The sequence below is a fragment of the Platalea leucorodia genome, assembly GCF_965183815.1.
Source record: "Platalea leucorodia genome assembly, chromosome: 1".
Taxonomy (NCBI): Eukaryota; Metazoa; Chordata; class Aves; order Pelecaniformes; family Threskiornithidae; genus Platalea; species Platalea leucorodia.
This window is the reverse complement of record NC_138823.1, coordinates 165,135,991-165,280,169: the sequence shown is the minus strand read 5'-3', so window position 1 is coordinate 165,280,169 and position 144,179 is coordinate 165,135,991. Positions and strand designations below refer to the sequence as shown.

The 144,179-nt window shown below is 43.4% G+C and overlaps 1 protein-coding gene across 1 annotated transcript; it reads right to left on the bottom strand.

Moving 5' to 3' along the window:
- Positions 1-24,879: 24,879 nt before the first annotated feature.
- On the bottom strand, positions 24,880-138,956 carry LOC309589910 (vasoactive intestinal polypeptide receptor; the record flags this gene model as incomplete). Its single annotated transcript, XM_082310624.1, has 13 exons — positions 24,880-25,165; positions 26,699-26,740; positions 28,113-28,242; positions 33,120-33,211; positions 36,159-36,228; positions 38,630-38,690; positions 40,946-41,099; positions 56,896-57,028; positions 58,957-59,057; positions 63,546-63,649; positions 81,216-81,323; positions 100,564-100,660; positions 138,900-138,956. The coding sequence occupies 13 exons, from the start codon at positions 138,954-138,956 to the stop codon at positions 24,974-24,976; spliced, it is 1,341 nt and encodes a 446-aa protein (XP_082166750.1). The 3' UTR covers positions 24,880-24,973.
- Positions 138,957-144,179: the final 5,223 nt, after the last annotated feature.

The following is a 144,179-nucleotide window of genomic DNA, read 5'->3' as shown; positions in this document are numbered from 1 at the left end:
TGTCACCTCTGCTCTTATTTATTGCACATTGGCCCAATACAGACAGGTATCCTTCATATTCTGGCGCTGCCTAACTTTTGCAGGTTTGACTTTGCAACTTGAAAAGTGGTTTTGAAATGCAATCATTTCAGTGGGTAATATCTTAGCGTGTAAAAAGAAGGAGATGGAAAGAACAGAACCGCCATCCTGTGGCATCAATCACCCTTCAGGCTCTAATCTCTCTTCTGCAGCAGGGCTAGGAATCCCTCAAAGAAACAGATTGCAAGATTAAGGAAGAAAAAGCTGCCCTCGCTATTGGAACTTGCCCAACCATTCTAGGAACATGTTCTCTCTAAAAACATTAGTCTCAAGAGGAAAACTAGGATTGAAAACAATGTCTAGCCCAAACTGTTAAATTTATGAGCAAAAGAGGAAAACGAGGCAAGCATAGCATTAAGTAGTGACACTTGTTGTATATTTATTAAAAGATTTGGAGCATATTTGTAGGCTTAAATTTAGGCAGCTTTATGCGGCAACTATATTAAGTATTTCTTAGCTCTGTCTGTATTCAGGGGAGAGAAAGAGAGTCATGCCCAGGTAGTGGTTCAGAACAGAAGTGACTTAGGATCTTTGCGGTCCTTCCTGATACTGTCCCTTTTCTGCTCTCATCATGGCCAAAATATTTTCTGGCAGTGGGGGAAGAAATGGGATAACACACCCTGATGGTGAATGTGGCATACAGGGTGCCTAGGGAAAGAGACTGAGAAGGCTTATTTTCTCCCATGCTTTAAAAAACAGTCAGTCTTGACTGTCTCTACTCCTGCTAAACACTGCTGTGCTCTGTGAATGGATCGGTTGATGAGATTTTCAGGTGCATTAGGTGCTAATCAATAATGAAGTAGCATTAAACTGGCACCACCTAGTTATTTGAAACTCCAGAAAATGTTTTTTATGAAATTACACTTCTCATGTATATACCTTAAAACCTGTGTTAGCACCTTAAGAGCTTAATCCAGTAGTCAGAGAAATAAATGAAAAGACTTGTTCTGACCTCAGGAGGAGATGTAGAAAGCTGGATGAGGTGAAGCCTGGCACAAACAGGGACAGCACTCATACCAATGATGTCACGCAAAATGAGAAAGATCTTCATAAAGTCACCGTGTGTTCCTTCAGTGCTGGCAAATCCTTTCTCACTTCAACAGACCACCTCAGAAATTCATTGATTTAACCGCAAAGCACTAAACTAGCATTAGTCACAGCTGTCGACTCATCTGTAACAGAGACCTTTGGCGTGTCAGAAGGGGATGCCTTCTAAGGCATAACAAGCCTTTCCTCCTGAGGTGGTTGAGGATCTAGTCCAAAGTCATTGGAGAAAATTTACTGCTTTTAACTGTCACCAGTAAATGCTGGAACATGTCCCAAAATGTTTGGTTTGTCCACTAGCTGACCTTGGAGGGTTAGGATGACTTATGTCTTGGGGACTGACATTTTCACTGAGATTCACTTCACTTAATTTCAGGAGTTGACAGCCCTGACCACATCAGGGCTAATTACTTCAGGCTACCTTTATGGTCACTGAGAGGAAGAGGCCGTGTTAACACATAGCTTATTGACCTTAAAATGAGAAGAATTGTTCTTTAAAACTTCTTATTTCTCTCCACTGTCTCTGAAGGCAGCTTTGAGTGACTTGCTTAGATGTAGATCTTACCCTGTATTCACATTTGGTCAGCAATGGTCAGTGATGAGTGTCATCTCCTGACTTCAATGACCTTTATTGCTCTTCCTCCTTCCTGCCCAGGAGTCCTCGTACCCTCTTCCTACACTGACACCCAACTCACCTAGGACCAGTGGCTTTAATCCTCATGGATGTGTCATCAAGCTTGGCTTCCAGCTGCCTGTCCCCTGAGGAACAACCATCCCTTGCGGCTCCCTGGAAGTCCCAGATAACCTAGACCATCATGATACCAATTCATGGGACCAGAATGATGTGAAGAATATTGAACTCTTTCAATCTCCCCCAGCTATGGACTTACAGAAGTGTTATAGTGAAAATGTGGTGTCCGACACTCTGTGATGGTGCAGAGAGGATGAAGAAAGCATTGGCGTGAAGATTCATGGGGGTCATTTTCTTAACTGTTGCAGTATCAGAGCCTGGACAGACTCCTTGGAGAGAAAACTCTTCCCAAAACTGTGCCTGCATTCCCAAATCACTTGATGCACCTACTCTCATTAAATCTTTCACGTGTGTAGTCGATATGTCCTGATTGCATGCTATGAAATAGAAGTTAGGAAAAGATGCTTCTGCCAGGTCAGATTGCCCAAGATCACTCAAATTTTTGTGTCTTCTTGGGGTGTGGGGTGTGACTGACTTCTGAAGGTCATCTGCAAGTTTTTAAAAATCAATTTCCCTGCTATTGCAAATACCTCTTACTCTTTTCCGATGCATGTTATAGTAGCCTTTTATCTTTTGCTAGAAGCCTTAAGTTCGTGACAGATTTTGGGAACTGTGTCTAGTGTACAGCATGTGAGGACCTTGTGGAAAAGGACATGTTTGTGATGGCTGTTCATGGTTGTGGGAAACTAGACACCAGATTCCACCTGGTCTTCACTGACTTTAAATTCCTATGCTCAAATGACACCTCTGATTTTTTACAAAGCAGCGCAGATCTCAGACACATCTGTGCTCTTTGGTTCCAGACCTTCCTGAAGGTGAAAGCCCAGACCGACATGAAGTCCGGCAGGCTGGTGTGCAGCTGATGGTAAGCCGGGGTAGGTACTCTGTGAGTGAGCATCTCTAAGAAGTGGCGCTAGATTGAGCTGGTCACACGTTACAGTCACTTCTAGATTAGGAGGGTCTAAGAAAATCCCATTAAATTAGACACAAAAGCAGTAGAAAGCAGCCAATTAACTTGTGCCTGCTCATTTAAATGATAGATCAGCAGAAGCAACCCATGGTCAATCTTGAAAGGTTTTATTCGCAGAAGTCAAATGCATTGGGACCCTGCCACTAAGTCTACTGTCTGTAGACAATCAGTATCAACTGAATAATAATTGTGACAATGAATAAGGGTCATTCTTCAGTTAATGTCACATTTATAATCAAACATGACACTAGAGTTAGTGAGATCAGGCATATACCATGTGAGGTCAAAGACCCCAACAGCCCAGTAGGACCTTATTTGGGTATCAGATTTATCTCTGCTTGTAAATCCTTTGAAGTCCGGTGTCATGGCACTAATGATGAACACAGTCTGTTCATTCGCAAAGCGTGGAGGGGAGATGAGGAAAAGCAGCTGAAATAGCATTGAGCTCCATACTGATACACAATTCTGCTGCAGATTGGAGGGTTGGAAATGAGCAGAACACCCATCCAATCTCTTGTAATTGCAGATGACTAGGTTTTAGCTGTCTAGTTTAGAGAGATGCCTGAATAACATGAAAATACTTTTTTCTCCATAGTTCACAGTCCCAAATACGCTCTAGTGTCATGCAACACACTTGACATATTCTCACAGTGCCTTTAAACGCAGTGAGCTGGTCTGTTTTAAATGTGTGCCTGAAAGTGTCAGTCATCCTTCTGGAGGAATTTAGCTTCTTTCATTTATATCTTGTAGCAGAGGGATGGCTAAACTGACCTCTCCACACCTAATCCAACTCTGTTTTCGAAGGTCCCAAACCATAGATGTGAACAAGTACTTCTGAGGCATTTTTAAGGCAGATTTTTTTTTTTTTTCTATATCGCGAGCTAGGCATGATTTAAGGCATATTTTGAGGTTTCAAAATAAGGGTGCAGATCAGTGAGGTACCCAGACCGGAGTGATTTGGGAATCACTACTATCCCAAACACTAATCCAGGAGAGGTGTTGATCATCCGAAATAGAAAATGAATTAGGACAGAATCACCCCATAGTACTGGAAGGGCACTTTTCACAACTGTCTTGCTCTTTTTTTATTTATTGCTTTTCCACCCCTCTGCTTTAACAGTCTGGTTGCCTTTCTTTTAAGCTTCCCCTCTGTCTGTTGGGAAACAGGTGCTGAGAGAAAAATCTTTGTGCCTGAAAAATTTGGGGTGCTTTTTCACCTAGGGCAATATTTTCGTTGTTGTCATTTTCTCTTAAGGAGCCAGTGCAAAAGGTCTGCTTGCTGTTGCATGTATTAGGAAAGGAGGGACCTTCCTACCATTAGGGGAAAGCTTAGACTTAACAGCCTTCAACCAAGAAGGCCAAAAAACTTAATATACATGTCTCATTATGGGCTTTTTTTCCTTCTTTTTCTGTTAAATTTTCTACGCTATATCTTATGCATTCTAGAGCATTTTATAAAAACATAGATTCATTCTGCCACTTGCCATCTGGGCTGTCATTTGTCTCCCAGACCAAAGATATCTTAAAAAGATGGTGGTTCCCCTACAGCTGAAAGCTCCTTGACTTGCTGGGATAGCTGATGCCCAGGAATACCAGTCCAAGGAGTTTTCTCCAAAACGACTGAAGGTTGGAGAAAATTCCTGGAAGGAAAATAAATTTTTTATTAGTATTTTAATTTTTTTATCAATATTTGCTGTTGTTGCTAGGGTTTGTAAGTCAGGGAATCCAAGGCTGAGTTTGAGGCTCGGTGAGGATGACAGTTATCCAGCCTAGTAAGAAGCTAGAGGCACCATAAAAACAAATAGGCATATAAAAAAGCAAATGTGGAAAAAATACTTATTGTCCATTGTACCTACTTACCTGATAAAAGAGGAGAATTAACAAGAATGATGGATCTAATTCTATTAACATTTTACTACAGAAATAACACTTTGATGGGGTGGTATCAACATGAAAGGTACCTCTCCCTGCTCTAGAAAATAAGCTAAAACTGGTTCTGCCAGGACTATTGACAGTCAAGAAGAGCTAGAAAGGACTGTCATGTGCAAGAAACTTAAATAGGAAAGAGGTAGAATTGGGATATCCTTTCATAGGACAGGAGATCGATCTCAACTCAACTTCTGTAACTCAAAGCTACAGAAAATGCAAAAGTACTGAGATAAGAGTGAGCATGACTCCTCCATTGAGAAGGAACAGGTGAATTTCAATAATAAAGTTTTTAAATCCCAAAAGGTCAACCTGTTCTGAGGTGTTGAAGAAGAGGAGGACTTTTATGTTTCTAATGTTGTTTTCTGGAATCCTTAAGAAATTGGTGTGCCTGTTTGCTTCCTCTGAGAAAGTAAATCTGGAGTGCACGTAGAATCGTTAAGGTTGGAAAAGACCTCAGAGATCATCGAGTCCAACAGTGAACCTAACTGCCAGGTCCACCTCTAAACCATGTGCCTAAAGACCACATCCACACGTTTTTTGAACACTTCCAGGGACTGTGATTGCACCACTTCCCTGGGCAGGCTGTTCCAATGCCTAACCACTTTCTCTGTGAAGAAATTTTTCCTAATATCTAATCTAAATCTCTGCTGGCACAACTTGAGGCCGTTTCCTCTTGTCCTATCACTTGTTATTTGGGAGAAGAGACCGACCCCCACCTCGCTACAACCTCCTTTCAGGCAGTTGTAGAGCACGATAAGGTCTCCCCTCAGCCTCCTCTTCTCCAAACTAAACAACCCCAGCTCCCTCAGTCACTTCTCGTAAGACTTGTGCTCCAGACCCTTTGTTCTCTAGACATCTTTGTTCCAGAGAACCGTTGTTCTCTAGAAATCTTTGGGAAAGTCAGGAATTAGCATGTTGATGCGTATGTGCTGCTTAACATGAATGCTACAGTCTTATAGAGGCCTAATACAACTGACATACTTGCACGTGGAGTGAAAACTCCTTTTGATGAAGTGCCATAAAATCACATTGGAGTGGTAGGACTCATTGCAACAGAGCTCCACCTCTGCTTGTCAAGATCTTCTTAATTCACCTTCTAGTCAGAGGAAAAATTCACTATTGAATACTTTTATTTCATGCTTTTATTTCAATAAAACTCATTCATTTAGTCCATTTCAGTGAACTACAAAAGGATGGCTTTGCATGTCTCTATGTGCCTAGATCATGCCAGTGTCCGTGGATCAGAAGGCCTTACTATTAAAGGATATAAAATGAATGAATAACGAAGACTTCAAATGCACCTTTGCAACTGTCCTAGGAGTAAGAACCCTGTGTTTCTCAGTCTGAACCAGATATTGCACAGAGCTCAGGGAAATAAATAAAAAAACCCAACCAACCAAAACCTACCCTATAAAAAGCTATCTGATATGTTTGCCTATTAGGTTATATTTAAGCAAGCTGCCATGACAGACAAATGGTCTCGTTTGTCCAGTTGTTTGCACAGAAAACAACGCTGGTCTGGCCAGCCAGCAGAAATGTTCCTTTATGTTGGCGACTGGAACAGGACAAATAAAAATAGCTCTTTGCTGCAAACAGGGACCCGCTCTGGGTTATCTCAGAGGTGAATGGTGATCTGTGAATGGCTCTTCACAGCCCCTGTTTCTCTGTCTTTTTGCTTGGTAGACAAATATCTAACATTCCTAAAATATGCTGTGAAAAGGTGCCCTGGGGTAACGGGGAGATAATTGCAGCAAGATCCCAAAGCAGGTTTGGGGGCATGAGTAAAAACAGAGAGACAAAAAAATGGTGAAACATGGTTGGCTTTTTATAACTTTCATTGCGAGCTTGCTCTGTACTTGGAGTGTCTTTTAATTCCCTTTTCCACTAGATTTCAAGCTTAGCACTACTAGCAGCCATGATTCAGCCACTGCTTGCTACCACTGGGTCAAGACTTTAACAGCGACACTCTTTGAATTTCTGCATGATCTAGAAGTTGCTCTAAATGCTACCAGTCACTGGGAAACTGGGAAATATCTAAATCTCAAGTGTCTGACTTCCAATTGTCTTTTTTGAGGGTTTGTTTGTGGAAACGTTTCTGGAAGGCAATAGGGAAAATTTAACTTTTTCCTGCAGAATCAGAAAGTTTATCTGTAAGGACACAAGCTGTCCTAGGCCATTTGTCTCAGGGGCAGGGAACGAGCCCTTGACCCTTCTGTTTAGTAGCACAGACATAAGCATGCGGATGAGGACACTGGTGAGGTTGCGCAGTCGGCTTTTTCCTCAGCAGGAGCACCCCATCTGTGCTTCCCTCTTTGACATCCCATAGCTTTATGGACACCAGGCAGCTACACCCTGTGAAGTTTTTTTGGAGTCCAGAGCTGGTTTGGAGAAGCATCATCAGCACGGATGTGGGCTGCTGTGATGAGAAGGGGCAGCAGGAAAAGGCAAAGCAGGACTATGGCCATTTTTCTATGTAAAGACATCTGCTGCTCAAGGTGGCTGACCCTTTTGCATACTATGTTCCTAGATAGTATGAGGAACTGAGCCAGGCGAAAAACTCCCAGCAACAAATCCTTCTTCTGTTGCATCAAGTCCCCATCTGGCTTTGTTGTTTTGAGTGCGATGACTCAACTCTGCAAGGTCACCATCTCTGAGAGAGCTGCCACTTCCCTCCCTTTTGCGCCGTCTCTTGTGGTTATGGGCAGTGACGTAATGTGCAAGAGTGTTTACATCCTCCTTAAGAGTAACAGTCTACTGAAAATAAAACATGGGAAAAATGTAATTCTAGCACTGTCACTTAAGTTCTTTGATAACAACAAGCAAGGAAATAAAATTAATATATTCCCAGGTTACTCACCAGCTGCAGTTCAACTTGAACTGTGGGGGATGAGAGTGGCTCTGAAAGCCATGTTGAAAATGCAGGTGTTAGTGGCTAACCATTCCCTGTCCTATCAGGAGCAAGCAGTACTTGTTATTAGTTGCCTTTTCCAGACAGTCATTCAGAAGGTGCAGGAACAAATTATTTGAGCCTCAGCGAGAAGCTAAAGGCAGTACTTTCATGTCCAGGAAGATGGCGGCAGTGGAGAATCATAGAATCATAGAATCATTAAGGTTGGAAAAGACCCTTAAGATCATTGAGTCCAACTGTTAACCCAGCACTGCCAAGTCCAACACTAAACCATGTCCCTAAGCACCACATCTACCCAGCTTTTAAATACCTCCAGGGATGGGGACTCAACCACTTCCCTGAGCAGCCTCTTCCAGTGCCTGACTACCTTTTCGGTGAAGAAGTTTTTCCTAATATCCAACGTAAACTTCCCTTGGCGCAGCTTGAGGCCGTTTCCTCTCGTCCTATCACTGGTTACTAGGGAGAAGAGACCGACCCCCGCCTCGCTACAGCCTCCTTTCAGGCAGTTGCAGAGAGCAATAAGGTCTCCCCTCAGCCTCCTCTTCTCCAGGCTAAACAACCCCAGCTCCCTCAGCTGCTCCCCATCAGACTTGTGCTCCAGACCCTTCACCAGCTTCGTTGCCCTTCTCTGGCCACGCTCCAGCACCTCGATGTCCTTCTTGTAGTGAGGGGCCCAACACTGAACACAGCACTCGAGGTGCGGCCTCACCAGTGCCCAGTACAGGGGAAGGTGGAGGAAATCAGTAGGTGTGTGAACATCCTAAAAGCCGTAGATCTTGGCTATATATTCAGCTATGGTCCTGTTTCTCCCACAGTGGCAGATTTATCCAGAGTTTGAGGTAAGCTTTTTCTGTTCAGGAGCTTGGAAACCATAGTGTTGCCCTTGGACTGTACTGACTTGTCCCTTGTCACTTCCAATAAATTTTGATTCAGATCAATATATTCTGTACCCACAGAAAAAAGACTCCTTGTTATGTAGCACTTACAGTCACAATAAATCAAGATATGCAACAGTGGATGAATTGCCCTGGCCTAGCATTAGACATCACCACTGATGACATCTCCAGCTGAGATAGTCCCAGTAAACCCTTTGTATTCAAGGCAAGAAATAGGCACTTTGGGTGAGATTTTCAGCTGCCTAAACACAGGCTTGAAGAGTTGTAGTAGATGCTGTGGGGTATTCTTCCAGGAGTACATTTGTCCTTATAAAGCGATGTATATGCGATGTAAGTCCGGTGTTACATCTTCTGTTCCCATGTAGATGTCTACAACACTTTGGAGGTCTCATGTGGCATTAGACACAATGGAGTCCTACTAAGGTATAATTAATCTGATGAATTTAGCTGTCTACTTGACATGAAATTATTATATTACTGATGCATAGCTTATATTGACCAAATCTCCAGTGACTATAAAGGGAGCTTCACTATAAAAGTGACATCCAGGAAATCAAAACATCACTATTTCAGCTTCAGTAGGTTAATAGTGAAGTTGAAATTTGGGTCTGGGAAATTTGCAATTCTTAGCCAGTTTCACAGACCCTGAGCTATGTTGCTTCAGTTTTTGGTGGCCATGGAATTCATATATGAAAAAGTGCCCCAATACAACTCTACATTTGAGAGTAAGCAGAGAGAAACACACATCTCTTGCCACATGTGCAGAAGGAAAAATGGAGCAAACAAAGGTCCGATTTGTTGTTGCTCCCATCTGGAGGGTAAACCTGACATTTCTGTCTGCCAATAGCAATTTATTGTGAAGCAGACCCGCAGGGAAGTTTTCTACATGTTAAATCAACGAGCAAAGGAAATGAACCTTGTGTTACAATCAAATAAGAAACTTCATCACAGTCTACATGTCTGGGTGCATAAATAATTTAAATATATGCAGCTGCAATTTCAATGTATTAACGCACCCCCCCTCAAACAGCCCCATGAAAAACAAAAATTAATACTCCATTAGTAAAGGAATTGAATATATGTAAGTGCAGGTTTGTTCTCATTTGTTTTTTGGGGAGAGAAAGAACGTTTTATGGCCTACAAGGAAAATTACTATGTTAATGATCATCTGGTGGGTGTTTTATCCCAGCTAATATCTCCTTATTGGAGCCACGGCCAAATTCACTCTCTGCTGAACCCACGTTGCCCAAACAGTTGTTCTAAAGGGTACTGTCAATAAGCCAAGGTATATTGTTTTAGGTATATTACTGAAGGTAGCAAATGCTGTCTCTACTTCTTTGAAAAATTCTGCATTTATATTTTACTTACAAATGGTAACCTTCACTAAGTGTTAATGTAGTAAGTGTAATTATGTTCTTAAAAACAGCAATGTCCTTTCTGGTCATAAGTATATTTTTGTATTATAATAGTCAAGGTTTCCACATGCAGTGATCACCAAAAGATTCTTATTACAACAATTTCTATTCAATATTAATACAGAACATAAAAAAACAACAATTACATATATTTTTAAGGAAAGAATATTGGATATACTGTGAGGCATTCAGGTGTGTATTTCAAGCAAAACTATAATTGCTGCCACTTTCCTCCTCCAGCTTTGAACTGAAATGAGTTCGCGTAGCATCTTCCTCTTCATCACCACATCTTTTTATTGGCATTTCCTCCCACAATACACATTTTTGTTCACAAGAGCTTGTTACTAATTTTTGTCTTCACTGATTTGACAGGAACCAAAGTAGCTGTGTCTCAGAAGGTCAAGGACAGCTTTAGGTACTGGTGATCCATTCATTCATTGAACATCCAGGTTCCCCTTGGCAACACCTCTGTAGTCACCACCTTAGACCTTTGCAGAGCGGTTCACGTCCATCGGGCATCTCTAAATCACTTCTTTACGGTTTGCATGCAATGCATTCTGGGAGAGGAGGTCTTTGCATGGTGGACATTTTACCCCTTTCAAACAGAAGAATCAGTAATTTCAATGTCTGCTCTGTCTTTTAGTTTCCAAAGTCCTAAATCAGACAACCTGGGGTTATTCGAGTGTATTATGTCTCTCAGTTGCCTCAATTTATCTGCTGCACCTGGACAGATGAATTTCCCCCTAAACTGAATTAACAGCATTGACAAGAGCTCCCTAGAAAGGAGTTCAAATGAGTGGCTCTGACATTAACAACTGCAGAATAGATACATAGAACTGGGTGAGAGGAATTTCATGCAGAAAGTCAATACTACAATAACAATTGCTTTTTGCTTTCTGTTGACAAAGCTGACAATAGTTTTTCACACTCTGGCGCACTTAGCAGAGAGAAAACAGTGATGCTGTATGTGCAATGAAATGTAGTTTTTCAGCTTCTTAGAATCACAGAATCGTTAAGGTTGGAAAAGACCCTTAAGATCCAACCGTTAACCCAGCACTGCCAAGCCCACCACTAAACCATGTCCTCAAGCACCACGTCTACCCGGCTTTTAAATCCCTCCAGGGATGGGGACTCAACCACCTCCCTAGGCAGCCTGGGCCAGGGCCTGACTGCCCTTTGGGGGAAGAAGTTTTTCCTAATATCCAACCCAAACCTCCCCTGGCGCAGCTTGAGGCCATTTCCTCTCGTCCTATCACTTGTTAGTAGGGACTGACCCCCACCTTGCTACAACCTCCTTTCAGGTAGTTTTAGTTGTACAACCTTCTTTCAGGTAGTTCTTGTCTCTGCGGAGAGACAGTGGCTTTACGGAGAGACATTGGCTTTACGGAGAGGCATTGGGTGGAAGGTTTTTCACATTCAGTGGCTAAATTCAACCTGCGGTTGAATGCGGTCTATCAATCAGATGCATTCTCCTGGCTGATGCTAGGAATTTGTATCTGCCCTGTTAAGATTTTATGAAGAAAGCAAACCTATTTAACTGAAGTGCCCACATCTGAGGAGGTCAGAACAGGTTTAAATGGGGTTTCAGAATAAATGGGAATTAGAATAATGGGAATCTGCATTGTCCACCTCACCAAGTTGCACTGTATTATTTTTAATTTGCTTTTTGTTTGGTTCACAAAAAGAAAAAAATTGGTAATGAGTTTCTGCAGCCAGATTCTCTGTACAATAGTGAGGACCCTGTCATTCCTTCATTGCTGAAGTGCTTCATACCTGTGTGTCATACTACACTTCATCAGCACTTTGCAAATTCTTTGCTTTATCAAGTACTTGTTCTTCTGAGAAGAGAGATGTCCTAGCTGAGTGTGTGTGGTCCACTTGGAACCTGTCTCAAACACTCCCTAGAAATTTCTCCTTTGCCGGAGTAATTACTACTTTGCTCTTTGACTTAATAACACCTAAAAAGCTTTTTCACTGTGAATAGGCCATAGTACTTCAGATAATATTGCATCTGAAGAATTTCACTCTTGTTCAAGGCTTGGGCAACTTCCAGAACTGGAATATTACTATGGATCTGATCAGCTCTCAAAAGAATGTTCCATTAATCTACATTCTGCAGTGTGATTAGATTGGCATTTGAATAATGAAAGTTGCTGAATTATATCTTTTGTTGACATTAGGAAAGGTGCCCGTTGAATCTTACCACTGCTTATCTCCACAGATGCAACCCTTGTGCTTCTAATCTGCCACAAAAATTATGTGTATTATAAACTATAAACAAATTAATCATCATGTACATAGAAGAAGTGAGCTGATGTAGTAGGACATTGCAGCAACCAGAATTAATTTTCATCGCCATTTTGGAAGCATTACCCATGTAGAAAGATTATTGTAGATAAACTAACTCTGCTAAGTCTTCCAATAAGTTTAATTTTATTTACAAGTTGCCACCTTGGACAGTAGAGGTTACTAACCTAGCTCACACAATATTCTGAGACGGTGGCCCAGACTCCAGCTCTTTGGATTGTGCTGTTTTGTATAACGTTACGCTTTGTTTCAATATCTTAAGTCTTTCCTAGCTTGAATAAATGTCTAATTGCAGTTGTGAATTAGACAAAGCTGTAATGTCCTACACAAGGAAAGAAGTCTGTGCATCTAAAAGATGTACCATTTGCAAAATCTACTGAAACAGAGCACAGCTCCCTAGGCTGGTGATTAGAACTGACCAGGCTGGGACAGGGATGGGAGAGCATGAGCACATGAGTCCCAGTTTCTTCCAGTTATAGAAAGTCATAACAGCACAAGTGGAAAGAGCTGAGGGGTTTCAAATTCTTCTATTTAACAGCCTAGTAAATAAATTAGTCTCATTTAACTATGCACAATGTAGAAGGACTCGATCTTGAAGATCCAAGTTGTTGCTCTCACCCTACCTAGTGGCTCTGGCTGTAAGGTGAGTTGGTGGATGGGAGGCAGTGCTGTCTTTTTGTCTTTTCTTGTGAGTGCATTTGAGTTTATCTTGACTTTTTTCTTCTTTTTTTTTTATTATTTCAAATGGCAGAAGTGAAATGTTCCATTCCATATCAAAGTTTATTTTTTTTCAAATAGTATTTTTATGTTTATTCTTTCAGAGGAAAAAACCCATAACATGTTTGTTTTAACATTTTGTTCAAAATAAACCATAGTTTTTTATGTTATTTTTTTCAAAATAAACCATGAATTTTTTTCCTTGCCTTCACTCCTCAGCACCAAACAAATGCAATCAGTTATTCACACAAGTACTAATAATCAATTCAGCTAATGAAAGCCAAAGCTTTCCTCTGAGATGGGGGAGCTGGTGGGAGCCCAGAAGTGAGGCGTACTCTGTAATTTTGATTCTAAGCTTTACCCTTGTCCAGCTCTGGCCACAATGATAGTCATCCTCTCAGAAACTGCTGGTGCCTGGCCAGTAATGCAAGTAGGAAAGAAGAAAACCATCCAGTCTTCTTCCCCAGATCAGATAAATGACTGTGATTATACATAACCTTCTAATTTACAAACAGATCCTTGGAAACGTGACTGTCATGAACCAAGAAAGGAGTGAGTTCAGACTCAGCCAAGAGGACAAGGCCAGAGAGGCTTTGGCAGCGGGAGGACCAGGTTGAGTAACTTGCACTTGTGCTTACTGCTGTCTCAGGGAGAGCTCTGCGAGCTGAGAGATTTGTGTGGACCTTCTCCCATCATAGACCGAGATGTTTGGCATTTTCTCAAAAGCCAAAGAGCCTCGCTGGAATAGCTCCCAAGGAGCCCTCTGTTTAGACTCCTATCTGTAAACTAAATGGGACACAAGGAGAGAGGGCTGGAGTTTACTGGGGAACTAGGTCACACAGGCACTGACTTGGTGGAAAATACATGATGGGATGCAATGAAAAGCTGCACCAAGTCCAAACCAGAAATCACATTACACGCATAAATTTATTACACGTAATAAATTCCTTCATCACTGCAGACTGAAGCCATGTTTCCATCAGATCCCCATATTTTTTAGCTGGGAGCAGATAGGGTGTAATGAAATATTGTGGCTTCTAACTGCTTTATGCCAAAGAGCTCAGAGTTAAGTGGTTGATAAGAAACAGCCATTGATTAGGCATCCCAGTGAAGTAAATCTGTAAGGGCTGGGGGAGACAGATTCTTGGCAGCAGTGGCCAACTCTGTATTGGGGTCTTGCTGCCAGTATTTTCCTTCCTTTGTAAAATAAGATTCACATGTGGATTCAGGTAAAAAGTGACAATGGGGTGCAACCAGTTGTCAGGACCTGTCAGGAGGGAGGGAAAGATACAAATATGTGGGTGGTGGTATGACATGGTTCTACCCTAGTTTTCTTCACATCACATACAGGCATCAGTGCTTTAAGAGCCACTGCCCAGCTCCTACTCACACCTCTCAGTTTCTAAGGACTTTTGTGTCACCTGCTGGAAAAGTGGAGAACTCTCCAGAGCTAATGACGTGTTTGCAGTGCTCACTCATGTGACATCTTGGGTACAGACCCCGCTTTGAATCTCCTTTCTCCTTGATTCGGGGTTGATATTAAGTGACAGTACTCCCGTTTGTCACCCAGAATATCTAACTATTAAGGTACTGAAGTTTTGATTTGAAGTAATTGTCCTCTTAATGTTTGGACAACAAAGTGTGCTTTAGAGTGTCTTGGTCTTGATTCCCCAACAAGCACACCAACCCTCAGGCTTTCAAGTCAGATGTTTTCCTTTCTTTCCCTCCCTCTGTCCCAGTCAACGTGCAATAATTATGTAGCGTTGCTCTGAAAACCAAGAGCAGGAGTGATGTTGGCTGGTTTCAACATGCCAAGTTAGTTCCTATACTCTTAGGCCGTAAGAGTTCAAGATAAGGGTTCAAGGCTTTCATCTCAACTGGGCAGAGTGGAGATATTTCCAAGGGGAGAGGTTCAATCAGTAGTGTGATGGGGCAAGGATGGACTCTAGGAAAGGGTTCATCACTGAGCACCGTAAAGGGGGGACCTAATGCCATAAACGTTAAGTTCTTGCCTTCTCTGGTCTTGGGCTGCAAGGCCAATTTGGTTCTGAGAATACCACTATGCGGGAAATGGGTATTTTGAGATGACATTTCAACTTACCTGGCTCTATTCATATAATCCAACAAGATGTTAAAAGCATGGGGAGTTATACCAGTAGGAATAATTCCTCTGCGAGCATGTGTCAGCATTGGAAGAGGTTTTAAGGCTTTCAAAGTGTATGGTATCACAGCAGTGATGCAGTGCCTAGGCTCTTTGTGCCACACTTCCTTGTGGTTCTCGGACAATTCAGAGTCTTTCTGAAATTGCCTGAGGGCAGCTGGACTCTTTCTGTGGATTGCATTGAGTCACAGTTCAAACTTCATATCCCCAGTGGGAGGGAGCGAATGCAACTGGTTGCATGCGGAGTGAGGATAATTTAACCACTAAAATTGATTCACTACACGGGAAATTGCTTTAATGTCATGGAGATCACAAAAGTCTTTGTCCTGGCATTTTGCCATGGAAACCACTGGAAAAGGTGGAAAAGGAAAAGGATGCCATTGGCCATTTTTAATCATGGCTCTTTCTTATAGAGAATGATGTTTTTGCACTCATGAAAAGCCACTTCGCCACTGAATTTACACAATGAAGCTCTAAAAGCCAAGCTCAAAAATTTGCAGATGTATGTGATCGCATGTTCTATCAAATTCAGAACAACAGTGAGTGTCTAAGGAAAGCAACGCTATGCTCATTGTTAAGCCAGGAAGGATGGCTCTTGCACAGAGGACACACAGCGGGAACCGAAGATGCTTGGGTTGATTTTTGCCTCAGACTTCTTAGGCGACCTTCATTAAAGCCACTTACACTAATTAATTTCTGGGCAGTGATTGGAGTTCCTCATATGGAAGACATTTTTTGGCAGTATGTGATTATCATCACCTCTACAGACACAGAATAAATGCAATTGGCTGATCTTCCCTCTCCCTGGCCTTTGTAACCTGTTTTTCTGATTCCTGATTTAATCTGTAGAGGGATCCAGTGAAAGTCAGTATGCAATAGCTTTGCTTCTCAGACTAGCCCAGAGCATTAGACCCTTTGCTTTTAAATGAAAATTATTAATCCACGCAGAAAGGAGGGACATACATAGCAAAGACTTGTCATCCCTAGTTGTAGATTTGGCCTTATCAGTAGTGTGAACAGTGGGTGTAAATCAGCTCAAAAAGGGGGTGAGCTGTGGAACTGGCCCTACGGACAAGGAAAAGCTCATTGACCTCTCACTGCGATCTATTTTCACTGCCTAATATTCATGTGCATTAAATAATGTGTCTTTTATATGCATAATTACTGTTCACTTGTAGTTCCCTGCTAGGCATTTCTCCAACACAGAGGAAGGCTCATGCTTTGTTCTGAGCAATAAAGACCTGAAAAGACAGCGCTACTGAACTGGGCATACAGCGAGGATGAAACACAGACATGATGCAGGGGCAGATGCAGAAACACAGACATGATGCAGATGCAGCACCCTTGGGAAAGCTGGAGGAGGCTGCAAAGCTAAGGCCACGGTACGAGGCTCAGGAAGTGTTTGGTCACCTGGCAGGGTGGGAAAGCTGCCAGGGACGAGCACACGGTCCCCACAGGCTGAGCACTACTGCTATGTCTGCTGCTCCAGGGACCAGTGTACAAGATGCCAGCGCTTGGTACACACAGCGTGTCGAGGAGGCAGAGACAGATCTGAGCTTTGCAGTACCACCAGCTCCATGCAGGGACATGGAAAGGAAGAGTGTTAAGTCTCATTAGCCCTACTGGGTACTTCTGTGCCTGAAAGATGTGTTAATTTAAATGGCTTGCTAATGGTTTGGAATCAACTAGCAGAGATTTGGAGGCTTTGCAAAATCCATGTTCAAACACCAGTCCATTTCTTTCCATGGAGACAGCTTTCAGCCCAGAGAGTATGTGAAAGGATTTAAGTAGACAAATTTGTACTCCACATTGAAAAGATCCAATGAACTCGGCATTTTGAAAAATCAAGGCATTCCTTTTGAGGTGGATAAACAACACATTCAGAGGACTAACTTAACCTATGTCCTATGTACTAAAATAATAACCAAGCAGCAGGATGCTTAACCCCAGACCCAGCTGTTGTGGTTCCTGCAAGTAGTTAATTATTGCTACAGTCAGAGGTATTGTGTTTGTATCTGCATGTACAGTGATGGTGTGCACGTACAGTACTGGGGTGGATGATTTGAGGGTCTAGTTGTAAGAGCTGCAGGCAGGATGTTCTCATGATGCTCAGACTATGAATTTACACCACCAGTGCTGTGGAAGCATCTGGTTGTGACAAGCCCAAGTCAAACCACCACCTTGAGCTGGAAACTGCGTTGTAAGATGCCCTTGGTCGTTATATATGCCAAATGTTGCAGAGAGCACTGGATGGCAGCTCTCTTGTGCATCTCATGGGCAAAGCGTTTTGGTTTCTTGCAGCGGTGTGGGATTTCTGCAGGTGGAATGGACCCATAACATCTGCTCTCAAAAAGCTGCTCACACTGTTCTCCTACCATGTATCCTGGATGACTGGCAGTCTGAGTGTGTTCAGTCTTGAAGGGAATGAGCACAAACAGGTTTTTTCACATATTTTTGGGTTTTCCTGTTCTTGGAGGGTGGTTATGAACTGCTACAGTCTGTGATGTAAAAGACAGACCTTAGATGGTCTGTTCACCCAGGGTACTGGGGTGTTCTCATGGGGATGAATTCGAACGGCACAGTACCGTGAGACAGTTGGAGGATATTCCAGCATCCAACCCTACACTTGTAACAATCAATACATGTGTATGTGTGTGCCTGAGTGTACGTACCTATAAATATAGGACTCATTTAACATCTCCTGATTGTGGCAAACAAACCATAGTGTGTTTGTAATCGCATGATTACATGCATGAGTCCTAGCATGCATGAGTCCTACCTCCACAAGACATTGCATCCAGCCACCTAGGTCATGCAGTGGTGTTGCCTTCATTGTGGTGGTTTTAGGGATCACTCATGCTGGAGCTGGTACTGATTCTTCTGCTGGCACAGATGTTCTCAAAGAAGGTCTCCCATTTTGAGAGTGATTTGGTCTATCTGGCTAACCTTACAAAGTATGAGATCATTAGGCCTAACTCTAGGCAACCACCTTACCAGCTCACTACCTCCTTCTTAGCCTTTCCTCCTCTGTCTGTGTCTTCTTCAGGACCGAGAAAAATAAATTAAAATATCAGGTGGAACATCTTAGACACAATGTCTTCACAATGGTTTTATTGCTTGCTTTCAGCAGTGTCAACCACAGAGAAGAACCTCCTCTGAAGCAAGGAGATGAACCAAATACAAAGGAAAAAAATAGCCAATTCATTGCATATGTACAGAGTCAGAACAAAATAAATAGCATCAGGCAAAAGGCCATGAAACAAGGTAGAGATTTCACCTGTGCTGAGCAAGCAGGCCTGTTCTCACTGGCATGAAGAATACATCACAAGCACCTAGGTACATAAAAGTCCACAGAGGCAGTGATTCTCTGTTCACAGCCAGTTTTCATCACTCTTTGCTGTCAAAGCCTATTTACAGGAGGGCAGAGCAGAGGTACTTACAGTTTGAGTGAGAGGAGTCAGTTGGCACCAGCTACTGAACAACAGCTTGAGGTGTTCAAAACAGAGTCTGAAAAATGCACTTTTGAATTCAAAAGTGTCTTTTTGAACTTAATTTATCATCATCAGAGTATCAAAAATGTGGTGTTTTTTGTTTTTTTTTTTTTTTTTTTTTAAATGTGCTATTCAGATTTCCTCTATGTACAAATTTACAATATCCACAAAACTGGGGTATAAAACACTAGTGCTCTGCTGATGCCGATTTGCATGTCCTAAAGGCCTGGCCCTCAGAACCCAAATGGGCATTATTTCCCTTACAGACCTGTTACGTAGTTTCCAGTCCCAATGTTTGTCTTCTTCCCTGTGATTTCACATTATGCTAGAAATAACCAGGGTTTCAAACCCAGGGCTCTTCAGTATATAGTGCAACACCATGCAAGGAAACAAGGACGTTCAGACAGTAGGAGGTGGAAGAGACGGTCCGTGGGCCCAGGAAACTCCTAATTCCTGAAAGCCATAGTTTACAACCGTACAGATCTCCAGGGGAAATAACAAGATCAGTCATTGTAATTATACCTGATCAGACTGGTATGTAAATACTGGGTTTGGAGACGGAGTGAAAAGTTGACAGACTGAAAGAAAATGGATTGAAATCCATGCCATTCTGGATTTTGGGACATCTGACTCCACATACCAGTCTAGAACTTAATTCTTTTCCCTATTACACCAGTTTAGTTCCAGAATGATACCAGCAGAGTCATTCCAGATTGATATGGGTGTACATGAGGCCAAGAGCTTGGCCTCCTGTTCTTCGAGGGTCGTCTACAGTCAAGAAGCATTATGGTCCTTGCCACCATACGCATCGGCGTGTGGAAAGTGCAAAGTTGCATTGCAAGTCAGGGAGCTCAGGACTGCAGTCCTTGTCTCCAAGAGTTTGGCACATTCATTGGTGCAGAGATGCCTTGGGAGGAAGCACAGGGCTGTGCCTGGGCTGTGTCAACACCCCAGTCAAGATCCTTTCTTCAGCTAAATGCCCTACCTGAAAGCAGAGAGGCTGGGACACAGTGGGGAGGAAGCATGTTTTACGTGGGTTTTGGTGTTAAACCTAGATTCATCTTGCAGAAAACAAACATTGCTTCTCAGTCTTGTTGCTTCTGATACCACATGGATTTCCATAGGCCATTTATCAAACCAAGTTGGAACTTGTGCGGACAGACTAAAATAAGCTTTGCAAAGACACATATTGGCATTTCCAAGTTTGAGACATTCCATTTTAGTCTGACAATACTTCATATTTCCTGCAGAAACCTACTGGGTTTTGCCTTGTTTAAACACTGTGGTGAAGGTGGAAGGAATGGAGACAAAATAATCCCACCAAACCCCTTTAATCCTAGCAATGGAGCCAAGCGATGTTCACTCCTGAGCTTTCTTTGGAACTTCATTTTGCTTTATAAAACCACTGGCAGTCTTTCCTTAATCAGCAGGTGCATCTCTCTCTGAAAGTATTCCCATCAGATTGGAGCAGAGATTTGGTTTTAATCCCTTCGCTCGCATAGCCCTGTGCCACAGACACCACCCTGCCTCATTGCTTCTGAGCTGAACGGGGATCAAGCGGGATATTGAGAAAGATGTACATCTGCTGATTAGTTAATGTACTAAACATTTTTTCTCCAGCAATGCCTTCCTTGAGAAAAAGATAACTGCTTCCTAGGCAAAAAAAAGAAAAAAAAAAAAATTCAGGTGTTTCATCTCCTGGGCTTTCTTGGGATCCCATTTTCATTCCATAACTGCAGTAATGATGCTGCTGCATATATACCTCTGATTTTAAAACCTAGCTTCAAGTTAATGCCCTGAAATTCTGTAACAGCCTAGAATTTCTTTACTGCTCTTTTTTAAACTCTAAACATGGTCATATTCTCATTTCTTGCTGCTTATGAAATGGCCACAGAGCAATATAGGTCCCAGCTGAATAGAAATATCTACAATCTAATGCTAGCATTGAAGCTTGTACCTCTAGACCTTGAGACAATAATTTAATTTTTATATATTAATTGTTCCATACTTATTAATAATTGTTTAATAGTTTAATCACTGAAATATAGAGTGACTAATTAACAGGAGGGGTTTAATCTCTCACTGGTATAAAAAGGGAGTAAACAGTTCCAGGCTGAAGTTAAAGGAATTATTCTAAAGGCAAATTCCAGTTTAATGCTGGTGTAATTCAGGAGTCACTGTAGTCAACTGATTGGTGCAAGTGGGATCAGAATTTGGCCTGATTTCTATAAAGAGTTTTGGAGTCCCAATTCATGATCCTCAAACACATCTAAAAGCCTGTCGCATTCAGGTATGCCTCTTAATCTTATTTTGCAGCAAATTAATGCAGTTGCCTTCACTGGAGTCATTCCTGTCTTACACCAGAGTTAAAGGGGCCAGACTGGTGCTCTGTGAGGACAGCAGCCGTCCTGAGCACTGCATCGTGTGTTCTGCACGGGTTCAGACAATGCAGTTTGGGTTGTCGTTTGGGGTTGCAGTGAGGTCCTTGAACTCATTTTATTGATGAGTTGGATGAAAAACAGAGTAGAGGAGGCCAAGTTATTGGGCCAAATTCCTGCACTAAGCCACTTAAATGAAGGCCTGATCCGAATGTCATCGTTCACTTGATTGCTCATATCCCCAGAGTGAAAAGCTTTGATTTTACCACTGACGACCCTTCTCCTGAAATATGAAGCCAACACAGCTGGGCTGGCAGCTCTGCACTGACTGCATCACTAATATTGCCATGCCTGTCACAGCAGGTATATTCAGCACATTCATTTAATCTCTCAAACACCCTTGACAGCATAATGGCAATGTGGCGGGATGTTCGGTGATGAAATAATTGCAAGTAGGATGCCTGGGGGCACTGTTCCTGGCATGTTAATGTAGTCAACATTTTTTGAAGGAGCCCCTTGGTTTAAGTCACATCCTGCCTTCAGGCTCCCGTGCAGTATAACCTGGTGGAGCAGCTCAATGGCTGCAGAAGGCCCTGTGGCATGGGTAAATAACCAGCCAAATTTTTCCCTGTCATATCTCAAGCCCATTCCTGCTGCCTTTGGCATATGTTGATGCTGGCACAGGTCAGCACAGGGCTGAAACGGAAGAAAAGCAGTAAATACAAAGCAGAAGGTCCTCCTGCAAATGGAGTTACAAGCACAGGGAGAGGAAAAGGAAGGTGAAGAACAACAGAGTGAAAAAGCACAAGGTGTCTCACTGCTCATGGCTCACAGACAGGGACTTTCTACCCCAGCAAGGCTGCCTAAAACAGATGGGAAGGGTTTCCCTCACATCTCACAAAGGGGGTTGCTGGTAATGGTGCATCACTTATGCTCAACAGCTCTGTGCTCAAACTCCTCCTCTGCTTGTCCAGGACCTGGGATTCAAGTTCACAGCTTAGGCATTTCAGTGGATACATTAACAAGATTAGGCAGTGCTCCTCTGCAGCCCACCAATTTTGCTGGGCATAAATAGTTACCATGACAGATGAAGAGGGTGAATGACTTTGCAGCTTGATGAATCAAATCTTTCCCAGACTGATGTTGCTTCCAAATTCTGAACCAGTGAGAGGAAGCATTTTACACCAAGTGGAACAACTTTCAAGCTGAGAAAGAGCTTTCCCTTGCTTCTTCTGGACTTACTTGCAGCTAGCCGTTCACCTGGTGAAATGCAGAGCTGGGTCAAATCTTTGCGTTGAACCAGGCACAGGAGAAGATACTGGTGGGACTTCTCCAGCATCTTCTGTGTGAGTCCTAATCCAAGTCTGAAAGCACTCACCAGAGCAGCACCAGCACCAAACACAAAGAGGGTCCTTGCCTCTGAGAACCTCATGGGCGTTTCGATGGGGACCTTGTTCCTGGGGTGTCAAGGTGTAAGGGCTTCAGTGCAAGCAAAATGGGGAAATTTTAAGCATCCTCTTGGTTTCTCTGGATTTTGGGAATTAGAGAGCTGCTGAGAGAGGATTTTGATGATCTTATGGCACGTCAGTGTTGGATTCTAACTGCTAATGATATGGTTTCAGTGTAACGTAGCTGTAACAAAGATGGCTTGCACCTGGCTACCCTGGGGTCTCATCAGCACTTTAATTCCAGGACCATAGAGCTCATTATGACTACCTTCTCAGGTATCTACCTACCCTCTTAGGTTTTGCAGGCTGGGTAGCCATGGCTACACTGTGACAGCATCTGAGCTAGCTCACTGGAAACTCATGAACACGTCTACCCTTCGGGGCAGATGTATCAGAGTATCTCATGCCCCTTACTGACTTCAGCCCTCTATGCTGATCTCAGTCCCACATGTGGAGAAATACTTTGGCAGCATCGAGCTCAAATGATAACAGGTATAGCTCTGGGGAGGGTTACAGCGTGGAACAACCACCCTCTCAGAACTGAGAAAGGAACTGGATGTCCAGATCTGCAACTCTCCTCCTGGGCTCAGTGTGGTTTGTGGGCAGTGAATCACAGATGCTTAAAGCAAGCACACAAGCAAGCAAAACAAACCCTAAACCCACCAAGTTAAAGATGCTTCCCTTCAGTGAACTACATTTCATTTTGAAGAAAAAGAATAAGTCGAGAGCTCTGAATTCTGAAAGAGGAGCCCACCTTCCTTTCCACGTAGATGCATTGGTGACCCAGACTCTCCTTCATGGGGACAGTGCTATGACATGTTATAGTAGAATGACAGCAGCTCAGTTACTGAGTGAGCTGGGCAGGGATTTCCCACTCCCAGTGTAAAACTGGTGCAACTCCATTTGATGTGGCTGGATGGGACACAAACACGAGCACCCGCACCCTTGTGTTGTCTGTCTTCTGACTGAGTTTGGGATTGCAGAGATTGCCTCAAATGCAGTGTCTGGGAGCGCAAGCTGCATGTGACGCCCTGTGAGCTGCCAGCCTGGCGTATCTGAGCAGGATTTCGTTTCACCCCTCTCCTTTGCCCCTCCACCAAGAAAAGAAAAGAAAAAAATAACCATTCCCTTGGTTTTAACAGGATCTATGTGCATTCTTCAAATAGGGATTGCCCCTATATGGAAACTAATAGGCCTTCAGAAAAGAGGTAAAATACACATGCACGTCTTAAAGATCTAACAATGCCTTCATCATAGGATGAAAGCTCCCCGTAAAAGCTGAAGAAGAAATCAATTTAATAGCTCCTTCACTCCTTCCTGACTCCTGGAGTGCCAGTTAGGTGCTGAGACAACCCTGTGCTGATGAAAGCAATTTTGCTTGCTGCTGTGATGCTAATTTTTTCATCTGGAGAGTGGCTCCTTATGGCAGGTCTGATTCAATTAAGGATTACAGGGTTCTCCATCTCCCTTTCCTGGCAGTGTGTGCTAAGCAAGTGCAAACGAATTACAGACCAATTGTTTTCCCCTGATCCCTAATGATCCCGGGTGCGTTAATGCAACAAGATCTATGGGCGAACTTAGAAAGAATGAAAAACACAGCCGTGCTCTGCTTTTGGCATCTGTACCTGGTTTTTATACATGCAAATCGAGTTTCCTGTTCATGGAAAACAACCAAACAAAACACGGTGTCATGAACATAGTGCAGAGAAGGGCATTCACGCTGTTCCTTCTCAGCGACCTGTTTTTCCAGAGGGCACCCAAGGGTGCTTGCAAAAGCTTTGGCTAACGAGGATGGTGGGCAATTAGCAGAACACACTGCAGCACTGGGGCATTCTCCGAGGGCCTTTCCTGGTGCTGCAGCTTCGTCTTCACATGTGTAAAACGCAGAAGCAGGGGCCGTGCGCTGGCCTCTCCCCTTCCTGCTCGTGTTCCTCCTGTCCCTTCTCCCCGTGTCCCTGATTCTGTCTTCGGTGTCCTATCACCACCTCTTATCAAGGGGACTTTTGGCACATTGATATGTTTGGCATTTGTTTTTTTCCTGCTTCCTGCCTCCCTCTCTCCTTTACTGGCTCATTTTTTAAAAAGTGCAATTTATCTGTTTCAGAGATGCCGGTTCTGGTAAAGCCACCAAGGACTCAGGCTCTCCCCTCCCTTACCCCCCGTACTTCATTATTTATGACAGATCAGGATCTCCCAGGCTCTCCTCAAGTAACTGGGACCTTTACTCATAGTTATCAACCCCTGAAGGCTTGAAACTTAAGAGTGAAAGGTCTGAAAAGAGGGAGAGGAAAAGTATTTTCTGCCTCTTGGCTTGTCTGATCTTGTTCTGGATGCCAGTGGCTTTTCCAGTTTTGTGTCCTCTGCTGGCTCATGCGGAGCATGTCATTTCACAAGGGTTTGTCATCGTATCGCTGATTCCTGGGGATCCTTCTGTCTCTGTTTTTCTCCTGGATGCTCAGTGCTCAGAGAGCCTCTCCCCATCACACCAGAGAGAATTCAGCCTGGAAGCCAGAGCACCGGCGTGTCTTTGGTGAGCACTTGGTCAGCATGGAGATCTGGGTGCTGAAGTTGGTGCCGTTGCTGCCTAAGGAAGGGTGGTGATACTTCATGTCCGAGCCCAGGAACCGCTCCAGATGCCACCTCCGCCACTTTCGCTTGAGCTCAGCTTGGACCTAGGTGGTGGAAAGACAAGCAAATCAGCAGAGGGAAGCATTTTCCATTGCTCTGACTTGGTTGTGTGAGTAGCAATGGGCGACCCACTTACCAAGGGGACAAGAATTATTTTATAAAGGTCACTAAACTCCAACTGGACAGAACTTTTAGCCACATAGAAGAGAGGTCACACTCCAACCATTGAACTACTAGAGCAGAAATCCCTGAGCTTCAGCAGAAAGGTGAGCTCAGGGAATTGCTTATGTGATACAGTGAAGGTGCCAGACTACTTAACTTTAATGGCAACGTATTCTATGCTTTGTGACTATAATTAAGATTTTTTTTTTCACTGCCCTGTTTTCATCCAAATACAAATGATTTAACTATAGCTTGTTTGTAAAGCTGTCAATACAGCTGTGCTTTTTTGATCGAAGCTACTTGTTTCTGCTCAGGGAGTTTACATACATCATCTGGTTTACGCTGTCCAGATTCAAATCCTGAACAAATCTGGCCACTGTCCCTGTCCCCTCCTGCAGCCTTCCAGTGCAAATTTTTAGATAACAGTATGAATTAGGTAAAACAGCTGTGTCTGAGGGTCTCTGGGATCAGCAAGCATGGGAATAGTACAACACCAGGATGCAAACCCCAGGACTGGAAACGTGGGAAAGGCAAGATCAATGCCTGTAAGGTAGAAGCATGTTTACCTGGCACCGATCTGTGCCTAACAAGTCACATCAATGCCTACAACGGTTTTGGATCATCAATAAGTTTGTGTGGTTCTGTCCTGCTCCGCACAGGCTTACTGGCAAAGGTCTCTGATGGAGCTGGGCTCTCTGCCCTGCATGCCACTGTGTGATGTACACATGGCATCAGCATGGCTGAAAGCAGCATCAGAGCTCTAAGACAGCAAATTGTGATTCTGGACACTCTTCCTCTCCCCAGGAAGCTGGAACACAAACCCAGATCACAGCTGCTTCTTTCTTGTCCATGCTCAGTTTATTGAGCTGAAAGTGCTCCAGCTGACAGCAGCTCCAAGTTTTTAGCTGCTCACACCTACTTGGTAGCCTTCATGATATGGGTTTAATCAGTCTCTGCTGAATTTCTTACGGGCAGATGGAGCATGGTACAAAAATATCACTGCACTAACGAGCCTCCATCTTGGCAGTGGGCCTGATTCTGTGGAGGATTCATTGAGGCACTAAGCATGACTAGGGCTTAGAAGATGGGCTTTATCCTTCCCTGCTGAAGGTGGTCCCTTCGGATCAGGGTTTATCCAAGGTCATACGGGAGTTCTGCTGATGCTGTCTCATGAGTAAAGGAAGGACTCAGCAGCAGAAATATTACAGTCCGCACAAAAGTCCCAATATGTTTACTAATTGTCCTGGAAACTGCCAGGCAAATGGTTGAGTTGTTTTTCTGGAGTGAGCAATTTGACGTGGAAGCTTCCCGCCAATATGGTAGCATCAGGAACGGAACACTTCTCAATCCACTCTCCACTAGCATTCAATTTGCCTTAGCTGCAAACATTAACCAAACAATATTGTTGATCTTACCTCCCCATTGAGAAAACAGTACAGAACAGCCACCACAAATCCCTGGAGAAAAGGAAAGAACAGGCTTTTAGCACCTCGTAGCTGATATTCCCCTAGATCACAACCCAAACTCACTGCAGCCTTGGAGAAAGGGCGCACTGTTGGGGGACTGCTAAGGTGCCCCTTAGAAACCACTTGATTGCATTTTCCCTATAAAAGGAGCAGGGGAAGATTGGTTAAGATACTTTGCAGCAGATGTACGGGTGTGAGTTCAAAGATTGCTCCAGACTGGTGTTTAAAGCCATCAGCAGTCAGCTCAGCTCTAAGAGGGGCACTTGCTCATTCAAACTTTGCTGCTTGCTCTTGTCAGCTGAAACTGGGGAGATCTAAACATGCTCACTAGAACATCATCAAGGTCAGAATGATCTTAGACATGGTATAGGGCTAAACTGTTCCTTTTCCATCTCCCCTGCAGTGACACCTCATTTTCAAGACTCTCAGCTTTCACTGAAAAAATAAAACAAACTTCTCTCTAGACTTTATAATTGCAAACACTAAAGCCAAGAAGTGAGTGTAGGCCCGTTCCTCTCTCAAAGGAGAGATGCCAGATGTGAAGTGATAATGATGCAGACAAGGACATTCAGTCATTCACCACTGAACAAAGCATGCCACTGACGTGTATGGTACATGGTGACAGACCCTGCTTGCAGGCTGCGAGAAGACAAAGTGGCTAAAGCTGATGGATGGATGCAATTGGATGAAATGCATAAATAAGTGCTTCTTTTCATGCAACAGCAGGGCCAAGGTTGCCAAGGGCCCAACATGGGAATTGACTGAAGTGCGTAGGAGCGTTTAAGAAGCAAACTTCATCAGGGCTTCCTGAAGATTAATGCAGAGGACAGTCCCATTATCCATCCTCATGGGGAACCTGCCTCCTATGCCAATGAACTGGAATCCTCCTTAAGCAGGATCTACAGGCAGGACTTGGCTTATTAACAGAGAAGAAAGTTCATGCAAGTCAACTAGTTGAAGACAGGCGAGGCTCCTGTTAACGGCCAGAAAGACACTCCTCCCAAAGGTGATATATCTCATCTTACACCATGTCAACGATATATAAATTGAACTGAGGTGCTCATTTTTCTCCCTTAAGTGCAAAAATCCTAGGGGGACTAACTTACAGAGGTACATTTTCTTTTCAGGTGCCTAAAATCAGGAGGGAGAATCTCCTTATGGAATTCCAGGAGGCAAAATATAAAGTTATCTTCCATCCTGGCCAAGCTGGAGTGAGTAGCTTTTTCCTCAAAGGTATAAGAGCAGTATTGGGCATCTCCAGGAAAAAACAGCTCACGTGTTTCCTTATTCCTTTGTCAAGCTTGTTATACTTCTCCCTGCCGACAGACCTGGTGACTGACTGGTGGCCCAAAGGGTGGCTTACCTGGAATGACCCAACCACGAGCTCAAAGACCAGCTTAACTTCTGCTTTGAAATTGTCAGGGAAGAAAGCAAACATGATGTAGTGAATGCCAAAGAGAGGGATCAGCAGCAAGGTGGACTTGGCCAGCCTCCTGTTGGAAAGACAAACATGAGCCATAAGGGGAGAGGGAAGAGGAGCTAAAGGGTAAGCTGATGAGAAATCCTGCAGCTGAGCCCTATGCAACCCTGAAACTTTAATTTGCTGCAGTACATATTTGCTGATTACCTGGATCATGATGGTGTAGCCTGTATCATGCATGTTAAGTGCCTTTGTTTGCCCTTAGGAGATGTGATATGGGCCACTTACCTTGAGGTCCTGGGAACATCCAGCCTTTCAATAGCAGCCTCGAGAGAGGGAGCATCAGGAGACTGCCCTCGCTCGGAGGGAAGAAGTGTCTGGGGTACAGTGAATGAGAGAGCGTTGCGATAGCTCCTCACAGCCTAGCCTCCCCAGGATCCCTCTGACGACCTGGGCTGGGATGCAATGACATGTGGAGGTGGACCCTCAGCTGGGCACAGTGACTGTATGGCAGTTCAAACCAACCAAGGACCGTGCTGGGATCATTTCCACAGGCTTGCTTTCCTCCTTGTTAACAGCTCTCATATAAATATATATGTGCCTCTAGATGAGGCAGAGTGATCAGCCCTACATTATTTCTCCTTGGCCTGAAGACTACAGATGGCTGGTGATTTCAGATGTGGTGACAACATAAAATGTGACATCTTTATTCCCAGTAACTTCAATGGAGGTATTTCTTTCTCCCTTCTCTCTTCTTCCCCTCCCACTGGAGATCTTTTTTCATCTCTACAAGCTAAATCATCATCTAGCGCTGTCTTTGTTTGCTTGGGATTTCTGAAAATTACAGCTTCTGGGAGAGAAATAGTATGTTTAGCTCAGAATAATGACAGGCTATCGCACAACGAATGTCTCCAAAGGAGGGAGATGAACAGTATTAGTGCTTAATGGCATCAGGCTGGGTAATCAGAGGTCTAATTAGGAAGAGATGATAATTTATTAAATCTAATCATTATTAAAATATAGCTGATGGAAATAAAATGAAATCAAGGATTTAAGGATGCTTATGGGGGTTTTGGCTCCCTTGGTCACCTACAACCTCCTGTGTCCCCCTCTCCCAGAGGCTTCTGGAGCAATTGAAACTGAAGCTGGGATGCTGGAAATACTTGTTCTACCATCTGCAAACCCTTCACCTCCAAAGTCCCACCAGGTTCAGTCCCCCCAGACCATCTTCATTTATTTGCCATCTGCATAAGCCTGCTGGAAAGGCTGATGTGCCAGCTTTATGCAGATGATGCTCATCACTGTACCTCCCAGCAGATCTTTCCAGCTTTTCCTGAGCCTGGCCCAAAGGCAGTTTGGCATTAAGGCTGTGGTTGGAGGCTGTGGTTCCCCAGGGAATACCTGGTGGCTGAAAAGCAGCTGGCTGCAACTCATTCCAGGCAAAACGAGTGCCTGTAGGAAGCCGAGGAACTTTCCAGGAATTTGCCTTTCCTACTGCATCCCTCAATACTGGGCACATCCCTGCTCATAGTGAGTAGATCCAAAATCTGAGTCCTCTTGGATGTCTTGCTCTGCCAGAGGACCGTCTCTGTCATTGGTGACCATCAGGGTACCATGTTCCTCCCTGTCAGAAGCAGCTCTGGCCAGTGTGACCCAGACTAGTATGACCCAGCCCTAATTCCCCCAGCTCCTGACATACGAGAAAGCAGCTCATTTTCTAAGCAGACCACAGTTCATTAAATATTAATACTGGCTTTGCAGAGACCTCTCCTTTCTCCTCAGTCTTTCAGAAACAAGTCAACCTAGAGAAGATTGATGTGATGCTACCTTCATGTACCATATTCATAGACAGGCTGTTTGCAGAAACAGATCAGAAAAATTTATCTTATTGTTGCAGACAGCATTGGGGCCTCAGTAATAGCATTTTCTCTCCTGGATGAACTGTGGCAATGGACAGGACCTATACGCCAAACCTTAGGAGCCCCCTCTCCAGTTTGCACAGCTCCCCAAACCAGTCTCTTGCTCCCAGCATCGAGCTTCTCCAGAATATCGAGTGACGTTTTAGATCTCAGTTTGGCTTCAAGGCAAGGGTCTAGCCCTGTGATATTTAAAAGACTCCTCAAATACCAGAATGAGAAAAATTATCTTCCCCAGTTATGGTGTAATTTATCCCAGGAAGCTAAAGCTTGGCTGTGCAGAAGGCAGAACTGCTTGGGAGATTGTCCGAAGCTGTTTAAAGCTACCTACTGGAAGCCATGGCTTCTCAAAAAACTCAACTATTTCCATTCCCAGCACAGAGTGCACTTCTTAGACCTACCCTCTCTGACAGATATACGTGGTGACAGGCAGTTTAGGGAAAACACATCTCCACTAGCCTGCACTGAACCTACTCCTCTCCTTGGGAGTGGATAAGAGTGAACCAACATTTAGTCATGCTCCCTGAACGCATAACGGAAAAGTTACCCAGAAAACTTTGATGATACTATTGATCTACGAACATGTACAGAATAGAAAGAGATTAATTTTGCTCAAGGTTACTGTTGCAGAAAACAACTTCTATTTGCCTGAAATATTGCTGTCCCGTTCTTGCACATGTCTCTGTCATTTCCAGATAAATGTTTTGGGAGACTTGTTTTCACAGTTTCCAATACATTAAAGCCCAGATCACTGTCTGTAGCATTAATGAGTGAGTCAGCAGCACACCTGAACTTCGAGCCTGCAGCTAAACTGAAGCTGGTTGGAATTGAACAATACTGTCAACATGTCAACGTGTTATTTTTTAATAAAATAAACAATATAAAATAAACAAGAGAAGGAGGGAGAAATGCAAATGAGAGATCCCTGATGTTGTTAGTTTAAAACATACTTATTTCAGTTTTTTGCTAAGATCTCTTGGGTCCTGGTGGCCAAACCCCTGAAGCTAGCAGCAGCATTTCAGGTAATAAGTGAATGACATGTAAAAGAATCCAGGTACCTACAATTGCAGATCACATGCCTAATGGCATTTATAAAAGGCTCTGGACCCCAGATATCTCTACAGCTAGCTGTCTAAATATTAAAAACAGGAACACACTGAGAACTTCCGTTGGTGAGATCCAGCCTTCAGATTGGGACACTTAATATTCTTTTCCATAGGAAAGCGTGGTGTCTCATGTCCTACTGCAGTCAGTACAGTAAACGGAGACTTCCAGATGCCCCAGAGAATCTGGCTGGTGGCCAGCTGCCACCGTATAAGGGTACAAGTCTCCCATAGGTCCTGGGTCCTATATGCCAGGTCCACGCAAGTATCTCAAATGTCCTAAAGAATCTCATATGTTTTGGACACCTATAAGTGAGGAACTGATTCATGCCCTAATGAAACTGAGATGTTTTTCCAGGTGGAGGAGGAAGGTGAGGAACTGAAGATATGAAGATCATTTGTACTTCAGCAGTGCCTCCTGTTTGGCAGGCCGGTGGGGGAAGTCCGTGTTACTTACTGCCCTGACGTGCTACATTTGTTTACAAGGCAAAGAGAGCTTTCCTGGCAGCTCCCACTTCATTGGAATATGTGAAGTAAAGGCCCTGAACCCAAAGCTCAGCATGACCTCCGAGGTAATCTGGGCATAACCCTTCCCATGCGTGTTGGCAGCACTTCTACTGAGATGAATGGAAGCCAACTGCTCCAGGCTGCTGCTTAGTACTAGAACATATTTCAATATGCTGATTTAATCTATGTACCTGGCCAAAGCTGTTGCAATCCTGGGGGTACAAAGATACAATGCTCAGCTGGAAACACATAAAGGGAGGTGACAGAAAGCACGGGGTCTGGTAATGTTGTTGTGTTATGATGACAGAAAAAGACGCAATTGGCTCTGGCTGCTGCAGGGAGAAGTTAAGGTCAAATACTGGAATTTCCTTTCTTAAATCCGAGAACCTCTCGAGGCAGATGAAATGCATAATTTACCATCACCAGAGAGAAAGACTCAGTGTCATGGCTGGTCTGTATTTAAGGACCATATTGATATTGTTTTCCATCTTGCAGAGAGATGAACTGAGCTCAGATTCTTCAGGATACCAAAGTGCACAGCTCCCTCCAAAGACAAAGAAGATTTATGAGCAGTCACCATGTAGACACTGGACTTTTTCCTTTTCAGTTCTTTACTAGGAAACATTTAATAAATATCCAGGATGATTGAAAACCTGAGCCAGGACAGTGGCAAGAGTCAAAAATAAGCTGGTCTGAACTTTTATTTTATTTGCATTGAAGCCAGAATAAATCCATGCAGATAGACAGATTTCTCGCACTCTTAAAATACTGCAACTAAGACCAGTCTTGACCACTGAGACAGATGCTGCTTTCGCTTGCATATTGCTCGTTATAAAAAGCCGCATTAAGGTCAACCTTATATCCCTGGAATAAAAGCATTACATCAAGCAAAACTTCTGAGACAGTGCTACTTCTCAACAGTGAAGAGAAATGCATTGAAGTAATCCAGCCTAGTTTAGGGGTCTGCTTTAGGATAAGGAAAATTTGCCATAGACTCTAGTGAATGTACTAATTTTCTAGATCTCTCCTTCTTTGAAAAAGGGAGCTGAGAGTAACTTGTTCAGAAAAAAAAGCCTGTATACTGTGGACGGCTACTCTTTGTTCTCCATAAGTGTCCCTCTGCCTTCAGAATCCAATAAATATTGAATATACAAAGAAAAATCCTCTTTTGTTTCATGATCATTACTGTTGCTCTCACTTCTTCATCATTAATCCCAGGAGAAAGTCTTCTTGCCTGTCTGTTCAAACTGACAGAAAACATGCCCAGCCATTTTAGCAAATGCCCCGTTTCCCGATTTCTGATCAGCTTTAATCAATTACCAAATACTTGATTCTGGTCAGTGCAGCCAGATGCAATACTGAACTAACAGCCAAAGGGGTTTCCCCAAAACCGTACAATATGGTTAAAAAAGTCTAGGACTTACGAATATTGGCTGGTTTCATTGTGTCCAACGTTTGGGGAATGCAACTTCTGGACTAAGATACGGATGATGCAAATGAAGAGAATGAAGTTCACCTGTTGGGATGGGTAGAAAGAAAACAGAGAGAGAAATAAAAAGTTAGTATTTTTGTCCAGTGAAAAGAGTTGATCATTAGAGGAGAGTTCCTTTCACTGCAATATTTTTGCCATGGAGCAAGCTGTTGTTAAAAAGCCATGAGCAGAGAACCCCACTCTGGGAGCACAGAGTAAACCGACACAGGATGGCAGCCATCTTGGGCCTGACATCAGCCTGCTTGGGACTTTGTGTCATACATCCCAAGTATGATGATGTCAAACCCATAGAGCACAGCTATGCACGACGTCCTGCTGCGCGGGGGAGTGCCGACGACAGGGTGGGAAAAGAGCCTTGGGAGTTAGCGGAGCGACGGACGTCAAAGCCCTCGGGAGACGGTGACATGGGACCGGCTGCTGAGCATGTCAAAGACTGAGATGGTGAGCCAAGGAAACCAAAACAAAACACAAAGCAGTATCCACTCAAGCGGGCCTCTACTCCATGCTATTGGGCATGTCTTCTCTGGAGAGAAGCTGGACACCTTGTATAGCAAGGGATAGACCTCACCGACACAGCAGAAAACATTCTCTCCTAGGACGTTAGACCAGAGGAGTCTAGCTAATACCTAGATTTTAGATGGTGCTTTTCACTCAAAGTGCTCCACCAACACACTCAAGCAATGCTAACCTTATTTAATAGCAAAGGTGTAGAGATAGCAATGGCAGTTTCCTAAAGGCACGTAGTAGATGGCATGAGTTGAATGCAAATCTACTTGCTTTTAAGGTCCTATCCATTGAATCACGCCGTTATTCATGCAATGTATACAACAGAAAAGTGATGACAGATTTCTGTGGACTTAGTTTAGTTTTAGGTTGGCACACAACCTCTTTCTTTATCCTTTCATGGTTAACGAATGCACAAATGATTCTGATTTTCAGAGACTCAGTGGCTGGAAGGGATTGTGTTAACCAGCCAATCTGATTTCCTGCAAAAACAGATTGTAAAACTTCCTCCAGCAATTCCTACATTTATCTCAACAACAGGTGAATAAAGTAGACTGAAGCACATCTCTTGATTAGACACCCTTTTTTCAAAGGCTATGAGTGAGCGGAAATTAATTGTATTTCTTGGTTATGATGCATTGCTTAATCACTTTTTATCTACTTCATGCCATTTATCATAGTTTCTCTTCATATTTATTTGCTTATAAAAATTGTTTGCATCTGACCTGACAAGTAAAATTTATCTGCTCAATACAGTATTATCTAGATCAATTACTCTAACGAGCATTGATAGCACACAAGCTGCAGCCCTGAAGGTAAGATCGGAGCAGCTAAATACTGTGTTGGCTCGTAGTGGTCAAGAGCAAACATGGACACAGGGCAGTGACGAGTCAGCTGGCGTACGACTTATAGGCTTAGTACAGTCTTAGCATTGCATGGTAGAAGACATGGCTATCGGGCTACTGGAGAAGTTGTTTAGTTTATTTTTCAACCTAGAGTACAATCAAAGGCACTTGATCTGTTGCCAGTGCTTAATATCTTATGGATCTTACATATGTATTTCTTCCTTCCATTGAGATCTATGCTTTATTCCCATGGATATGGAGAAAATGTTGCATTCCTCCCTGAAGAAACCTGCTGTTCATCAGATAGCAGTTATCATGGCCTTTCTTTTTGCCAGATTTATACGATATCTGCAGATGGAAAATCAGAAATTGCTGGGCAAATTTTGTTTCACAATGAGGAAATAATTTATTGGCCAAAAGAAAATACAGACTCATTGATCCGAGGAGAACAGGGTGTATTTCTTTACCAGAAGGTTATCTTGGGAAAGGGAAATACTATCTATAGCTTTATATGATGATATAAATATTTTGAGATGTGTCATCTAAGTATCGTATTTCTTTTCAGTGAGGTGGATAGAGTAAGATGTAATTATTCAAACTGTTGGAGTTTGGAATCCCTGTATGACAAATGCTACAGAAAAAAAGTCTTCTTGTAAAGGTCATAATGTACGTGGAATAAGGAGAATGTATGTCCAAGAAAAGATTTCTGTTTAAAAGAGATATATTTGGTTTGATTTCTGTTGCATACTTTTTCTTCCCTTCCCACACAGTTGCCTTCATTTAAGAAAACTCAAAGTTAAGTTTAACTCAAGTTCATCTGATTTCAAGTTTTGGCTTGATACCTGACAGAGGAAACACAGAATATTTAACAAGGATGAAAGGACTCAGAGTTCTTCAGAAGTGTCGTGGTTTCTGTGGTCAGAATGGATCATATCCAGAGAAGTAAGAAGTCAAACACTTCTGTTGATTTATCCGGAAATTAGCCAAGCTTCTCAAGAACTTACTTTAAAAACACATAGCTGGAATCCAACTTTGTACTGGATGCTATAACAAGACGCAAATAGCTGGGGGAATTAATCTAACCTCTTCGTATCTAGGTAGAAATTTATGGTAGGACTCATCCCATTTTACTTTATAGTGTTGACATCTGCAACTGAACAAGTCATCTGAGCTCTGCATATGGTCAGCTCAGAGAAACACAAAACATTCATGGCACAATTAATCTGATTGAATTTAGACATCCACTGATTCATTAGACAAAATGAGCCTTTCCTGGATCTCTAACCATGTTCCTCAACTTTCTCTGGCTACACACCCCCATGGCTACTGCACCAGCGTGCCCAGGGTGACTAGCTGAGATGCAGGCGGTCAGAGTTAAATCAAATGAGCTCTACCTTGGTCGTTTAGACACTCAAGCTCTTTCCGTGGTCAATGCTTAAAGATGTTTATCCAGAGGGTAAGCTTCCTCATCCTAAGACAGGCATTCAATATACAGTGGGATTTTATCTGTCAGTGCATTTTCCATGGACATTTACAGAACACTGCTCAACACCCCTTCACTCCCCCCCCCAACTTAGTATTAAAGATGGCTTAGCAGCCAGCAGAATGTGCTGATACTTTACCAAAATAGACACCAAAATAGGAGTTTTAATGATCCACCAGAATGAGGATTCCACTATTTCCTCCCAGCACCTAAAAAGAAACAAAACCAGACTTAAAACATCAAGCAAAGCAAGCAAGCAGCTATGTAACCTTCTCAGATACTTGTTTTCCCTAAATGCTAAAGATGGCTATGCTAGCTTATATGAAGAGGACTAAACCTGGTGTGCATGAATTGGGAAGGGCTGAAGACTTGCTTTGCTGTGCTTTGAGCACCGGTAGGTAGCAATTGCCCCAGATATAATAATGTGAACTCTTTTCCCCTTGGAATGGGCTGGAGGGTGTTATCTCAGGGTTAACGTGGGGGAGGTTGGTGGTTCACTTTGTTTCTCCTACACTGAGGTCTGCTACAAGGAAATGCTATCAAAACCCACAGATTCATGAGGCCTCCAACGCTAGCCACCATCATGGATGGGGGTTTTGTTAAGCACAGAGCAATTGGCACCATCAGAAAAAAAAAACACATGCCTTGCTGAAAAAGATGACAGACAGCCTATGGTGAGATTAGTCAGACTAAATCTAGCTAGCTGCATCTGAGCTATGGATCTAGGCAGACAAGTCCACAGGGTCCAGGGTGTGATTTATTTCATCCTGAATTCAGAATTATCTGCAAACCACACCACTCACCTAGGTCATCTGGAACTATATTTTAAAGCCAACAAGGAAATGACAGAATAGGAATGACGTGGAAACGACTAGTATTGCTTGGGACACATTTATCTGCAGACCTCACAAGAGTCAGGTGATCGAAGGGGCATTTTTAGGAGAGCATTCATGAAAATCGCTCTGCATTCATGTTTGAAATAGATTAGTGGAACCCATTGTAGAAAATTTCACCTGGATTCAGCTCATCTAATTCAAAATGTTGACAGTGCAAGTAATGGTAGATGAAGAGAGGCACTTTTAGGGCACAGTTCCTGAGACCTATTTTAGGCATCACGAATTGCACTCCATGGACTACCCTGACTAAATCTCCACTAGCTATAAAAGGAGACTAGAGTGAATTGCTCAGATGTAGATGCTTATACTAAGTCAGGTGCATGCTGCCCTTTCGTTTAGAATTAAAGTGGCCCTAATTATGTCTAGTGCACTTCATTTTTAAAATAAATTCAGGCAGTCTGAATGAAGGTCACTTTAATTTGGAGTTAGAATGTTTAAATAGAGGCTTAATGTTGTTTAACCAATCTTACATAATTAGGTTTTATTTAATCTGGATTAATGTCCTGTAATTTTTCTCTGTTGGTAATTTTAGTATGCCAAAAAAAATCTATGTTAGGTATTAGCATACCCTGTAAATTCACACTCTGTTTTACTTGGCACAAAATGCAGCACTCTAAAGCCTCCAGAAAATGCAAAGAAGTCTGTATTTTTATTAAGAATTGCTGGAGCTGAGTCAGAATATATAGTAAGAAGAATTGGTATCCAGACTGGTTAAATCCTTTGGTCTCTATCTCATTGTAGAGGCTATTTATTAACAGAGTAAATAAGGTCAGTTTTATGCAGATAGAGTGAAACCATAAAAAAAGTCAGTAGCCCTTAGGAAATGTGTTAGCATGACTATAAATCAAAAATGCAATGAGAAATCTGAGCTGCTTCTCTTACTGAAATAAAGACAAATCAGGACACATTTGGAGAGGGAGAATGCACGGAAGAAAATGGAGTTAACCATATGTTGCAAATGCAAGAAGCGAGGGCAGGCACAGTGAGTATATAATAAGCACCTGATTCTGTAACTCTCTGAAGTGTTTTCTCATAAAAGCCTTTCCAATTACTATAGTTTGACTGCTTGAGTAAAAGCATGAAGGAGGATTGCAGGATCAGATACTATTTACTTGCATATATCCTTGGATAGCTCTGATATCTGCCTCATTTTCTTAGCTGTATTCTATCTGCTTCTTATATAAAATATCAAAGGCTGCTGCTAGGTTAAAGAGGATGAAGAACAGATCTTAAGATCTGCCTGGGGGGAAAAAAAAAAAAGAGTCTTTTAGACTTTTTCTGTGGGAGAGCTAATGGGTGTGTTTATTAAGTATCTGCTGCACGAGCATATTTAGGGTCAATTCTGCAGGATGCAAAGCTCTGCTCTGAGCACGGAGTAGCTGCTCAGCTGGCATCTTTGTTATACACAGGATCACAGGGCCAAATGCGACCATCAGAGTCTGTTCAAAAATTCCCTGCAAATATCCTGACCAAGGGATTGGGAAATAGAGGGTGAGAGTCTGCCCTAAGTTGATGTAACCCGTGTGCCCTCAGGGAGACCTTGGAGCGTTTCCTGGCTCATGGTGGCAGGGAAAAGCCTCTGCTCTGCTCTGACTGCCATTGGGGTTCGGGCAGGATGGCTGGGTTACTAAAATTGCAGGGCTTTCCTTGGTCTTCCTTGGAGATAAAGGGAGGAAGAATTAGAAAGGAAAGATAATTGAGTCCACAGGCTTACCCAACATCGAAAAAGTAAATCCTGACAATAGTCCAAGCAGTGATGAACACGGAGGGGGCACCTGACAAGAGAAGAGATGGTGTTACTGAAAGAAATCATAATCAATGTTTTCAGGGCTGTTCTCCCCCACTCTCCATCTCTCCTGAGTGACTGAGGTGATGCCTTCCCTCAAGAGTGGGCAAATGCTTTGCGTTTTCAATGTTCACATGCCAAAGAAGCAACATGTTGCCTTTCTCTCCCACTGGCCAGGTAAGATGAGTTTCCTGTAACTGCTCCCTAGCACATTTGTCATCCTGTTGTAGTGTCTACAAAAAGGCTTCTGATGGTGAAATGCAAAGAATAGGAATCCCTTTAGACATCTACAGCATGGACACCTGTATCTAAGCCAGTCACCACGGGCTCTCTTTAGCATCAACGGGGACAAATATGTACTTCTAACACACAGGTCATCTGAGATACTTTAGGTGTTTGCTTTAGGACAAGAAATATGCCCTTGGACTCCCTTGACTGTATTGCCTGGATCTCCACTGACTATAAAGGGAGCCTGGAGTGACAACTTCACATGTAGATGTCTGTAGTTGGCCAGATGAACCTGCCTCTGCTCCTCACTCCATGATCTTCTGCCTGACTAGGGTGGTCTTGTTCCATCCTTGTGGTGCCTCTTTTCTCTGTCTCTTGCCTTTGACTGGATTTCGATTGGTAATACTCCAGGAAGGACGTGTCGCTTTGTTCTGCCTTAGTCACAGTATTGCATATTGTTTATTACCAGTGATTTCCAAGTTCAATGGTAATAAAAACAGTAAGAACTGTAATGAGTGCATCCAAATTATTAATTCCTGCATGATCCGTTTCGGATCCATTACTGATGCTCTTGCAAATGATGGATGACTGAAAGGCCAAAAGATCCTTCACCACCTGTCATTTTCTTGAATTGCCCTTCCTCACCCAAACAACCTCAGAATAGATTTCCTTTGATTTAAAATCATTAGCTTCATACATTTTTTCTTTAAAATATGCCAGCTTTACTGTGCTGAAAGAAGGGGTATCTATGCACAAGGCAGGTTTAAAGGAGGTCTGACCTGATTAACTGCATCTGAAACAAGACCTGCTAACCTCATCTCTTCTTACGCTTATAGCACGGAGAATTGTCTCTCTTCTGCAGTGTGAACCCAAGCGTAACTCCTGTCACTTTTGATGGAAGTTACTCTACAGCTAACTGATCAAATCCTGAGCCCAGGCACACCCCTGTACATTACACAATTTTATTTTTTCTTTTCTTTTCAAGATTCTTCCCTGCTCTAATTAGTTTCAGCTATTGAGAGCGTGCAATAGAAAGCCATTTTGCCTACTTGTACATAAATCTTCAGCTAAATGGCTTAAGGGGGAAACGACATCTCTGTTTCCTCTTTGGAGAAAGAAGAGAAGTTCACAGAATCACAGAATCATAGAATCGATAAGGTTGGAAAGGACCTCTGAGATCATCGAGTCCAACCGTTAACCTAACTGCCTGGTCCACCTCTACACCGTGTCCCTAAGCACCACATCCACATGTTTTATGAACACTTCCAGGGACTGTGATTGTACCACTGCCCTGGGCAGTCTGTTCCAATGCCTAAAGTTGATCTGGTAGGATTAATTTGCATAAGTTAGCAATTCAACTCTGAGTTATTTTGTGAAGAGTTTAATGCTGTCTTCTTTGGCATTTTCTTATTTTATTTTATTTTATTTTATTTTATTTTATTTTATTTTATTTTATTTTTTTATGTGTTTGAGACTAGATTTACATTAAAGCTGGAGAAATCACAAATGCAGTAAGCAGAAGGTTATCAGCCTTAGCACATAGGCGATGGGTTCTCAGGATAGCTAGCTGGCCTGAATTCAGTAAGACAAGGAGAGAGTGACAGACTGCAGTGCCTGGTTCAGCCCAGGAGTTCTGCTTTGCTGGGATCCATCCTTACAATTTAAGGTCAATGCATGGTATCAACTTTGGGATCTCAGTCAGGATCAAAGGACTAAATGACTATGAAGGTGATGAGTTTCAGGCCCACAGTCCTTAAAGACACTGAGGTGCTCAGCTACCAATTAACCTAGCACAAACTAAGTTCTTAAATATGTTTGAAGATTTAGGCTAATGCTGTTAAACTCCTCTGGCCATCACCTAATCTTGCTCCTGGTTGTACTAACCATTTTTGGCAGCAAGGTAACGTGTATGCTATATCTCTGCCCTGTCTGAGGCTCCAGGTTTGAGCATTAACTTGCTGTTAAAAATGCCTGTCAGGATCACCTCTTGGCATTCAGTTTTGAGAAGATGCGTACCCCAGCCAATCAAGATGTACCACCAAAAGTACTTCCTCTCTGAAAAGAAGGAGATGACCAACAGGGTGTGAAGATACAACCCCTCCACCAGGAGCCAGAAGAAGTTGGCCATAACGCAGTACTGGAAGAAAACCATCATGGCTTTGCAGCCTACCTGAAAGAGAAGAAATGAAGAGTGGTGAACTGCAGCATGTTTCCATAGTAAACACACTGAATTACCAATAAACCTTGCTCTGCATGTATCTTTGGGATTGCTTTTTGCAACACTTGAAGCCCTTATGGAATGAGCTCCGTGGTAAAAAGCTGAAAGCCCTACCAAGCTTGCTTGAGGTGGACATGCTTAACGTGGACACACGTTAACCCCTGCATGGAGAGTGCAGCGCACATTCTTGAGAGAGCCAGCTCAGGTCTGGATGCAGTTTGACTGTGTGAGCCTGGAGATGGACTCAAGCTTGGAAACCCTGCTGAGCAGTGACAGACTGATATGCTGGACCATGATGTCTACCAGCATGGTGCTGCTCTCTGTAGGTTTTGGAGGTACATCTGTGGGAAGTTGGCTTAGTGGCAGAGTGGATGCCAGCAGGTCCTGCCCTAACGTGCAGTCACCAGCCTCTCTGCTCTGCCAGGCGTGGGCTTGTGGGGCTGAGCCGTGAAGCAAACCATTGCAGTGGTTCAGACGAACCCTCCAAAAAGGTGCTACTTTGAACTGAGACCAATTCAGTGACTGGTTTATGGTGCAGCCAACAAACACTTGGTTCAGCATGATGGAAGTGATCTGCACTGGAGAGTAAACAAGAATGGGTGGGAATTTCTTACGCTATTTTTGGCACTAAAGTCAGCATCTTGAGGAAGGACACTCTGAGTGACTTGGGCATCATGGTGCCCCCATCATTCTCAGTGGGGCTGCCTGCTAATATTACCTGGCTCCCTAAACCCAAAGAAAGGAAGCCTCTGACTTGAACAAACTGACTCCCCAGGATTAAAAAAAAAAAAAGAAAAAGAAAAAAAAGTATTAATTAGCCCTTGAGAGCAAAGTCCAATTATAGTCACTCCATGGCCTGGTAGATACTGCAAAAACTGAAGGAGTTTGAGACATGGGTTTGAAGAAAGCCAAGTCTACAAAGAACTGTGAATACTCAGGTAGGAAAAGAAGGACTGGATACATATCTTTAAAATAGAGAAACGAATAAGAAGGAGAAGCAGGGTAAACACTAATGAGCATGAACAGATTTGATTGCATTGGAAAGAGAGAGATTTGAAAAGGGAAGGAGGATTGTTTTTCTTCAGGAAATGAATAATTAAACACAGTAACTTGCTGTGTGACGATTTCGCTGCAGCACAGGTAATGGGAACAGTCACCTTACAAAACGAAAAAAAAATGGGAAATTTCTCTCTGCCACTTAGGGGCCAAACCCACTGCAAAACACCTGAAGGTAGAAATAAGCTGCCCAAAGAAGTATGTCAGCTCTGGCCATTGCCCCAGCGTGGGATATATCCACATCCAGCTGCAGCTTTTACAGATCATTGGTTGCATCGCTACACCCATCCACGCTGCCTAGGCATCCTTGAGATGTTGACTCGGCAATAGCCTCCTTGCCTTCAGTGAGCCTGCTGGGGTAATACCCTGCACTTACTGGGGCGAGGGCACGAGAATCTGGCTGCTAGCCCTCTCTGGTTAGCGGCTCTTCCCTGGTGCTCTGCACGTGCAGTATGTTGAATTTAGAGCAATAATTGACTTGCACCAGTGACAAGCTCACACTTTCCCCCTCGCTCCCTTCTCCTGCTGAAAACAGTTGCTATGAAACACACTGGTTAAAAAGAGAAGTGTGGAAAGTGTTTTCTCGATGCCACATGTTTTGGAGAGGGACTTGTCCCCACTGATCACTCAAAATTAATTCAACCCTCCCCTAGCACTCACCAGTATGTTACACTGGGGACCCTCATGGGCTCCTGCTGATCAATTTATATGCACATCAGCTCCCTCCTGTGAGGCAGATGGCACAAGCAGAGACTTGCTGGAGGGTGGTGATGGGGGAAACTGGAGGCAGAGCAGGCAGTTAGCTCCCAGGCAGGGAAGGTGAGACAGAGCTGAGCTGACAAGGACTGGGGATGCAGCAGCGTCTTCCCTATGGCATCCCTATGCTCTTTGTTTCTCCCTGCTATTTTGTGCACATGGCTGTCTGACACTGGCACACCTCATTTCTTTTGCCCAAAGCCTGAGCTCCTGTCTGGTGTGTCTGTGGCCAGTGAGGATTTACTGGTGTGAGTGTACTCAGCCCTACTAGGGCTACTGAATTCTCTTATGGTTTCACTCTATCAGTATTTGGCCTTAATTCAGCAGCTTACAGGTAAGACACGAGGTGTAAGGGAATAGTTTTGATGCATCTCAACCACAGGCTCCTCAAACATGGATTTGCTTTGGGGATTGAACATTGCAGAATCCTTTCTGGATGGTTGCATTGAAGCTATGGCAGAGGCATGAGGCTGGAGCGTGTCACAAGGCACTGCAATACTTTACGGGACCAGGAAAGGCTGCTCACGAAAAGTGCACATGATTTTTGCCTAACAGAGACTCTCAGGCAGGGATCCCCAGCCTGAGTTTGAAGAGCTGCTGCTGTCACAGAGAGGAAGCTGTGGTGAACTCAGGTTGTGGCAGCAGAAGCTCCAGATCTGGGCACCCAAATCCATCAGTATTAGTATCTGGCCCCACCTCCTTCCCTAATGTGGTGGTGGCTTGTTACAGACCTGTAACTTCTCTGAGGGACCTGTAACAGATCAATTCTTTGCTCCACGCTGAGGGATATTTGGTTATTTGAGCAGTTGCTACCACCCCAGGCATTTTTTGTTTTACCTGGAGAAAAGATACTTTTATGCATGATTTTGAGCACACGGCAATAACGTCTTGCAGCCAGGGATCCCCTGCGGCATGGGGATGTCCTGCACTGGAACAGATTTGGATGCACTGTCCTGTCTTACAAATTAAATCATGGTATTTTCTCGCTGCCTGGGCTTCTTGCTACTATTGCCTAAGCTGGGTAAGTTTAAACCAGACAAGGTATTTCTACGAGAGATGTAGTTTCACTGTTGACTGCAGTGCTGTTCTTCCACTGAATTCTCTTTGACAGCCAACTCAGTGACACATTTGGAAAACAGCCCTTCCTGGCTTTTGAGAGACCTTATGACATGCAGCACTTGGCAGTGGGTCTCTACCTTCCTGATCGATCAGATTCAGCCTCAGAATGGCTATTATAACACTGGAAAATAAAATCCGTGTTTATGTAAGATGCATTACCCTTTAGATGACAGACACTAGGCTATGAGCTATTACATCTCATAGAGGACTTTTTTTTCATAAAGAGCAGACCTCATGATGTGTCAGTGTTGAAAGGCTAATACAACCTATGTTTAGAAAAGACATTTTCAGCAGGAAAAGCAGCATTACAGCACTGCTTTTTCTATTCTCTCCCCTTCCACTATCTCATTTACATCAGCTTATTTCCTTGTCTTTCTTCAGGGATCTTGCCCTGCTCATGTCCACACGAGATGTCACAGTGAGATGGTCTTCCTTGGCTTTGTGGATGGCACATCTACCCAAGTGGCTCCTCTCTGCTTCCCCTCTTTGGGACTGCATTAGACATGGGCCATTTACTTGTCCCGTGAAGGTGCCCCCCCTTTCCACATGTGCTGCTGGTGACTAACCACTGGGATGGATTCTGCCTCCAGCCAATGAGGCATAGAAACCTCTTTGACCCCAACAAACACTTTTGTGCTTCTCTTCAAATTCCTCATAGTCAGTTAGAAAATTTAATCTAGATTATTGTAGAAGTTTACCTGAGGATGAGATGAGGCACGTCTTAGACCTACTCTATGGGCCAACCCTCCCTTGCCTTAGTGTGGCCAACCATCTATGCATCTACATTTACGACTGTTTAACTGAGGACTATCTGAATAGGAGACACTGTGCAAGAGTCAGCTGCTTAAAAGTAGACTGCTAGTGTCATTGTAGGCACTGCAAAGTATTGTGTTGGGCTTCCAGCTGTTGCTCCAGAAGGATGGGGATTTCCTGTGTAGACCTTTGGGATGTTCACAGGCATTTTAAGGGGTAGAAGATGCCCATGCTCAGATGGCAGAAGTCTGCCCTTTAAGGAGAATCCTTGCTGAGCTAGCAAGACAGGGAAAAAATGTACATATTGCACTGTAATACTGTCCTGAAAGGCTGGTTTCCTCAAATGTAGACAAATCTTTGAAATTATTCCTATTATTTTGTATTTTAGATGGATATTCACACCTGTATGAAGCACATGCAAAATACTGTCTTACTGGTCATGGACTGTTTAATATTCCCTGAACACGGGTGTGAATGCCTACCTTCTGGATAGGAACCAGGCCTATGGCTCTCAAAGAAATGACTTCATTTCAAAATAAGGGGCATTTATTGCCCTCTGAGACAGAGCTGCCCTGAGCATGCACCTATTTATTGCCTAACAAGGCAATAGAGAAGGCAGAAGATACGACAGTTGCTTTGAAAGAGAAGGGGACTTCTGACAGTCATTTTAGGGCAAATATTTAATGAGCTGTTGATACTTAGGCATGTACACTAATAAGGAGATGGATGGCAGAAAGCATGTGGTTGGTTAGAAAGCTGGTGTGATGTTGAAATGCCCTTAGCTGAGAAGCTGGGCAAAAATTTTAAGGTGTCAATAGTGGGTCAAGTTCAGAGCTTCATGGAATGGTGGGAAAAGCAACAGAGCTCCCCACAGCCAGCATGCAGCGCAGCATACATGTGCTATGGCTGCTGTGAAAAACACAGCCCGCTTTGTCAGATCATAGGAAGAAGTTACTCAAGATGCAACCAGACTTTCTGAGAAAGAGGCAAAGAAAAGGGACATAAGGGTGGGAAAACAAGACTGAGCAATGACCCTACCAGGCTTCTTCCCTGTGCCTAGTAGCACTTTATACTTTCAAATAATACTAGCCCCGAGAAAAACACCTTTCTCCTACAACTGATGTAGTGACCAGCTAACCCACCTAGAAAAATGCAGTTCAGATGGTGGAGTAATTAACTCAGAGCTGAGTCTATCATTGTATTAAATACACATATGTCATACTCCTCAGTGATAATAACTCTGCTCAAAGTATCCCTGCTCATTAATAACTGCTAAGGATTGTCAGTCTTGACCAGCTGCTGAATTTCTCTAGTTCAACATAAGCAGCTTAGTTGGTCTGAGGCTTTGAGGTACACACACACACACAACCAACACATGTGCATGCATCAGCCTCCTGTGAATGCAACAGAACTCTACAAAAAAAAAAGGTCAATCAACTCCACAGAAATGCTGCAGTGCATCACAGAGCATCACTGCCCTAACACAAGTCTCCCTTGTCTTCTTTACTGGGGATATGGTGTGTTACAGGTTTAGGACTTGGGTCAAAGAAGGATTTAGATCAAAGAAGTATAAAGGGGCACTTGAGTGATTGATCATACTCCCACCCAACCCCTCATAGCTGGCCTGGGAATACATTGTGATGTACACAGTCTACCTGAGTTCCATTGTCCCAATCACGGGAATCCCCATCACGAGCCCTGACCTGTCCCTTGCCACGTGTGACCTTCTCCTGTACATGGTTGCAACCCCTGTGCAGACCCAGTGTCCCCTCCTCGTACCCTGAAACTCTGCGGCTTCCTGTGGCGTGGAAGGTTTGTGGCAGGGCACCAAGACATATTTAAGTCTAAGATATACAAAGGTATATTTAAGACATCACATGCAATCCTGGGCAACGCTGCAGCTCCTGGCATTATTTATGAAGTTGGGACAGTGCCTTCAGCCTCAGTGCTTTCGGCAAAAGCATGGGCTCAGATTTGCCTCAATCAATCATGAAACCTGGAGGCCTCAAAATACCCTTTAAGGTACTCAGGTCCTTTTACCTGGGCTACCACCACTGACACAGGAGGAAGAGATTTACACAGAGATTTCTGCAGGCCTCTTCAACAGAAGACAGATGAAAACTCATTTTCTCAGTGACAGATTTATCCAGCACTTTTCTTTTATGTTGCCCAGAAGACACGACCTATCTGAAGGGCTAGCTGCTGAGTGACTCCTGCTGAATTTGCCCACAGCAACAGCTGCTCTTCTCCCCTGTCTGGTCAAGCAGGTTTCCTCGATCTTATTTAAAAGTTTTTATAGATCTCAGTCATGATCCTGTTGCTGGGGCACACCTGGAAGATGGGGTAGCACTGAGCAAGCACCACCTGCTTTGGAGATGCTCAAATTAAGGTCTTCAGGCACAGGGACTGGCCTAACCCGACATCTCCCTAACTATGGTGCCATTTTAGACACTCATCGCATAATCGTAACTAAATTCAGGATTCTCAGTCTTGAGCTGATTCCCACCCCACATGCCTAAATCAGACTGAATCCCATCCCAGCTCTTCTTCTGTTGAGATGTCACCCACCTTAGCCAAAGTATAATGTAATCTGTAATGATGGTACAATAACCAAATAATTGCCTGCTTGCAAGATTACATGGTATGATTAATTCCCCATCTCACTATCATGGCACTGGAATTCATACAACTGACAAATTTCCAATCATTTATAACCTAGCTATGCATTGTCCATTAATTTCTGTGCATGTTGCATGGAGATGTCAGGATAGACTTAGTTTCTAAATACATGTTTTTGTTTTTCATGAGGTATTTCTCTCTGCTTTTAACTTTACTTTTATTTTATAGAATCATAGAATCATTAAGGTTGGAAAAGACCTTTAAGATCATTGAGTCCAACTGTTAACCCAGCACTGCCAAGTCCACCACTAAACCATGTCCCTAAGCACCACATCTACCTGGCTTTTAAATACCTCCAAGGATGGGGACTCCACCACTGCCCTGGGCAGCCTGTGCCAATGCCTGACTACTCTTTCAGTGAAGAAATTTTTCCTAATATCCAACCTAAACCTGCCCTGGCACAAACTGAGGCCGTTTCCTCGTCCTATTACTTGTTACTTGGGAGAAGAGACCGACCCCTACCTTGCTACAACCTCCTTTCAGGTAGTTGTAGGGAGCGATAAGGTCTCCCCTCGGCCTCCTTTTTTGCCCTAGGAAGATGTTGTCCAAGCCAGTATCGTTTACTGGAAACAAAAAGAAAACCTCTTTTGCCCACTCAGGTGGGGATTTTTGTTCCAGCTAGAGGCTAGAGCGACCTTCTTTTACAAGTCACCTTCACAGACAGAAGAGAGGTGGTTCATATCATACACATCATCTTTTCACTACTTAGTTGGCTTTGACAGGAGAGCGGAAAAGCATGCCACATCCATGCTCCTGCAAGAGAAACTGCAGTAGAGAAGACATTTCCAGAAGTTGACTTGGCAAACTGAAAATGTGAATATCAATTTGCTACTGTACCTAGTCTTCTGCAGAGACAATTTGGCTACACAGGGTAATGGTTTGACCCTACAGAGGCCAACGGCAAAGCCCCTGCCAACTTCAATGGGGCTTCATGCTGGAGGACTAATTTGCAGAAATTCGGCATGATGTCAATGGAAATTGTTGACAGAAATAAAACAGCTTCTTACTGGGTGATTCTGTTCCTCCAAAAATGAGCCCTTAGGTCAAACCAATTTGCTGAGCCACAAAAAAAAAAAAAAAAAAAACACAACAGAAAAAAACCACCCAAAAAAAGAAAAGGAAAAGGAAATGAAAAAGAAAAAGTGTTAACTTACCCTTAGCACACTCAACCTTTTGTGTAACAACAGAAAAAACAAATTAAAACCAAACAAACAAGACTGCCTGGCAAAAAGCCATCACTTTTATTTCTTCCTTCATTTGAATTGCAGTTGTAGACTAGATTCAAACAGGTTAGCAATAAAAAAGCCCCACAAGGTTTATGTTCTACCATGAAAGGGAATTGAGGTCTATTCAAACAAGAAATCTCCTCCTAAATCAATTGGGTGCCTTTGACTCCTTCCTTCCTTCCCTCCTTATCATGGAGTCTAACAAGCAAGTAATTTCAAATGATAAATCGGTGGGTGGGTCTGCAAATTTGCCTGGAAGATGCACGGAAATTTTGGGTGTCGAGGACTTAACACTATCTATGAATAAAGAAATTTGACTAAACAAATTCTTAAAATGCCATCTTGATAGAAACAAAGTGGCTTCTGATTGAGGCACGTAGCCTTCAGTTTATGAGGGCCTAAGTTGTCAAGTTCAAAGCCTCGGTTAAAGCAATTTCTCATCTATCAGGAATTATAACAAAGAAAACACCTTCATGGGAATAATAATCTTAAGTCTTGATGATGGACCCTTCAGCTCCTGCTGCCCTTAGTGGCTTCAAATGTAAGTCAACCCTATAAAAAGTGCGGCAGATAGATCAACGTAACTGAATTCACAGTCACCATCTATCTCAGGCACAGGGATAGGATGCCTAAAACACACATTTTCCCTGTTAACATGCTGCTCTGCATCAATGGTGCCCCAGAAACATTATGCAAGAGTGCTCTTAAGCCTTGGCAATAGCAAATTAATTCAATTTATCTTAACCCACTTTCCTCTAGGTCACACTACATTACATTTTCATGCGCCCATCATTGCCTAAGAGCACACACTGGAATACTTACTCTATGTCAGCTGTCACTGGGCAATTTATTAAGCCATTATAACCTGGATTTGTGTCTGAGCTTGTTGATTTGGTACCACTTTCATAAAGCAGAAATGCTATTTGTAGACTGATGAGCTGTGCTGTACAGCCATACACATGCACACACACACTACTTCAGCAAGCCAAGTCTTGCCTGCTCCCATCAAGACTGTGGAAGGATGGAGACATTAGGAAGAAGCTATGGGGCTCAATCTCTCTTTCCTTTGCCACCACTTCCACTTGCACCAAGGCTGGGCCACTACCGAACCTGGATACAGTATTAGTTCTCTGGTTAGCGTATCATTACTCTAGCAATAGCTCAACCCATATGGACCCCAAAGTCCCATGAGATAACCTTGGCCTTTCTTTATGCTTTCACCTCTTTAACGACAGCTGAAAGCCAGTTGAAAATGGCAAGGCATTTAAAAGTCTGCTTCTGCTAATATGGAAGTTACATGAGACAACCTCTATTTTATGTGCTTGCAACACAGCAAAGCATGGCAGGGTCAGATCCCGCACTTGAAGAAACCTTGCAAACTCTATTGGAGATGTAGCAATTTACACCAAAAAAAATCTGGTCCACATGACTGCACTTTATGCTTTGCGCACCTCCCTTGCAAGCTTCCTCAAATACACCACTATATCTGTTGAATTCAGTAGGAAGCTCTTATGTCTGCTTTTCTTCACATAAGAAGCAAGTTTAAGCCCCATGACTGTGATCCTCAAGGCTATTTAAGCATTTCTCTTCCACTGATTTTAACAGGAGTTATGTAACTGTCAGTCTTTGAGGGACTCGGCCTTTCTATTTTGTCTCTTAGGAATACTAATTTGATTTTTGGGGGCAGTCTTGTGAGTATTTCTAAGAGGGTGATTAGCTCTAGTTGGTCTAGCCTCTGCATCAGATGACTCAGAGTTGAGTTTAGACATAAAAATAGAATTATCTCAGTAAATGGGGTAACTGTCCCTATTTTGTTCTCATCAATCGCAGAGCAATGGCACTTCTGAACACATCTTCAGTAATAAGGCAAGTCAGCCACAAGGCAGCAACTAAAGGAGAGGGTGATCAGAGTTTTAATAATGCCCTTCTCTGCACTCGTCACATTTTTCTCTCATTACTGGCAATACTGCGCTACTTTAAGGTGCCAGTCCATGACTGGGGCACGATAGGGTCACTTATGCAAAGTTCCTGCTCCAGAGCTCTTCCACAGTCTAACTTTCTGCCTTCACTCCTGGGTTACTTCCAGGAGCAAGGGAGAAGGCAACGGTATAACTCATCCAAGCAAAACTCTGTAAAACCACATTAAGAGCTTGGTCTCCATGGTCCAGACCCTCTCAACGGCTGCCTGATATGAACAGTCCAAGGAGCAGAAGAGGCATAACCCAGAATCTGATACTTTCTCCTTGGAGGAATGGATCACTTCATCCATACTCAGTGTGCCTGGCCTGTGGCCAGCTGTCAGGGAGGGAGCCCAGCCAGAGCTCCCATCAAGCTCTCCCTCTGTTGCTTCCCATTTGATTCTGTTGTGGGACTAGTTGGTGAATATCCTGCTTCTCTTCTGTGTAGGGATGCCCATGCTGGCCAGCTTATAGCTGAAATCCAGCCTCTTCCCACTGCTCCTCCCACCTTCTACTTCAAACCCCATCTCTCTAAAGCAGAATTCCAATCCTGCGGTATGGACCTTCCTCACTTGCTAGCCTGGCATGCCTCCAGCACCACACGCCAAGTACCTAGCTTCATCCCCCACTGTCATTCATTGCCTCCCTGTCTCAAAATGATGATATTTCACCTTTAGTTTCTCTGACACTCAAGGTTCCCTTCACTCCCCATCGCTGCATGTTCCTTTCTTCCCAAACTCAGATCTGAAGCCCATGTTTCCTTCTTCTGCTAAATCCTTTTAGCAGAGCTTCAGCTCCCAACACCACAACCCTTCTTCCCAATCTCTTTTATACTTTACTTGCTACCGCCACCCCTGTGGTTGAGTCCCTGTGAAGGGTACGATGCAGCAACCAAGGCTTCAAGTGTGGCAGCCATAAATTGCTCTCTCACCAATACAGAAAGAAGTTACCGTTTGCCATCAGCTCCATAGCAATGACCTGTGTTCAGGCCCTCTCCCTATGAGATGACTTAGGCCTATTTCATAAATGTCGGTGAGGGCTTAGGCGGGAAGAGACCTCTTCTGTTCTAGAAGAGATGATGAGATAACATGTTCCTGGATAGTGTATCTGCACAATTTCAAACTGTAGAACACCCACCTTCTGAAGCCAACAGGAACCACTTGTCTGGGTTTCACAGGAATTTGTGGAGAGGGTGAGGTGGTTCAGGTCAAATATGAGTGGAAGAGCACAGTGAGAAACTTCTACTTCACATGAGCAGTGATTTTTCCTTTGCTCCTTGTGCTGCTCCTTGGGATGAAAACCAAATGTAGCTGCTACCTATTAGGTGAGAAGAGTGAGAGTCTCCTTTGCTCTACACAGCCTAGCAAAACAAGGTGGACCTCATTTCACATTGGGCCTCATTTCCATGGCAAGACAGACTGTAAAGCACCTCCTTATCTCAGGCAGCACCTTTGCTCCTGGATGGTCCCATTGAACTCAGCGGATAGGGTGCAATTCTGGAGCAATGGGCTGAGCTACTGAAAAAGTGTCAGCTGATGTATTTACACATTTTGGCAACTGACCCAACTCCAATTAAAGTCAAGGGAAAGATTCATATTGTCTTCAGACAGAGTTCTGCCAGGCTCTTCACCCAAGCCAGTCAGCCAAAGTTCAGCAGATGCCCGTCTGTGCTGCTAAGAAGAGCTCACTCTCCTCTCTGAGGGTGGAAGGAGATGTCTTTCCCAGAGGATGTAACCCAATGAAAGGGCTGAGTCTCTAATATCAATTTCATTTTTACACAAGTTCATAAAAAGGCTTTTTATCTTCCATCTCTCCAACAGCCTGCATATTGGGGCAGTCCTACATGAGGCAGAGAATATGGACCTGAGTAGCCTCAGATGGGGGTGCGCTGGAAAAGAAAATGTGTCTGTCTTCAACTTCCATCTATAAAGTTCATTTAGGGGCATGTAGCTGTTATCAATTTGGCCTGAGGAAGCTCATGTGAAAAAACCCAATTTTTCACACTGAAAATATGAGATATGTGTATATGCTCACAATTGCTAAAAGTCCCACCCTCCTTTGCAAAGAATTTTTTGTTGGAATTTGATTGTCTTACTGGAATGCAAAAGGAAAAAGATAAATGATTTAGTCTCCCTTGGCTGAATCCTCAGCAAAGGCAAATTTGCAGAGCTCAGAAAAAGTCAGCCTGAATTCAATCTGTAGAACCTGATCTTTGTTTATATCAAACTGTCAGCTGCTTTGTCTTCAGTTAGGCTGGAAATGTAAGTGGTTCATCATTTTCCTATCCAGATATTACAGTAATGAAACTATATCAAAACCTATCCATAAAACCACAAAAAAATCAAATGAAACGACAATTGAAGTGTTCAGTTCTATCCTTCTACCAGGTTTGCTGTTTTGGCTACTGTATTTCACAGGGTGTTCTCCAGGGAGAGAAGGAAAGGGGAAGACAAAGCATGGGAATGCCAAGACGGAAGATCACTAGGCCTAAGAAAACTAACATGAAAAACTAAAACTTGTAAGGAGGCCTCTTGAGTCTGACAGTGAAAAAAAAAAAACCAGAAGAATGCAGGCAAATACAGGCTGGAAAGTCGTGCAATTTTTCATGCAGTATGAGTAATCACTGGATGCAATAAAGCCACGTGCGGCAAGTTTTCCATCAGAAATGACCGATTACTGAGACAGAACGTATTCTGAATGAATCAAAATGAATAGCTATTGAAGAAGTCGGAGTGGGTGATTTCACAGACCCCTCCTAGCCTGATCATCTCTAGATCTGAGTGCTTAAAGCCCAGATTGACTAACACACTTGAGTATATGCCTATTTTTAAACAATTTAAGCCAACAGGATGATTCAGTTACACATAATTACAGACATACTTTATGACTGAAGGCATGACAGAGAGAGAGAAAGTGGTTTTGGTCTACTAATGACTGTGGGTACCCTGGGCAACATGCTGTGTGTATATGTGGCCATCAGACTCCTCTGCTGTTTCTACCCCTCTAGAAAATTCAAGGTCCTTGAAGCGCTTTGTTTCCCACTGGAAAATCCCACAGTGGGCTTCTGGAGGGCCAGCTTTCTCTGAAGGTCAGTCTACATGATTCTACATGAGCGAAGGGACCCCTATTGTGCCTAAGAACAAGCCTAATTGATTTGGGCAGCTGGGAAGAGAAGGTGGCGTGAGGGGCATTTGTAAAGCTACTGCTGCTGAGTTTCCTTGGTGGGAGGAAACAAAGGGCCTGGGCCACCTTGCGCAGGTCCTGGGATCAATGATCATTTAAGCCTGCTACATTTAGTTATGAAAACAGGCCTTGCTTGCCAACTCAGGGTTTCTGCCCCATGAAAACAGGCTGAATTTTTCACCTAAGCAGCACGACTTTTCTTTCCCCCAGGAGTGGGTTTATCAAGAAAGAAGGACCAAGGAATTCAAGGAGGCTACGGGTGCCACACACCACTCTGTAAAAATCACCCAGTGCATGGTGCATGTTCTGGCTCACATGACAGCTGGGTGATGCTCATCACGTGTATTTTGGCTGCATTGACCCTGAAATGCTTACTGCCACATTCTCAGGCTCTGTGGCCCACAGAAATGCCCAACAAACTTAGTTTTTCAGGGTGTTCATGTTGAACTCAATGGTAATCCAAAACTACTTGAGTTTAAAACGGCATAGAGTTAACACCGTAACTGAGGTTTCCCACACTAGGTAAAATAAAGTAAAAATGCTATTGCAGCAAAGTTTTTTTCGATTTCTACTTACATGTAGTGAAGTTCCTACTTGATTGGAGCATTGACACATTTGTTGGTGGAGAGCTTAAAATATTTGTGTGTGGCTGGTGCATAAGACATAATTTTAAGTCTTCTTACTGCAACAGGTAATGCCAAATTCAGGAATTTGGTCCCTTCATCAGAAATGCTGGAAGAGGTCTCTGTTCATTTGGATTTTAGAGCCCTGAATCTGTTCTGGAAGGGGGGGTGCCTTTATCCTTTTTTCCTTAACGGATCTAAGTGCAGTACTTTCTCTTCTAATAAAACACTGTTATTGCTTTGGTTTTGCCCTCTTCTAAAACAGCATAGTGGTGAGAGCATTCAGTAAATTGAACTGTTTATTCAAATCTCTCCTCAGACTGAATGAGCTCAAGGCCGTATCTAGACATTATACACAAAACCTTCAGTAAATTGTGTATTAGGCCCTGGGTATGTGAACTAGTACCTAGGTCTCCCAAGTCAAAATTTTATCCTGCAAGTTCAAAGCACAAAAAAATCAATTATTTAACCTAACTCAAGCCAACTTAACCCAACCAAACCCACATAAACACAATGGATTTTATAACTATTTCTGTAAACAGTTGAATATTAGGAGAGGCATTTTGACTGCATTTCATGTAGGTATTTTTTCTCAATGGCCCAAAAGGTTGTCCGAAATATTGGATCGAGACAGGTGCAGATTTTGCAAGGGGTATGCTCAGCCTAGGGCAGCAGAGACAGATTTGTTCCACATATTTTTATAACCCTTGTGTATCATCCAGCGATTCACCCTGAGCTGGCATTTAACATGAAAATCCTCTGATGGAGAGAAACACATACAATGGTGGTAGCCATGGGTCAGCCTGAAAGCACACTGGCTCCCAGGAGCTGCAGATTTCGCAGGACAAAGTCCTGTATTTATACACAGAAGTGTTTCTGGATGGATGGTTGAAGCAAACACGTCTTACACAGCTTTCTGCAGTCGTGCCTCAGTCACGACCCAGTGCAAACTCCCGCAGGGGTGAGAGGTCAGTTCAAACTCCATGGCTCATTGGGTTCTTGGCTCTTCTGCCAATTAGCATTGGCAGTTATCTGTGGCAGCAGACACCGGGCAATTGTTTATTCCAGTTTATATGTCATTCTAACCATTCACGGACCTTCACAATAAAACCCCATTGCTAAAGAATACAGATCCCAGTGAACCACAGAGGGAAAAAAAAAAAAACCAAAACAACAGAGGGCCACTGCAACAGGAACATGTCGTGCTGCAGACAGTTCTTGGGGACAAGCTGGGAGCAGGCTGCTCTTTGATGTCAGCTGAGAAGTGCTCAAGCAGAAAAGTCATTATAACAGCAGGGACAGGACTCAGGGTAAGGATACAGAAAAGCCAGAAGGCAAGGAAGAAACTGGGTGGATGGAAAAGAGAATCTTTTTTTCTGGGGGTGTATGACATAAAAAACAGGTTCAGAAGGGATCTGCTGGACTGCTGTGCCCAGTCCCCTGCTATTACCAGCAAGCAGCTCATCTAATGTTATGAATTTATTATGGAGGGTTCCTTTTCTTTTTTTGTATGACTTCTGATCACACCTCTATTTTGGTGATTTCAATTTCCCGCCTAAATTTATTCATGACCAGTGTCCTCTTACGTCAATACGGCCTTTAGATAAACAGCTCTTCTCCCTCCTTACTGTTTGCTCCAGCTGATAACACTGAGTTTGAAGGTGAAGAAAATATCCCAACTCCTTTATTCCCCTCATTTATCACCCCAATGGGGAAATCTCATAGTTGCAGACAGCTAGCGTGGGATACAGATCCAGATGCAAGATAGACATTGATGTCTGCACACAGATTTCCTGCCCAAACTCCTGCAGGGATCTGGTCACTGCAATCAGTGGAGCCCAGAGAGCCATCCAAATGCAGGTGCCGTCTTCAAAGCGAGGCGAACAGCTCTCCAGACTCCAGTGAGTATATTAATTAGAGCTCGACTGAATACGGTTGCAGTTTACACAGTAGCTTATGTATAGGGACTTTTACCCTGTAGATACCCATAGTTACGTGAACTGGATCTGACTCCCACTCTCACTGAAAGGAAAGGTTTTACTGAATCCCTAAACACAGGACTGCAAGTCTCCTTTGACCAGAATATCCAAGAAATTAGCATGGGGCTGGGAGATGGACACAGGACTGACCGGAGCCCCAAAACCTTGTAGAACCCCCATTGTGGGTTTGACCTCAGAAGGGACCAGACCCCTATAAACTTTTGACTCTGCTAATTTATTTTATGCCTTTTCAATACAAATTAAACTGCAGCAGTCATGTTTTTGTTTCTTTCAAATGAGAAAAAAACCTGAAATCTTCCCAAAGCACTGTCTCACATGCATTTGCAATGTAATTTTTGATGCACTAAGAGGACCAACAGAACAAGGTGGAAACTTCAATGTGCATGGCTACTTACTGAACTCACAAAGCAGTGTTCAGATTCTCCGCTTTCAAATAGGATGACATCTTTTATGAAGACTGCAATGGCTCTCATTATGAAGGACATGAAGAGGTGCATATGGATATAATTTCGAGTACAGTGTAGTTTTCTGTCGGGAAGAGATGAAACAACAGTTCTGCATAGCAAGGCTTCTTAAAAGCATTATTTATCTATTTACATGTTTCTTCCGCCAAGACATAGACTTACAATTAAACATTAGAAACTGTGAGACAGACTATGTTCTGATGTAAATCACCACAAATCCACTTAAGCCTTTTTAAATCCACAAAACATGTGGCAATCCATACATTTGCTGCTTTTCCAATTCTCAGAAGAAAAGGTCAAAATACAGAATGACAGAAAACAGGTTCATCACACTGCTCTCCACTGGAAAATAAATGTTTTTGAGTAAACTCTGCTCATGATAAAGGTCTGTTTTCTACAGAATGTTTGTACTGCAATAATCCTTTTCAAAGTGAAATGTTTCTTCAGGAAAAGAAATAAATTCTTAGCAGCTGCTGCCAAAATTAACACATATTACAGATTTTCTGGAGCAATACAAACTATATTTTAACTTAAAAATGTCTAGTTATTAATAATATTGAGAACAACACCAGGGTTTTTCTGTCCCTTGCCCACTAATATTTTGAAGATGAATTCTGATCAAGTAGGTCTTTTTTTCAAGTGAGACTTTACATCAGCTAAAGTGAAAGGCCTAATACTCTGGAGATGGGTACTTTGTACAGTCATCAGAACCACAGCAGACCTCACTCAGCAACATGATCAAATTACCACCTCTTAATGAGTCACTGTGCATTGGCAGAGTTTATGCTCTTAATCTCTGACAATAGCAAGATAATGTGACCGAGCTGAGTCCTCTGTACTTGCAGGTGAAGGCAAGTCAAATCATGTTGTTTCCCACAAATGAAGAGTGTGAGCCCTGACAGTTTCACCAGCTTGGCTGGCACCTTGTACCTTATTGAGATGAGATAATTTGCATGCGTGTCTGATTCACTTTTCCCTTGTAAGAGGAGTGGAAAGAGCCCATGTGCTCAGAAGTGCAAAGATCTTGAAGCGTGAGGCCAGTCTTGGTATAAGTGTGAGAGTTACCCTAGAACGTATGCTGTTTCCTACAGCTTGCTTTGAGGACAATGTCTGGACCAGATTGTCATAAATTGGACAACCATATAACACATTTCAGGGAAGCCACTGGAGAGTGGCATGAGGAGGTGGAATCACATCTAGAAGGTTCTTCCATCTCACGGAGCTTTGTGAGAACAGCTTTGTGAGAACAGCTTTGTGCTGTTCTCCCTATACATAAACAATATTATAATAGGAGATTACCTTATATGCAGACTTCCTCATTGGAGGCACCCAAATTTAGATGCCTGAATCTACTATAAACAATGGAGACAAAAGATTAATTCATTTGCTGCAATCTAGGCATCTAATGCCAGCCGATATGCTGTAGAGTATCTGCACATCAATCCATAAGGCCCTGGGTCTCCTGAAGGTCCTGCATTATATCTGCTACCCTTGTGCACATCTCAGGGGCCCCAGCGTGTATGAAATGGCTCTGGGTGTCTAGGTCTTGCCACAGAGCTATAGCAGGAAGCACTTCTGAAATAGGTAGTTTTGGGGTGTGATTCACCTGTACTATTTTGAATACCTAATTTAGTAGAAATGCATCATTCCATAGTATCCATATATACCACACTGACTAGGTCTCTGTGGACTATAACAAGCTTATGGGATAATGGCCTCTAATACAGAGATCCATCACATAACAATCTACGTTTAGTGAGAGGACTCCCACCTAAATAATTGGATCAGGGTTATAACTCTCACACAAAAGCCACAAATCACATACCAGAAAACAGTGGTACCGAAAGATGGAGGAACTTTCCTTCCCTGTCTAACTGAGACTTGACAGAAGTCTTTTGCATCCATCTGTAACACTCATAGTCTATAACTTAAACAGCCACTATGTCCTTCAAGTCATCCCCTTACCTATGCCTTCTTTGTTCATGGTCTTACCTGAAGAGACATAAAATGATCATAGCAGCCGTGAGAGCAATGAGCGATAAGGTATGTCCAATGGTGTAGCCAGTCTTGACTGTGCCATAGAATGCCGTTTGCTAATGTGAAGGAAAGAAATGAAACAGGTTTTTCAAAGAGCTGCCAACATGGATTCCTAAATACACCATCACTGCGCTTTTACTGACTTTCTTGGTGAGACAAGGAAATCATCCTACTCCATTCCCTTAAAAAATCTCCAAATCCTTCACCCTTTAAAACCACATCCAGTAGAGTACATGACTCAAATACCACCAGTGTGAGTAAGAAGAACATGTCAGGTTGCAGTAGAGCTCGGATCACTCCAAAACCAGGTTACAGTTACACAAGGGAAAAGTTCATGCAGGAAGGAGTCTGATTTGACACTTGCAGAGACAGCGACATGGTTATAATCTTGTGGAACAGCAATGACTAATGTTCAGTTAAACAGCGCCCTGACACATCCGCTCTGAGGTGGTGAGTATGATGAGCTTCATCTTATTAAGGAAGTTTGAGGACAGAACTGGTCTGGAAATTGTTTTGCTTTTGTGAAAGCTAGACATTGTGTTTCGGCATGTAAAAACTTACTTAAAATCTTCCCATTGAAATCACAGATACGTTAATTCAGAAATATATGTTAAGTTGGAAATTAGTTCACGGCTTTTCTCTTTGACAGCACACAGAGGGAATCTCTGAGCATGGGACATGACGGGACTTAAATCCAACAGGGAATCCTGGTCTAAATAAAACAGGGAAGTAAGGCCACAAAACTCCAGCTCTCCTAAGGCTCTCCAGCAACACTCTAAATCAATACATTTTGATTTTAAGCTTAAAAAAAGGACAAAAGATTAGTTTGTATTTGGACATTTGTTTTATCAATGAAAAATCCGTGTTTTTATGAGAATCTAACTCAGTTTGTGGAAAATATTATTTTTCCATCCCTTGATTGACACTTCTCTGCCCTCCTTGTCACCATTTTCTATATAAAACCCAAACAACCAAAACTGCAAAGAGCACTTTAGACAGAAAATCTAAACCCAACCTTGTTTGGGAAAACACTCTTTAATAACAGTGAGGGTTGACATTTTTATACGCTGTTTTCATAGGCCTTGGCAAGTACTAGGTACTTTACAGAACCAGTGAGGCTGAGATGAGTAGTAATCCTCTAGCATTTGCACACGCCAGCTTGGAGGGGTGTTAAAACAAGACAGAGCTTTCAGAGAATGCAAAGGTTACGCTGGTTGTATCTATATTGCTGCTTAGACCACAGATCTCAGAGACGGCTGAAAGCACAGTGTCTTTACAGCCCCATTCAATGAATCCACATCACTAAGAGCTTTGGGTCAGTAACTCTGAATACATAATTCATAGCAAGGGTTTCAGGCCAATTTATCTATCTGGTCTTGCCCATATGATGCCAGGAGGTTACTATGGTGATGGAGTCACCCAGTATGATATGGTCATACCTAAGCCCCACTCATCTGCACTGCATGGAGGGACTTGCACTGCAGTAAGGAACAACGGAGGTTCCACCTTTCTACTCCACTGTCTTGCAGATTCCACCCAAAGCTAACAAAATACAGTCTTGTTTCCAGTCTTGTTTGAGTTTGGGCTCCTAAAGGCAGCTGAGACTTTTCCAATAAAAGCAGTCAGCTTCCTTCATGTTGATTTTGTCTTTCTCTCATTGTCTAGTTTCCTTCTTTGATGGCATCAGAGCAGGAGTGTTCCAGGAAAGACCTGGCCAGCGGAAGGAGGGAGCTTGTGGTAGGGGGCTGAGTTTGAGGAAGAGATTGTCCCACATTATATTTAGGAGAGCAGAGAAATGGGGGAAAGGAAATTAAGAGATATTATAGGAGATGTCAGTAGTGGGGTGGTCGATGGAAACTCTCCAGTATGAACACAGGTAGAGGCCTTTTGCTCCTTAAAGTTAGTCACAGGAGCAAGTTATCCACCGAAAGATCTTGGTGTTATTCAACAAGCAATTACCTGCCCTTATATTTTATGGTGACCAATCCTTCTTGTGTACAGAGAGATAGCTCTGCATTCAGCTTTAATGCAGCATGTGGGGTCATCTCTGTTCTGGAAACAGCACATAATGACTTCTCACTCTTCATTTGCACTTGCTAATAACAATCACTTCCTATTTTACAGATATCAAAGCAGAGAATTTGACCCAAGATCATAAATGGAATTGGAATTTCACTCAGAGCTCAGATTACTAAAATATTCTTATTAGAAAAAAGAGGGATTTAGAGAAGTGAAGGAAATGCATGCCAGGATGCCTGGGTTCTAGCCGTAGATCTAGACTGATCTACAGAATGAAATTAAGCAATTTCATCATTCTCTCTCTGACTTCTAAAAGCCTCTGCTTAATTTCACAGGAACGTGATAAGAGCAATTAGTTAAGGTAGATGCTAAACCAACATTAACTGAGAGTTAGCTTCCTTGGTTTCTGTTCAGTAGCCTCTATATTTATCCCTTGGTAACTGAGATTAAAACATTTACATTTGTAAGAGAAAAAGAACAGAAATACCGCTATCAAGTCTTTCAGTAGCCCTGCACCCAAACATGTTTTGGGTTCATGTCACCTAGCCTGAAGTCATCTGGGCTCCCTCTAAAGTAAATGCAAAGAGGTCCCTTTGAAGAGAAATGTGGGGTGAACTGACCTCTGGAGGTCTCTATTTTCTTCACCATCTTCAGGCAGAGCCTGTGGGGACACCTGCGGTGGCCCCTCTCTGACCAGAGGCAGGCACACAAGGGAGAAGTTGTGCATCACGTCTGACAATGGGACAGCAAAACAACTCCCCCATTTGTTAATAAGTGTTTTTTAAAGGTCAGGTTGGAGAAAGAATCATTATCACTGCAAAGATCATAAGTGCACTACTTTGGTGCCTACATCATCTGCTTCTTAGGGACTGACAGAATTCACAACTAAAATCTTACACACAGACCTTATTTATTTTTCATATTTTTCTTGTTGTTTCTGACTTGAGACCAGTAGGCATTAAAAGTGCATGAAGTGTTTTAAGCACGGAAGGTTATCAGTCTGTTCTGGACCTCATGTCCCATACAGCCTACTGTTCTCCTTTTTTTTCTGTTCCCTTTAATTCTTCCTCCCCAAATTGACAGCCAATTCAACAACAACAAAAATCTATTCTTCTTCACAGGCTAGTACTGCATGTTCACCCCCCTCAGCCACCTTTCACACAAATTAGACTTAAACAGCATGACAAAACTGCGGAAACAGAGAGAAAATAATTAAGAAAGAATTAAAAGAACACAATACGTGTTCTCTTGGTAACGCAGCACTCTGGCAATGCTGCAATCCATTGGGATGCCAAAGCATGTCCCAGGAATTCCCAAATCCCCTCTGCAGCTGGAACATAAACCAGAGCTCTCGATGGAGGACCTTTCCAGAGCAGACCCGTAACAACGGCTTTTGCAATGCGCAACTGGTGCCACACAGCTCGATCTGAGAAACGGGACACTTGAGGATGTGAAGTGGTGGCTGACCTCGAAGGCAAACTAAGGCTCTCTTCAGTAGAGCCCTGAAATTCTTTGTGCAACTTTCCCTTTGCTATTTTCTGTATTCTTTCACTATTAAGGCTGGCTCAGTTCTGTTCAGATTCTCCGTTAACTCTTTGAGTGCCTTGGTAATGCGTGACCATAGACAAAGACCTTTCACCATATATATTTATTCACTACTCAGATTCCTATGTCCAACATTCACAAACACCGACATATGTCATACAACAGAAAGAAAGCACGGGCATAGGTTTAATATAAACATATGGTTGCAGTGAAATATTCTTTTCTAGCATAAGCTTTTTCTTGTTGACTATGGGACAGCTATAGGCGACTAGTTTAGATTAGATGTTGAACTTTTAGTTGGCTGAGGTCAATCTTGCTTCTAACTAAATTTGTTATCCTCTTTAGACTTTACCCTTCATGTCTCAGCATGCAGCAAACCACCAACAAACTCCGTCCTGTGTAATGACAGTACTCTATAAAGCTAATTATACCTAGGTCAGTGATTACTAGTTTATATACAGGCAGTATCCCAGAGAGCTTGCAGATTTCCTTACAAAATTCAGTAACATTGCATGAAAATTTGTGTGTTCCCTAGAGTTTTCTAGATCTTTAGCTGGTTGAGATCAGCAGAGCAGCACTGATGGCAAGTGAGTTATATTCTTTTATCTCTCTTGATCTTTTGATGATTATGTGGCCTAGAAATACTGGAATCACCATATCTACTTTAGCATAAATATAAATGTGGAAGGCTTGTTTCTAAGTTGAATATGGAAAATCAGGCACCTGAAGTTATGTGTGGGCACCACAGAGACATTGGTCTGATCTTCTGAGATGCTGATTTCCTGCCACCCCCCTGGTAATCAAAGGGAGGATTATCTCTTTGACCACACATTTGATCTCTGTTTCCAGGGATCCTCAAAAGGGTCCTTCCTTCTTGAGGAATCAGAGTGGGAATAGAAAAAATTGGGCATGGGAAGATCATGTGATTCTGGTATTGATCCCTGGTAAATCTTAATGTCCGCCCAACCAGGTTTACAAACCTCTTCCCCTGGAGTGCTGTTGGAATCATAGCCACAAGCTACGGCATACGGCGCAGGGTACACATCCGTCCAGCCCTGGCTTGTACAATTCCTGGTCACATTCCCTGGAAGAAAAGAGAAAAGAACGATTTAAAAAGAACCGTTCAGCTTGCTGTTAAATGTCTGACTTTTGTTGATTCAAATGCCAGAGCACATTTCTTGTAACAGAGTAAAAGTCTCATACTTTTTCTCTGTTACAAAGTGTTCATATTACACAGAACACATAAATGGGAGGGACCCACTGGGTCATAAAGTTCAGACTTCAAAAACAAGTACATTTTAACACTGAGGCACCCAGAAAAAAACTCTTCCAATGGTACCATAATGCCAGTTGTACCTGGACCTTTGGTTGTTGCGCACCAATACTGTTTGACAGCGTCATTGTCATATTGCCTTTGTTCCTGGGAAATTTTTAATCTGAACAGAGCAGTGAAGTCTTTACATCTTTCACTTCGCTTGCAAGAAGCCAAGACAGGGATAGATAAAGTGCTCATTTCACATTATGCAGGTAAGGTCGGAGGTCTGGGAACTGAACGCAGTCCTCAAAACCCAGACCTTGCCTACAGGATGAGCCCCGATCAAATGTGATTCCTGGGAAATCTACTGCACTCTTGTTTGAGAACCAAACATTTCAAAATTTGGATATAAGGGGAGAAAAACCAGATACTGACAACCTGTACTGCCTATTTTAACATGTATACTCAAAGGTAGGAAGATTTCTTGGACTCTTAAGCAAGTTGAGTGCCAACTGGCTAAAAATTAACCATAAGGACGTCTCTCTCCTTCAGCCCAAACTCACAAAACTGTGAAGTCCGCATGCCTCTCTGGTACTCTGCACCTCCTGGTCCATCCGGGATTGTAAGGGGGCTGCCCAGTGCAAAGCATTTCTCACTTTGTAAGACATCTCTGCTTCTTGTCCCAGCTGGACCTCAAACTCACATTGGCTAGGGGCTGTACAGACATTAATCAAGCAAAAGAAGAAGAGACCAACAATCTGACCAGGATAGGCCTTACGGTTCATAGTCTAAAAGGCCAAGATAGATGTATAGATGTATGTCAGACAGAAATAACAGAGCAGCAATACATCCAACAGTACATTGCAAATTCCCCCAGCACCCACTCTGACCAATGGTCCCTACCCTGTCCATCTCACGTGAATCACATCACTGTGGCATTCCTTTGGTGTCATTTATCATACAAAACTGCCTGCCATCCCTGACTGGAAAGCTGGTACAATAAACTAGAATGAACAAACAGTAGTCAAAACTCGCTTCTTTGATGAAGAATTACGTTAGTGAAACTCAAGAGCTTTGCAAACATTTCCAACAATGCAGTTCTTTGCACACAGGAATAATAAACTTCTGCAAACAGGAGTAAATCATTTATGCAGCTATGAGTCATGAAAATATTCAAGCACCACCTCCAAGAATTTCTGACAATTGAGTCATCTGAACATTTTCCTAACCAGAGACCTGTCTTGCAGTGAAATCAGCAGCAGCCTATCCCCTGGCTTAACTCACTTCTTGAATCCCTGTGACAGGTGGATTTTGACACTAAAACTTGCTCCTGTTATTTGTCTTTACAACAGATCTAAACTCCACGAAGGCTCTCGTACCTTTGTTCATTTGAACAGCTGCTCCAAAAGAAGTGAACTTTAGCAGAGGTTGGTGGGTTGCTGTTCCCCAGGCTTTTTCCACACTGTCATTGTTTGCATTTCTTTTTACCAGGGTTCGTATTGGGATCATAAGAGATCTTGTGCAACCAAATCAAGGACATGAATGTTCAGTACTTTTTTTTTTTTGAGGTGTGATGTAATATCTGTTATTTGTTCTTCATTACAATGGAAACCATTATCTGAACTTTTCTGCTTCCTATTTCCTGCTCAAAACTCCTCCTCTCTATCTGAGGATGCCTTTAGCTTTCACAGTGGTTTTGATACTTTGCTTCTTATTCTCAGCAAACTAAGGGGTGCTTCTTTCAGCTTAATTTTCTCATATTTCTCCTATTTATTCTTTTTAGGTACACTTCCTCACAACTGTTGATTCTTTTTGTAATTCTCCTCACTGCTCTCAAGAATACTTTTAAAAGTTGTCTTAATGCTTTAGCAGATGTGGAAACTAAGGTAAAGAGAAGCACAATGATACAGCATCTCTGGGATTAAAAAACAATAATAAAAATGTCCCTGATTTTAGGGAAACTCACTTCCCAGAGAAGTTTTTCTACCACCCTTTGCTGCTTATGTCACTTTTTGATGCGCAAATTCACACACATGGTGTGATACAACAAACCTTTCCAATAACTCTCATGTTCCGTACTAGATGTCTGGGAGGTGCAAAAAGTACAAGGTTAGAAGATATAGATTTTACCACACCACAGTTTTGGCTCAAGTGATGAATGATGCCTCTCCTCAGAGCAAACAACATTTCTAATTACTAATTCTAATAATCTGCTTACCAGATTACTTTCTATACTGAAAACGAACATAAAATTTGGAGAAGTGCCTCACAAACTTAGATCTCACTCTGAGATTTACAGGCATCAAACTTAAGACTGAAGTATTAAACTGAGATTTTCATGTTACAAGGTCAAATCCCAGCTCTGCCACAGACCTCCAGTGAAACTGCAGCCAGTTCTTGTGGTCTCCCTGGGTCTCAGTTTCCCCACCAATAGTAGGACTTTGGTAATAAAGTCTGATCTTCTGTCAATGGGAAGGCAAAGTGTTCAAAGCACCAGAAATTGTATGTGCTGTTTTCCAGAACCATTTCCCATTAACTTGTGTTTCTCACTACTTTGTGTAACACAAATTCTCTCTAGAATGATGCACTAATGAAATACATTGAAGGCGCAAAATGAAGTGGCAGTATCAGAAAAGACAGAGCTTCTGCTTAACAAACTTCATTTCTTCCTATGACAAGGTTACCCACCTAGTTGACCAAGGGAAACAAGTTGATGTTATCTTTTTAGATTTCAGTAAAGCCTTCGATACTGTCTCTCACAGTACCCTCCTGGACAAAATGTCCAGCCTACAGCTGGATAAACACATAATGCAATGGGCGAGCAATTGGCTGACGGGTCGGGCTCAAAGGGTTATAGTAAATGGGGTTACATCGGGCTGGCGACCAGTCACTAGTGGGGTTCTGCAGGGATCCATCTTAGGGCCAGTGCTCCTTAATGTCTTCATAAATGACGTGGATGCAGGACTGGAAGGTTTGTTATCTAAGTTTGCCGGTGACAGAAAATTGGGAGGAGCCGTTGACACTCTCGAGGGCAGAGAGGCCCTGCAGAGAGATCTGGACAAATTAGAGAGCTGGGCAATCACCAACCATATGAAGTTTAACAAGGGCAAGTGCCGGATTTTGCACCTGGGACATGGCAACCCTGGATGTACGTACAGACTAGGGAACGAGAGGCTGGAGAGCAGCCCCGCGGAGAGGGATCTGGGGGTTCTGGTCGATGGCAAGTTGAACATGAGCCAACAGTGAGCCCTGGCAGCCAGGAGGGCCAACCGTGTCCTGGGGTGCATCAAGCACTGTATTGCCAGCCGGTCAAGGGAGGAGATTGTCCTGCTCTACTCTGCACTGGTGCGGCCTCATCTTGAGCACTGTGTGCAGTTTTGGGCGCCACAGTACACAAAGGATACAAAGCTACTGGAGAGTGTCCAGAGGAGAGCCACAAAGATGGTGAAGGGTTTAAAGGGGAAGCCGTATGAGGAGCGGCTGAAGTCACTCGGTCTGTTCAGCCTGGAGAGGAGGAGACTGAGGGGAGACCTCAACACGGTCTACAGCTCCCTCACAAGGGGAAGAGGAGGGGCAGGTGTTGATCTCTTCTCCCTGACGACCAATGATAGAACCGAAGGGAACGGCAGGAAGCTATGCCAGGGGAGGTTTAGGTTGGACATTAGGAAAAGGTTCTTCACCCAGAGGGGGGTGGAGCACTGGAACAGGCTCCCCCAGGAAGCAGTCACAGCGCCAAGCCTGACAATAGTTAAGAAGCATTTGGACAATGCCCTCAGACATAGGGTGTGAATTTTGGGGTTGTCCTATGCAGGGACAGGAGTTGGACGCGATGATCCTTATGGGTCCCTTCCAACTCAGGACATTCTATGATTCTGTGATTCTGGACTTGGAAATGGTATCTCCAGCTCTTGAAAGGTCACAAGGTTTCCAAAACTTTCCCATTTCCTATCAGACTGAATCTAAATCTTTTTAAGCTGTATTCCTGGAGAATTAATGAGAAAGGAGACCAGCGGAGGAGATTCACTGAGAGCTGGAAAGCATCCTACTGCCAGTAGGTTTGTGCTCCAGGCTCTCCTTTCTGTTGTAGAAAAAGGAGGTTCAAGTCTCTGGTGGGAACAGTGTCCTCTCGGTAGGGTGGTATTGGTTAACAGCTTTTTCCCCATCCCAGTCATGAAATAATCTGTTTTTTGTGGGGTTTGCATTTCATTTTGATCAGAAATGTTACAACTGTCAAAGCATTACATCTACTTCTAAAAGCCACATCCATTTTGATGAGGTTTTCCATTAAAAAAAAAAAGTTTCATTTGAAAAAGCCACAACTAACTTTTATCTACAATAACACTAACCTCATAACATGTCTTACCAGAACTCAGCTTCCTGCTGTCACAGATTCACAGAATGGTTGAGGTTGGAAGGGACCTCTGGAGGTTCTCTGATCCACCCCCCCGCTCAAGCAGAAACACCTAGAGCTGGTTGCTCAGAAGCATGTCCAGATGGCTTTTGGAAATCCTTGGAAACCTCCAAGGATGGAGACTCCACAACCTCTCTGGGCAACCTGCTCCAGTACTTGGTCACCCTTGCAGTAAGAAAGTGTTTCTTTATGTTCAGATGGAGCCTCCTGTGTTTCAGTTTGGCCATGGTTAGAAAATGCAAAGGCAATTAGAAAGTGCAAGAGGGCCTCACTACTTCAGAAGTGCACTTGTGAATGGGAGCCTTGCATGTAAGAGAAGTCCTCTTCTGGGTGCTGTCACAAGCACAGGATAAAATCTCTAGTTCCCATTTCAGGGGTGTGCAGTCACTGCAGAAGCACCAGGCATATGCTCCCATGAGGCTGGGATGCTGTTTATGAGATGCTGCTACTGATGCTGCAGTGATATACTGCTCTCCATCTCATCCACAGTGACTCTGCATGTGGCAAAGAGGAGGTAAGGCAACTAGGCTAAACTGTTTTCATTGTAGTGTAAATTAAGTGAAATCTCTCCATGGCTGCCAAAGGTGTAAATCATGCATGTTGGGAGCTACCCTGGCTCGGCAGATGCACAATAATTGCTAAGATGCAATAACTCGATTGTGTATCTGAGTCCTGAGCAAAGCACCACAGGGAGACAATTAGAAGGATCTCAGCACCCCGGCTCTTTCATTGCTGTCTTCTCTCTTTGCAGATATCAGGATAAAGGAGTTTAAAGATGAGGATTTAAAGGGAACAAGATGATGACCTTTTCATAAGGCTCCCTGCCAGGTAGGAGGGGATGAATGTACAGAAGAAGCAAAATAACAGTGCAGAAATGAAAGGGGAAAAAAAAAAGTTAGTTCTCTAGACCTGACAAATATAATGTGCAGAGGTAATCCTTATACAAGTTAAAGGAACTATAGCTCCTGCCGGAGAACCAGGATGGGAAACTAAACAGTCCGTTTTCCAAAAGTATGCTGTGATGTAAAAGCCACTGCTTACAGAAGGGAATTACAAGTGCAAATATGAGGCTAGACCTTCGGCTCATTTGTATCAGTGTTTATGACAGTCATAAAACACTATTGAAAGGCAAGGGGTGAAGCTGCAGGCCTGAATAACCAGTTTTTGGTAAGTTTTACTGCAACAGTGCCTTAAAGGCTCACGGATAGCATGACAGACCATAACTGTTTAATCAAATCCCTACATTTCTTGGTCCAGCCCAAGATATGAGCTCTGCCTCTTTGCAGATGTATTGACCACAGAAGTGCAAACGTGTTAGTGGCTTCAGGTCAAGCCCCAGCAAGATCAGCAGGGTCTCTGCCAAGATCAACACCAGCTGGTCTGCAGCACGCTAAACCCTACCCAACTGCAAAGTTAAGCAGATAGGATGGGCCACCCAAGTCAATGTAAACTGCTATATATATATGTATGTATGCTAAAGCACGACTCTTCTTCGTGTGCTACGTCTGTCTGTATTCCTTGAAAACCTGCTTGCACTGTGCCACAGCAATTAATGAACAGGTACATGAAGCACGAGGAGAGATTGCACTTCCTCTGTATGCTTTTGCGTCTTTCTAGTATCGTGTCTGCTGTAGGACAGGACTTCGCCATCTGGCCCAGCAGCTGCTCCTGGTTTAAGCAAATGCTTCTTTAGAGTTCACAAAGCCCTCTCTAATTTCCTAAGCTGCACAGTTTGATGGCATGCCTATTATGAAGATGGAATTGATGGTTGTAAGCAATTAGCCGAATGCTCCTATCTTTCCTTCTGATTAGCTCGTGTAGTTGTATAAAATCTGGTACGTGGCTCACACCTATCCTAAGCAGCTTTTTCTTGCTTGCAGGGTGATTCAGAAACTGTCTGCTCTGGGTAGCAAAGACAGAGGGAAGGAAATCCCTCTGAAGGAAAACAAGCAGGACTGGCTAAATCCTGAGACAAGTTTTGGTTAAAAATCCTCGCGTTTCTTTCTAGCATTAAAAAACCCCAGTAAAATAAAAAAAACCAACACCTGAAAACCCATGACGGAAATGTCCAAGTATTCCTGGGTTTACTTCAGTTTTTGGATACTCAGATTTTACTCATTGTTTTAATTCAGTTTCTTCTGAGGATAAAGGCATTCTCCTCTCCTACACCACTCTTACAATTTTTAGTTGGATCTACAAAGAACAATGAATTGACATTACTGATACTGATCAGGAGACAAGAAGGATTTTTTTTTTTTCTCTTTACCCCCTGCTTTTTTTTTTTCCCCAATTGGGTGAAGAGCTGTTGAAGCCTCCTAGGAAGCAGGACAAGTTAAGCAGCTAAATTACTTTATGGCTTTGCATCTTGCATGTCCTGGTGATGGTGGAAATATCTTCTCAGCTCCCTCAAATGGAAGTTGCATACGAGCTAGTGTTCCACACACCTAACCACTGAATTTATCTTATTCCTATATTCTGATTTTTTCTTACCTCTTTCTAATAATTCTGATAGCTCTTTATACTTTTGGCTTTCACTTGTACCATCCAGGTCTATCAGCCCTACCATTTCTTTATATGTTGTGTGAAAACATACCTCCCTATGCTTATTTTAGACCTGCTGATGGACAATTTCATTTAGTACTCCTTCTCTCATACACCATGAAACAATCATTCCCCACCTACTTTCCCCGCAACATTCACGACTGCATTCACCTCTGACTTACACCTTTTCAATCCACATTTTCCTAGATGGAAGAGCATTAACCTAGCTAGTCTGCCTGTCCATACCTTTATTCATACATTATTCCAATGATGGTGGCCCTATTCTCCTTTGAACGTGAACCTCCCACTATCACCTGATGGACCTGCTCAGCTGCACCTTCCATGAGGTCTTCTGGCCTTGATCTTGGTCCCTCTGCTGCCCACACAAACAGCCCAGAAGGCTGACCCCAAGTCTTCTTCCTCTGCCTCCAGGATCCTCATAGCCCTATACAAAGGGTCTAACTCTGCTCTGCAGTGAATATTTATTTTCATCACTGGGCCTTGGGAAAAATGGAGAGCAAAAGCACTGCACACACAATTTATTAATTGGGATAGACTTTCTGGAACAGGAACAAACATATGCAAAACTTCTAAGTCAATTTCCTGATTTATAAATGTATTTGGGAATGATGTGGAAGAGATATGAATCAAAATGACTTTGCAGATTGGGTTATACCAACCAGTAAAGGGCCTGGTAGAGGAATGACATGATTTATTCATGACATATTGGAAGAGAAGTGAGGAGTTAGTGGAACATAGATAAAAACAGAACATTTTCTTTATAAAAGGTGTTTGATATAGGCAGGAGTTAAACACTGAACAGGTGAACTGAATAAATGCAGAGAGATAACTGTATTCCAAGCAATTTGTTTCCTATGTCTAGCTCTTCAGGTTTTTCTCTTTCTTAATTTCTTTTTGCCTCTCATCTGTTTCAAATACACACTTCAGACTCAGAAACATGTCTGACAGTTTTTGTCATAGGTGAGGTTTTAACTCTTTGATCTTAGAGGAAGAAAACCTCTTATTGGCTTTTAATGGGAGCCTGAATTCATACAAGGAGATATAAGGTCAGTCATTGCTACGGGGTGTTTGCTTTTGTGTCCCTCTTGCTTCTCTTGCCCTTTACTGTAATAGCTTCTAGAGGAGAGGGGAAGGTCTGCTCTGAGTAGCGATCTGTCCTGCTTCTCTGTCATCATATTCCATGGTCAGAAATCGATTTTTTCAAGCAGAAGCTATTAAAGCAATAGCGGTTCTTATAATTTACTGTTCTTGAGACGTGGCTGAGCCCACTGGAACATCTCTAGTTCCATTTTTATTATTGATCTGTCCTACTGTTACTGGGTAACACCTGAGACTTTCACACAGCTATAGCTTGCACTTAACTGGATGCTGAAGTGGTTAGATCTGAGAGAAACTAGTGGGGTAAGACATGACAAAATATTTTCCAAACCTGCTTTATCTGCCTCAGTCATGATCTCACAAGATCATTCTTTCAGTACAATTTCTGCTTAGTATTTCATGCTATTTCATCATTTTATGCCATAGTACAAACTGTGGCATGGTATCAGCACGTCACACGACAGGCACAGCCTTCAGTTTCTTTATTTGTTCTTTTTCACATCACTTGGTCTGCAGTTATTACTGCCACATCTCCGGTGCCCTGAAGCTTACTGCACTCTGGATTTTGGGAAATCCTCCATTTTCCCTTATCTTCCTTTCCCCTTCCCGCACATTGTATTTCTAAGTGTGAAGATCTCAATCCTTAATAAATACAGATAATTCCTCCCTTCTTGGCATCACACGTTCCCCTTAATTAGGCACCTTTTGTAAACTCTGTTTGTTTTCTCACACTAAAAGCAGAGCTGTCAAACTCTAGGACAAATTTCTCACTAGATATTTTGATATTGCAATCATAGTATACCAGGAAATATTTACAGGAAAAAGATGTGTGTTTCTGGATAAGGGGAGGTATAGCAACTCCACAAGCCATGCGTTGGCAGTGGGCTTTCAACTTAGGGACCTCAACACAGTGTGCACTGGTATCACTGGACATACATGACTTGGGGTGCTCTGTAGGATGGTGGAGAGGTTCAGCTACTGCTCACAAAATGTTCTAAGCACCAATCCTTCAGAGAAGTGGGGCACATCCATTGCGACACCTCAGCTGCAAACAAATCTCAAAGGTCTAAAGCAAAACCAAGCTTTAAATAAGCTGTATATCTGGAAAGCCACCAGTTTCTTTATTTATACCCATGCACATTGCTGGAGCTATCTAACACAAAAGGTGCACTCTTACATGCGAATGTAAAATCAACACTGATCTGTGGAAATGGGGTCATCCAGCACTGTTTTCTGCCTTGGACCTTCTGTTGTCCATGACAAATTAGAAAAATGAACATCAAACAGGGCTGGAGGCTGCCCTGATGGGCACAGGGAGCAGGAGCATTGGCTGACTTGTCCCCTTCTCTGTGACTTCAAGGTGGGCTGTGCAAATAATTGGCACAATTCCACGTAAATGAGGAGGCTCCCTGACAATTGGGCCTTTGTGGTACAAAGGCACATTTGGACTGAGCACCTGAACAGGTCGAGGGCCCTCAGTGAACAAACCTCCATAACAGATGCACTCAACTGCTTGTTTCCTTTTAAATGAGCATTGTAGTAAATAAATAGCGGGTCTGGTTCATTTTTGGGTTCTCAATGGTAGTGATAATGTCTTCTGCTTCTCTGCTGCCATCTGCTCATCCCTCTCCTCATTTATTCTGTTTTCATTCCAGTTTCAAAAGCAATATAAAATAAAGGAGAAAGCAAATTGAGGAAAAGAATGCTGGTTCAAGAGAGAGAAATTAAGATTTTTACAAGTAAATGAGAATAATTTTTGGAGGGGAGAAAATAAATGCGATTCTGCATTTTGGTTGTTTTCATCTACTCCTGATGGATGTCTTTTGCATGAGCAAAAGGTTGGGATTCATCTCACCTAACTTCTGCCATGGAAATGTAGGGAGTCTAGTCTAAAGTAGGCTATCAGGTTCCTTGTAGAGGCCATATCAGGCATCCAAAGGTCATCTTAACCCTTCCTAAGAAATGTCATGGGATAACCCATGTCCTGAAAGTGCTGGAGGGAGAAATTAGACAAGGAGTTTAGATTAGATGCTTAATGTTAGGTGCCCACGGTTCAGTGGAAGGCATCTCATCCATCTGTTTAGCTAACCAAAAAGAAAGGCAGCACAATACTGGCTCCCTGGATTCCCTATCCACATCCTACTTAGAAATTTCATTTGACTATCCCAGGACACAGCTATACTCTGCTCCTTGACTCACTCTGAGACAACAGGGACTCAAATGTGTTTGGAGGGCTCCACGTGAGGACCCTGGAAGCCACTTGCTTCAATATCTGCAGGGGCTCATTCTCATGGTATTTCATGGGGAGCTCTTCTCTTTGCTCTGTGCAGTTGTGTAGAGTTGTGTGTGTGTGTGCCAGAACTGGAAAGGGTGGGGAGCGGTGATAGCTGGGTATTGCTTCAGTCGGAACCATTAGGACCTGGATATTAACAGTAAATGACATACATCCAATGAATTTGACTTTATCGCTTCTGTCCCAATGAAGTCAGATAATGTTACAAAGGATTAGTCAATGCCTTTCAAAGTGAAGGTATGGAGAGAGGGTGTAATTTCCAAATCTCTCTACAGATGAATCAGGAAAAAAAATGAGATGACAGAATTAGACCTTTGCTGTCCATCATACTGAATTTGCCAAAAGGCCATCAGTCAGAGGCCAGGAATGATACGAGCCATGTTTTGTGTGTAAATGCCCACAACAGCTGAGATGTACATAGGATCAAACGGTAGTTAAAATAACTTTGGGCACAATATCAAAAAAGAGAATGACAAAAGACAACAAAAAAGCTCTTGATTTATATTTGTTGAATTAAAATGTACCACAGAGAAAAAGATACCCTTTAAATTCAAATGAAAAAGCTATCTGACAGAAGAGTATGAATGTGCAAGTTTAAAATGATAGAAGACATAAAAAAAAGACAATCTTCACGATGGATGATGATTTAAAACATTCACAATAACATAAGAAGATCCATGATTTCTCAGGTAAGTCTTGGGGCTCTGCTTATGCAGAAAAGGGCTTGTTTACTGACTTTAGGTCAGATTCTGAATGCTAATGCTGGTATAAACTCGAGTTACTCCAGGTTTAAAAGATTGTAAACCCAGAGAAGAATTCGTCTCCAAGTTCTTTAGATATAAGACAATATTTGCACACAACTTGCAATGATATTAAACACAAAAGTGATTTAGATATATCTGAAAATTTTATCTATGTGTCTGTGGATGAGCAGATTTGGTCCACCTATAGCTGAGATCTTGAGCATCTGTTCTGAATTACTCCATAGACTTCCCTCCATGAACACTGCAGAAATCATAGGCTGATTCAAACCACAGAGAAACACCTCCAGGACATATGGGATGTGCCTCTCTGTTTATTGCAGGAGAAAACCCATATATCTGGCTAGATTTAATGTTGAGCTTTCATACAGCTAACATTAGATGATACTGACCCTGATTACCTGCACCATGTAGACAGAAAGGAGCAAGGCTGAAATCGGTAGAAAACCCATCTTGATTAACATATGATCTTGTTCAAATTCAGTTTATAAATCCCTTGACCGGATTGAATCATCTTTCTCATGCAGCCTAAACCTTTTAGATCCCAATCACCATGTAGAAGAAGAAAAGCTCGCTGTTTTGATGAATCAATGCTGACAAATATCCCTGTCATTTCAAAATTCCTGTTTAAGAGAAAAGATTGCAAACCTAAACACTTAGTATCGCTCTGCACAAATACGTACCTTAGAGGTGACACACAATACAACTGCCAAATTTTGTAGCTGGTGTTAGCCACAGGAGTCTGGTTACATGACTCTTATCCCATCCTAGTTCTTGCTGGAAGAACTGCATGAAACCTTCTGAATGAGCACCATGGAAATCAGTCTGACAAACTCTGAGTGCACCTAAAAGCTGTCAACAATAAGCACAGACAGCTTCATGCTCGTTCTAAGACTCCAGGTAGCCAGTAAAAGCATTGCTTCCATGGAGATCCAAAGCCAGATATGACTTGGAGGATTTGCTTCTCAGCATGTAGGATTTGGGACCACTAGACAGGACAAAGAGCAGCAGCCTGAAGCCAGGAAATGTCCTGAGCCAGACAGACAGCATTCTTAGCAATGACATTCAAAGGAGGGGAGATAAATTTGCTGAGACAACTCAAGATTCACCTGAGACCAATACTTACAGCCTTGGCTTACCTTTATAGCTCATAATGCACAAATTATATATGAATATTCAGCGAACAGGTGCAGAACTGAGCCCCTCACCCTCCTGGCAGTCAGTGAGCGACATGGTCTGGCCTCTTTCCCTCTCTGTATCTTTGGCTCACTGCCGATGAAATGCTGTGGGTCCATCAGAAGAACACATAGAAGCAGCCCTGGAGATGTCCTGGATCCTTAACATCATCTAATCACGTTAAAAGCTCATCAAAGCTATCTCCAAAGTTAGTCTTTACAGTTTATTTCTCTTTTACAGTTTCTACTGTGACTCTATTCATGGCAGTTTGCATATGCTGCTCTTTTGGGATTTTGGCTTAAACTGCTCTTTCCCTTCCTTGATTTCACTCTTGCAGTGGGACCTCTCACCTTTTGTTTTACCAAACTAAGCAAGAGTCACTAAGCCACATTCTTCCAGTCTCTTCTAGTATGATGGGCTTTTTATTTACCAGAATATCCATCTTCCGCAGCTTCAGTTTATCTTTGTCATTTACGTGCAACAAGGGGAGACTAAAAAGCAGTGGCAACGTTTTTGTAAACCACTGCAGGATGAGGCAAGTCATCTCCTACGCTCTTGTACTCTGGAGGAACAAGAGTAGCCTTGGAGAAGCCACCGTACTCCAGTGGCTCACAGTTAATCTCAGGAGCCTTCCAAGTATTAACCCTGTCCCAAGGATCTGGCTGGTACAAGGTATGATTGAGGAATGATGATGTCCACTATTCAAGAGGACATGTGGAAATTTAATAAACACTTCAGGTGGTTGATCAAAGTTGTATTTTCATAATCTGTGATCTATGATATATTGGGCAAATTTCCTTCATCAGTTTCCTGACTGCTTCCTTGCATTATCTCTTTTTCTTTATCGGTGCATGAATGTCACAATAGTTCTCTGAGAATTTCTGTTGTCTTCTTGTGATATGGTTTTAGAATTTCAACCCGTTAGAGTAGGTTATGTCTAAATGCAATAGGAGCATGGCAGGGCATGAACCAGTACTGGATGGCAATGCCAGCTAGACTCTCTGATGGCCTCCTACCCACACAAAAATGCACTGATGACAACACTTGTTCCAGACAGCACTGTCACAGTTTGGCTACACCTGTGAAGCTGTGCACTCTCCACTAGTCCAGCAAAAGTATAAATTCATGGTGTGGGATCCATCAATGTCGACAAGTTCTATTTTCTTGTATCACTCATGACCAGTATTTGGCAGTAGATTTCTAGCACCAGGGAAGAGTTGGTGTCTGGCGCAAAAATGATGAAGATGAACAAAACAAGTAAGGGGATGAAGACATTATGTATTGGAGAATGGGGGGAAATCAGGAACTTGTGGAGCATGGGAGGGAAGAAACGGCTGAAGTTGAAGTGATATGTGATAACAGCGCCGGTATTGTTTCAATGCACTCGACAACTCAAAAATTGAAGGATTTTGAGTTGAACTACACAAATGCACACACATGTTGGTGTGCTTAGCTCCACACAGGGAAGCTGCCATGCCTGGGTGATCTAGAAGTGGCACTACCCGCCTGCAGAGAGGCAGGATCTGGACAGCTCTGTTCTAGATGGCTTGACAATAGGAATATACCAGAATTAATGATGAATTGCAGTCCTTGCGGTCAGTAGGCCCACTAAGCACAAGGAAAGGAAGTGGAGGAGGAAAGAGAAGTAAAACGCATTCATGAGGGAGGGGAAAGGAGAGCAGAAGTAAATTTAGAGCACCAGAGTCAATCCTGAAACCCAGAAGAATCTCACCCTCATTGAGTGGGATTCCGGAGCTTGCTTATTCCCATCCTCGCCCCCTTAAGTCAATTAATCTCATAGTTGAAACTTAAAAGCTGTCAGTGCTAATTTTTACTCTTTAACTCATGCGTGATGGACAATTTGCTTTTGGAGAAACTGCGGGAAACAAATCCCTATTGCAGATGTCATTTTCTATGTATTGAAAGAAAGCTGGAACGCTCTGGTCAAGGGATAGCGAGTAATGCACTTTAATAATGAAAGGTGCCAAAAATATTTTCATCCATCTCCTTCACATGCTACTGACGAATGTCATGGAATAATGAAAATCTTCTGGATTTGTGAATGGCATAAAAATTTAATGTCAGATGACATCAAGACTATGCTAGGCATTTTAAGGTTTCTAAATGCCACGAGATATTTTATCCTTTATTTACCATGAGATAGGATATTAGTCATTTGAAGAGCATATTCTCTATTAGGCAGGAAAACCACATTAACTCTTTATTTCCCAGTATTTCACCCTTTTCCTGCTATAAATACAAAAAAGATTTTCTCTTGCTCACAACTTCAGTATAAGCTTTCATGTTCCCACGAAGGGATCAAAGAGTAACACATAAACATTAACCAGATGATTGATTTCTTTGAAAGCTGTTCAATCATACTCACTACTACAAAGGAAGAACTGCTTCACAAACTTTAATGGCATTAATTTTGCAACAAATCCTATAAAACAAGAGGCAATCTTACCCTCCCTTTATTTAAGATTATGTGTGCTTTCCACATTTGTATATGATCGTACAAAGTGCATAGCTCAGAGAAAATCAAAGCTGTTGTTTTTGCTTTGGAAATGGCATTAGTTTCTTTGTTTACAGAAGGAAATGCTAGCAAAGGTGGGATTCACCTGTATTGTAAGACATTCACGTCTACCAGAGCCACTCTACAATCATTTGATTGTACATGGAGAGAAACACATGGTTTATCGATGTTATTCAACTCATCTTGAAGTCTAAAAATTGGCTAAACTGCACATTTAAAGAGCCTGTTTCTCACCACTGACTGTAAAACAAGCTCAGAGGTAGGTTTACATATGGAAAACTCTAAAATCGGTTGATATGGATGCCATTCCAGGTTAGAAATGAGTTCCCTAAATGCAGGTATCTTAGCGCCAGCTGAGGCAGCCTCATGGGTTTCTTAGAACCCCCAGAGTATCTCAAATGGCACCAGATGCTTACGTTGAGGAAACTGAATGGAGCCCTCAGTGTCTATAGCGTAGGTGTCTACCTGTAAGCTTAGTGTCTGCACTTCTACTACCCTCAACAGAAAATTTATCAATACAGCAAATGGCATCTAAAGAGCTGTTCAGGTTCCTACCTACAGCTGCCTGTTGACTGCACTGAGTAGATTACTGCTGATGTTAATGGGATCCTAGACACCTATCTCGTACAGACACATCTGCATTAGAAACAGCAGAAATCAGGAGTGCTGAATCTGCTTTCTCCAACAAAGGAAGTCACTCTGTGCTTTACCACACTAAATGAGGAGAAATACGTTTTTTCATGATGCTGCTCATCTGGTCCGTTTAAGTGGCTAATCTATGATGAGCTGAATCATGCCCTAGCCACCACTGCCCAAACCAGGCAGCCCCCTCCAGTGACTGGAAACCCCGGATGACAGTCAGATGCAGAAAACTACATTTAACCAGAGGAAACTCATCCAAAGCAATGTGAAAGCCCCCCAGAAGGCTGCTGACATTGCCAGCTGCAAGGCCAGATGACATTTGTTGAGCTCACTGCTGACAGAACCGGACAAATGCCAGCAGCCACGCTACAACATGGGTATGCAGGGAAGGGTCATGGGTTGGCTTGTGTTTGAGGCTTTTTCTTGGCCTGGCACATTGAGGTAAGTGCACAGAGAGCCCAAGTGATGCCCTGACCGCTCTCAGTGAAGTCTGGACTTCTACCAGAATAGGAACCATTTGCTTGCCTAAGCATAGGTTTTTTGAGATATCCTTAACTACTTGAGACATCCAATGACACGTGAACTATGGGAGAACTGCACCTTTCTGCAGGGGAAGCTGAAGACCAGCTGAGATGTCCTAGGACATTCCAGAGACCAGTAGATGCCCCTGAAAGGGTAAGTTTACTGAGTCCCATAAGCCTATCCTAGTGCACAATTAAAGGAATCCCACTTTCATTAGCTTAAGTTCAACACAGCCACAATGACAGAGAGAGAGAGATGATCACATATATATACACAATATTAAATATATATTATACTTTCCTCATTGCTCTGCTCTGGTGGGATGAAGTATTAGAAAAACTTCTTAGAGAGTTTTTTTTCTTGCTGTTTAACTAACTCTGCCGGGTCTCTAAAATCCAGTGAGCAAATGCTGTGCTCAGGAGAGGAGAAGGCACAAAGCAGCAACAGCAGGCAATTATTCCACATGGCTGGACCAATGCGCAGGGGTCTTGTCCTGCAAGATGTGATATTGCAGCAGCTTCTGCCCCCTTTCCCTGGGTGTTGATGCAGCAGTGGTGAACTATGGGTCTGCAAAGACTTTTGGTGTGGCCTTGGGCAAGTCATGTAATCAGTGTGTGCTGGTTAATCAGTGCAGTGCCCTGGCCTGTTAAACAGGGATGATATTGTATCCTTACTCCCATTCATAATCTATCGTGTCTGTTTGGACTGCAAGGCTGTAACAGTGGCGACTTACCAGCTCGGTGCATAATCTCCAGTGCAAAAGAGCTTAATTCTCTGTGGAGGCCTGCGGGGCTACTATAATAAAAATAGTAAATAATGACTATAAACTACCAGGGGATAAAGAGTCCTGTTGCTGCACGGCCCTTGAGACCTGAGTTTTAAATTAAAGCTTCCCAGAACACCCTGAACAGGGAGTTAAGCTACGTTCTCCATTAACCTTCCCTGCCCATTATTTGTCAGGTTAATTTCTTGGCCTGTGGCCAAATTTGTCATTTCAGCAGAAAAATACTTTATTATGTACAGTTTCACATGTTTATTTTATGTCAGAGACTTAATTAGCCATAGTGCTAAACTGTTTCATTTTGTACAACAAACATATTATTACACAGGTTGATTCAATTTTCACTGCACAACATCCATATTATTGGATTTCGTCAGGAGCCATTTTTGCATCCCTATGATCCAGAGTAGTATGTGGTGCTGCAAGAAGGAAAGGGAGGATGCTCTAATGGTTTGAGCATTCATGTATGGCTTGGAAACCTCCTTTACCTTGTGCAAAGAGCTTGTTTCTGCCTCCTTCTACCAAGAAGCTTCCCCTGTGATATAATGTGAAAACCCACAAGCAGTGAAGCCATAAACCATTTCAGTGAAATGAGCTGTCTGGTTTTGCTTACCGAGAAAAGTGGTGAGGAATCTGAAGTACTTTGGGCACGGCCGTACCACAACTTCTCCCACTTCTGCTTCAGGCCAGCACGTGATGTTGTCCCATTGCCTTCTGCAACCTGGGGAAAAAAAGAGAAAAGCAGATGATTTAACAAGCATGTGTGGTATCTGCTGGATGAAGCAGAGGAACTGGGGCAGGGCAGAGCAGCTGTACAAGGGTGTGTGGAGCCTACCACCTCCGTGCAGGCACCTTTTGGAAGGAAAGGCACAGAAATATTTTATTTAAACACATGGCTTTCAGCTACCCCAGTCCCTGAAATTTAGCACTGGCGGTGTCTGTAATTTTCCAGAAATCAGCACAGAAAGAATAGCAGGTCAGTGCAAGAATCGGGCAAATCAGAGTTCACAGAGAACAGTGCCCTTTTTTTAGATGAAAAAGGAAAAAATGCCTAATTATCTCTCTTCCTTGCTCTTATCTCTTCCTGTTGTATTATAACACCTCGTCTGAACATGTGAGACATGCTCCCCTTCCTTCTCTGCTTCCCCCAAACTTCTCTCCCCAGCTTTTTCTTCCCCTTGAAATGAGATGACTGTGCAGGGGATGTGCTCAGCAGGAACACCGATGACAATCAAGAGATCAGGAGCCAAATCCCTTCTCAAGAAGCATTTTTTCTCCTTAGAAAGGGAAAAGGCACAAAACACTCCTGGAGGCTGAGGAGGGACAGTGCTTGCTGTCGCCAGGAGATGCTCTCTATGGAAGGGTGGTGCAAGTTAGTACACTCCTCACTATCCAAGCTAGGAATGAAGGTATAATCAATGGAAGTATAACCAAATACAGGATTTTGTTAAAATTAAACATTTCTGGAGATTTTCTGTGTAGAATAAAAACTGTCTGGGAGAAAAAAATTGCATGTCCTTCCTGCAGAGTTATAATACGTTGTTCTGATTTTGCCCTTTTATTTCTGCTTTCTCAGACATTAATGATATCACATACACGTTGCACTGTTGAATAATGTAACATTAACACTGAAGCCAAAAGGAGTTGGCAGACCTGAATTAAAAAAAAAATCAGATGTGTTTTTGCCTCAACATGTTACACATTTTAGAGTTCTTACTAGAATTTTGAAAACATTTTTTCCCCCTTTAAATTTCGAACAGACAGGCTCTTCAATTGCCTCCTGGGTTAGACAGATGGGTTGCCAACAGAACCCATTTTTTTATAGCACCTCTGCTCTCAGTTATTTGTCATGCCCCATTAGATTGCAACACTTCCCTAAATGTGACTAACGTGTTGCTGTTAAGGTCAACAGCGTAACAAGAGAAACTAGAACATGAAGGAGAAAGCTTTGAGAAAATACTTTTCACATGCAAGTGAAGGGAACTATGAAAACCACTGTCAAGCTGCATTTCTTGGTAATTATATCCCGATCTGAAATTCCTCCTTTAAATCACCTTTTACTACTTGAGCTAAGAAAAAGGCTGGTGTCATCATCAGCCTGTTCAGACTGAGGCAGAGTGCTGTCTCAGATCAATAAAGAGAGCACACAAAAATGCTTTGAAGCTGAAAAAGAACCCCCAGCTCTCTTTCAAAGTTATTTTACAGGTTTTCTCCTTCCTTCTTTCATGAGCAAACAGAACTTTTCAAATGAAGTCCTGAGGTGAGTTTATTGGAGCCTGAAAAACGGAATAACTGACGGTATCTCCTTTGTGCATGCTCTTCTGTAGCATTCATTAAAATTTAGTTTTCAGGTTTCTAATAACAGCTGCAAAGCTCAGTTTCCACAGCGTCATACTTACCTGCCACCAAACAGCCAGCAGCTCCAAAAGTATTAAGATATTAGATATTCTGCCCATGGAAAATTGATGATTTCATGACAGGATCTTTCATGTTCTACAATCTTTTCCTCCATCAACCTCAATAAATTACAGTGCACCCATTACCTCAGGACAGGTTATAATGCAAAATAAAATACAAGGTGATAGTATCAGATGGCTTTTTAAATGTCCTGAATTACACACTTGGAGTATTTTTGTGATCTGTATCTTTTTCTGTGTTAGCGTTTTTCACCACCACCTGTGATGCATGAAAAAAGCTTTTAGGTGTTCACTTTTGTAAGGAAAGCTCTCTTTGATTAAAATAAAGTGAAGACACACAAGACTGGCCTTGCAAGACACACAAAGTGGATCTTTAATAATTATTGCCTCTGTAAAGACCTTTCATATCTGCATATTAGCTCTTCCGACACCATTCTTCCTTATCGCCCCCCAAGATATGCTGACAATATTTGCACAGCTGCCTGGAATGGTCCAGGTTTTAAAGGTGGGATTCATATCCCTAAATTTATGCATCTAAAAGTCAGACACGTAAACCTAAACAAGTCAATGGAAAGCAGAGCTCCGGCTGGCAGTTCATGTCACTGTAGGATGGTTATCTAAAGTGCAGAAAATGAATCATTCTCTGGACGTGTCCTCTTCTCTCCAATGACTAGAAGAGGGCCTGCATGAGTAACTTGAGTTGAATGAATTGGAACAATACAAAGATTGATACTTGCAAGATGCTTTGCATTTGCAGTCCAACGCTTGCCGCTCGCCCTGTAGTCATCCCACTACAACATCAGGCAAAAGTTTGTCCCTGTCCATCCCAACCAGGACACGGACAACCTTTATCAAATAGCCTTCCAGGAAAAGGTTTTCTTTCTCCAAAACTGATAGACCTTGCCCTGGCAAACTGCTGGGATCAGGGGGTTGGCAGGCAATATTCAGTCATGTCAACATGACAGATCAATACCTAAGAAAACTATGTGAGGGCAGAAACAGCTGCAACGTGCCTTGGAAAAAGGAAATCCTTCTCTTCCCTGTGGCATCACTGGGCCTTCATGGATGTAATAAAGACGACAATTTGTTTTGCCTGATCAAATCATGTTTGGTGATTGCTAAGTGCTTCTCCATTAACTAATTATACATGTTGTCTTCTCCCTTGCACTCACAATCTGCAGGAAGGATGCAAAGGTATTTATCGATCCTTACCCAAAGCAGTAGGTGCAAATGAGCCATGAATACACCTACCTTTCAACTCCATTTCAATCAAAGGAACTGCTCTGCTCATTTGTTTATTACCGAAAGCCAAGGAATACGCACTGCCAAAGACTGTGCTTTGCTTTGGAAACGATCACAAGTGAGTTTGAAGAAGCAGTGTAAAAATAAGCATGACTTTTTCAAGACAGTATCATTTACCACATCCCCGAGTAATCCGGTACACTCTTTAAACTCCTGTCATTATAAATATATATGGACATATATATATAAGAGAGCCTTTTCCATTTCAGTTATTTTAACTGTAACTTCTAGACACTCAGCTTTGTCCTGCTGTTGCCTGGTAGATCATGAAGTGCTCTCTGGAGCCAAATATCTTCTTCTGGAGGGCTGCAGGGAGAAAACCTTCATGACTCTAACGAAGCTGCCTTTTAACCTTCATTCAGATAAGCAGACCAAACTGCTCATCATTGCACTGTAAGCCGTGCAATTAGTGTAATTACTAGCAGCCACCTCTCTCCCTCTTGAAGCGAGCTCCTGAAGTCTTGCTCAAGGAATGGGCTGGAGGCTGTCAGCTACACATTGAAGCTCAGATCTTTACATCCAGCAGCTGAGCCTCCCTCTTTGCAAGCCAAATGCCCCAAGTGCAAGCCAAGGGCTACATCAGCCTCAGCTGGGCTTTCAAGAGCCCTCCTCTAAGAGGTTCTGACTCAGAAGAAGCGGCTGAAGACCACTGACACAATCCTGGCTGCAGCGGGTTAGGAAACCCCACCAGAGCTGCAGAAGGTGGTAACCTTTTCCACTGTCTCTGCTAAATGTGAATCAAAGCTCAGGCCCTCATTTGCTCTCCCTTTCAAAGGTTAATAAACAGAAAACAGGTCAATTGTCATGAGGCACAGGTATACACTGGTTTGCAGAACTGGCAGACTAGAGTGCAAAAAAAACGTTTATTTGAGTCATATCTACACTTACAGCAAATATACGGTCAAACCTTATCTAGGAAGCAGCAGAGAATAATTTTACTTCATGAATAAACATGACTTCCAGAGCTCTGGCACATCTCTGAGATGTGATTATGTTTGGCTGAGGAAAGAAATGAATGCCAGTAGGCTGGTGCCAGGCACTCTCTTAACCCAGATGAACTCCCAATTCAGAAAAAAAACCCTTTCAGCACTTCTCTCATTTGCACCAAATTCTCCCTAATGACTGGGGTCGCTCCTGGTCTCTTCTGAAGAACATTCACACACAAGACTTTTGCTCTTTGAATCCCTGTTCAGAGGCAAAGATACCCACTTGATGCCTGGGGTATCTCGGGATCTCTGCATGCCTCTCACTACCCACAGGTCGATAACAGCAAGGCAAAGGCGCAGCTTGATTAAGCCACGCTGAGATATCACTGGGTACCATCGCAGGCTGGTGTGCTTTCCATTTCCACATTTTCACTCCAATTTGGTATCAGCAGGCAGTTTCCAACCTCTCTGGAGTTAGGTCTGTAAATAGCTATTGGGTGACATTTATTCTCCCACTGACAAGCTCCTGAAGAAGTGCAGCCTAGGTGCTCACCTGGGGTTTGCGCAGTTTGGGCTCATTACAATCAATTATCATTGCATCAACCTTCTTGTCCCAGTTGAGCACTAAGCTTTTGCCTGACTGAAGAAAACAGAGCCCAAAAGCTGGTCCCTGCAACAATCTACTAACCTGGTTCCAGAGAGGAATTCAGTCACAGTAAAGGCTAGGAAAACCCATCATTAGCCTTGGGTTACTACTACTGCCCCAGGCTCCAATGAGCAGAGACTTCCAGAATCAGCGATAATCTTCTATTTAAATCTTGAAAGTTGTATGTAATAATAAAAACTACCTTAGTTAGATTCTTTTTCTTCCATAAATCTTTTAAATTAAATGCAATTTGATTTTGCTTCTGAACCCATGGAAATTTTTAAAATTCACAACCTCCTGGGCCAAGGAGTCGCACAGTTTAAATGTCCACTGAAAGAAAAAATACATTCTTTTCTGAATTCCCTTTGAACCTGCTCATTGCTAGTTTCATGAGGAATTGCCTAGTTCTTTTACAAAGACAGAAATATTCATAACTTAACCACAATATCCCTTTCCCTGGGGAGAAAAGACATAAAATCCTCTTTCATATCCCTCCTCAGGCATCTCTTTTTCAAGCTGAAGTGTCCTAGCCTACTTAGTTGCTTCTAGCATGGAGCAGTTCCCTATCATTTCTCCCTTGTATCTTTTGTGTTTTTAATTTTACCCCATCCTGCCCTGCCCTGCACTTGCAGAATATTTTATTTTTCTGTGACAGATTGGGTTTGACCGGGGCTAGCTTGGCTCAAAGGTTTCACTAAATGAATTCTCCCACCCTCTCTGCAAAATTCATCCCTTTCCCTCCCGTATTCACTGCTGTGCCCTCCTCCCCCCCAGCCCCACTCACAACTCAAGCATCCTGCTGGCATCTCTCCTCCACCAGCTCCATCTCATCACCTTTTTATCAACACTGACAGTCTGCTCTGAAGCAAACCCGTCCCTCAGAGCTCCCCTTTCAACTTTCCATAGCTTTGCATTTAATTTGGATATTTTGTTGCCTGTCATGCTGCCTGCTATCACCCCAGCACTGTAGGCAGGATGTGACAGAGAAACCACTTAGCTGAAGGAAAACCACAATCCTGCCAGGGCATGCAAAATGCTGACACTAGCATTTCCTTCCTACCACTGATGTGGTCTTTGTGTTGCACTGATGCTCCTTTATTCATCCCTCAGTGAGGCATCTGCAGTCCCAATTCAGCAGAAAATGGACTTGGGCAATCACAGAAAGCAAAAAGGGTAACCCAGATTGAGGGTAAGTGAAAAGAGTTTACCTTGGACTTTGCCTCAGTATCTGTGGCAAGACAGAGATATTGATTTCATTTTTCCCATTCTGTGTACAAGCTGGAGAGTAACAAGAACATCATTACTTGGTATAAAAACTGGTTTGCACTTCTGCAGTGGCTTCCACTAGAAGCTGTCCAAGCACTGAACAGGAAATGTCAAAAGATATCTTTCTTCCTAAATGTTTGCAGAAATTTGACTCAAAGACATATGAAGGAAACCTCACCTTAAGCCCCCAGACTGAGTCATTCTAAACAGTGTGAAAGAAATCACCAGAGACTATTTCTGGAGCATCATTTTTAAGCACGAAAATCCTATGAGTTTTTGCATCATCAACATCTATTAGGAAACAAGTTAAAAAAAAAAAAAAAAGAGTTTCTAATATTTCAGCCTTTTTTTAACCAATAAACTAAATAAACACTTGACTTTTTTCATCCCTCCAGATGACTCTTTTTATAAATCGAATTTGTGAGCTGAGCCCTTCTGCCTAATTCCAGAATATGTAAACTGAAGCAAAAGATTCCAGGTCTTCCTCATTCCTCGCTCAAATCCCCCCACTCTTCCAGAAGTTGTAGAGAAATGGATTTATAGAGAACCAGACTTTGAATGTAGGTACCTGCTCTTCCTATACAGCTTTTCCCATGTTGGCACCTCCAGACAGCAATTCATAGTGAAGATGAGTAGGCTGAACCTCTAGCAATGTTTTCTCTTGACTGTTGGGGAGGCAAGAGTGACTACCCTGATAATGTAAGATCTAAAATGGGACTCGCCCAGGCTGCAGCTCCTTTGTACATCACTGTCTTGCCTACCAGAAGGACAGGCATGTTGCAAGAAGGAAAGCATTAGAGATTTTGTGGGTCTTCCTAATAAAACAGGCCAAGCAAGGACAGCACATGAGTGCAGCAGCTCTCACTGATGGTTCAAGTGCTGTGAGAGTCAGGAGACTTTTCCTCAACTTTCCAACATTTAGTCCAATCTGCATGAATTCCTTGACTTGCTTAAATGTATATAGCAACTTGAATGGTAGCGTCAAGATGAGAGCTCAGGAGACCTGGCCACTCTAATGAAAGTGCAAACCCTCCCACTGACCAACTCAGCTTGACTTTCCTATCGAAGGCAAACAGGCAAGTGACAGCCCCCCTTGGCAACGTGCTCACAGTTTACTGATCTGGAATAAGCTGTGGAGAGGTCTCCCCTATAGCAATTATGGCATGATTAAGAGGAATCTTACCCTGTTGCTACTTTAAAGGATCATCCTGTACCTTCAAGACCAAAGGATGTGCTTTGCAATGGAGGAGATTTTCAGCCAATGCTGTGTTGCTCTTCTTCATGGTAAATATTGGGCTAAGATATGACACCCCACTGAAAAAAGGAAGGGTAAAATGGAAGTTTCCTCTACAAACTGTAAGCCACAGACTGCCTGTCCTGCTACTAGAAAGATACTGCAGTCCTTACGCAAAGCTGGAGAGAGCTTCACCATGTAAAATCTTCCTGATCTGGATCTTGCTTATTGAATGTGCTGAAGTTTGTGTTGGAAATGTGCTTCTCACCCATAAATATAGAGGGGCATCTGCAGAAGCAGGAAAGGTTGTGTGGAAGCCCTGTACCTTAGCTCTGCAGGAAGGGACAAGAGGGACCAGAAAGCTTTGGTTTCACATGGAGGCATATTTAATAGTCAGAAGGCAAGGAAAAAAAAAAGCTAAATTTGTGAGACACCGATAATTTAAAAGCTTTCCATAACAGAAACCCTACTTAGGCCTGGTGGATGTAAAGCACAGTACCTCTGACCTCAGCTTCTCATGTTCTCCACAATTTCACTTTCCTATGCTAAAACGTCTGGATATCAAGAAATAAAGGCACCTAGATTACAGAAAGTCCAGTGCATAGTAAAATCAGTGGAAAAATCTCCACCTGCTGCAGCAGGTTTTGGATCTCAGCCATATATTGTAATGGGAGTTCAACATAACTTATGGCATATGCAACATTTTCCAATGTACTTATCCTATGTAAAAAGGGTGGATATCATCATGAAAGTGCTCTGATACAGTCAGCAGGAAAAGAAAAATAAAAAAGATGAGGAAGGAGAGATTTCTTAACCAAAAATCTGTCAGGATGTGAGGGAGACAAATACAAGCCGTTGTCAGAAACAAAAGCCCTGCATAGATGGATTTCATCTGAGCAATTATCCAGAGCTTTAAAAATGCTTTGAATTTGCTTTCCATTGGTCTGTAGCAATGGCAATGTCTCCTTATTTTTATAACCTTTGCATAACTAAGGCTGTCTGCATTTATATATTACCCCATGCTAAAAAAAAAAAGTAACCAAAAAGTCTGATGGCATTTAAAAATGTTACATATTGTCCAAACTAAAATGCCTTTTTCAGTACAAGACTTATGACCACTAAATGGCTGTTAATCCTGACAAGCCACAAGACAGCTATTCCCAAGTCAAATAAACACTGCTTTTTGTTAGAAAGCTTGCAGCCAGGACATGTCAGCAACAGGCAAAACAAAATCAAAGCCTCCACCCCTATAGCATATTAAGGCAGAAAACAGATGTTGTAACATCTTCTCTCGTGATTGTGTCTGTAGAAAGGTGAGGTCAAGGTAAAAATCAGCTCTTAGCTCTACAGGGAAGAATGATGAGGTGCTGTGTAGATCTGTGTTTGAATTTCATCCTGTCGCTGGTAGGTGTCTGGACTTCAGGTGATAGGGTAGGCTCAGACAGCGACAAGCAACTGAGGAGGTACCACTATTCAACTAGGAATTAGCAGTCCTCAGTGGAGAGGTGCATCCTCCTTGAGCAGTGGGTTACCAAGCAAGGATGGACAGTCAAATAACAGCTTTGTAGGGAAAACACCTTTGGCTACTATTTCCTCAGAAAGAGACTCATGGCCTGGAAGATGGCCATCAGCTTTGGACTGGATCAAAGCAGCCAACACAGAAGTCTAGCGGCTGCTCACATCTAAGGGCTGAAGCTGGGTTTACCACCATTGCAACACGTGCTTCCTTTCAGAAGCCAGCTTTCCTAGTGTGGTCAAAGGAAGGTTATCCTCTAAAAAATACAGGGCAGATTTCTTCCTTTTGTATTTCCAGAGAGTGGAAGAGCTGCAGCATGAAGTGTCGGTGGCTGGGAAGAGTTCCAGAGCCCATGAGGAAAGCATTAATGAAGGAAGACCATTTGGAGGTACAATGCAGTGGCCTGTCCCAACTGAATATCATGGCCACTGTCCAATAACCGGAAAAAAAAAATCTGTTAAATAAAAGGCACCTTGATTCTGGTACTGATCCTCTAAGAGACATAAATGAGAGTCTGAGGTTTAAGGTCTTGATGTCACATGGCTGAATTTTCTGCTGTTGCAGGGAGGGCACATTGTCCAGGAATGGGGAGGACTGATGTCATATCTGGACGTTGCCTGACGCTGTTGGTCACAGCAAGACTGAAACCAAGAGTCTCTTTGTATCACCTAGACCAGAGTAATAAAGTACCGTAAATGAAAAACTAAGGAAAGACAACATGGAAAGATGTCCTGCAGGTCCCTTTGTCTTTAAAGAGATTGTTAAGATCAAATGTAGGTATTTATTTTAGACTGAACTAAATTATTCTCCAAGCTTCATTGAATATGTTGACTAGATCCTCAGGGCTTGATTTAGCTGACCAGCAGCAGTCATTGAATGCCATTCCTGATGTCCCAGAATATATGAGATTTTTGGAGGGGCTATTGGATATGGTGCAAGACTTATGAGAGCCCTACACAATTCTGAAATGACAACTGGAGGCCACACTGATTATCCAAGAGCATCTGTTAAGAACTTTGACATGTGGCTGAGGGTCAACAAGAGTCAACTGCTGTCCAAGGGTCTGACTATTTTTCTTGACTTTTTTCTTTGACTGCTTTGAACCATGAGGACAAACTTGCCTGCTTCTCCTGCAAGCAAGGCCTCTATGCAGACCTTCTCAGCCTGGGGACAGGTCTCTCCTCTGGCTGCACCCGTGTCCCTGTATATTATTACCCGGAGTCCACCTCGGATGTCTGCCAAGATGTATATTTCCCCTGGAAGCTACCACCCTTCAAATCTGCCAGTTCAGTAGCTCATCTGAATGCTCCCTCCACTAATGAGTTTAAACGAGTGGCCTTTTGCTAATGAAAACGTCCATCCTCCTGTGTGTGAAGGTGTAAGGAGCACCCACATGAACACTTAGCAAGTCTCAGAGATGTACTACAACCCTGATGCAGCCAGAAAACACAGCACTTCCCCAGCCTTGGGTGAGCGGTCCACCCACTCCCCTTCTCCACCCTGCTGTGTGCACTACCTCGAGCGCTTGTGCTACCACCAGCCATGTAATGCCTGCTCTAGCGATGGAGAGCCTGGAGAGCTGCTGATAACCGGACTGTCATACAAATCCGACTGACACATCACCTATCCCAGGAGGTCTTATGCAACTGGAAGGTGAGAATTCACTTGAACTTTTGCAAGCAAGGAACTATTAATTATTTCTTATCTTACTGCACTATAAACAGATGGTGATGAATAAACAGATTCCTCATTTAAACTTCATTAATGTTTTTCCAGCTTGACTTTTAATTTCCATATGTTCACTGCTTCTTCTCCCATCAAACACGCCTTGACTTCTTCCAGGGAGACTGACAAAGAACCCCAAGCTCCAAATTTGGCTTTTCAAGCCAGTCTCTGCTCGAGGCCTGTGGAACAGCAAAAGCAGTTTACAGAGAATACACAACATGGGCCATTTCCCACCTGGACTTGTTTGTATGTGACGAGCTTGCAGGACTCAGCTCTATTGCCCACAACAAGTGTGAAGCATGTACGAGTTAAGCAGATAAGAGCAGGCATTGGGAGGGGGATTGGCACTATTTTTTTTTCATGTTTTCTACTTTTCTGACTTTTTGATCGGGTTTCAAACCCTGCCTGCAAGAGAGACAGGTCTAGATTGCAAATATAAAGTGCAGTGCTGAAGTACTTCAGGTATCAGAAGCAGCTCAACTGTAGCAGCTCCTTTATGGCTATTGCCAATTTTCACTGACACCTAGAAAATCATCTCAGTTACCTCCATGTTACTGAACTGTGGGAAACAGATAGACTAAATGCTCGTCTGACTCTGTGAGATACCGACAGCCTCCAGCTGTGAAGTTCTGAGCTCGTTTCACTTACACTTAACTTCTGCAAGAATTTAGGACCCAAATCAAGCCGAAGGTCTTTCCTTTTGGAGAAAAAAAAAAAAAAAGTCCTGAAAAACCATAAGTGATGGATGTTCAACAAAGGGAAATGCAAAGTCCTACACTTGGGAAGCAATAATGCCATGCACCCAGATGGGCTAGAGAGTAGCTTTGCAGAGAAGGACCTGGGGGTCCTGGTGGACACCAAGTTGAACATGAGCCAGCAATGTGCCCTTGCCACAAAGAAGGTGAATGGTATCCTGGGCTGAATTAGTAGCAGTGTCACCAGTAGGTCCAGGGAGGTGATCCTTCCTCTCTGCTCAGTGCTGGTGAGACTCATCTGGGGTGCTAGGCCCAGGTCTGGGCTCCCCAGTACATGAGACATGGACATACTGGAGAGAGTCCAGCAAAGGGCTGCAAAGAAGATTAAAGGACTGGAGTATCTCACATTCAAGGAAAGGCTGAGAGAGCTGGGACTGTTCATCCTAGAGAAGAGGAGGCTCAGGGGGATCTTATCAATGTGTATAAATATCTGATGGCATTCAGGGGAAAGCAAAGAAAACAGAGAGGCAATGGGCAAAAACTGAAAAACAGGAAATTCCATTTAAACATAAGATTTTTTCCCCTGTTAACATACTTAAACATTGGAATGGGTTGTCTAGAGAGGTTATGGAGTCTCTATGCATGGAGATATTCAGACTAGATACAAGGAAGAAATTTTTTACAATGAGGGTAGTGAAACACTGGCACAGGTTGCCTGGAGAGGTGGTTGGTGCCCCATCCTTGGAAATATTCAAGGCCAGGCTGGATGGGGCTCTGAGCAACCTGGTCTGGTTGTAGATGTCCCTGCCCATTGCAGGGGGGTTGGACTAGATGACCTTTAAAGGTCCCTTCCATCCCAAAGCATTCTATGATTCTATGATTCTATGATTCAAAACCCAACTGGACATGGCCCTGAGCAGCCTGATTTGGTTGACCATGCTTTAATCAGGGGTTTGGACTAGATGATATCAAGAGGTCCCTGCCAACCTCAGTGATTTTGTGATACTAAGCCAAGGAACTACGTTAATGCAGAAAACTGCATCCCACCTGCTCAGGTCATCAGGCTCTGGTGTCAGGAGTCTTCTGTGGTTTAAAGGCCTTCCCTCTCTGTTCTTGAATATTTTCTCTCATACTCAAACTTCCATGCCATTAAAGTAAACTCCAAAACTGGGCCAGGATTCCTGTGCCCAAGTGCTGCCTGATATTCCCACTACTCTCCATGAAGGCTGTTTACCGTACGATGCCATGCTTCCTGCGGCGTGGTCTCCAGAGCTGCCTATCCCACCCAAACACAAGTCACAGGGCCTTGTTCAACTGCCGTCCCTAAACGACTCTCCTGCTTCTGAAAGAATATCTGATTGCAGAGTGAATTGATTAGCAATAATGGGATAAACACATAACGAGCTGAGCCAACTGACCTAGACCTGATTGCTTTTCTTGGCTTTTTAACAAAAAAGAGAGGGTTACGGATTTTTATTTTATTTGGGTGCTTCAGGTTAAGCTGAACTGTTTGTAAACTACCGCCATGGAGAGGTGAAGCTTTCTTAAAAACAAAACCAAAGAAAAACCCCTCTGTGCTGTGGGATCATTACATAAAAAAGCAAGTGGAAGTCAGCAAGAAGTGACACAGTGGTGAGATCTGCCTCGCAGCAAGCCTTTAGGAGCTCAGCCACACTTCACATAGAGCGAGATTTGCCACCATCTGTGGGCCTGGAAAGTAAAACCTCCTTCAGCCATCCTCTCCTCCTAGCCCTTGGGAGAGCTCCCCTACTGCTGCTAACTGTATTATCAGCTAAGCAGTCACTGTATTGCATACAGATGTCCTGGTTGAAAAAGCATCCAGAGTAAAAGCCTGGTTTTCAGTGGGGCTGGGATTGCATTCTTGACTTTTGAAACATGTTTGTATGCATTGTCAAAGTAATGCAGAGGACTGAGGGACTCTATTTATTATAAGCTCCTAAAACTACTAAGTGCCTTGGAGAACCCCAGGTTGTGGAACTGCTTTATTTATTTGTTTTTAAATTGCAGTGGTGCGAGATGCCACCAGAGAAACAGCCCTGTACAGCCAGAGAGCAAAGAGAAAGGGAAAGACGACAGCCCAAGCAGCTATGGGGCAGCTCACAGCCTGCTATCGCAGCAGCTGCTGGCAGTGTGCAAACTCCTATCTACAAAGCAATTCTCAAAAACTTCTCATCATGCTTGTCCAGCAGGGCAGCAGAGAGAGCTCTCACTGAAGGCATCCGAATCCTGGGACTGACTTGGCCGCACTGACCCTGCAGTTGCCCAGGCAGGGCTCCCACAGCCACTGGCTGCTGAAAATTTGCGATGACCTGGGAACCTTTTGAATGGTGCAACTGAACTCCCAGACCTGACCCCTTACTGGTTGCTTAGAGTACACCAATCTTGCAGAAAGCAGTGCTGCAGTCACTGGTGGTGTAACTGCACTGTGATGCTGCTGAGCGAAATGTCCCAGTTGTTCTCGATGATGGAGCACTGTCAGGACTTGAGCTCCTGCTTCTGCATGCCTGTTACACCATTGCATTGCTTGGCACTGGCATATAGGGCAACGTGGCTTTGTACATGTTAGATACGACTTGAGCATCCCCAAGGAAATCCCTAAGCAGCTCCTGGGAAAACATCATCCACAAAACTCTGCACCCAAACTCATTGCAGATTGATCTATGATACTATGTACAGATTTATTTGGGAGAAGTGGAGAAAGAGGAGAGGCAACCCAACCTGGATGACATGAATTTTCTCTTCTGGGCTGTTATTTCTACCCAGATATATAGTAGCTTCCTGTGAATTTAAATTGTGGGTGCTGCCAAAATAATGCATTTCCTATTCCTCTGTCTACCCACAGTACTTTTAAAAGTCCCAATTGTAAAATAGCTGGACACTTTTCAATTTGTTTGTCCTCACCTCACCCCTGCTAGATAGGAAAATATTAATATTTCTATTTTAAAGGAGGAAAACTAAGGCCAAGAGACCCAGGAGTTACCTTAACTGCAGCAACTGTGCTGCTGTAGTTGCAATAATCTACAGATATCAAGTGAGGCAAAGTTTGCAGGGAGACCGACTGTGAGACCAGCATGGAGTGGGATTAAAACATGCTTAGGGTGGGAAATTAAGGCATCCACAGGTAATGATTCACATTTGCATGACATCATTACAAGCAGACATGATCTGTGTCATTCACAGTATTTCATCTAGTGCATTCCAGCCATGCCTGCCATGAGAATAGCCCATTTTCTGCAAGGAAAGCCAGACACCTCACACATAACAAAACTAGAAATTTCACTAGTCTAACACTCAGGTATATCTGTGTGTGATGCGATCCAGCAGCACTTTCTCCTTGGCTGTGTGATAAATCTGAATCTGAATTCTCTCAGTGCCAGGAGGCACACAAGGTGCGAAACATCGTTCTTCCACTTCGATCGGTCCGCGGCTGTGTGCTCTGGAGTCAAGGGCCACAGCGCAGTCTTCCATCGGTTTCCCCCTCAGGACACGACCGATCCAGCTCCATCTCCTCCTCCTCACTTCGTTACCGATTTTCTCCATCCCCGCCATTTCTGATGCTTGTCGTTTCTGCAACTTTTTATTTTTTTTCCGGGAGGAGGTAGTTGGCCTCCTGCCCAACCCCCATGACTTGGAGGGCCAGTGGTTTTTCTGTCAGGGTGGCCTTCCCTTAGGCTGCGTTGGTTCGCGGCACCTTCTTCAATTTTATCCGGTGCACCCTCCAGAGAGGGATCCCCTATCCACCCCCCAGGGGACGCGCCTTCTAGCCGTGCAGCCCCAGCCGAAGGGGCTGTGTGATAAGGGGGGGGGATAACCAAAACCCATTTTCCAACATGTCAAAACTCAGCAGAAAATCTTCTGTATCACTTCATAGAAATGGTGCGAGCCACCTCACTGAGCCGAGTTTTAGATCCTTTAGGAACACAGCCTGCACTGAGATTGAGATGAGGCATTTTGTACATTGTCTCTTGCATTGAGCAGGGAAGAATCTTGCCACTGGCCCAGTAACAGGTTTCTCAGAAGATTTTTTTAAATAATACCTCAAATTATATTGTGAGCACTCTTTGGGGGCCAAAGGGCTGGAAAGATCATCTAACAAACACCCAAGTGAAAGTTTAGCTTCCTGAAATGCAGTTCTGTATGTGAACAAGCAGATTCATCACGCCTAAGGATAGAATTGGGACTTCACCTCATTTGGCCAAATCCCCTCCAAGCCAGTGAACACCAGGACAGGAATCACCTGGGCAGCGTGATTATTTCCAACACAGCTGAGCTGCTCACTAAGAATCCCCTCAGAGTAAACAGAGATCTCGTCAACAGGCAAGACAATCTGAACATGATTCATCACATCCTAAAAGAGATGCCTACACTCGGTCAGAATACACTAGAGCTACCTAAAATCAAGTGAAAGAAATCCCTCATCAAAAGTCATTCCCATGCAATATCTGCTTGCCCATGTGAAACAAACTGGTCTCAGTCTACTTAGTCTTGATTTTAATGCTAAAGAATCCACTTCTGTATTGAATCACAATTGTCACTTTACATCTTTACTAGTTATTTCAGCATGGAGGTAAAAGGATAACAGGGCAGAGGACTGCGAGGGCAGTCCCGCTCATGAAATCCAATCCTGTCCTGCAATACACAACTGCATCCTCCACACCCTTTCATAAACTGGGCATGCTCTGCCGTGAAGTCAATAAAACACTCCTTCCTGCAGACCTCCAGAAAGGCTGTTCAGTATCCTCTGAGGGTTACAAACTTCCTTTAAAGTCAAGACTTTGATCTCACAGCTGTTTTATTCTCCTGTGTACACACTGCCAGCTTAAACTGGTCTTCCCTGCTGTTTTCTCTCTAGCTGCGTCTTCTGCAGGCCTTCCCGTGCTGAAAAGCTAACCTCTCCTCATCAGAGGTGGTCACACTTTTGTGACCCCTGTGTCTCTCTTGTGTCCTTGCTAAAATCTCCTCATATGTGGGTAGCCTCACGGATACTGAATCACACTCCTAAGAGGGAATAGAGAGTCTCCCATCCTGCTAATAATAAACAGCGGTCCTGTGGTCCAGGGCTGCTGACAGCAGGAACAGTAATTGGCACCTACTACCAGCACTGAAAACACAGAGGTTTAATTTGAAAAGAAAACATCGATTTTACCCATGCATATACACCCACTATAAGGAATGGGTGTTCGAAGACAAAATAGCATTAAGACAGTCGTTATTGTTTATCAGTGGAAATCTACCTGCTTATCCTGGGCTGGTGATCAATCTCAGCACTACCATCAGGTGTTCTTAATAAGGGACTAATCTATCTGACACATCAAATTACTTCTGTGATTAAGCCCCTCTGATCAATACAATTGATAATGGCTCCTAAAGAAAGCTTTATTTCCAGACGGTACCGAAACAGTGTGTTTCCTTATTTCCACTCATTTAATTAGAAAGGATAACAAATAGGTTGTTAAACCTCAAGTGATTTTCTTTTTGCTAAAAGGATGTGGAATGCGCGGAAGGCAATACACCTACCTGGCCATAAATCAAGGTATTACATTACGAATGGCAGGGAATCTCAATTGCATTCCCTCCTCCTTCTCTGGGGGACTGAATCGTATTAAAATTACATTTTTCATGGGAGTTTTACTAGGATTTTTTCTTTCCAGCGACACTCAAACTAAACAGTCATCACCTTCACATGATCTCATATCGTCACCTTCATAAGATTTCTCCCCACCAAACTTCCCCCTCATCCCCAACCGTCAAAGTTCAAAGTTTTATTTTGCAGCTGTGCTCAGCTACATTTATTGAGTTATGGAGCCCCACTCCAGAAAAACAGCTATTTTTACCTACATGTGCTCACATGCTGTGCCTTGAACACTCCAAGGGGGAAACACATGCCACTTAGACACTTTGGAGACACCTGTCCACACAACTTTCAGAACAGGCTTCTCCATAAGATGATTCACCCATTGTCACCCATTTGAGAGCCAACACTGTAGAGATGCTGGTTTCTTTCTGTTGATTGCAAGGGCAGCTGTGAGAGCCTAGCTAAGCATCAGGTATCGAACTCTTAAATACCTGCTGATGTTTTGGGGCAAACGGATGCCAACTGCTTTCCACACAGTTTGCACGGTAAAATTTGCTTGGACATATGCCGTGTCCCTACACACACTTGTTCCACCCTGATGACTTCAATGACCATTTCTACCCAGGACATGCAGACATACACAAATGACATCTGACATTAACTCAGGAGTAGCAGGTACTGTCTCCAGGGACAAAAAGCATGTTGTAGTGCTCACAACTGCGATTTCTGAATCAGTCCCGTTTAATGACTATGGGCAGTGACTGGTGGGAATGCAGAATTATCCCAGTCCAATATTTCAGTATTCCATTATGAAAAACAAATTCCAAAAGATTTTTATATACTTGCTAGTGCGTGCTTGGGCATTAAGGGCTTGCGTGACTGAGCATGTTTTTACATTAGAATCGGGAAAAATATTTTCAATGGTTTAATTCAGTGGAGAGAAAAAAAAGCTGTTTTGTATTAAACTTTCCAATGAGAAAAATAATTTTGAAAAAGCAGAAAAAAATATTAATACTTCAAGTATTTATTCTTCTATTTTGAATGTACTGTATTTAATTGAATTTCTTTAAATATCCATGAAAACGAAATGAAGCATTTAGCTGGCTTTCAGCTGAATGTTTTTAACTACCCTGACTTTTTCCTTTACTGGATTTTCGGAGAACATTTCTTCAAACGGCTCCATTTAACTGTACAGGGACACTTGAAATAGTTTCCAAATCAAAGAAAACCATATCTTAGTAGATAAAAGCAGGGGCCAAAAGCCATCCTTGCATTCAGTAAAGCTCCTCCAGGGATCATCTTGTCCCCAGGATGCTATTCTATCGTTAGTTAGCGTTGTGTAGAACAGTCTTTCAGTCTGTAGTCTAACTGCAAGCAATGCCAAGGAAGAGAGGATGAGAAGATATCCTCTTCCACTTTTTCCTCTTTCAGGAGGTGGGATGCAAATATCAAGCAGGATACGCATCTTCCCACCCCTTCCCCCAGCAATGTGATCCCTTGTTTTCGGAGCCTGACAGCCTACCACCGGTCCCTACACCTCCTTTACTCACAAAACCAGGACCTGTAACTTGAGAGAGACACTTGGAGGGGGAGAGGTCCAACTTGATGCCTCAACCTGGGGCTTTGACAGCACTGCTGCGGGATGGGATGGGATGGGATGGGATGGGATGGTACAGCACCAAAACCAAAAGCTTTCTTTCTCTGCCACACTGATCTCTACAATTTAAGACTGAGCATGGGTGGCTGTGTCAAAATTTCCCAAGCTCTCTGTAGGCTGTCCACTAGGGAATTGTGTTAGCACAGACCCTTTCAACATTACCCACCCGTGTCCCATCTCGCAGGTTGGTCTGCAGCTCCTCTGCTCACAGCAACATCCCTCAGCCTCTCTCCTGCTCTGAAACGCCACGTGCCCAACGCGTGGTGTACCATGCCTGCTCCTCAGGGGAGGCACAGCTCCATGGCTGCTGCCTGAGGCTGGGATGGAGAAACCTTGGGTGGCTGGAGAGCAAATGTGGCGTCATTGGCCTGGCCCTCCTCTCCTGATGATTGAAGCAGGGAGTGGGTTAAGGGGACCGGAGAGCCTTCCAGGAGGACTGCTCAGTGTGGTGTGTGCTCCATGTCACGTGAACGAGGAGAGGATCTCAGCCGCCCAGCCCAACTTCATAGATACCTTGGAGCACACCCTTCCTTCCTCCGCTTCGCCACCAGGATGGGAGCAGTTTCGGCATGGGGATGGGAGGGCAGTTCAACAGAAGGAGAAGATCACCATGACTTCCCTTGAAGCAAACCAAAGCCTATAAGAACTTCAGGCTTTCAGATCCCAGGGAAAAATTGGTTAAGGCACTTTCAGTTCAAAGAGATGGATGATTGACTGTGATTAAGCACAGAGACACCTAAGCTAGCCTTACCCAGCTGGGAGACAGAAAGTGATCCCCAGCAAGCTATTCAAACTCTTGGTTTATTGAATTACACTTTGGAAGTACCTACTTCTCTCCCTCCTAATGTAAGAGCTCAACATCACCTGGACTGACTGCCCTGCTCCAGCAGCAGGAGGGGTGAGAAATTGCACGGGCAGGGCAGATGTGAGGCTGGGTGATGTTGGCTTGCAGGCCAGGGAGAGAAGAGAGTGTCCCCATACCTGAAGTCTGGTTATCCCCAATAAGCTCTGCCAAGCACTGGCTGCGCTCCTCTTCAATCTCCTGCATGATGCTGCACTCCGGATGTGTGCTGGATGCCTGCAGAAAGGGCAGAGAAGAAGAGAGTGAGCAAAACCCACCTATCCTCAGAGATGCATTCCTGGGGATTCATGGCCATCTGAGCTCTCCTGGGCCGCTACACAATGGGGATATACATCCAGCCTTATTTTATGTTTGCTTGAGAGAAGGGAGTGTAACCTAGATCCTGCAGAAAAAAAAAAAAAAAAGCATTTCCCTCCATGCCTGCCTTAAAAAAAACAACCTATTTTTTTCTGATGATCAGGAGCAATTCTGCTTCTTTATGCTCCAGGAACCCTGCCTGACTAACCTAACACCAACAGCTATCTAGGGCAGGAAGATGGCAGTTTTAATATTCATGCCAAGAGCAGTGGGATCTGTGCTTACATGGTTTATTCCCTCCGTTCTCACATGGTCTGCCTCCTGGCTCATGCTAATTTAAAGCAAAACAAAAACCAAATCAAATAAGAACGAAATCTCTGATGCAGATTAGGAGATCAAGGAGCTAAAAAGCAGGAAATTACCAATGACAAGACTTCTTCCCCCAAGTGGTTTCTCCTCAATCAGACCTAATTATATTGTGTTTGTAATACAACAGTGGCTATAAATGTTCAGGTAATTAATTGTGGACTCCTTACGACATATAATTCATGAACTGCCTCAATCATAAAATGTGCAAATGATGCTTTGCACTCCAAAAAAGGAACCAGGAGCTGGACAACGGGTCACATAACACAGTGTCCCCTTGTCACCAACACGCTCTCAACTTGGAGGGAACACCTTGCTTCATTGCTATGGCAATTGAGAGCAGAAATTGAGGTCCCATTACGCACGGCGCTGTACAAAACCCCATCTCTTTCAAAGAGATTGGAAACGGCATTCAGCAGGGAGAAATCTGTTCAGAAACTCGGCTGTAAAGAGACGATGTGAGGGGAATGATGTGAAGAGGGCAGAAGTCTCGGCTTGAGTTTACACCGTCACTGTTAAATGCAATGCAGGAAAAACCCTGAGTCGGGTGAGCTTCAGGGACAGATTTTGAGGACAGGGGATGAGCCTTTGCCTGTAAGAAGTCATTGATTCAGTGTTCACTCTTGCTGGATTTTGGAAAAGCATATATTTTCATCAGAAATAGGCAGAGAAAGGAAAAGAAAAGATTTTTTCATGTCTCATTTCAAAATGTGTGAGCTATTTGTCTATCCATATATTTGCCAGACAAGTTTGTAAGACAGAAGGCCCAGTAATCCTTTGAAGGAACAATTGTTTGATGTAAATTGCCCTTTGGATTAAAATTACAAAATAATTTAGCACATTAAATTTATTCTCACCATTTCTTATTAACCAAATCGGCTCTCTTCCCTGTTTCACCCCATATCTTGTTCAGACTGTAATTTCCTTTAGGTGAGGAATGGGCCTTGATTAGTAGTGTATAAACAACTAATTATGTGGTTTTCTAGTCAAATTAAAAATAAAAAAACAAACACAAGAGGGAGAAATTATTTGAAATTGTCTTGGTACTCAAATGTTTCTTTTTCCCAAAGGGAAACCGATCTTAGGAAATTTTATCTTGGCTCATCTAAAATACCATAGATTCATTTTGTTTTGATTTACAGTGCTTCTTGCCTTTTTACTTTAACCTTAAAAAAGCGTGAGGGGAAGCGTGAGAGATTTGCAGAACACTTGATGTAAAAATAAAGACTGAATGTTTTCAAAACATTCTGACTTTTTCAAAGGAAAGTTTTAACTCTCTGGACTTACTTAAACTATTGCCAAATTCATCTCACATCTATAAATAACTCAAGTTTTCACTTTATAAATTAATTCATACAGCTCTAACTTTGATCAGGGTTGGCAAAGCATTGTGTATTTCTACGACATATTTTAATTTTTTTTTAATGCAGTGAATTTTCTCCCAAGCCCATTAGCAAGTACTTCACTGCTGCATCTTCCTTTCACTAAAAACGCATGCCTACATTGGTCAATTGCATATTTACCTCAACGGCCGATATTTACTTTTAAGTAAATGTTTTATCACCTTTCAAAAAAACCAATGAGGCTGATTCATTGTCAGTATTCTGAAAAGTGGGCTCATGACAGATTCAGGTGTTTAGCCTGGAGAAAAGGAGGCTGAGGGGAGCCCTTATTGCTCTCTACAACTGCCTGAAAGGAGGCCATAGCCAGGTGGGGGTCGGTCTCTTCTCCCAAGTAACGAGTGATAGAACAAGAGGAAACAGCCCCAAGCTGCGCCAGGGGAGATTTAGATTGGATATTAGGAAAAATTTCTTCACCGAAAAAGTTGTCAAGCATTGGAAGAGGCTGCCGAGGGAAGTGGTGGAGTCCCCATCCCTGGAGAGATTTAAAAGACAGGTAGATGTGGTGCTTAGGGACATGGTTTAGTGGTGGGCTTGGCAGTGTTAGGTTAATGGTTGGACTCAATGACCTTAAAGGTCTTTTCCAACCTTAATGATTCTATGATTCTATAAACAAACAAACAAACAAACAAACAGTGGGATGTATCTCACCTTCTCTCTCAGAGGGACACATCTTCCTTCATTTTAGCTGGGTAAAAGCTACATGTCTAGTCTGAACTGATTTTTACCACTCCTTCTAGTCCACAGAGAGCAAGCATCAGCCCTGAAGGCTTTCATCCCACTTCACTGACTGTAGTTGGACCAGTTCAAACTAAAATACCTACTATTTAGCTGGAGAAGGTCAGTGATGTGTGAATTTAATGTCTAAGACCTTTAATTGAATCATCAAGGTCAAAAAACATACTCACATTGGAGGCCTTCTAGTTTATGGCTCATTTTCCACATTAACTAAACAAGTAAATAAATAACCCAAACAATCACAGCAACCCTCCTTCTACCTCCTGAGTGATAACACTAATAACCCTCACATATCACAGCCATCATTTCTATAGGCTAACGAAGGCAGCTGGAATTTAAAAAAAAAAAAAAAAAATCACAGTTTTGGGCATCATCAGGAAACAGAAAAGTGTGTCTGTATTTGTTGGTAGGTCATCAGTTCAGCTGGCCTGATGGTGACCAGGGCAACAACTTCAGCTGCCTTAATTCACCTCCCAGTTGACAAAATGCTGATGGCTGAAAACACCCCTCAAGAGCTGCGGGTCTTGTCTGCCAAGGGGGATCTTCCCTGGGATGAGAGGCTAAATAACTCTCCTTCCTTGGTGTATTCTTCCTAGAAAAGCTTGAAGTAGACTTTATAGACAGCTTGGTACAAACTCACTTTACTTTTTCCCAACTCTGTTTTTTTGCTGTGTTGTTTTGTTTTGTTTGTTTGTTGCCTGTGGAAAAGGCAGAGATTTGGGGCTTTGCATCTTCCACTGCAGTGGGCAACTGGTCACGCAGACATGGGGCTGAGGACTACACTAATTCACATTTCCCATGCAAAAAGTGTAGGTAAAGGAAAAGCATGACCAGCTTTGGTTAGCTCCTATTAACATCAGCTAGTGAACAGTAATCCAGTTCCCTGGGCATATCCATTGTGGGCGAAGCTGAAACTCAGTAAACCCTCCTTCGCTAAGCCCTCCTGGCCTGCCCAAGATACCATGTAAAAATCGTGGTGGGTTTGTCAGGGGTCATTTTTCCTGCACACACTCTGAAGCCCTGAGCAGAAAGACGAAGGGAATGTTTTACTGGATGTTATTTCCTGCAGCTCCGAATTCTGCAGCAACTCGCATGTGGAATTATCCCCAAAGTCTTTATTAATGAGAGTTTTCCTTCCCACTGGATCCCAACAATTGTTAGAGGATTACCGCACAGTCTGCTACTGCAAAGAAAGCCATTGTGTACACTCTTTAATTAAATACAATTCAAAGGATTGTCACAGACTGAAGGAGCTGCAGAAATGTTTAGTCTCATCTATGCTGTCTGCCATTAGCAGGGCCAGGCTAACTATGGGCCAACTCCTTTGCTCACATGGCAACTCCTCAAAGGCAGGTGGGATTCACAGCGAAGCCACAGCTGTGGGTAAGCAGGAATATGGGCCCACAAGAAGTGATGTGAGCCTCAGTATCTCCCCTTCTCCTGGTCCAGAGTGCTCCTGGGCTCACCTGGAGCTCACCGTATGGAGACTCCAGCAGAGATGGGGACTAGGGTGACCACAATGATAACAGGATTTGGAGTCAGACAAGGAAGGAGTAGAACTGAAAAGCCTACAGATGATGAAATCACATCCCTCACCCATTCAGCTCCCAGAGCCTACACAGTAGTGACACATGGGTATACTTCTAGCTATCTAAATGAAAATTTCTTATACCATTACTACCTTCCCATAGCTTCTGTGAAGGTAGTAACAGTATAAGACAAAAGCATCAGTTGCCTTCCTATGGTTTCTATAACATGACTTCAGTCACTGCTCTAGGGGGAGATGGGAGTTTCTCAACCCTTTTTCATGTGGACAGCAAAGGAAATGAAAGATTTTAGCAGGCAGGTCTTATTTCAAGCCTCAGCAGCCCAACCTGAAGGAGCTGCTTCTGGCTAGTTGCCAGAAGAGCTCACCATTAATTTCAGTCCAGGGGCTTTCATTTATGCTCATTATTTGTAGGAACACAGGACTGAAGGAACTTCTTATGCAACAATCTTGGCTTTGATTTCTTCAATAACTTCATTCAGCTCTGCCTTAAAACTAGATTTCCAGTTTCTTTTTAGTTTCTTTCTTTTGAATATCCTCAGGAAAATGCAGTTTTATTCCTAAAAACCCTATGAGGGAGCCAAAAAGATACTGTGTACAAGTGCAAGAATGAGCAAAGAGAGTGGACCAAAGGAAGACACCGACACAGGATTTTTATCTATACTGATGGATAACACAATTTCCAACAATAACACTGTCAAACTTAAAAGCTGCAAAAGCTCTGGTGGTCTTGAGGGAAAAAAAAAAAAAAAAAAAAGGCAAGTATGTACGGAGTAATATTTGTTGTTCTAAAGGACCTTTGTCTAAGAATACAAAACCATGTTACAAATATGCCATGACAGCATTGGGAAGTAAATATTTGATACTGGTAATATAGACATAAACTGAGAGATAAGACCAATTTCAAAACATACCGAACACCCTGTGTGGCCTTTGTAGGATCAATAAAGAAGAACTTGCAAAACCAATGTTTTTTAAGCAGAGGCAAGCTATATTCCGCTATGACCTCTACTCGTGTTGTAAATACACTACTCTGCAACCAGCCACCACTAAGGGACTCTCAGAGCACAGGTAGCAGCGTGCGTCCCGGGGAGACTTTTTCAAATAAAAGAAGTCCAGGCAAATACCCAAGTATCCTGACTCTCTCTTTGCTGTTCAAACCACTTCATTTTATGCTTCTGCCAAATATAATCATGCCAATTGCCAGATCTATCATTTGACAAGGAAAGCAGATGTCTTTTTCCAGCTCATCTAAGCAAGCCCTGTTAAACAAAGGCAACTTGGCCAAATCAATCCAGCAGCTTGGAGGCACGGAGACTCCATTTATTCTGATTGTCCCCTTTCTGTGCGAGGGGTTGGAAGATCAAGGAAACACGTGCAGAGCATTTTTGCAAAGAGCTCGGAGAACCAGAAGGAAAGGGAAGCTGAGCAGCTGTGTTGCTTAACTCCTTAGTGACAAGCTTGTATATGTCTGTCTTGGAAAGCAGAGCTGAATTAGGGTCCTAAGGAAGAAGTGATGCCCTGGCACTGGAGTAATGACACACAGTGATAAAAAGAGAGGCAGCACTTGAGTAAATTCTCACAACTGAGTAGGATACAGCTCTGGTGGCTGGGTAAGCACATTTAGCTCCTTACTTTAAATTATCATCTGGAGTAGGTAAGTACGAATTTCCTTTCCAGGAAGCTCAGACAAATGTTTTGAATTCAGGCTATTGCAGAAAGAGAGGGACGCTGCAACACTGACATCAGTGGTGTTCAGATCTACAATTCAGAGCAAAGAGTAAAGTGTTGTAATATCTCTGTTATGGTTGAGAAAAAATAAGCAAGGAACGATAGCGATTATCGCAAAAGTACACAGGGGCAGCAAAGGAAGGAAAAAAGGGGACTCCACTACCTGACTTCTATAGAAATTGGAGGGTAGCAAAGTAACTTGTAGTTTTACCTGAACTACTGGTCATTGACTGCTTTTAATTTCCTTTTTCCTTCGGGTCTAAGGAGCAGAGCCTGGTTGAGGAAAATTCTGCTCCTTTTCTTATAGATTGTTCAGAATCTTAACTACTAAACTGATCAAACCTTCTGGAGGAAATTCACCTCCAAAGCTTCTGCTCAGCTAATTACAGGAACAGCAGAAATACAAAGGATATGCAAATCCAGAACTGCTTGACTCCCAGGTCTCAGAAGCATGATTTGGGGATCCATTGGGCCAAAAATACATGTCTATAATGTATACATCTACATCTGCCTACTGCACATTCATCATCCTTCCTCACCTGAAGAGAAAAGCAGGCACTTTTAGGACATGAATCACTTCAAACTGAAGGAACTGTCTAACATAGGTTAGAGAAAACTTACCCTATACTGCTTCAACCAGGGAGCCTTAGGCAACTGGCTGAGGGGTGGAAGTCTACACTGCAAATATCTAAAGTTAAATGAGATAAAACCCACAGACCTGAGCTCATCTCTAAACTGAATCATTCCCCTCCAGACAACCCCATCCTTCCCCAGTGTACTCCAACAGCAAATGTGAGATGGTACCTGGCAGGATCCCTATCGAGAAGTTGACTGAAAGACTAGTAAGTGCTCTAGTATGTTTACAGGTTGTTGTATTCAAGATATATTGACTTTGCAATGCTATTGTTCAAAAAGAGCACTTGGCTTCAGGTAACCTGTTCATCCTGCCCTGAATTGCTGCCCATCCAGCACTGAGCCATCTCCTGAACAGCCACTTCTTGACTGCTGTGCACAGAAGAAATGGTGCCTAATTCAACTGCAGGCTCAGCAGGGACTAGAAAGCCCTGAGCTGATGTCTCAGAAAAACCCATGAGTTGCTTGTGGTCATTCCTGTCTCCTCTGGCCTGGGCCAGATGCTAACTCCTGACAAAGCCTCCATCCATCCAGCTCTGATTCTTGCCCTGGGCAACAACAGGGGCACCTGCTCAGTCCTTCCTGCTCCCCACTGCATCTCCTGTTGCTTCAGTTCACTCCAACTATGTCACCAGAGTCTTGTTTTCCTCCTGAATCCAACCTAAATGTTACCACCAAACAAATCCACCTGCCACAACACTGAAGAAGATTTGGACTGAACTCAGATCTGCTCAGATGGCCCCAGAAAGTTGTAGGGCTTTGCATGGGGTGTAGAGCAGAAGGGGCAAATCCAGAGCAAGGGAGACTGGCAGTTTGAGCAACACCCTGGGGAATCCACAGGCACATAAATGGGTAGTACAGTGTCCCAGGAGGCTGTGACAAAATGAGAGCTCAATCAAAGTCACAGTGAAGTCCCTGTGGTTTCCTCCCTGCCCTTCACATTCTCGATCATCCCCTAGACCTCTCCCACTGCCTGGGAGCTGTGTACACACATCGTGTACACAAAACCTTTGGCAAACAGGACCACACTAGCCTCCTGCAAGGCTGGCTATTGGATATTATTTATAACCAGGGAGCTGGACAAAGAAAGCTGGATGTTCTCTAGTTCTCAGAAATACTGCAGTGGTCTGGTTTGAGGAACAACAGTTTTGGTTAGCAACACGGGCAGCCCCTTTCAGGGGAACTGAAAGCTCTGAGAACATCTAGAAATCCAGCGTTAATCCAGCGTTACTGCACCATCAGTAAAGCAAGGGCTGGAGTGACTGACACCACGCTTGCCCACCGTTCATGCTGGAAACTCTCACAGCTGCAATAAGAAGCAACTTCACCTGGAGCAACAGGGCTGTCAAGAGGATGCGTTTCCCCATGCCCAGCTTCTCATTGCAAAGTTAGGGTTTGTGTGTTTGTTTTTGTTTTCCTTTTTTTTTTTTTTTTCATGCACTCAGGGAACGATGGAACAGCAAAGTGGCAATGTTACAGAGCAGTCTAGCAGACAGTGTCCCAGGCACAGCTTTTCCTAGGCAGAGTAGGCACTTTGAAGCTCAGCTAGCAATGTGGACGAAAGAGGGTGCTTGGCATTTATGGGTTTGCTCTCCTTGCTTTAGCATAGCAGCCTTAGCATCTCCAGCTGAGCAGTCAAAACTGGACACATTCAGCATTTGGAGCACTTGGTGCTTGAAACTTTCCTGAGCTCACTGAACAGTAAATGACTTTAGGACATGGATCTCCCAATCTTGTGGCTCAGCAACCATAAGAAAAAGCAAACTGGGTCAGAGCACACATTTGTCAAGGTCAGTACCACTTCCCCAAGAGCAACCAGGAGGAGATAAAGGCACAAGAAACATGGAAAACATAAGAAAAAAGACATGCATATTAATCCTTCCTACAGTGTATGTCTTCCAGCAGTAACCACAGCACCTTTCTATAATACAGTTGGTGATAAGGTTTTAACCTTCTTGGCTATCAATACCTTCAACGTCTTTCATTAAACCAAATTAGGACCAGTTCCAGGATGATTTTATTATTCATACATCACTTCCCATCCTGAAAAAGTGTTTGTGCCACTACTCAAAGCTTTCTATTGAAATCCAGGTACATGCCTAGAACAATCTATAAATGCATCTCATTTCAAAGAGTTCACTTCAAAAGACTGATTACCTGCAAGGGAGAGTACAAAAAATACGAAGATGTTGGCAAAAAGATGAGTTTAGTCCATTCAGAGATCAGGAAGAAATGAATCTTCCCTCTTTCAAATGAAGCAGAAGTAATTCAGTCAACAAGGTTCTGGGTGAAGATCTTAATTATGGATTTATAAAGCATCCTTTATAAAGCATCAGAGCTCTCTATAGAAAGATTCTTCACGGACAGTCTGAGGCATCCAGGCATGTCCTCCAGGAAGAAGAGCCTACTGGGACGAGCTCCCTGCCTAGGCTGTGTTTCAGAACAAAGGATCAAGTCATTGCTCTTAATAACGAGGGAGTCAAAAGTACCCCAGTGATTTGGAGCCACTCCGAGCACAAGAGCTGTCATCTTCGACAAAATCAGGACAGGGCCACCCTTCCTTTCTTTGGATGAGGATGGAAGGAAGCAAAAGCGCAAGTCACTTGCTAAAATGTGTGAGGGAGAGCAAGGTTAGGGCAACCACAAGGAGCACTGCTGCAGTGAAGAACAAAGGTTCACAAGAATGGGGAAAACCATGCAGAGAGCAACTGAAGAGATCCTTACCTAAGAGAGTGCAGGATGGACACAGGCAGACAGCCTTGATTTAGAAGGACAGAACATGCTGGAGATCACTGGTTGCCCAGAGCTCTCCTAGAGAAGAGCTGCTAATTACATTTATGTTTGTAAGCTCTGGATTCAGCCCTTGTTTTTGATATCCCTCACTGTGCCCAATGGCTGGTCTATATTGAGAACACAATACATCTGAGCAATGACAAAGAGGAACATGTTCTCATCAGGACTTAATGAACGGACTAAAGATGGATATTTTAGGAGGGACTTACATTCCTGGAGGAGACAGTAAATGAGAGCTGAAACTATCAGCATTCACCCCGCACAATTTTGAGTGGTCTGTGTGAAAGGTCAGTATGAAAATATGGGAATAATTCAAAATGTGGCTCCACTCTTCCTGGCTGTAAAGAAGGACTTAAAGCTACAGGTTAAACAGGTTGTAACATGAGCCTAAGAGCCTTAGACACACACAAAAATTTAACAAATACGACACGACACACACACACGCGCTGTCTAAACCAGGCATGCATGCAACACTTCCACCTGAAGAGAGCATTGATGTCTTCCCAGGAGCCTGAGGGCCACACTTAGTATCTCTGACAGCCCCAACCACCTTCCTCTTCATAACACTCAGAAAAGACTCAAGATCCCAGAATGCAAGGATGCTGTGACAGGGCTGCATCTCAACTATTGTCACTTCTGCTGAGTACACAGCTGAGTGTCAAGTGAAACAGATGATCAAAGTGAAGTGTCAGATGCCAGAAATATCTGCATTACAAATCAAAGCAGCCCACTGGCAATTTCCACGGTTTGAACATGAGGAGGCTTGCCCAGGAAAGAGTTTACCAATGGCTTTAAGGAAGCAAGGATCTCACCCTCGCTTGCTGCATGGCCTCACCGTCCCAGCTTGGCTACCTACAGCTTTGCTTCCCATCGATCCCTGAAGCAAAATCAACTTGCAGCTGCTTTCCACTGTGCAACTAGATTGTGATGAACCGGCTACTCAGGCAGATAATTAATTCTACTTTATTGTGCTGGGCATTTTTTTTTGTTATTCCTTACCTGCTAACAACACAGACGGGGGAAAAAACTCAGAGGGAAGAGGTTTCTGTGTTGTCTATTTAAAAGGGAAAATATACAAGGGCACAAATGACACAGAAAATGAATGCCTAGATGGCAAAAACAAATCTTGGAGGTACGGTATCACCAGACCTCTCTCAGGTGATGGCACTGGCTGTAGATCTCAAAATGTTTTACAACGTCTCTAGCTTCTTTTGACAGATGGAGAAACCAAGGCAGAAAGCCCAAGATCATCCAGCAAGTTAGTAGCTAAGAAAGAAAAAAAAAAAAAAAACAAAACCAAAAAAACCAACCCCCAAAACCCAACCTACAAAAAAAAACCACAACAAAAATACCAGGTTGGTCTGGCTGCCTCCCAAAACTCCTTCTTTATACAAAAGATAGACAAAAGCAGTCACAAAACCCCCCTAAATACTTAACACACTGTGTTACTGGCATTTGCATGTCTCGAAAAGACCTTTCCATATACCAGTGTATGCTGATATCCACCTCTGTCAGAGACATCCTACTTTCTATGAAATATTTAAATGTTCTCCTCAAAATACCCTCGTCAGCCAGCAAAGAGCCAACAGAGAAAAAGAGAATTTGGGTGGAAAAAAGAGTGGGAAAGGAGTCGGCCCTCGTTCCATGCTAGAAGTCTAGCCTTTGCTGTCAAGACCAACTCAGCTAAGCAGAAAATGTCTTTCAGTGATATGAATAAAAAGAGAACAACAACAGGAAAAAAAAAGTGAGATTGCTATGCAAAGTGCTAAAATTCAAGACAAAACTAAACATAGCCCCCAAAAAAGAGAAGTCACATGCAGCCTCACCCCCCACTTCTGTTCACTGACTTCTCCGACGATTCAGAGGTAAAAATATAATTTTACTAATACAAAGCGGAATAGTTACACATCGTGAAAATTACTTAGCTTGAATAACTGAGAACGACAACAGGGCTGGCTGTGAAGGCAAACAAGGGTACGGAAACTGTTGTATATGAGGTGAAAGCCACTCAAAAGAGAACAACATGCTCACATTGGATGGTGGGAGTGGTACCATCTGGCTGAAAGTCAACAAATGTGATGCTTTTTTATATGTAGGAAGGAGGAGAAAAAAAAAGATCCAGATAACTATCAGCAAGTTAATTTGAGCACAAAAGTACACAAGACTTTTGAAAACCACTTGAAGGAAAAAATAATTGAAAGCATGGCAGCAAACGGAGATTTGGATATAATACAAAATGTGGTTTATCAGAAGTAAATTGTGGTGAGGTAACCGATAGCTTTTTTTGATAAGGTTCCCAGGGTTTTTTTGGAGAGAGGAAAATCAGTGGATCTAATCTTTCCTAACTTCAGCAATAGTCTGATGGCATGCCAAAAGGAATGACTGCCTTAACGATAGATACGGGGATTAATACAACAACTGGAAGGAAACTAAGGAAGTGGCTAAGCGTGAAGACTGCAGGTTGTATTGAAAGCAGAAATACAGAGCCACAGGGAGGTCTGCAGTGGTATTATTTAAGGATCCATTGGCTTTAACAAGAACAGAATGAAATGCAGTGATAAAAAGAGAAGACGAAAGAGGGAGCAACCAACAAAAAGGTCCATGAGAATCTGAAACCTCAGGTGGAAACAACAGAGCAGAAGGACCTGTTAGCTGATTGAACTCTAGGGATGCTGGACCACATACAAGAAAGCTGACCAACTGAAATATTACAGGCAACATATTCTTCTCCACATGGTCTCTGTCTCTAGCAAACACCTCTCGGGGCATTTTCTAACATCCTCATAGAGGGTAATGCTCCTTGGTGGCCTCAAGGTGGTGCAGAATCTGTCACAGGTGCATACATGCCTGCAAATGGCCGATGCAGGTCTGCCCACAACAGAGGGGGCAAGGACCCTTAAAAAGGGACAGAGAGGGATAACTTAAAGGATGATGGTGGTGCCTCTGGATTAATCAGCATTAATCAGCCCTTCACAGCCACCTCCTCATGCCTTAGCAGCACCTACCTGCCCTGCAACTTCTCATCCAGATTCTGATCTTGGCTCCTCTCCAGCATCCCTTGATGCTGTACGCTTGGTCACATCAAATCAAAAGGCAGCAATAATACCAGACAGTTGCCCCAGAAACTGAAGTCCTGCAGGTTAGCTACAATAATGCTGGAAAGCCAGGAGAAGGAGAAAACAAAGAAAAAAGAAAAAAATCAAAAGAGAGCGAGAAAAAAACCATAGCAACTCAACTCAACTTTGGTTCTGGGGAAGATAGTATGAAACCAAGGCAAAAACCATTTTGCTCACTCTCCATCTCCTTCAAATATGTAGACTGAATTAGCTGAGAGACAAGCAGTAGCATGGTGAGCAGCAGAAGTATCAGAGGAGCACAGGGAACATCTATTTCCCCAGCATTCACCTCCAGAAGGCTGAAAGAGGGGAGAAAAGGAAAGCTGCTGTTAAGAAATCAGCCCTACCTGTTGCTTATTTCTCCTTTGTCTTGTGTGCCTTTCAAACATTGGGTATAATATAGGATAACAATAGAGGAGGTTTTCATGTGTCCCTTTGATTTCACTGGGATTTCAGTTCTCAGATGACCTTATGAAGTAGGGTGACTTCAGACTGACACTCAGCTCTTCTGTGCATGCATAAAGAAACACGACAAAACCAATAACAAGAGTGGTCATTTTTACTAATATAGCCTAGGAATCTACTGATGATACTCTCTCAGTATCTGGACAAAACAATAACAAGAGTGGTCATTTTTACTAATATAGCCTAGGAATCTACTGATACTCTCTCAGTGGTACTCAGCAACGATTTCTGGTTTTGATAGAACAAAACTGAGACAGTCAGATGCTCTGGCAAGCTGAATGCAAGAGCCTGAGCCCCAGAAAAAGCTCAGTCCTGTATTAGTGACGCTGGTATTATGCCTCCAGCTAATAACATAATCATGGCCTGATTAACTAATTCTCTCCACTTGTGTGCTGGTGGAAGTTCAACCAACATAACAGCAGAGTAACATAGGTGTGAGTTATCCCATATAACTATTGTTTTAACAACCTGTTCAGTAGTAAATTTGGCCAAAGGAATATCTCAATATTGGTCAATGCAAGGATTTAGCAGAGGCATCCTGGTGACTACAGGAGATCAGGTAGTGCCTAGTGTTACCTAATCCCTGAATTACAGAAATGCTGGCTGGAAGGGACCTCTGGAGCATGCTGGTCCAGCCTTCAGCTTGAAGCCAGACTAGCACCAACACTACTCTTACTCAGCCACAAATTTCTCTAACCAAGTCTTAAAAACCTCCAAGCATGGAGACCGCACAATCTTTCTAGGTGACTGTTCCATTGCTGGACAACTCTTGTAGTGTAGAAATCTCCGTCTTATTTGTAAGTGCTCTTCAAGTACCTTTTGAATACAACCTTGCGGACAAAATAACTTGAGCTCAAAGAAGAGCCATACCACCACCTCTTATACTGCAAAAGGTCATCTACATAGTTAGGTATCCACTTTTTCACCTTTAAAAATAATAACCAATAAATTTGCATTGGGAGGTGGTAGCCTTTTTGCAGGGTAAATTGTAAGACACAAACTTCAGTCAAAGAGATTTCTATTGACTTGGAAACAGCCAGGATTTCACCTAGTTTCCAGGTAGCTGGCACAATATACACCCTGGCTAACCGACTCGGCAAACATTGAGAATGGCATTATAAGAATGATTAAAGGTCCGGAAATCTTTCTATTGCCAAAACAAAACATCCCAGCTAAACTTATAGAGAGAAAGAAAAAAAAAAAGTTGAACCAATCACAACCAGCAAGTGCCTAAACCATAAGAACATTTCCTATCAAGGATAACTAATGTGAAAAAAAAAGGCTTAACAAATTCCTGTGACTGAATTCTCTAATGAGACAAATGTGGATTAGAAATAAAGCGCTACTTGGGAATGGTTTAATACTGACTGGCATGACTTACCAGAAGAGTCTCTTCAAATCATTCAGGTCTGTTTGTACTCCAGGTCGAAAGCAGAAACTAATGGTTGGGGCTATGCAAGATGGTCAGACTAAATTTCCTATAGTCAAACAGATGACCTCCAGAGGTCCTTTCCAACCTCAACCAGCCTGGGATCCTGTGTGGAAATGGTTTCAAGTTGGCCAAGAGAAAAGGGAGCAGGTGCAATTCTTGGGATTCTTCTTTCAACAATCTAGCTATCATGTTCACAGATTAAGGGCAAAGAAAAACCGACAAAGATTAGGAGGGTCCATAAGTGACCCTCTGTTTTATCCCTGCACGATCTGTAAGAAGTCCCAGTAATGGTTTCTGACAAGCTTTAGTCCCATCCTTTGTCAAGCGTCCCCAGTGACAGAGACTCCACAGTGTCCTTATAGACCCTAATCAATTCCTAGGCTTCTCTATGCTGACCATCAGAAAGATTTTGTCTATTTTGTGAAACACTAAATTTCTGTGGCTGCAATTTGAGGCCCAGATTTCTAGTTCTACCCAGACTGGTTATGGAGAACAGATTTCTTTTGCCGTGCTTCTTATTTGCAGCAGTGTTTTCGTATACTTAAAGACAAGTTGTGATTTCTCCCTTCAGTTTTGTTTTTTCACAATACATATCCCCAGTTCTTTCACTTTTTCCCCCACAGCATTTTTCAGACCTTTGATCATTCTTCTGGCCCTGCCTGGACTCTCTCCAGCTTCTTCAAGGTCTTTTACCCCAAAATGGACACATCTGCACCAGTTAAAAGTCCATCAGGGATCACTTGCCTCTTTTCCTTTAACCAAAACAGAAGTTTGGTTCCAGTTTATTGTTTATGTTACTTGCAGTTTAACATAATCAGCAGTGAAATGTAAGAGGAGTTGCTTATGTGTTCAGCCCCTGCTCTGAACCCTTGACATGGAAAATAGACTAAAACAGGCAAAAAAGACTGAGAAATTCTGATTTTGCAGGCAGAGAAGAGAAGCTTACAAAGATGAGGAGGACAAGACGTTTCATCAGGAGCAGGAACCAAGTGTAACTCTTCCAGATCCCTTAACTAAGTCTTAAGAACAAAATCACCTTTCAGCAAATTCCGGTAATATCAGTGTGGCAGGTGAATGCCACACTCCAATGAACTTTGTGTTGCAGAGTCACAGCTGAATAGGAAAAATAAACTGTAAGCAATAACATTGTCCCAGAGGAGAAGCGGAAAAGCTATCTGAAAAGGGTGGCCCCCTTCATACCCTCCAGCTCCCTATATGCCACATCAGGTTGCAATATCTCCTGGATATATATGTTTGTATTGAAATAGAAGGGTAAAAATACAGCTTTGCCCTGCAAAAATCATTGGCAATTGATAAAAGAAGGCTTCTTAAGAAAAACAGCATTTCCTCATTTTAGTTCCTCTGCATTTATAAAGCCCAGCAGCTCACATGCACACACATGAACCTCACTGAGAGCTCCCCAGACAGGCGGGCTTCACAGCATACCTGGGACTTTCCTTATTATAAATAAGGATTGAATTGCCTTCAAACATCAGGAAGCCTAAAGTAACATTGAAGGAATGGAGGTAACCAGGGAAATTATTCTGCAGAGGAGGCATCTCTACCTGCTGTGGTTTTACTTTTTCCCCAGGGTTTGTACAGCTGACCAGGAGCAGTCAGCCACCAGACCTTGACATCATCCCCTAAACTCAGTCACCCTCAACATCTGAACCTCTCTGTCCCATGGGGTGAGCAGACCTGAACACAGCATCTGCCTGAGGGGGACACTGTTAACACAATATATTAATGCTCTTGAAAATGCTGTTTTCCATCCTGACCTGTCTCTGACATGTCAACATCGCTAAGCATCGATGTGAGCAGCGCAGGACTCCAGGGAGCTGGGGGCAAAGCTGTGCAAGATCTCCCTGGAGCAGCCGTGGTGCACCTACAGCCCCAAGACACTGCACTGCTTGTTCAAACACACACGCTCGCCGGGTCAGTGTTAGCTCTGGCCAACACTCTCACAGCTGCAATGCTTGCTCTTCTTCCCAGATTGCTGATAGCTTCTCCAAGCATCTGACTCCATCTGAGATGGCTGGAGCTCCTCACGCTCTGTCCCTCCTGCCCAGCTGCCTGGGCCCTTTTAGTTAATTTATGACCCATGATATTCCTTCACCTTTTTGCCTGCGACAGCTTCACATGGTAGCAATGTCTTGCCTGGTACTTTAACAGCAACCAGTGTAAGACCTTCGCCTGCAATCCTCAGCCGACACCACTGTCTTGTTAGGGTATTAATCCAGGATGCAACTGGAAATAAGATGTCACCTGCTAAGCCATCCATATGCCCTGTCTTTTTCTCTAACAACAAGTCCAGCCAAGTGTATCCATCCAAGGAGGATAAACCTCATGGCTTCAAGAAACTCTGGATGTAAGTAGAGATGAAACTGTACAAGCAGATTTAAAACCCCCTTAAAAATCCCTCTGCAATAGCTCAAGCTGCCATCAAAGTTTCTAGACACAAAATGGCTTAAGGGAAATAACCACAAAATCCAAGGCATCTTAAAGCATTACAGGGCATCATTAAAAAATAAAAATAATAATTAAAAAATATCCAGTGCCTCTTCCCTCCAAACTTTTATTTTGAGCAGAGATTTCTCGGCCACATTACAAACTCCTGGAAGTCACAGGTTTCCCACAGAAGGCATTCGCTACAGTAACAATTCAAGCATGAGCACACAAGAAATGTGTTCCAAAAATTTTCTCAAAATATTAACTGACAAAACACCGTGTTCTGGTTTTGGCTGGGATAGAGTTAATTTTCTTCATAGTAGCTAGTATGGGGCTTTGTTTCGGATTTGTGCTGAAAACAGTGTTGATAATACAGGGATGTTTTCCTTATTGCTGAGCAGTGCTCACACAGAGTCAAGGCCTTTTCTGCTTCTCACCCCACCCCACCAGTGAGCAGCTGGGGGTGCACAAGGAGTTGGGAGGGGACACGGCTGGGACAGCTGACCCCAAGTGACCAAAGGGATATCCCCCACCATATGGCGTCATGCTCAGCATATAAAGCTGGGGGAAGAAGGAGGAAGGGGGGGACATGCGGCGTGATGGCGTTTGTCTTCCCAAGTAACCATTATACATGATGGAGCCCTGCTTTCCTGGAGCTGGCTGAACACCTGCCTGCCCATGGGAATCAGCGAATGAATTCCTTGTTTTGCTTTGCTTGCGTACACAGCTTTTGTTTTACCTATTAAACTGTCTTCATCTCAACCCACAAATTTTCTCACTTTTACTCTTCTCCCCCATCCCCAGGGGGGAGTGAGCAAGCAGCTGTGTGCGGCTTAGGTGCTGGCTGGGGTTAAACCACGACACCCAGCCAAGTTTTTAAGCTTGCCATCCAAGTCACATGAATAGGAATATATTCTATAAACACAGACATATCTCTAGAAACAATGATACCAAACAGGAGATCTCCATTTGCATGTATTCTACTTACTGACAGCTGAGTTTAATACAAGGCTCATTTCTTTTTCTTCTCTGGTATTATTAATTGTACTAACCATAAAATTGTTGATGAAGCAGCACTTAAATTGTTCATAACAATGTTAAAACTATCTCCCTGTGAAATGAATGAAGTTCCTCTCTCAGATCCTCTCTGAACTGTGGGAAATTTCACTGCACTGATTATAATGTTTATTAAAAGTTGATTTTTGAGTAAACAATTGTAGCAAATGGATCACCGCGCTTATGTGGTCTTCTCTGTTGATCCTTCATACCTTTTCGGGAGACTTAGGGATACACTTTCAGAAGGATGTCATTAAGATGATGTTAGCTTTTTCCCACCTCCAACTTCTGATCTTATTTTCCAGAAAGCAACTCCAGCATGTTGTGGTACCCTATTAAAATATCCCCACTGTCCCCCAAATTATGTTTCTATAATAAAACCTGTCTTCACTCCTCTTGTGATCTGTGTGTCCTACCCAACGCATAACCTTCTCCTCCTGGTGGCTGCGCACCACCCCGATGATGGAGCACCTCCTTCACCACCTGCCCCTGGCTGCCCTATTTGCACACAGTGCAGTGAGATGGGTCAAAGTTCTTCTGGAAGGACAGGCCAGGTGGCCAAAAAGATAATGAACCAAGCCAAGAATGATTTTCCAACCCAAATGATTAACTTTGAGTAAAACCTAAGCTCAGTTCAACTATGAATTAAAAGGGGGAATTGGAAGTGAAAATAAATAAGTAAACCAACAACTCAAACCCAGAAATATTTACTAAATGGAAGAGAAATACAGATGAAGAAATATAAATGATGTATCTTGAAGCTTAGACGCATTATATGGGAACCTCAAGACATCAGGAAAAATCTACAGCTGGTAAGAATAAGAGATTAATGAGAAGTCATTATTTTCAGGGGTTTTTTTGGTTGGTTGGATGGTTTGGGGTTTTGTTTTGTTGGAGTTTTTGTTGGTTTTCTTTTTTTTTTTTAAACAAAAGCATTACAACAAACAAAATCTTACAGATGGTACAGTCCAGTAGAGGAAAGTTCAACGTGTGATTTTGATCTGTATTTGGAAAGCAGCAGGGCAACGTGCATGTCTCTGATGATGATGAAAAAGGTTTTTCCAGTCCATTAGTAACAAAGGCAGATGTTAAACAACATCTACGAGAGATAAACATTTAAAATCAGCAGGCCTGGATAACTTGCACCTAAGAGCACTTAAAATAGCTGGCTGAGAAGGTCTATTTGAATACAGCCAAATGCAAAAGCTGCGCTCAAGAAATAACAGATTCAGCACAGACTTCCAGTATGGCAGCCTGAATTCTGGAAAAGAAGTAATGTGGCAGAGGATTTGGGGATTAAAAGAGGTAAATACTTCAGCATGAACTCCCAGTACATGCTGTTGAGAAAAGGTTAAAACAACTGTTTGCTGTATAAACTGAACAGCAAGGAGGAACAAGAACATAATACTCCTTTTCTACATGGTATTGGGAAGACCTCTGCTGTGACACTAACGTCATGCATTTTAAAAGGTCAATAAAGACCAAGGGAGGGTGTCAAAAGGAAGCATAAAAACAATTAGAGGAGCTCCGCATCCTTCTGGAGCAAGGCCTGGATGCCCTCCCTCTCGCCAGGGTATCTAGATCAATAGCTAGGGCAAGGGGAAATAGATGTGCTGAGTTGTCCATCTCAGCTCCTGAAAAGAAGAGTTCAACAAAGCGCGAGTTACGCTTTATCAGAAACAGATTGTTGGACTCAACTTACTGGAGGTAACTGGTGAAAATTAGTTGCTTTCAATAACTAGCCAAATAAAACAATCTACCCTTCCCATCAGGGATTACTCTAATCTTAATATAGCTACAACTGCACAGACTTCCTGGGTTTCTAATGTCAGATCTTGGCCCAGGCACTGAGACGTTACATTCCACTTGGATTTTCTCAAATAGCTGCTGGCCTCTAATCATGGAAGCCCACTTGCTCTTGCTGCTGTATGTTTGGAAAAAAAAAACTCATTCAAATAATGAAGTTTCAGTAATGTTCTGAACTTCAAGAGGAGGAAATACTTCGCAGAAGTCCTTACAAACTCCGCTTTAGGAGCACTCCTGTTTAATTAGAACCTTTTTGTTATAAAAAGCCTGATCAAGGTCTAAATATCCATGTCATGAAGCAAGAAGAGACAAAGCAAAGTCATATTGATGCTGCTGGAGCCACTGTGTGCTGCCAATCCCCAAGGTTTCATCAGGAAACTTGCAGTATTTTCTCTTTGCCCTGGCACGGTTAGCGCATCCCAGCCAACAGACGAGGAGCAGCAGCAGCAGCAGGCTTCTAGTCATCTTGGTTGCACAGAAAAGAAAGATACCAAACATCTGTAATCCAGGAGATAAATAAATGAGAAATTCAACTTTTTTCATTATTTTTGCTGCTGGTTTTGCTTTAGCTTTTGGGGTTGTCAAAAGTAACTAGCAGCTATTGGTATTTCACCAGTGCAGACTGGTGATGTCGAGCTGGTCTCTGTACACAGACAAATAGACACAGACATATTACAACTCAAGGCAGAATTCATTTGTCTGAAGTTTGCTGCCCAGTCCCACGTGAAATACTTGAGCAGAGCTGGCACAGCATGTGGGCAGGATGGTACTAGAAAGGGCGTATGGGAGACCTGTGCCCTCTGCACAGGCACCTGGGAGCCCTAAGCTATCTGAAATGGCGCAAGGCCCTACCCGTGGGCAGCTAAATCAAACCTCAAAGCTCTAGCGACCCTAATGAAATGACCAGAGTTAGGCGCCTTAATCTGCAAACCAGTCCCACCTTGGGGACATTTTTACAGGACAAAAGGAGAGTCTGCATCCAGTTCTTACTAATGGATGAAGAATGCTGGGAGTCTTTGCATAACATCTTCCTCTGTTCCAGTGTATGGGAGAAAGAAATCCATCTTGAACGAAGGAGCTGTCCCCGTGTTCCAGGAAAGAGACACCATTCTTACTTTCCTTTGCTATCTTCTGGTCTTCAAAGCAAGAACATCCATGTCATCAGTTCTGGGTTTGCTGGACCCTACAAGCCCAGGCTTGCAGTACTGAGCCAGGGACAGAGTGAACTCTGGCTGCATCTGCCAATTACGAATTATTTGGACATACTGTACTTTACCTAATGAAAACAAATGGATTGTGCAATTCCTGTGACTGCAGATGTGCCGTGGGACAGCGTTTCAACCCATGCGCTATCTTAGGTGCCCCATCCGTATAAAGGAGGGCTGCACTATACATGGCTTATCAGACTCATCTGGGTGTTAATCTGGGAACATTGACGCAGAACACATCTGCAGGGCTGGGATTTCACAAGCCAATTGCTTTTCTCTTCCTGTGAAGAGTTTAACCTTTTACCTGAGGCTCATCTATGGTCAGAGCTGAAAATGCATCTCAGTGGCACGAGCTGATACTGCCATGGCAGAGGTTGCTCCAGCTAGGGAAGGTCTTCCAGACAAGGTAGTGCAGGCTATTGCCAACAGGCATCATGTTTGAGGACAGAAGTCCTTAAGAAGCTCCTCACAGCTCCATAGCCTACCAACCAGCTAGACAAGTGAAAAATGAGGATATTCTGTTCAGCAGGCTGTGCCTGCCCACCACAATGTAAAATTGTGTTCACCATCATCTGGTTCTTGCCATTAACTTCCCTTAACTGGGTTTCCTGCCTCAAGGGGTTGCTACCTGTCCAGGACATCCCATTCCCAGCCCTGCATGCATTACCAAGGACTGCTAGTTGTAGATGAGAATTTATGGCACTTTGACCCAGCACAAAGCTGCAATGCTTTTAAATCACAGCAAAACTGGCACTGGATACAGCTGTGCCTTGTGCATCCCTCATAGGTTTATTAAGCTATGAGTATTTCTGAGAGAAAGTGGCTTCTCTAAATGAAGATGATATCACTTCATTTCATTCGTAAATTCCCACGCTCGGGATCAAGGGAATTACACAGAGGACACAGCAGTGGCACAGGGTGAGGAAAGACAAGAAGCAACAAAGCCTAAAATGAAATCTTAATACTTTATTATGAGGCATATATTTTAATATAAAGCCTATTATTTCAGTAATCATAGCTGCATTTACTGTCACTTGTAACTGATGTGCTTTACATGCTCACAAGACCACAGGCGAGGAGGGAGTGCTCTTCCTCCACAGCTTTCCCAACCTGGGCAAGGAGCCATCCACTGCTGCACTCTCCCAGCACACCTCTCCAGCTACACATCCAAAACTGAGCCTTGCAAAGTGCTTTAGGAAAATGAAACTCGACAATCCTGCCCCATTTATTTACAGCGACACTCTAGACTATAATTGGGATTATATGGACTGGAAATACTCTTGTGGGTGAATAAATGAAATTAAAAAACTTAAAAAAATAAATCTGCAAGACCTTTGAGAGTTCTGGATGCTGTTTATAACTATCACCTTGCTGCACTTCTGGTCCAGCTTCTCTTTTTGCACATCAGCGTTTGGGAAAGATATGTGTCATTCATATCCTTGGTGATACAAGTTGCTATCAGACAGCTGTTACTAGAGTTATCTGACAGCAGCATCTCATGCCACAGCTAAATACCATGACCAGATAAGACCGAACAATGTAAGTGAACAGAAGAACATCCTTATTTTTTCCTAGGTGTACACCCATTTTCTACTAAACATGGCTAAATGTTCCCTAAATTTAGCCCAGCACCAGCTCCAGTATTTGCCCCACAAAATTAAATGCAGCATACAAAAGGGACAGAAAATAGAGGGAAGTGCTTTCCTCAGCATCAGAGTACATCAAAATGTAGAGCTCTTCTCTGAAAAGCCGTTGTTTAAAAGGAGACAAAGGTCAAGGTTGGCTCCCCAAGTGCAGCATCTCCCTGGGATGGCACAATTAACTCCTTAACTTAAAAATACATGGAGCCAAAATAAGGATATCTTACTGGTCCTTCTGCCAGGGAGACATGAGAAAAAAAAACCCAACACTTCTTCCAAGGAATAGGGAAATTAGCCTTGACCTGGGATCCAAGCCACTGTGGATTAAAGCTCTTTGGAATGAGAAAACGATCGTATATTTTTTTCTCTTTATATCCACAGTAATTTGTCTCTTCAATGGCATAAAAATTAAATCCAGCTGGAATGGCTTTTTAATTAAAATCATACTTTGCTTATCAGAGTGAGAACACTTAACTGATTACAAAAGAAACGTGGAAACCTCTGGCATCCTCTTCCCCATTCTCCAGCCAGGCTGTGCTGCAAACTCACTCTGCTAAACGATGTGTAACCCTTTGCAGACCACCCCACATGAGCTCTCCTCACCCTGTTCATAGATCAGAAAAAGTCACGTAAGACATATAGAGTCTATACAAAAAGTTGCATACAAAAGCTCCCTCTCTCCGGCTGAACCTGAAGGAGTTCACTCATGTTTTAATTTGCTGACTCCTGGAAATTCCCTATGGAAGCACAGAATATCTATACATCTAATTTCAGCTCCTTGGCTGTGCTATTATTTATCTTCAGAGACAACTGAAAGGTTTCTCACTGTCTCAAAAGAGCTGTCAGGCCAAAGGCTGAAACCAGACACATGACCCATTCCTAGCAAATACACCGCAGCACCCCATTCCAATAATTAAGGACCTCTTTTTTCCACAAGCACTTTCATCCAGGCTTGTTACCAGAGTCAGGTTATTCTACTGGAGGCCTCTCCATATGGTGACAACAAAATTCATGGGTCATGATATAGGCAAGGTTGGGTCACACAAGCTATGCCACCCACCCACTTTGAGGTGTTCCCTGAGGAACACCCCATGTGCCACAGCCTCTGGGCCACGGGGAGGACTGCTGTTGCCTGTGCTACATTTGGGTTTCAGCCTTCCAGGGTTGCTCCCATAACAATTTTCATGAGCATTAAACGCACAGTCAGATCCTCAGACAGCACAGCACAGCAATGTTAACATCAGCAAAGCTAAGCTGATTTATTCTGGCTGAGGATGGTAACTGCAGGGTAGGATTTTCCCAAGCACAAATATAAGTTAAATTCCTAGGGCCGAATGAATATGTGACCGAGTGCCTGCACACTTTTATCTTTCTGTTTTCAGTGCCAGCTCCTGCTAGGGAAAGGGATGTTGAGGCAGATGCTAGAACTGAGGTCTTGAACCCATGCTGTTTGCAACGATCCTATGGGACTTTCCATCAGAATTGCGCTGTCACAGGAACCCAGCTGCATTTTCCTTACAGACAGAAAGGAGATCAGATACTACTTCAGTTGGGAAAGTTACTCTATTATTTAGCTTCAGTAAGACCATTGCAGCCACAAGGTGCTGGATTACAGAGGCTGAAATAACCATATCCCGGACAAACCCAAGAACAGACATGTTGGTCTCTAAGTGTCTCTGACATAATGAAGAAAATAGAGTTTTACCATGGCAGCTCCTTCTGCCCTCTCCCTCCAGCTGTGCTGCTTTCAGTCACACCATTCAAATGCCGCCTTTTTGCAGGCAAACATAACTTGGGGGTAACTCACTGACCTACTCCACAGGAGACACCAAAACCCTGATCTTACTGGTCTTAAATACCCTTAAACTCTAGACTCAGTGCAATATTCTATTTCCAGGCTTGGAAATTTTCTTCCCCAATTAAATCTGCTGCTGTTGAAGTGAGTTAGAGATCTCCAGACTCTAAGACTGAATATGCTTCAAACTAATAGTTGTGACCAAACAGCTTTCAAAACTGAAACTCTTCCACTATCTGATCTATGATCTAAACCAGAGGTCATTATCCCTTCTCTGAGTGTGTCAGTCGTCCAATATGCTGATGAGGAAAGCAAAAATTCCCTCCTTCCCAGAAACGGCTGTGCCATCATTTAAAGGTGTGGCACATTCTGCCCATTTTCTGGCCTGAAAAAGAAAGTTTAAAAACAATCCATAAAAAGCATGGGTTTTTATTTATTCACTCTTCTGTCAAGAAAAAAACCTCAGAACTTGCAAACTTTTCCAGTTTCTTGATGACAAGAAAAAAGGGAAAAGCTACCCTATGTTTTTCTCCCCCATCAATCACAAATTAAAATCTCCAAGGATAAATATCTCCCTCACCCCTGCAACTTTACAAGCAAAAAAACCCACCTTCCTGAAAATAATACTCCTCAAGCAAAAGGCTAGGTTTTTTGTTAAGGAAAATACATTTGGAAGAAAAATGGTCATCAAGGTCTAATTTGAAGAAATCAGTCAAGGTTCTTTGTATCCTGGCCTTAAGATTAATTAAATCTTATTTCACAGTAACCACACCCCCCCACACTCAGAGGTTGGCTGCCGCCACTACCCGGGTGAGCTGCACAGAAGTACAATGGTTTCCCCACTGTAGACCTCACTGTCGATGTACAGTATCGATTTTAAATTTCTCTCCCTCTCACCCGATTTCTCACCCCTTGTAAGCAGCTCATGTCCCTGTGCATGTGCAGTTGGAGATGGCTGACCGCATCTTCTTCTGGAGAGAAGCACCTTTGTTAAACTTGCTGTTGTTATTTTAGTATAGTATGAAGGATCTAGGAACTCCCTCTTGCTTCTATGAGAGCAATCAAAGATATTAATCCTCCTCTCTCTCCCCTCTGAAGCAAAAGATTTACAAGAACCAGACCGCATCTGCTCTGTGAAACACCATGCTGGGACTGTCAACCCAGGCTGAACACTGAGCATATGGCCAGGGTCATTCTGATAAAAACCTTTCTCTGTCTCTGCTCCCTAACAAAACACTTCTTTCCCTTCATGGCCACGATCTCCATGACAGCCTGAATGATCACACTGGAAGGCTCGAGTCCACGGTGGATGGATCCCTCAAAACAAGGGGTAATGGAGAGAGCAGTGACCCATTGCATGCAGAGCAAAGCCCTCCAGTTGGCTTTGAGTTTCCTGCAACAGGAACATGTCCTGCAGTGTGCCCAAATGCACTCAAACATATACCTTCAAAAAAACAGAGACCAAGGAGAAGGCTGCCAAGAGAGGCATCATCAGTGGGACCTTCCTACTGGAGAACTGGCAAAGCTGCAATACTGGGGGGACTATATGAAACCCTAAAGACCTCCTGCCCATCTCTCAACAAACTAGTAGCGTTCCAAGATGATCTGTTTCCATCTCCTACTCTCACCAGTCTCAAAGCCAAACATGGATGTGTCTCAAAGCCAAACATGGATGTGTCTCCAAGCCCGGCCAGCCTCCCATTCCTGCACTGACGGGTAGATCCATACTGTGGTAATGCCTTGCTCCTGCTAAAGGTGGTTTTGCCTTGCTAAGTTTTTCCTTAAGCAGGAGGGCGAGCACTGCATTGTGAACAGTATCACACCAATTGCTCTCCCTGCATAGCAGCTGAATAGCATACACACCACATCGGAAGGCTCCTTCTGAGGCAGTCCCTGTGACAGACAACACATCCCTTTCAGAAATGGGCCAACCTCCATCACAAAAGAAGTTGGTTTTCTGGCTCTCAGTGCTGCTCTTGGCAGGCTGTTCTCACATCTCACTCCCCTCACTGCTACAAACCTTCCCACACCCAGCCAAATTCAATCCCATCGAGCGTACAAACACCCCGGCACCAGCACTAGCCCTTCACTTTAGAAGATGCTTTCAGTCCCTGATGTCATCACAAGTGCACATGTAGCGGGTACCTGAATCACCCCCATGACATGGATTTGCAAGGCTAATCTAGCCAAACACTAACTACGAAGTCTTTATGATGTAGGCAGACAAAAGTGAAAATAAATAAACAAAGGGCAAGTAAAGGAAGCATATTTTTCTCATTTCCAGATTGGGTTTTAGGCATTCAGCTGCAAGATCACACCTAGCAGAAAGTTCATTTACAGAGCCTGGAACTGAACTAAGAGCTCCTCAGCTTCATCCTGTGCCTGAACCATTGCCCCTCTCCAGCTGCAGCTGAATTTACTGGTTCATCTCCTTCTACTCATGGTTACCCCAGTGGGCACTGTTCCTTACACGTACTTCTCCCCAGGCTACTCTGCAAGGGAAATAAGCTTCTATTTTTAGGTGCATTGTACTTTGACTTGTTGGGCTCTCCTCCCAGGGCTGCAATATATATTTAATACTTGTTTCCAGAGCTGACAGCCCAGGAAGCTTGAGTGGTGAACTGGCAGAGAACAAATAATTACGAAGTAGAGGGGCATCAACCTGCCAAGTATTTTAATACCCCTTCTAGAAACAGAGACTTGACTTTTCAGAAGTCCCGTAATGGGGAAGAAAGCAAGCCTGAATGAAAGACACGGTTGCTGTTTTATGATGATGATGATTTCAGTTGTGCAATAACAAATCCTGTCAGATCTGCAGCAGAGAGGAACAGGAGGAGAAATACACTATTAGAGCAATATGCAGAGAAAAAAATGTGCTGAAAAAAGGCAGTACAGGAGAGACACCTGCACCTAGGCTGCTCAGCGTTCCCAGCACAGGCTGTCCCTAGGAGTGATAGAGTTCTGAGATGCTTCTAGACAGCAGTGATCCAGGTGGGATCAGCAGACCCAGTGATCAACCTGCACAAGAGATTCAGCTCAAATGTGGGATTGTTCCACAACCGATCTACCTAAAGGCTGCGGTTCCTAACCTCTTTGCAGCTGGAGTTCACAACTGCTGCCCTCATGTTTCTCTTGCCTGTTGCTCCCACCTGCCCTTCCATATGGTGCTGTAACCTCCTCCTCTCCCTCATCCCAGCCCTCACCGTATCCCCAGGCAAATACCATGCTGGGATCACAGGTCCTGGCTGGTCCCTGAGGCCTCCATTGCAGCTTGCAACAGCCACTTGGACTCTTTTCCCTTCTGCATCTTTTTTTTCCAAAGAGTAAATATAGCACTGTCGAGCACATTAGGTGTCTTTCCTTTAGAAAATAACCACCTTTACTGAGCCCTTTACTTAGCTATTCCTCCACAGTTTCTGGAAGATATCCCTTCATTAAATCCTGGCTTTGTTTTATCTCCCTGCAATAACAATACATAGCAAAAAAATTTGAACAGACAACCAAAGCTTCAGCTTTATAGCTAGGTTTAAAAATATTTCCAGATGCTTATTGGTCCCCTGAGACATCTCTGAGGCTCAGGTCAAGTAGAGCCAAGGCAGCAAGCTCCAATTTTTAATTTCCTTTCCATCTACAAAACCGTCAGGGCTTAGCTAACACAGTTTAACCACCAGAGCTGTCTGGCTCTGGGAACAGCTTCCCAGTCAAAGGGGCACAGCAAAAAAGTGAACTTTAAGAAGTTGAAGGTAAATAACCGTACAAATACAATAGGAGCCCTATATTGGCAGAGACCTCAAGGAGACAGAAAGGTTGTTCCTGCCTTATATGCCCAAGCTTGTGAGATCCAAATGAAAGCAACATTCAAGGTGGAAGGCACAAATACACATGCCAACATTATGAGTCTCTTCCTCACGGTGTGTAAATTTAATTATAGTGTAGATCACGCACTCCATCCACTGACAGACGTCCAACCTACTGTCTCCAAAGGAACTAGGTACCAAGATGAATGGATCTCTAAAGGCAACATCTCACACCACAGTTTTATGAAGTGCTATTACAGCCATGATCGACTACTGATATATGGGATATAATATTATTTTTATTAGATCGACTAGTACAGCTAAAGAAAAAAGAGCTTTTGAAGCTCTCTAACTCTGAAACACACTCAGGAAACTTCAGGATATGCATGGGTCTGAAATCACTTGACTAAACACAGAAAAATTAATTAATTACAGAAAAAAAGAGTAATTAGCACCTGCAGAGCAGACAAATCACTTAGCAAGGGAGGAGGTGGTAGGACCATCAGTCTTTGTAGGACTGCAGGGGTGGGCAAGAGTTATCACCTCTGCGACAGCAAGAAACTAGTAAGTGGCAAGATGTGAAGAAAACTGCGGCATGTCATGAAAATCAATGTCTTCACTCTGTCTCAGGTTTTTAATGACCAGCAGAACCATGAATGTTAATTTGTGGGCTTGGCTTTCGGAGATATACACTGCAGGTCTATAACACAGAAGCATGGTAACGATGGTTTTGCAATGAGCCATTCTCTCCAACCAGCACACTTTTCTTGCAGAGTGTCCCACTGACAAACATCTTCAAGCTAATTCCAGAGCAACTGCTACTTAGCTTTGTTTCTCTTTCAGATCTCAGGAAGTATTGCCATGCCTGAAAGTATTTATTTTTATTTTATATATATATATATATATTTTATATAAAATTATATATATATAAAAATATATTTTTTTTTCAGTTATTCGAATATAAGCTGTTATTTCTTTTGACAAACCTTGCCTCATCTGCATTGTACACAAACAGCCTGAAGAAACTTTGACATACTGTTTGCTGAAACGTGTATGACTTCCCAGGGGAGGGAGGAGAGAGTGGGGCAAGGAGGAACAAAGGTTCATTTTGCCGAAAACGGTGCTGCAAAAGAAATTTTGTGGAGAGGATGAAAGAGGAAGAATTTCTGTGCTCAGAAACACTGCTCCTGCCCCAACTGCAAAGTACCAGCTCCAGAAGGTGAAAAAAGCTTTGCACAGAGAAACTGTGCAAAAAAGGAACTGTACAACGAGTCGGTGAGTAGAGCAAAACAGAAGGGGTGAGAAAATTCTTTGAGAGGAATCGTTGCAGGACTGGAATTAAGTGCATGGCATAGCTGAGACCCACACGGCTCTGCAGCCGTGTTTAATGTCATTCCCCAAAATAATGCAAGCAGCCTAGCAATTGACACTTGGGCACATCAGTAATTCTTCACGTAGTGTTTGGCCTCCTTTTTGTTCCCTGTGAGACTGGGAACCATCTCAGCAGCAACATTTTTCTCTGCCTTTGAGTATGTCAAGCAAAAAGAAAATCTGGTTCTATTGTGAAAAAAGCTGGAAAAGCCTAATTATGCTTAACAGCCAGGATGAAAATGAAAAATAACCAAATAGATGGATGCAGACAGTGCAGGAAACAAGTGGCTTGTTTCAATGCAGGCTCTTTTGCGCTTGCACCCTGCTTTGAAATGATCCCGAGGCAATAGGAAACCCCTGTGACCTCCCCAGGGAGTGAATCCCAAAGGGGTGCCCAGCCAGCACAAGGCTGGCAGAGGGGCTCCATCGCCCCTCCGTGCAGCTCCCAGCACATGGCAGGACTCGGCAAGGGGAAGAAAGCAGCCACATCCCTTTGCATTCCTTGCTGAATTGTCCCAAATTACCAGCCCCGAATTATAGGGGAAAAGCAGCCAAGAAATGCTGGGCACAGCTCAGGAGTGAGCCCAATCACTGATGGCAAGGAGGATGAAGTGGCTTTAGCAGCAGGACACATGCAACCACACCAGCTAGTGCTGCTGCAGCTCCACGGCTGAGCGGTTTTCCTTCGAGCGAGGGCTGAATCGTCCTGGGGAGGATCTCATTCACTCCCTCCCTCTGCAAGAAAGCACATCTGCCGGGGCAGTGGGGTTTAATCCCTGCTGGGCAAACTCCTGAGGGCTGTGAAAGGTGACTTAAAAAAATATGCAATACATATGTCCCACATAGCCATGAACAGGATGAACTTTCTAAAGGGGTTCACCCCTCCCCTCATAAATGTCTAGGGGTCTGTAATGGGAAAGAGGCTACACAGAATAATCACTACATTCACTTAAAATAAGAGTTGAATTTGGCTACAGTAAAATAAAGGTGGAAGAGGTATAATCTCCAGCAGGATTTGGATTCTGGCTGTTTCCAAGCAGAGCGCGTAAAAAAGCTGAGTGTTAGTGTTGAAGCAGCTTTTCATTTTGTTGCAACTGTACAGAGCTGTTATAGATTTTATTTTTTGGGGGGTGGGCATCACATTCCATATATTTAATTTTGTTTCCTTTTTGCCTTGCAAAGGGATACTTTCCTTAAAGTTCGAACTGCAGCAGTCTGGCCACTTAGAAAGTATGAAATAAAAGCTGCTTTTCAGTAATGAATAAAGCAGGCTGCAGGGAAAAGCTCAGCATGAGCAGGTTTTCTTCTTTTTTCATTCTTATGCAACACAACAGAAACCTGGGGAGGGATTCAGCTTGCAGCTTAAGATCTCTAAATGTAGGTGTCTACTTGAGGGTCACTGAACTGCCACTATAGTTAGTGAGGGTTTAAAAAGGTGCGTAACAGAGGCTTGCAGTGCCATTTGAGACAACTTCATTTTCTGTGTTCATAGCATCCACGTGGGGCTGGCAGATAACACAGCATCTACGGGGGCTTCGCTCTCCAGAAAGGGACGATGTGGGACCACGGGATCTATTCGTGCATCTCAAATGGCCTGAGAACAGGCAGCTGACATGAACCTGACAACACTGCTGACCACAACGGGAGCTCAGACCATCTGGGTCACACGTAGACACCTACACAGAAACGCCGAAACGGAGGTGTCCTAATCTGCAAGGTGAATCCCACCCCGAGGTCACCTGCAAGGAAGCTCACAGACTGATTAGCTGTGATAGACAATGACATTTATAAGGGCCCTGGGGACACTCGCTGCTCAGATGTTGGTTGTGATGTTACAGATCACCAGGTATTAATTGAAACATCTGTTAAACATAGAATCAAGGTTGGAGCCCTGAAGAAACATCTTTTTAAAAGACACCCAACAGATTTCAGCTTTACAAAGGAGACACAAAGTATTGATATTTTCCTCTCCAGACAGGAATTGTATTTAAATAGATTTTTTTTTTCCCTTCCCTCTTGATGAGATGCAATTTCCCGGGGATGAAGATTAAAAAATGTGGAGGTCATACTCAGCTTCCCAACTGACTGTCAGGAGTAGGAACATCCCTGGGCCTGCTGCAAAAGCAAGGAGGGTGTCATGGGATGGTGGCTCAGCAAACAGAGAGTTGGGACCTCTGTATTCAGTTCCTTTGGTCTCTTCTGAACTTTAAATCAATGCAAATCAATGAAGCCAAGTCATGACACCCAAAAGAGTTTATCAAAACAGCATCACCAAGTTTGTTGTCCAGCTCCACTAGTGAAATGCATCAGAAAATAATCCTGATTTGGTTCTGAATTAGAAATTAATCCCAATTCGGTTCTAACACTTGGATTTCAATGCAAATGACAGAAGTGTAAGTCTACTCTCCCAGCAGTGCCAACAGTGAAATGGATGGTTAGTGACTGCCCTGGGGGTGAGAAATCTACCTAATGTGACTAATGGAGGAGTTTAAGGCTGTTAACATCCACTGTTTCAGTTGACTGGAAAAGTGACTTTGTTAATGTAAAGTACACCAGAGTCTCTAAAATTCATGTACAGCTCAGAAGCTAAAATAGGTCTTTAAGTCCTGGAAATACTACATATATATATATATACACTACATATAAATATATATATATATATATATATATAAAAGTTAGTGCTGTAGATAAAATCTGTCACAATAAACTGCCAGTAAAGCAGCACTAATGTGTGTTTTCCAGCCTTAAGCCACCCACAACACACATCCCTGCGCACAAAAATGTCCCTAAATTCACCTTATAAACAAACCATCTAAAAATTACTGGACTAAGTTCTGATGTCACCTAGGCTAACTCCATACCAGGGCTGCCCTGACTTCAGGGCACCGCATCTGCCTTGCATCCGCACGACTGACGGATGAGTGGGGGAAAGAATATCGGAGGCAAGGACTGTAACAGCAAAGAAATATTGCACCCACTTCCGCCTCTTAACCTTACCTGCTTGCTTCCAGCAGGTCAAACCATGTTCACATAGGCTATTTATATTTGTGCAGATTGGCAATTATTAAACAAAAGTGCTCTTGCTATTATAGCTCTTCCCTCATTAGGGTTTATGCATGAGGCTAAGCAGTTTAAAAGTGATTTGTAGCAAAGCTAATAGCCAGTAGATGCTTCTAATAAAGCTGAAGTTTCAGGAGAGAAAATTGTGGTATTTTATTAACAGCATCCTTATCAGAAAGAAACTTTGCACTTTTATTTACATCTCCAGAAGCCTTTAAGTTTTTCTAAAAACCCAGTGCTGAAGGAGTCTGGTATCACCACATTCAGCAAATAAAAGGGCTGTATAGCGATGCAAGGAGCATCCAGCAACCAGTGGCTTCAGGGAGCCCATCTTCTTCTCAGACCTTCCCCAAGGCACTTTCTGAGTACTAATGAATGAACTCTCCCTGCGTTACGGGTCTTGTAATGTGAAAGGTGAAGCTCATGCCTGGAGAAATGAATCATCCCAGAGAAATCCCTGGTGGCCAGGCATGAAGCCAAGCAAGCTGCAGGTTGCTCCAAAAGGGAATGGTGACAAGAAGACTGCTCAGCTGGTGAACAGCCTTCCCCAGCCATGCACAGGACCTCCCTGCCATGGCATTAGCTGAGTTAGCTCTGGATGGAGGCAGTCTGATGGCTGCCATCACTTCCCTGCCCCTCTCACACCTCGAAACAAAGGGTCTGAGTTTTCTTCCACTGCAATCCTCTGGAATCTCATTTTCAGAGGCAAAGACATCTTCCCTCTTGGCTCAGTTCCCACCCAAATGAAGCTGTAAGAGCTCGTGACTTCTGGAAAACATCTGGGAGCGTGGAAGGGAGGGAGCAGTGAAACAGCAAGCGCTCAGCACTCACTGAGTACAACCCTGCCCGGCTGCATGGGGCAGAAGGACAAATCAGTACCACAGCACAGACAGGCTTGGCAAGTCTCATGGAGGGAGCAGGAGCTTCTGACCTGCCTCTCTGTCTGTCCATCCATGCTCTCCGTCCCACCTGCTGGGCCAGAACTCCAGCCCCTCCTGCTCTGGGGTCTCCAGGCATCTCTGATCCATTTTGTCTATGTTTTTGGCCCATGACTGAGGACTTTTCTTGGCTGCATTTCCTAGATTTTCGTTCTTACAAAGGACTTTCCTCTTCTTTCCAATACAGAAGAGAGAAAGCTGATGAGACTAGAGAATGGGGCTATATTGAATCACACAACCTTTCCCAGGCATTGGGAAACTACATATCCATTCCCACTGAGCCAGCATGATGCAGCAGTGATCCCATTCGCAGCAGTGAAACAACACTGCCACACTTGTGCTGACTTGGTCTGAGGGCAGGACATGACCTACTGTGTTCACAAAACCAAGCTAAGTCCTGCTCCTCATCAAAACTCGAGTAACAGTTATTATTCTGCACAGATAATTTGACTCCTTTCCTGAATTTGAGTGACAGATGCCATGCAGAGTGTGACATATCTCCTTCAAGTGTGCTCAGGTCTGACTTTAAAAAAAAATATCATCTCGTCTTGGGTCTCATTGATCTACACCGTGTCTGGTGCCCTTCCTCAGACTGCCAATAAATGGGACACTTGATGCTGAACAGGGAGATATCCTTCCTGTCCATCTTCCCTCTCTTCTCCATCTCCAACAAAGATTTGTGTCTACAAGCTAGCCCAAATACCAGGTAACTTCCCAGTCCTACCAGACTAAGTCAGCACATGATGTGACAAGTAGAATATTGATTTCGACAAGATACCAGTCTTTCCAGTTGTTTCTGCTGGAGACCATCTGGTAAAGGGAAAAAGCTATCTTTTTTTCCCCCCAAAAAAAGAACAGAAACTCTGTATGTTTGCCATTTCCAAGGCAGCCTCGCAGTCGGTGCCTTGGGAGAGCTGAAACACCTCTTTCGTGACATGGGTCCCATCACTTACTCCTGCCCCAGCTGCTCATTTGCAAAATGCGCAGAGCACCTCCCTGCTTTGCATCCACCAAATACCATGACTCCTCCCTGGATATTCAAGTGAGAAGAGATAAATACTACTCAGCAAAGTCACGCCACTACGGAACAGTGAAAACAAGAACAAAACATCACGGCAGCCTCACAAGTCAGCACTGGACAGACTTAGCACAAAACGCAGCACACGCTACTTTGCATTTTTATCTGGTGCAGCCCTCTGGCTGTCACGCCGCTGCTGATACTATAACAGGAAGGAGTTTGAAACAGAGTATTTTTAAAGCACTATAAAAAGGGGGAAAACGAAACAACAGACACGTACACACCCAAATTCACAAGCCAGGCAGCTTTCTCTGTCCATGGTCCCATCTGCCTCCTGATGCTGAATATTTGGCAACTATCCCTCTTTTTAAAAAACACGCTGGTGGACTCATCTCCTTTTACGTTACATCACGATTCCCCTCCTGTCCGGTTCTCCAGAGTTTTCCTGCTGGAGACAGAGCTCTCGGCTGGGAGGGGGGTGACAATTATGGTGCGAATCCCCCTGCTGACATGCTGGTGGGCTTGAGCAACATGCTGTTGGAAACAGCCTTAAATATTCCACATAGGATTTTTTTTTTCCCCTCAGATACTGTGTTTCTGCCTATTCTGCTCTTTTGCCTTATTATGCCTTAAGTAGGAGCTTCTAAAACATATGTACTGCTGAAAATACGTACTCTGAAACCTTTCAACATTATTAGAGACTTTCCGAGCTACCCAGATACAGGGTTGGGCAACTAGTTCTCCTATATGGCTTTCAATAAAGTCAGTCATGCATTTATGCATGTATAAATTTAATAAATCATACACCCAGTAACACATTGAGGTTTTATGGTAAGGCCTTTGTTAAACACAAGTTGGCATTGCTAAAGGATCTTTGTGTTGGATGCAGGAATTAGGCTAGAGGATTCCAGTGAGTACCTTGCCTGTTTGCCAAAAACATTGATTATTTTGGTTTAAATGTATTTATCTAACTTCTCAGTCAATGACAGGATGAAAGACATACAGATATGGCTGAAGTGGTTGTCCCATGAGCTTAAATTTAACTGATTTTTTACAGTGATCCTGTTTCCAGCATTTACACTTGGACTGCTGAAGGATCAGATCTGAGTTTTTTCTTCCTTTCCATCATGCGTCTACTTCATGGCTGGAGCAGAATAAAACTCTGAAGAAAAGCACAAATTACACCAGCTGGACAGATTTGGCTAATTCAACAAGCTTGCAGTCTGAAGGCATGTGGAATCCACCAACTGCTCAAATCATCCACATCTCATTTACTAGACACACACTGGAAAAAAAGTAGTCCAACTTGTAGCTCTCCAGGCCAGATTATCTTAGTTACACCCCTAAAAAAGTAAACCGACCCACTAGGCCCTCATAGGGATTATTCTGGATTTACACCATGCCCCCACCACCACCAACTTCAGCGCTTTTCTTCAAGATGTTAAAAGCTGCCCATAGCAGGAGGCAGGTCTCTGGTGAGCATGATCTGATGGACTACAGCAAATGAGATTTGCCCAATTTCCTTTTTTCCACGTTTGTAGATCACAAGAGGCCGAGGTGAAAGTTTATAACAGCAATTAGAAACCACATGGCTGCAACAGCTTTATAGCACTGAACTTCTCGATCAGCCAATCATTCTCGTTCTAAGTTTTTCCAAGGACATAGCAATAAAAATTACCACAATAAATTATAAGAAAAAAAACTCTGCTGAGCCATCGTAGGTCCCAGAGCCAGGTTGTTAAAATTGCAGAGTTAGTTTTGCTTTAAAAATGAGCACCAAATCCCAGGTTTAAACTGAGAAACAAAACCAACAGGGATTTTCTCTAGCATTGGGGCACTTTAGTATTAGTCACCTTGCAGACCAGCACTGATAAGGAGCATGTGAACCTCTAACCCACTAGTATGAACCAGATCTCAGGAACATTAACACAACGAAAGAATGAGAAAGCAACTGACAGTTCCACTAAACCAAGGGCAAGGAAGCGAGATAAAGTATGAAACAACAAGACAATAAAAGGGTTGAAAAGGAACGAGGCACAGGCCCTTGGATTGCGCCTAGGCTGTGCCTTGCTGTTGCCCCAAAGCTTTAGAAGTTTGTGCTTATTGATAGCGACGATCAACCCAACAGCACCAGCGTAAGGACCTGATCCTGCCACCACTGGCATGCTGAACTTCAGCAGACTACGTGACTTAACTCTCTGCAGGATCTGGCCCCAGAGGACCATTTCATGCCAACAATGTTTAAAGAAATGGGATATTTGCCATGGGCTTCAGTGGAAGCAGGAGTTGGAGCAGCTCCAGCAGCTGACGGGAGCGCTGCCCCCTTCTCATTTCCCCAGCTCCAGCCCCGGACAGGGAGCTATTTTGGATCTTCCCTAAAGCAAATTCTGTAGAATTCCAGGAATTAATTGCCTGGTCATTTTTTTAATACTTTAACCCATTTTCCCAGCCTGTTCTTCCTCAAAGAAAGTCTTTGGCAATGCAGATGTCTGGGTGGCTCATGGTGACAGCCAAAAAAATTGAAATAAGTCCATTTGTCTCATTTCTTAAGGGACAAGGGGAGAGGAAAGGAAAGATGAGTGATGCAGTGCCAAATTTGGGTTACTCTCCACTCTCCAAGGCTTGGCTTGGTTGGTCTGACTCTGCTTGCTTGGGATGAGAGCAGCTTCGAGCGAACCACTGTCACCAGCCGAGCAGAGCAATCAGAAGTGACTTGCAACCAAGTACCGATGGCACAACCCAGTTCCTGTGGGCAACCTCACCCAAGCCAGCAGGATGCTGGTGAGGTAACCTCACCCTCCAAAGAGAGAAAACAAGTGTAGGAAAAGATTAGAAGTAAGAGGGAAACTGCCACAGCCAGCACCCACTTCCCCCCCCGCCGCCCCGCTCCCTGCTGAATAAAAATCAGTGGTCTCACTAGAAACCATACGCTGCAAGGAACGAAGCTGCAAGAACAAAGCATCAGTGAAATGTGCAGAACCCCGTGTCTGCGCTGTTTGCACAGAGAATTAGCTTTTGCACGCACGTGCGTGTGTGTGCACACACAGACACATCGCCAGGAGAAACAATCCCGTTTGCTAATTCCACGCTGTGCTACGAGCCATCTGCGGCGGGGGAGGAAACAGCACTGCCCCAACTGGGGACCTGCAAGCATGGAAATTATAAGCAGAAGGGACTCAGCAGCCAGAAAACACATCCTTTGCTCCCAGCTTCTGCTCTTTCCTCAAAGAGTCCATCCATGTGAGGTTTAAGTGTCAGAGAGCAGCACTTTGGCGAACTTCTCATGGGTGGCTCTTCTTCCACCGGAGGAAGGTCCCATCCGAGAGCCCCCTGCCCTGCCGCCAAATCGCCTCTGGGAAATTTCATCACGTTATCCCCAGTTTTGGGGGGAGCTTTGCACCAAACAATCAAGCTCCTGAACAGAAACCAAAGCAAACCGAAAGCCAGGCTGCAAACCTGGACAACGAAACCCAGAGCCAGTCCTGAAACAAAACAGTAAAACCCCGAAGTGAACGTCTCTCGCTCAAGAGATCCTCTCACTCTTGAAGAGAAAGCATACCTTGAACAACAAGAAAATTAAGCGATTGCGATTTTCTAGATTATCCGGGGGAACGGAAAGCCAACACAGATACACCTGCCTTAAACCCACAGCACTTTCGAAGTTGCCCGAAGTTTGCCCCAGGCTAAAGCGACAAACCCCGCGCCAAAGGAGCGGGCACCGGGGGAAAGCCGGCACCGCCGCCGCGGGGCTCAGCCCCGCGCGTCCCGGGCCCGCCGCCGCCGCGCCCCGGGAGCACTCACCGCGGAGAAGAGGCAGCCGAGCAGCGGCACCACGACACCCAGGACCGCGTACTCCATCCTGCCCACGCCGGGGCAGAGGACACCCCGCACCGCAAGGTCCCGGCGGTACGGCCGCCGAGGCGGCTGCGGGCAGCGCGGAGCTCCGCTCCCGGCGCCGGCCTGAGCGCATCCAGGGAGGGAGGGAAGAGAGCGCACCGCGCCGCTCCGCACCGCTCCGCACCGCTCCGCCGGAGCCGGCCGCGCCCCCGCCCCCGCCCCCGGCCGCCCCCCCCGCGCGGGGCGGGGCGGCACCGCCTCCCGCCCGCCCCCCCCGCCCCAGGTGCCGCCGGGCCCGCGGGGAGGCTGCGCTGCCCCGGCGTCCCCTCGCTCCTTCTCCTTCCCCCCTTCCTTCTCTCTCCCCCCCCATTTTCTCTCCTCCTTTTACCCCTTCTTCTTTTCCCCTTTATTAATTTTCCCTTCTTTTGCCTCTTCCTCCTTTTCCCTCTTCTCTCTCGCTTTCTCCTGTTTTTCCTTCTTTCCCCTTCCTTTCTCCCTTTTTCCCTCTTTCCGGTGTCCTTCACCTTTTTTCTTTTTATTTTTTCCTTCCCTTTTCCCTATTCTTTCCCCTTTTTTCTTTCTTTTGCTTTTCCTCTTTTTCCTCTCTTCCCCCTTTCTTCCACCTTTCTCTCCTATTTCCCCTTTTTCCTTTTCACTGTTTTCCTCTTTTCCTCCCTCTTTCCTTTTTTTGTTTCCCTTTGCCATCTTTCTTTTTTCTTTTCCTCTTCTATCTCTTTTCCCCCATTTTTCCCCATTTCCTTCTTTTGCACTGTTTTCACTGTTTCCCCCAATTTTACCCATTGCCCACTTTTTACACCTTTTCACTCTTCCCCTCCCTTTTCTGCTTCCCCATTCCACTTTTTTCTTTTCCTTTTTTCTTTTATTTCCTTTTTTCTTTTATTTCCTTTCTTTTTTATTTCCTTCATTAATTTCTCTTCTTTTCTCCTTCTTTTTCTTTTTTTGTCTTTTTTTGCCTTTTTTTTTTTTTTTTTAAAGAAAAATAAATCATTGCAATGGGCTGGAAAGAAACCAAGGCTGAGGAAAGCAGCAAAGCTTGATTTTTAGTTGTCACCCACCAGCCAATGCAGTCACTATTGGGTTCCTCCAGCTCCAGAGTGAGAAGCTTGCAAAGCCACAGCCTGTGGTGCAAAAGCATCTCAGCTCTTTGCAGAGCCTGGGGCTCACTGCTGGGTTCAGCCCTGAGAGACACTGAGGAGCGTGATGGGAGATGGTCTTGTTAGTAGGGGTGGCAGAGGCACGGGACATGGCCCAGACATTGCCGTGAGCTCTACAAGTGGGTTGAGTTGTGCTGGGAAAGTGACCCAGCACTGCTGGGAAAGGAGAGGAATGGTCGGTTGGGGCATTTGGCTTCCTCTGAAACAGCTGCTTGGTTGGAAGGGGTTAGGTGGACCGAAGTTTGCAAATCCCAGCCCAGCTGAGTGACTCTGTATGTTCTCTCTCTCTCCTTCTCCCCAGAAATAGAGAGAAAAGTTCCAAGGTGCCGAGCAGTGACATGACATTTCTGGATTTCTCATTTTGGAAGAACAGCTCAAGACCAGATTGACCTGCATTTTTGGTGCAAATGTGGAAATCCCTCCCCTCTCCGTCACGATGTGGAACATTTCATTTCATATTAAGGGCAATGCTCTTTTCAGCTCAAGAGGAACCACAGATACAGGCTTGCTTTAGCATGAAAACCCAAATAAGCCCCATAAATGAAGGTAACAATAAGAAAAATAATATACTCCTTGCTATTCTTTTCTCCCCAATCCTGCTAGATTTTCAAGCTCAAACAGATGGACAGGTTTATTGTATTTTAAACCACCTGCTAAGGAGAGAAAACAAAATCCTCATGTTTGGAAAGCCCTGGAGACAGCTCCCTAATTCCAGGTTGTTCAACTTACTGACATGACCAGGAAACCTGCCATTTTTGGAGAAAGGGCTTAGTGGGTTAAAATATTAAAGTTATATCCAGTCTCTAGGTCTTGTTAACAAATCACTAAAACATTCACTTTTTAAAGATAACATGTAAAGGGTGAGAAACAAACAGTTTAGTATCTTTTTCCCTCCATTTACTCTTTATGGAAAGACCTGTGCTATTGTTGGTATCCGAAAGATTTTTTTTTTTCCCTTTTCTTTTGCATTTGATATGAAAAATCCCAGTCCTATCTCTTGTTTCTCATTGTAGTCCTGATGGTGGCTTATAATTGCCAGTGTAAAAAGAGGGACAAGATGTTAATTACATCAATTAGTTGTACAATGGTTTGAACACGCAACAAAGCTATATAAAGCTCAGTTCGGATCATAAAATGACAGGGGAATGGCCAATTAGCTGGTCACTGCATCTCACCGCTAATAATAGCCACTTTATGTTTGCTTATTTTATTTATTCCTGTGGCCTGAATGCTTTCAAGTAGCCTGTTAAAGACAGATTTCCCTTGGGGGGAGAGGCAAAGGTATTGGCAGATGTTATTCTATAGTTTCTTTGCAGAGAGTGAATCTGAAGGTTTTGTGTCTTGTGACAGTGATTTTACAGGAAAAGTCTCTGTCTAATGGTACGTTTTGCCCTGTGGACTGCGCTGGACGTAGGTCCAGCTAGTCTGATGTCCTGTAGGAATCAAGTGAACTCCACGGTGCCAGGAGCCGCCCTTGTGCTTGATTTGAACCCACCTCCTGCTCATTTCATCCCACGCCCTCAAATCTTACACTGCCAGTGAACACGCATTCCCTTCTCCGTGTGGCTGAAGATTTTTTATCAGTCCCTCTTTTGCAGTCTGAAAAGCCCCATGCTCTCTGACCTGGAGCCTGTGCCATACATTTGGCATCCTTTTTGCCCTCTTCTGTACCCATTCTTGAGCCTGTGTATCCTCTCTGGGACAAGGACAGGAGCCAGAAGGATTAAAAACGTTGGTGCACTGCGGTTTTATGGAGTGGCAAAGTGATGGTCATGGTTTAAACCTTTATTTTTCGCCTTAGGTGGGTGGGGACAGGAGCATTTCTAAGTATTAAGCTGACTTACTGATGTATTATAATATCAAGATGTATTTTCCCCAAAGGATGGTTCTGTTTTGAGCCTATCTCTGTGGAATCAGTTAGATATGTTGTATGAGATTTCGCTCATTTGCTTCGCTTTCCATTAAACTACGCTGAAGTTCAGCTTCCATTTTGCTGCGCTGCTGGGAGGTTGGTACTCGCCCTGCTGTGTTTCCATTCAACATATCTCTGCAAAAGGTTTTATTAGGCTTCAGGACCATGATGTGAGGTTGGGAGTGTAGTAGCTGCTTGATGTTGAACCGGCTCTTTGCTAAGAGATTGAAGTAGCAGACTAGAAGGCATTTTTTTCTCGTCTGAGTCATGAACAATTTGAGAAACAATTCAAGATCTAATTCCTCTTCAGATCAGTAGCAGCACAATTATTTCAGTCATCCCTGTCTTGGGCTAGTGCATCTTCTCTGTGGCTGCCGTACCTCGTTTCCGTTATTTAACCCTTTTCCTTAAAGGTAATTAACATCTGAGCTGAGGCATCCATCATAAAAAGGCTTATCTTTCTGGACGTTGCTTCGGATACTACCATATGAATATGGGAAATTTTGGTGCAGACTAATAGTAGCAGTAAATAAAAGCAACTGGGGTGTTTCCTGTCTGTGTTTCTTCTCTGCCCCTGGCAATCAGAAATACAAAGGCTGTTAACAGTAGTGTCTAGAAGGACAATATTTGAGAGCTGATTCACACGGCAGTTCGCTGAAGGCTGGATTTGCTCTTCAGTGCCGCTGGGGTTATGTTCGCCATTTAGCTTTCTCTCCAAACCCAACACAGTGCATCTGTTCTGCTTTCCACTTTGTGACTTTATTTAAATAAAGTAATAACATCACATTCCATAAACAGACCGTGAAATATATTTCTATGTATTATTTGCATTGGGATTAGAGACAAGAAAACATTCACTGTTTTGCAAACACAACAATTACATCCACCTACAGGACTTCATTATTTGCAAAATGTAGCATAAACAGTTGGTGGTTTCCTGTGTTTTAAGTCTCTTTATTCATCAAACAGAAGAGGGAGACTTTCAGGTTTGGTGGATCTAAGGTGCTTTTTTGTACGAGCTCTCCCCCTGGATTTCTTTTTGTAGGTGTCCCCTAATTTATTATCAATGCATTGGACCAGGCCTTGAGCTGGTTTAGCCAACATCATTCCACTGCTGTGCAAAGAGAGCTCTCAATTTACTCTAAATATTTATTCAGTGCCATCTCCTACTCCAATGTCATAATAAATATATTCACTTAGCAGCCTGCTTTTCAAAATGAAGTTACATTGATCTGTACACTCATTTCTGCCAAGAAGTACAGGTGTCTGCAGATATGACCAACTGATCAGATCCAGTAGGACACCTTGTCTGTAAACCTGCTGGGACACTTAGCCAAAGTTACTTTCCAAGTCTTTAATTGCAGAAAGAGAGATCTTAATACCTTTGTTAATTCAGAGCAAAATCCAGTCCACAGAGCAAACCCAGGAATGGAGAATGTGAAATATATCATTCTCCAATTTATTAATGAAATTTGGCAGGTGAGTTATTTAAATGTAAGCAGCTTCGTGAGAAGATGTTGGGTACCAAATGACACTTCGGTAGAAAAAAACCCAGAAGATAGCATAAGGCAATGGCTGTTAGTTGAAAGCAGGAAAATTTGAAAGAGGAATGAGACCTGGCACCCCTTCAAATTAATGGAGGTGATTAATGATCTTAGCAAACTCCACTCAGTTTGGTGTTCTCCATCTCTTTGTGTTTTTGCATAATGACTGGATGCCTCTCAAGGAAGATGGGCTCAGGACAGGGCAGCTGAATGAAATATGATGACCTGAGAGGTGCATGAGTACGGGCTTTATCAGTCCCTTCAAGCTTAGCTGATGGATTCAGTTTATTTAATTGTGGATGTTCAGAATTCAAATATTGCTGCCTGAGCATGTTTTATCTAATCTATTTTGCATCCTTTGGGATGAAGTGACTTATGCCCTGGGCTCTATTGACTACATTGACTGTAAAGGGATTTGTTATGACAAGCATGACATGTAGGTGTTCGTAGGTAGACATCTACAGTCACCACCTGAAGTCAGCCTATATCCCTAAAACCTCTTCGCTGAATGACTTTCTTGGCAGATGTAAACAGCTGAGGAGTTTTCATTCAGTGTATCTAGGGCTTCAGACATCCAACCGAACCTGAATTATCTCTGTCCTCACCATTCACA